Genomic DNA, 121,896 nt, shown 5'->3' with positions numbered 1-121,896 from the left:
AGTCCCAGAGGAACAAGGGCAGTGTGTGACCCATGGTACCACCCAGTCCCAGAGGAACAAGGGCAGTGTGTGACCCATGGTACCACCCAGCCCCAGAGGAACAAGGGCAGTGTGTGGCCCACTGCACCACCCAGTCCCAGAGGAACAAGGGCAGTGTGTGACCCATGGTACCACCCAGTCCCAGAGGAACAAGGACAGTGTGTGGCCCACTGTAACACCCAGTCCCAGAGGAACAAGGACAGTGTGTGACCCACTGTAACACACAGTCCCAGAGGAACAATGGCAGTGTGTGACCCATGGTACCGCCCAGTCCCAGAGGAACAAGGACAGTGTGTGGCCCACTGTAACACCCAGTCCCAGAGGATCAAGGGCAGTGTGTGACCCATGGTACCACCCAGTCCCAGAGAAACAAGGGCAGTGTGTGGCCCACTGTGCCACCCAGTCCCAGAGGAACAAGGGCAGTGTGTGACCCATGGTACCACCCAGTCCCAGAGGATCAAGGGCAGTGTGTGACCCATGGTACCACCCAGTCCCAGAGAAACAAGGGCAGTGTGTGGCCCACTGTGCCACCCAGTCCCAGAGGAACAAGGGCAGTGTGTGACCCATGGTACCACCCAGTCCCAGAGGAACAAGTGCAGTGTGTGGCCCACTGTAACACCCAGTCACAGAGGAACAAGAACAGTGTGTGGCCCACTGTACCACCCAGTCCCAGAGGAACAAGGGCAGTGTGTGACCCACTGTAACACCCAGTCCCAGAGGAACAAGGACAGTGTGTGGCCCACTGTAACACCCAGTCCCAGAGGAACAAGGACAGTGTGTGACCCACTGTAACACCCAGTCCCAGAGGAACAAGGGCAGTGTGTGACCCACTGTAACACCCAGTCCCAGAGGAACAAGGACAGTGTGTGGCCCACTGTAACACCCAGTCCCAGAGGAACAAGGGCAGTGTGTGACCCACTGTAACACCCAGTCCCAGAGGAACAAGGACAGTGTGTGACCCACTGTAACACACAGTCCCAGAGGAACAAGGACAGTGTGTGACCCACTGTAACACCCAGTCACAGAGGAACAAGAACAGTGTGTGGCCCACTGTACCACCCAGTCCCAGAGGAACAAGGGCAGTGTGTGACCCATGGTACCACCCAGTCCCAGAGGAACAAGGACAGTGTGTGACCCACTGTAACACCCAGTCCCAGAGGAACAAGGACAGTGTGTGGCCCACTGTAACACCCAGTCCCAGAGGAACAAGGACAGTGTGTGACCCACTGTAACACACAGTCCCAGAGGAACAAGGGCAGTGTGTGGCCCACTGTAACACCCAGTCCCAGAGGAACAAGGACAGTGTGTGGCCCACTGTACCACCCAGTCCCAGAGGAACAAGGGCAGTGTGTGACCCATGGTACCACCCAGCCCCAGAGGAACAAGGGCAGTGTGTGGCCCACTGCACCACCCAGTCCCAGAGGAACAAGGGCAGTGTGTGACCCATGGTACCACCCAGTCCCAGAGGAACAAGGGCAGTGTGTGACCCATGGTACCACCCAGCCCCAGAGGAACAAGGGCAGTGTGTGGCCCACTGCACCACCCAGTCCCAGAGGAACAAGGACAGTGTGTGGCCCACTGTACCACCCAGTCCCAGAGGGGAAAGGCCAATGTGTGACCCATGGTACCACCCAGCCCCAGAGGAACAAGGGCAGTGTGTGGCCCACTGCACCACCCAGTCCCAGAGGAACAAGGGCAGTGTGTGACCCATGGTACCACCCAGTCCCAGAGGAACAAGGACAGTGTGTGGCCCACTGTACCACCCAGTCCCAGAGGAACAAGGGCAGTGTGTGACCCATGGTACCACCCAGCCCCAGAGGAACAAGGGCAGTGTGTGGCCCACTGCACCACCCAGTCCCAGAGGAACAAGGGCAGTGTGTGACCCATGGTACCACCCAGTCCCAGAGGAACAAGGGCAGTGTGTGACCCATGGTACCACCCAGCCCCAGAGGAACAAGGGCAGTGTGTGGCCCACTGCACCACCCAGTCCCAGAGGAACAAGAACAGTGTGTGGCCCACTGCACCACCCAGTCCCAGAGGAACAAGGGCAGTGTGTGACCCATGGTACCGCCCAGTCCCAGAGGAACAAGGACAGTGTGTGGCCCACTGTACCACCCAGTCCCAGAGGAACAAGGGCAGTGTGTGACCCATGGTACCACCCAGTCCCAGAGGAACAAGGGCAGTGTGTGGCCCACTATAACACCCAGTCCCAGAGGAACAAGGGCAGTGTGTGACCCATGGTACCACCCAGTCCCAGAGAAACAAGGGCAGTGTGTGGCCCACTGTACCACCCAGTCCCAGAGGAACAAGGGCAGTGTGTGACCCATGGTACCACCCAGTCCCAGAGGAACAAGGGCAGTGTGTGGCCCACTATAACACCCAGTCCCAGAGGAACAAGGGCAGTGTGTGACCCATGGTACCGCCCAGTCCCAGAGGAACAAGGACAGTGTGTGGCCCACTGAACCTTCCAGCTCCAGAGGGGAAAGAAGTGTGTGACCTACTTTAACACCCAGTGCCAGAGGAACAAGGGCAGTGTGTGACCCACTGTACCACACAGTCCCATAGGAACAAGGACAGTGTGTGACCCACTGTACCACCCAGTCCCAGAGGAACCTGGACAATGTGTGACCCACTGAACCACCCAGTCCCAGAGGGGAAAGGACAATGTGTGACCCACTGTACCGCCCAGCCCCAGAGGGAAAAGGACAATGTGTGACCCACTGTACCGCCCAGTCCCAGACGGAAAAGGACTGTGTGTGACCCACTGAAGCACCCAGTCCCAGAGGAACAAGGACAGTGTGTGACCCACTGTACCGCCCAGTCCCAGAGGGAAAAGGACAGTGTGTGACCCACTGTACCGCCCAGTCCCAGAGGAACAAGGACAGTGTGTGACCCACTGTACCGCCCAGTCCCAGAGGGAAAAGGACAGTGTGTGATCCACTGTACCGCCCAGTCCCAGAGGAACAAGGAGTGTGTGACCCACTGTACCGCCCAGTCCCAGAGGGAAAAGGACAGTGTGTGATCCACTGAACCACCCAGTCCCAGAGAAACAAGGACAGTGTGTGACCCACTGAACCACCCAGTCCCACAGAAACAAGGACAGTGTGTGACCCACTGTACCACCCAGTCTGAGTGGAGAATGGACAGTGTGTGACCCACTGAACCACCCGGTCCCAGAGGAACAAGGACAGTGTGTGACCCACTGTACCGCCTAGTCCCAGAGGAACACGGACAGTGTGTGACCCACTGTACCACCCAGTCCCAGAGGAACAAGGACAGTGTGTGACCCACTGAACCACCCAGTCCCAGAGGAACAAGGACAGTGTGTGACCCACTGAACCACCCAGTCCCAGAGGGAAAAGGACAGTGTGTGACCCACTGAACCACCCAGTCCCAGAGGAACAAGGACAGTGTGTGACCCACTGAACCACCCAGTCCCACCGAAACAAGGACAGTGTGTGACCCACTGAACCACCCAGTCCCAGAGGGAAAAGGACAGTGTGTGACCCACTGTACCACCCAGTCCCAGAGGGAAAAAGACAGTGTGTGACCCACTGTACCGCCCAGTCCCAGAGGGAAAAGGACAGTGTGTGACCCACTGTACCACCCAGTCCCAGAGGAACAAGGAGTGTGTGACCCACTGTACCGCCCAGTCTGAGTGGAGAATGGTCAGTACATTTATGAAACTGGTTCTTTTTGTTTCATCGATTTCCCCTTGTGTCGCTTTCTCGCAGGTGTACTGTTCTGTGTCGTTGCAGTAACTCGCTGAAAGGAGACAAGACATCGGGTATCAGGACCCCCTTCAACAGTGAACGGCTTCACATATAAGTCTGATTCCAACGCCCACTCTCCACATCCAGCTCAGGCTGTGAGAACACCTCCCACCCTGCCGGAGCAATAAGGCCAGTAAGACTCATCTGATAGGTATGATAAACTCGCTCTCACGCCCACACAGGGCAGGTGCTGGAGCCTGTGAGCTGGCAATCAACTCCCCAGGTGCTGAGATCCGGTTACTGATATCTGCTTCCTTCATTCTTTCTCTGTGTGTTTTGGACTTGTAGAGCTGTTTTCGTGTTCGGGCCCGGAGAATGGAGCCGGCCGGAGACAGCAGGAAACAGGTGAGCGTGGGTGGAGGTGGGTTACCTGTCAGTGCGGTTAGTACCTTCTTTCCTGTAGGGTTTAGCCCACTACTGCCCATACCTATAGGGTTAGGCTCAGTACTGCCCATACCTATAGGGTTAGGCTCAGTACTGCCCATTCCTGTAGGGTTAGGCTCAGTACTGCCCATTCCTGTAGGGTTAGGCTCAGTACTGCCCATTCCTGTAGGGTTAGGCTCAGTACTGCCCATACCTATAGGGTTAGGCTCAGTACTGCCCATACCTATAGGGTTAGGCTCAGTACTGCCCATTCCTGTAGGGTTAGGCTCAGTACTGCCCATTCCTGTAGGGTTAGGCTCAGTACTGCCCATACCTATAGGGTTAGGCTCAGTACTGCCCATTCCTGTAGGGTTAGGCTCAGTACTGCCCATTCCTGTAGGGTTAGGCTCAGTACTGCCCATTCCTGTAGGGTTAGGCTCAGTACTGCCCATTCCTGTAGGGTTAGGCTCAGTACTGCCCATTCCTGTAGGGTTAGGCTCAGTACTGCCCATACCTATAGGGTTAGGCTCAGTACTGCCCATTCCTGTAGGGTTAGGCTCAGTACTGCCCATTCCTGTAGGGTTAGGCTCAGTACTGCCCATTCCTGTAGGGTTAGGCTCAGTACTGCCCATACCTATAGGGTTAGGCTCAGTACTGCCCATTCCTGTAGGGTTAGGCTCAGTACTGCCCATACCTGTAGGGTTAGGCTCAGTACTGCCCATTCCTGTAGGGTTAGGCTCAGTACTGCCCATTCCTGTAGGGTTAGGCTCAGTACTGCCCATACCTATAGGGTTAGGCTCAGTACTGCCCATTCCTATAGGGTTAGGCTCAGTACTGCCCATTCCTGTAGGGTTAGGCTCAGTACTGCCCATTCCTGTAGGGTTAGGCTCAGTACTGCCCATACCTATAGGGTTAGGCTCAGTACTGCCCATTCCTGTAGGGTTAGGCTCAGTACTGCCCATACCTATAGGGTTAGGCTCAGTACTGCCCATACCTATAGGGTTAGGCTCAGTACTGCCCATTCCTGTAGTGTTAGGCTCAGTACTGCCCATTCCTGTAGTGTTAGGCTCAGTACTGCCCATTCCTGTAGGGTTAGGCTCAGTACTGCCCATTCCTATAGGGTTAGGCTCAGTACTGCCCATTCCTGTAGGGTTAGGCTCAGTACTGCCCATACCTATAGGGTTAGGCTCAATACTGCCCATTCCTGTAGTGTTAGGCTCAGTACTGCCCATACCTATAGGGTTAGGCTCAGTACTGCCCATACCTATAGGGTTAGGCTCAGTACTGCCCATTCCTGTAGTGTTAGGCTCAGTACTGCCCATTCCTGTAGGGTTAGGCTCAGTACTGCCCATTCCTATAGGGTTAGGCTCAGTACTGCCCATTCCTGTAGGGTTAGGCTCAGTACTGCCCATTCCTATAGGGTTAGGCTCAGTACTGCCCATTCCTGTGGGGATAAGCCCACTACTGTCCATTTCTATAGGGTTAGGCTTAGTACTGCTCATTCCTATAGGGTTAGGGTCAGTACTACTGATTCCTATAGCGTAAGGCTCACTACTGTCCATTTCTATAGGGTTAGGCTCAGTACTGCCCATTCCTGTAGGGTTAGGCTCAGTACTGCCCATTCCTATAGGGTTAGGCTCAGTACTGCCCATTCCTGTAGGGTTAGGCTCAGTACTGCCCATTCCTATAGGGTTAGGGTCAGTACTACCGATTCCTATAGCGTAAGGCTCACTACTGTCCATTCCTATAGGGTTAGGCTCAGTACTGCCCATTCCTATAGGGTTAGGGTCAGTACTACTGACTCCTATAGGGTAAGGCTCACTACTGTCCATTTCTATAGGGTTAGGCTCAGTACTACCAATTCCAATAGGGTTAGGGCCAGTACCACTGATTCCTATAGGGTTAGGCTCAGTACTGCCCATTCCTGTAAGGTTAGGCTCAGTACTGCCCATTCCTGTAGGGTTAGGCTCAGTACTGCCCATTCCTATAGGGTTAGGGTCAGTCCGCACCATTCCTATAGGGTTAGGGCCAAAGTGCTGCCCATTCCTTTATGGTTAGGGTCAACACTCTCCATTCCTATATGGTTAGGGTCAAAGCGCTGTCAATTTCTTTAGGGTTAGGGTCAGTGCTATCTATTCCCATAGTGTTAGGGTCAGTACTGCCCATTACTGTAGGATTAGGTTCAGCACTGCCCATTCCTTTAGGGTTAGAGTCAGTTGTGCCCACTCCTATAGAGGTAGGAGCAGTGCTGCCCATTCCTATAGTTTTAGGATCAGTACTGCCCATTCCTATAGGGTTCAGGCTAGTAGGGCTGAAAGGATTAGGATTAGTACTGCCCATTCCTATAGGGTTAGGGTTAGTGCTGCCCATTCCTATAGGATTAAGGCAAGCAGGGCCCATTCTGAAAGGGTTAGCGTCAGTACTTTTCATCCCTATAGGGTTAGGGTCAGTGCTGTGCATTTCTATATGGTTAGGGTCAGTGCTGTGCATTTCTATATGGTTAGGGTCAGTGCTGCCCATTCCTATAGAGATAGCACCAGTACTGTCCATTGCTATATGGTTAGGGTCAGTACTGCCCATTCCTATAAGGTTAAAGTTAGTAAATAAAAGCAAAATACTGCAGATACTGGAAATCTTAAATAAAAACAGAAAGTGCTGGAAATACTCAGCTGGTCTGGCAGCATCTGTGGAGAGAGAAGCAGAGTTAATGTTTCAGGTCTGTGACCTTTCATCAGAACTGGCAAAGGTTAGAAAATAATTAAGTTTTAAGTAAGTGAAGAGGGTGGGGGCATTTGGTGGGGAAGAGAACAAAAGGGAAGGTGTATGATAGGGCAGAGGGCAGGAGAGATTAAATAACAAAGCTGTCATGAGACAAATGCTAAGAGCATGTTAATGCTTGTGGTGAAAGACAAATGGAAAAGTCCTGGGGAAAATTGATGTACAGAGAGATTTGGGTGTTCAGGTCCATTGTTCCCTGAAGGTGGCAACACAGGTCAATAGAGTGGTCAAGAAGGCATACGGCATGCTTTCCTTCATCGGACGGGGTATTGAGTACAAGGGTTGGCAGGTCATGTTACAGTTGTATAGGACTTTGGTTCGGCCACATTTGGAATATTGCGTGCAGTTCTGGTCGCCACATTACCAAAAGGATGTGGATGCTTTGGAGAGGGTGCAGAGGAGGTTCACCAGGATGTTGCCTGGTATGGAGGGTGCTAGCTATGAAGAGAGGTTGAGTAGATTAGGATTATTTTCATTAGAAAGACGGAGGTTGAGGGGGGACCTGATTGAGGTGTACAAAATCATGAGAGGTATAGACAAGGTGGATAGCAAGAAGCTTTTTCCCAGAGTGGGGGATTCAATTACTAGGGGTCACGAGTTCAAAGTGAGAGGGGAAAAGTTTAGGGGGGATATGCGTGGAAAGTTCTTTACGCAGAGGGTGGTGGGTGCCTGGAACACGTTGCCAGCGGAGGTGGTAGACGCGGGCACGATAGCGTCTTTTAAGATGTATCTAGACAGATACATGAATGGGCAGGAAGCAAAGAGATACAGACCCTTAGAAAATAGGCGACATGTTTAGGTAGAGGATCTGGATCAGCGCAGGCTTGGAGGGCCGAAGGGCCTGTTCCTGTGCTGTAATTTTCTTTGTTCTTTGCATAGCATTAGTCCAGAGTGTGTTAATGGCAGAATAATGAGCAGCTCTGTCCACATGATAAAACAGACACATGGTTAAAAAAAGAAAAATATAAGAAAAAGGCCAGTCATGCTCTGAAATTGTTGAACTCAAGGTTGAGTCTGAAAGGCTGTAGAGTGCCTAATCGAAAGATCAGGTGCTGCTCCTCGATGTTGCGTCGATGTTCACTGGAACACTGCAGCAGGCCGAGGAAATAAATGTGGGCATGAGAGCAGGGGTGTGTGTTGAAATGACAAGCAGCTGGAAGCTCAGGGTCATGCTTTCGGACAGAGCGGAGGTGTTCAGCAAAGCGGACACCCAATCTGCGTTTGGTCACCCCAGTGTAGCGGTGACTGCATTGTGAGCAGTAAGTACAGTATACTAAATTGAAAGAAGTACAAGTAAATCGCTGCTTCACCTGGAAGGAGTGTTTGGGGCCTTGGATGGTGAGGAGAGAGGAGGTAAAAGGGCAGGTATCACTCTTCCTGTCATTGCATGGGAAGGTGCCGTGGGAAGGGGACGAGGTGTCAGGGGTGATGGACCAGGGTGTCGTGGAGGGAATGGTCCCTTCGGAATGCTGACAGGGGAGGGGAAGGGAAGACGTGTTTGGTGGCGGCATCATGCTGGAGGTGACGGAAATGGTGGTGGATGATCCTTTGGATGTGGAGGTTGGTAAGGTGGAAAGTGAGGACAAGGGGAACCTAGTCGTGATTCTGGGAGGGAGGGGAAGGGGTAAGGGCAGAAGTGTGGAAAATAGGCCAGACATGGTTGAGGGCCCTGTCAACCACAGTGGGAAATCCTTGGTTGAGGAGAAAGGAAGACATATCAGAAATGCTGTTGAGGAAGGTTGCATCATCAGAACAGATGCGTAGAAGACGGATCAGTGCTGCTCCCCATTCCTATAGGGTTGGGGTCAGTGCTGTGCATTTCTAAATGGTTAAGGTCAGTGCTCCCCATTCCTATAGGGTTAGGGTTAGTGCTGTGCATTTCTAAATGGTTAGGGTCAGTGCTCCCCATTCCTATAGGGTTAGGGTTAGTGCTGTGCATTTCTAAATGGTTAGGGTCAGTGCTGCTCCCCATTCCTATAGGGTTAGGGTCAGTGCTGCTCCCCATTCCTATCGGGTTAGGGTCAGTGCTGTGCATTTCTAAATGGTTAGGGTCAGTGCTCCCCATTCCTATAGGGTTAGGGTCAGTGCTGCTCCCCATTCCTATAGGGTTAGGGTTAGTGCTGTGAATTTCTAAATGGTTAGGGTCAGTGCTGCTCCCCATTCCTATAGGGTTAGGGTCAGTGTTGCTCCCCATTCCTATAGGGTTGGGTCAGTGCTGTGAATTTCTAAATGGTTAGGGTCAGTGCTGCTCCCCATTCCTATAGGGTAAGGGTCAGTGCTGTGCATTTCTAAATGGTTTGGGTCAGTGCTTCCCATTCCTATAGGGTTAGGGTTAGTGCTGTGCATTTCTAAATGGTTAGGGTCAGTGCTGCTCCCCATTCCTATAGGGTAAGGGTCAGTGCTGTGCATTTCTAAATGGTTTGGGTCAGTGCTTCCCATTCCTATAGGGTTGGGGTTAGTGCTGTGCATTTCTAAATGGTTAGGGTCAGTGCTCCCCATTCCTATAGGGTTAGGGTTAGTGCTGTGCATTTCTAAATGGTTAGGGTCAGTGCTGCTCCCCATTCCTATAGGGTTAGGGTCAGTGCTGCTCCCCATTCCTATCGGGTTAGGGTCAGTGCTGTGCATTTCTAAATGGTTAGGGTCAGTGCTCCCCATTCCTATAGGGTTAGGGTCAGTGCTGCTCCCCATTCCTATAGGGTTAGGGTTAGTGCTGTGAATTTCTAAATGGTTAGGGTCAGTGCTGCTCCCCATTCCTATAGGGTTAGGGTCAGTGTTGCTCCCCATTCCTATAGGGTTGGGTCAGTGCTGTGAATTTCTAAATGGTTAGGGTCAGTGCTGCTCCCCATTCCTATAGGGTAAGGGTCAGTGCTGTGCATTTCTAAATGGTTTGGGTCAGTGCTTCCCATTCCTATAGGGTTAGGGCCAGTGCTGCTCCCCATTCCTATAGGGTTAGGGTCAGTGCTGTGAATTTCTAAATGGTTAGGGTCAGTGCTCCCCATTCCTATAGAGTTAGGGTCAGTGCTGTGCATTTCTAAATGGTTAGGGTCAGTGCTCCCCATTCCTATAGGGTTAGGGTCAGTGCTGTGCATTTCTAAATGGTTAGGGTCAGTGCTCTCATTCCTATAGGGTTAGGGTCAGTGCTGTGCATTTCTAAATAGTTAGGGTCAGTGCTCCCCATTCCTATAAGGTTAGGGTCAGTGCTGTGCATTTCTAAATGGTTAGGGTCAGTGCTCCCCATTCCTATAGGGTTAGGGTTAGTGCTGTGAATTTCTAAATGGTTAGGGTCAGTGCTCCCCATTCCTATAGGGTTAGGGTCAGTGCTCCCCATTCCTACAGGGTTAGGGTCAGTGCTGTGAATTTCTGAATGGTTCGGGTCAGTGCTCCCCATTCCTATAGGGTTAGGGTCAGTGCTGTGCATTTCTAAATGGTTAGGGTCAGTGCTCCCCATTCCTATAGGGTTAGGGTTAGTGCTGTGCATTTCTAAATGGTTAGGGTCAGTGCTCCCCATTCCTATAGGGTTGGGGTCAGTGCTGTGCATTTCTAAATGGTTAGGGTCAGTGCTGCTCCCCATTCCTATAGGGTTAAGGTCAGTGCTGTGAATTTCTAAATGGTTAGGGTCAGTGCTCCCCATTCCTATAGGGTTGGGGTCAGTGCTGTGCATTTCTAAATGGTTAGGGTCAGTGCTGCTCCCCATTCCTATAGGGTTAGGGTTAGTGCTGTGCATTTCTAAATGGTTAGGGTCAGTGCTCCCCATTCCTATAGGGTTGGGGTCAGTGCTGTGCATTTCTAAATGGTTAGGGTCAGTGCTGCTCCCCATTCCTATAGGGTTAAGGTCAGTGCTGTGAATTTCTAAATGGTTAGGGTCAGTGCTCCCCATTCCTATAGGGTTGGGGTCAGTGCTGTGCATTTCTAAATGGTTAGGGTCAGTGCTGCTCCCCATTCCTATAGGGTTAGGGTCAGTGCTGTGAATTTCTAAATGGTTAGGGTCAGTGCTGCTCCCCATTCCTATAGGGTTAGGGTCAGTGCTGCTCCCCATTTCTAAATGGTTAGGGTCAGTGCTGCTCCCCATTCCTAACGGGTTAGGGTCAGTGCTGTGCATTTCTAAATGGTTAGGGTCAGTGCTCCCCATTCCTATAGGGTTAGGGTCAGTGCTGCTCCCCATTCCTATAGGGTTAGGGTTAGTGCTGTGCATTTCTAAATGGTTAGGGTCAGTGCTGCTCCCCATTCCTACAGGGTTAGGGTCAGTGCTGTGAATTTCTAAATGGTTAGGGTCAGTGCTGCTCCCCATTCCTATAGGGTTAGGGTCAGTGCTGCTCCCCATTCCTACAGGGTTAGGGTCAGTGCTGTGAATTTCTAAATGGTTAGGGTCAGTGCTGCTCCCCATTCCTATAGGGTTAGGGTCAGTGCTGCTCCCCATTCCTATCGGGTTAGGGTCAGTGCTGTGCATTTCTAAATGGTTAGGGTCAGTGCTGCTCCCCATTCCTATAGGGTTAGGGTCAGTGCTGCTCCCCATTCCTATAGGGTTAGGGTCAGTGCTGTGCATTTCTAAGTGGTTCGGGTCAGTGCTGCTCCCCATTCCTATAGGGTTAGGGTTAATGCTGTGAATTTCTAAATGGTTAGGGTCAGTGCTGCTCCCCATTCCTATAGGGTTAGGGTCAGTGCTGTGCATTTCTAAATGGTTAGGGTCAGTGCTGCTCCCCATTCCTATCGGGTTAGGGTTAATGCTGTGAATTTCTAAATGGTTAGGGTCAGTGCTGCTCCCCATTCCTATAGGGTTAGGGTCAGTGCTGCTCCCCATTCCTATAGGGTTAGGGTTAATGCTGTGAATTTCTAAATGGTTAGGGTCAGGGCTGCTCCCCATTCCTATAGGGTTAGGGTCAGTGCTGCTCCCCATTCCTATAGGGTTAGGGTCAGTGCTGTGCATTTCTAAATGGTTAGGGTCAGTGCTGCTCCCCATTCCTATAGGGTTAGGGTCAGTGCTGCTCCCCATTCCTATAGGGTTAGGGTCAGTGCTGTGCATTTCTAAGTGGTTCGGGTCAGTGCTCTCATTCCTATAGGGTTAGGGTCAGTGCTGTGCATTTCTAAATGGTTAGGGTCAGTGCTCTCATTCCTATAGGGTTAGGGTCAGTGCTGTGCATTTCTAAATGGTTAGGGTCAGTGCTCCCCATTCCTATAGGGTTAGGGTCAGTGCTGTGCATTTCTAAATGGTTAGGGTCAGTGCTCTCATTCCTATAGGGTTAGGGTCAGTGCTGTGCATTTCTAAATGGTTAGGGTCAGTGCTGCTCATTCCTATAGGGTTAGGGTCAGTGCTGTGCATTTCTAAATGGTTATGGTCAGTGCTCTCATTCCTATAGGGTTAGGGTCAGTGCTGCTCATTCCTATAGGGTTAGGGTCAGTGCTGTGCATTTCTAAATGGTTAGGGTCAGTGCTGCTCATTCCTATAGGGTTAGGGTCAGTGCTGTGCATTTCTAAATGGTTATGGTCAGTGCTCTCATTCCTATAGGGTTAGGGTCAGTGCTGTGAATTTCTAAATGGTTAGGGTCAGTGCTGCCCATCCTATAGGTTTAGGGTCAATTCTCTCCATTGCTATAGGGTTAGGGTCAGAATGCTGTCTGTTCCTATAAGTTTAGGATCAGTACTGCCCCATCCTATAGGGTTAGGGTCAGGACTGTCCATTCCTGTAGGGTTAGGGCCAGGGCTGGCATTCCTATAGGGCTAGGGTCAGCCTGCTGCCCATTCCTATTGGGTTAGGGTCAGTGCTGCCCATTCCTATAGTGTTAGGGTCTGAGTACAGACCATTTCTATAGGGCTAGGGACAGTACTGTCCATTGCTATAGGTTTAGGACCAGTGCTGGCATTCATATAGAGTTAGGGTCAGCTTGCTTTACATTTCTATATGGTTAGGTTCAGTGCTGCTCATTCCTATAGGGTTAGGGTCAGTGCTGTGAATTTCTAAATGGTTAGGGTCAGTGCTGCCCATCCTATAGGTTTAGGGTCAATTCTCTCCATTGCTATAGGGTTAGGGTCAGCTTGCTTTACATTTCTATATGGTTAGGTTCAGTGCTGACCATTCCCAGAGGGTTAAACATACGAACATAGAAAAATAGGAGTAGGCCATTCAGCCCTTCGAGCTTGCACCACCATTCAATACGATCATGGCTGATCATCCAAACTCAGTACCCTGTTCTCGCTTTCTCCCCATATCCCTTGATCCCTTTAGCCCTAAGAACTATATCTAACTCTTTCTTGAATATATTTAATGATTTGGCCTTAACTGCTTTCTGTGGTAGAGAATTCCACAGGTTCACTACTCTTGGTGAAGAAATCCCTCCTCATCTCAGTCCTAAATGGCTTACCCCTCATCCTTAGACTGTGACCCCTGGTCCTGGACTCCCCCGCTATTGGGAACATCCTTCCTGCATCTTGTCTGTCCAGTCCTGTTAGAATTTTGTAGGTTTCTATGAGATCCCCTCTCATTCTTCTAAACTCTAGCGAATACAAGCCTAATCGACCCAATCTCTCTTCATACGTCAGTCCTGCCATCCCAGGAATCAGTCTGGTGAATCTTCGCTGCGCTCCCTCCATAGCAAGAACATCCTTCCTCAAATAAGGAGACCAAAACTGTACACAATACTCCAGATATGGTCTCACCAAGGCCTTGTATAATTGCAGCAAGACATTTTTCTCCTGTACTCGAATCCTCTCGCTATGACGGCCAACACACCATTTGCCTACTGAACTGCCTGCTGCACCTGCATGCTTACTTTCAGCGACTGGTGCACAAAGACACCCAGGTCTCGCTGTACCTCCCCCTTTCCCAATCTATCGCCGTTCAGATAATAACCTGCCTCTCTGTTTTTGCCACCAAAGTGGATAACCTCACATTTATCCACATTATACTGCATCTGCCATATATTTGCCCACTCACTCAAACCTGTCCAAATCACACTGGAGCTTCTCTGCATCCTCCTCACAGCTCACACTCCCACCCAGCTTTGAGTCGTCTGCAAATTTGGATATATTACATTTAATTCCCTCATCTATATCATTAATATATATTGTGAATAGCTGGGGTCCTAGCACTGATCCCTGCGGTACCCCACTAGTCACTGCCTGCCACTTGGAAAAAGACCCGTTTCTTCCTACTCTTTGTTTCCTGTCTGTCAAACAGTTTTCTATCCATGTCAGTCCCAATCCCATGTGCTTTAATTTTGCATGCTAATCTCTTATGTGGGACCTTATCGAAAGCCTTCTGAAAGTCCAAATACACCTCATCCACTGGTTCTCCCTTATCTATTTTACTAGTTACATCCTCAAAAAATTCCAGTAGATTTGTCAAGCATGATTCCCCTTTTGTAAATCCATGTTGACTTTGTCCGATCCTGTCATTGTTTTCCACTGCTCTGCTATTACATCTTTTATAATGGACTCTAGCATTTTCCCCACTACTGATGTCAGGCTAACCGGTCTATAACTCCTTGTTTTCTCTCTACCTCCTTTTTTAAATAGTGGGGTTACATTAGCTACCCTCGAATCATTGGAACTGTTCCAGAGTCTATAGAATTTTGAAAAATGACCAGCAATGCATCTACTATTTCTAGGGCCACTTCCTTAAGTACTCTGGGATGTAGATTATCAGGCCTTGGGGATTTATCGGCCTTCAATCCCATCAATTTCCCTAACACCATTTTCCTACTAATACTGATTTCAAACAGTTCCTCATTCTCACTAGACTCTATGTTCCCCAAAATTTCTGGGAGGTAATTTGTGTCCTCCTCTGTGAAGGCAGAACCAAATTATGTATTTAATTGGTCTGCCATTTCTTTGTTCCCCAATATAAATTCCCTCATTTCTGTCTGTAAGGCCAGTACTTGCCATTCCTATATGGTTAGAGTCAGTACTCTCCATTGCTTTAGGGTTAGGGTCAGAGTGCTGTCCATTGCTTTAGGGTGAGGGCCAGTGCTGTCTATTCCTATAGGGTTAGGGTCAGTACTGTGAATTCCTATAGGATTAGGTTTAATACTGCCCATTCCTTCAGGGTTAATGTCAGTGCTGCCCATTACTATAGAGGTAGGGTCAGTACTGCCCATTCCTAGAGGGGTAGGGTCAGTACTGCCCATTCCTAGAGGGGTAGGGTCAGTACTGTCCATTTCTTTAGGGTTAAGGTTAGACTGTCCATTTCTATACCATTAGGATTAATGCTGTCCATTCCTATAGGGTTAAGGTCTGTGCTGCCCATTCCTTTTATGAGTTAGGGTCAGTGTACTGTCCATTCCTATAGAGTTAGCACCAGTACTGTCCATTGCTATATGGTTAAAGTTAGTGCTGTCCATTCCTATAGGATTAGGGGCAATGATGTCCATTTATATAGCGTTAGGGGCAGTGCTGCCCATTCCTATAGGTTTACGGTCAATTCACTCCATTGCTATAGGGTTCGGGTCAGAGTGCTGTCCGTTCCTATAAAGTTAGGATCTGTACTGCCCAAACCTATAGGGTTTGGGTCAGGACTGTCCATTCCTATAGGGTTAGGGTCAGTACTGCCCATTCCTGTAGGGTTAGGGTCAGGGTTGGCATTCCGATAGGGCTAGGGTCAGCCTGCTGCCCGTTCCTATAGGGCTAGGGTCAGTGCTGTCCATTCTTATACGGTTAGCATCAGTGCTGCCCATTCCTTTTGGGTTAGGGTTTGATTAGGGACCATTTCTATAGAGCTAGGGTCAGCATGCTGCACATTTTTTTTTTAGAACATTACAGCGCAGTACAGGCCCTTCGGCCCTCGATGTTGCGCCGACCTGTGAAACCATCTGACCTACACTATTCCATTTTCATCCATATGTCTATCCAATGACCACTTAAATGCCCTTAAAGTTGGCGAGTCTACTACTGTTGCAGGCAGGGCGTTCCACGCCCCTACTACTCTCTGAGTAAAGAAACTACCTCTAACATCTGTCCTATATCTATCACCCCTCAACTTAAAGCTATGTCCCCTCGTGTTTGCCATCACCATCCGAGGAAAAAGACTCTCACTATCCACCCTATCTAACCCTCTGATTATCTTATATGTCTCCATATTTCTATATGGTTAGGTTCAGTGCTGACCGTTCCCACAGGGTTAGGGCCAGTACTTGCCATTCCTATAGGGTTAGGCTCAGTGCTATCCATTCCTATAAGGTTAGGGTCAGTGCTGCCCATTCCTATAGGGTTAGGGTCAGTGTACTGTCCATTCCTATAGAGTTAGCACCAGTACTGTCTATTGCTATATGTTTTTTTTTTATTCATTCATGGGATGTGGGCGTCACTGGCTGGGCCAGCATTGATTGCCCATCCCTAATTGCCCTTGAGAAGGTGGTGGTGAGCTGCCTTCTTGAACCACTGCAGTCCATGTGAGGTAGGTACACCCACAGTGCTGTTAGAAAGGGAGTTCCAGGATTTTGACCCAGCGACAGTGAAGGAACAGCGATATAGTTCCAAGTCAGGATGGTGTGTGACTTGGAGGGGAACTTGCAGGTGGTGGTGTTCCCATGTATTTGCTGCCCTTGTCCTTCTAGTTGGTAGAGGTCGCGGGTTTGGAAGGTGCTGTCTAACGAGCCTTGGTGCATTGCTGCAGTGCATCTTGTAGATGGTACACACTGCCGCCACTGTGCGTCGGTGGTGGAGGGAGTGAATGTTTGTAGATGGGGTGCCAATCAAGCGGGCTGCTTTGTCCTGGATGGTGTCGAGCTTCTTGAGTGTTGTTGGAGCTGCACCCATCCAGGCAAGTGGAGAGTATTCCATCACACTCCTGACTAGTGCCTTGTAGATGATGAACAGGCTTTGGGGAGTAAGGAGGTGAGTTACTCGTCTCAGAATTCCTAGCCTCTGACCTGCTCTTGTAGCCATGGTACTTATATGGCTACTCCAGTTCAGTTTCTGGTCAATGGCAGACCCTAGGATGTTGATGTTAAAGTTACTGCTGTCCATTCCGATAGGGTTAGGGGGAGTGAGGTCCATTTATATAGCATTAGGGTCAGTGTTGTTCATTCCGGAGGGTTAGGAACAGTTCCGGCATTCCTATAGGGCTAGGGTCAGTGCTGTCCATTCCTATAGGGTTAGGGCCAACATGCTGCCCATTCCAATAGGGTTAAGGTCAGTGCTGCCCATTCCTATAGGGTTAGGGTCAGTGCTGGCCATTCCTATAGGGTTAGGGTCAGTGCTGGCCATTCCTACAGGGATAGGGTTAGTATAGTGCATTTCTACAGGGTTAGGGTCAGTATAATCCATTCCTATAGTGTTAGGGTCAGGGTACTGTCCATTCCTATAGGGTATGGGGAAGTGCTGCCTATTGCTATAGGGCGAGAGTCAGTACCACCCATTCCTATAGGGTTAGAGTCAGTGGGGTCCATTCCTGTGGGGTTGGGGTCAATGCTGCCCACCATTATGCCACCATTACTTTGGTGTAAAGCAAACCATGAGTTAATGCCAGGCAATCTCTGTAAAGTGCATTGTGTACCTTTGAGTGAAGATAAATACATGCCTTCCATACCGAATAAACAGTACGAACCCTGAGAAAATACGTCAATTCTATTATGTTATCCGTTTGGGCTCTGTGTTTCATCGAGAACTTTCAGTACGTTCAGGTAATCACAGCTCTGCCCATCTTTGATTCCTAAATGTTTTACATTTTACATTGCATCCATGAAGTAAAGTTTTGTGTAATTATGGGATATCTAACTGCCATGGTGGCTGCACATTAGGTGAATTCCTGATTGAGGTGGGGGTAGAGCAATTCAGACTTCGGGCTGGACTAGAATTCTTGTAACGTTTTCTTTCACTTCCCATGTTTTTCTTTCCCGCAATTTCTCACCCAGGGGAATAGCTCTAGAGACAGACAGCCTCAGCCTACTTTGATGCCCATTTTCATTGTGGGACTGCCTGGACAATATGCATCAGCTAGCTATTTGACTATGAAGGGTATCACAGCTGAGTAGGAACCATACTCATCCAATGTCCATATACACACAGATACAGTTTGCAGCAGAAGTCACGTGTTAGCAATCGGAAGTAGCAATCCTGGCTGAAGCTCCTCCCTTCCCTCACCCATTAGCAGTGCCCTAAGATCAGCTCAGCTGAGACCAGAGAATCGTATCTTGAACCTTCCTGGTCTATGAGTTTGAAGCGTACCTCAAAATTCCACTGAGAAAACCATCCCAGTTGATGGTCCTAAAGAACATTTTTCATCTGCCTTGCACTATGCAGTAGTGGAGCTTGTCTGGCTTCCTCAACCAAATCTCGACTTGCCACAATACAAGGGAGGAATTCATCGGAAAAAAATTGTTCTCATTTTTTTTTAACCATTCCTGAAGGGCTCCAGTTTTTGCTAAGATACAGTTTATTGATGCCCTCTGGCCCCTGTTATCAAAGAACAAAGAACAGTACAGCACAGGAACAGGCCATTCGGCCCTCCAAGCCTGCGCCGATTGTGATGCCTGTCTAAACTAAAACCTTCTGCACTTCCGGGGACCGTATCCCTCTACTCCCATCCTATTCATGTATTTGTCAAGATGCCTCTTAAACGTCGTTATTATACCTGCTTCCACCACCTTCCCCAGCAGCAAGTTCCAGGCACTCACCACCCTCTGTGTAAAGAACTTGCCTCGCACATCCCCTCTAAACTTTGCCCCTCTCACCTTAAACCTATGTCTCCTAGTAACTGACTCTTCCACGCTGGGAAAAAGCTTCTGATTATCCAATCTGTCCATGCCGCTCAGAACTTTGTAAACCTCTATCATGTCGCCCCTCCACCTCCGTCGTTCCAGTGAAAACAATCCGTGTTTATCCAACCTCTCCTCATAGCTAATGCCCTCCAGACCAGGCAACATCCTGGTAAACCTCTTCTGTACCCTCTCCAAAGCCTCCACGTCCTTCTGGCAGTGTGGCGACCAGAATTGCACGCAGTATTCTAAGTGTGGCCTAACTAAAGGTCTGTACAGCTGCAGCATGACTTGCCAATTTTTATACGCTGTGCCCCGACCGATGAAGGCAAGCATGCCGTATGCCTTCTTGACTACCTTATCCACCTGCGTATCCACTTTCAGTGACCCGTGGACCTGTATGCCCAGATCTCTCTGCCTGTCAATACTCCTAAGGGTTCTGCCATTTACTGTCTACTTCCCACCTGTATTAGATCTTCCAAAATGCATTACCTCACATTTGTCCGGATTAAACTCCATCTGCCATTTCTTCGCCCAAGTCTCCAACCGATCTATATCCTGCTGTATCCTCTGACAATCCTCTTCACTATCCGCAACTCCACCAACCTTTGTGTCGTCCGCAAACTGACTAATCAGACCAGCTACATTTTCCTCCAAATCATTTATATATACTACAAACAGCAAAGGTCCCAGCACTGATCCCTGCGGAACACCACTAGTCACATCCCTCCATTCAGAAAAACACCCATCCACTGCTACCCTCTGTCTTCTATGACCGAGCCAGTTCTGTATCCATCTTGCCAGCTCACCTCTGATCCCGTGTGACTTCACCTTTTGTACCAGTCTCCCTTGAGGGACCTTGTCAAAGGCTTTACTGAAGTCCAGATAGACAACATCCACTGCCCTTCCCTCATCAATCATCTGCGTCACTTCCTCAAAAAACTCAATCAAGTTAGTGAGACACGACCTCCCCTTCACAAAACCATGCTGCCTCTCGCTAATAAGGGTTACTAAAAAATAATGAAAAGAGCAAAGGTAAATTATGAAAGAAAACTAGTGCAAAATATAAAAACGGATAGCAAAAACTTCTATAAGTATATAAAAGGGAAGAGAGTAACTACAGTGAATGTTGGTCCTTTGGAGGATGTGACTGGGGAGTTAATAGAGGGGAGCACAGAAATGGCGAAGACCCTAAATCAGTACTTTGCCTCAGTTTTCGCGGTGGAGGACACTAGTACCATCCCAGTAGTAACAGGTAATGCAGAGGTTATAGAGAGGGAGGAACTTAGAACAATCATCACTCGGGAAAAAGTACTGAGCAAACTATCGGGATTGAAGGCAGACAAGTCCCCAGGGCCTGATGGCCTACATTCTAGGGTCTTAAAGGAAGTGGCAGCAGAGATAGTGGATCCATTAGTTATAATATTCCAAACTTCCCTGGATGCGGGAAAGGTTCCAGTGGATTGGAAAAAAGGGAGGGAGGCAGAAAGTAGGAAACTATATACCAGTTAGTTTAACATCTGTCATTGGGAAATTGTTAGAATCCATTATTAAGGAAGTAATAACAGGACATTTAGAAAGTCAAAACGCAATCCATCAGAGTCAGCATGGCTTTATGAAGGGTAAATTGTGTTTGACTAATTTGATAGAGTTCTTCGAAGCTGTAACAAGCAAAGTGGATAATGGGAATCCTGTAGATGTAGTATATCTGGACGTACAGAAGGGATTTGATGAGGCGCCGCACAAAAGGTTAATACACAAGGTAAGATCACATGGGGTTAGGGGCAATTTATTAGCTTGGATGGAGGATTGACTAATCAACAGAAAACAGAGAGTCGGGATAAATGGGTCCTTTTCAGGTTGGCAAGATGTAACTAGTGGGGTGCCATAGGATTTGGTCCTCGGGCCCAAATATTTACAATCTATATTGTAGGGGGTAGAAGGTACTATAGCCAAATTTGCAGATGGCACTAAAATGGGTGGGATAGTAAGTTGCAATAAAGAAATAAGAAATTTAAAAATGGATATGGATAGGTTAGGTGAATGGGCCAAAATTTGGCAGATGGAGTTTAACATGGATAAGTGTGAGGTTATCCATTTTGGTCGGAAGAATAGAAAGGCAAATTATTATCTAAATGGAGAGAAACTTCAGAGTGCTTCAGTGCAGAGGGATCTGGGTGTCCTCGTGCATGAATCACAGAAAACTAGTATACAGGTACAGCAGGTAATAAGGAAGGCAAATGGAATTTGCAGGTGGATAAGGTAGTCAAGGAGGCATACGGCATGCTTGCCTTCATTGGTCGGGGCATAGAGTATAAAAATTGGCAAGTCATGCTGCAGCTGTACAAAACTTTAGTTAGGCCACACTTAGAATATTGCGTGCAATTCTGGTCGCCACACTACCAGAAGGACGTGGAGGCTTTGGAGAGGGTACAGAAGAAGTTTACCAGGATGTTGTCTGGTCTGGAGGGCATTAGCTATGAGGAGAGGTTGGATAAACACGGATTGTTTTCACTGGAATGACGGAGGTGGAGGGGCGACATGATAGAGGTTTACAAAGTTATGAGCGGCATGGACAGAGTGGATAGTCAGAAGCTTTTTCCCGGGGTGGAAGAGTCAGTTACCAGGGAACATAGGTTTAAGGTGAGAGGGGCAAAGTTTAGAGGGGATGTGCGAGGCAAGTTCTTTACATAGAGGGTGGTGAGTGCCTGGATCTTGCTGCCGGGGAGGTGGTGGAAGCAGGTACGATAACGACGTTTAAGAGGCATCTTGACAAATACATGAATAGGTTGGGAATAGAGGGATACGGTCCCCGGAAGTGCAGAAGGTTTTAATTTAGGCAGGTATCAAGATCAGCGCAGGCTTGGAGGGCCAAATCGCCTGTTCCTGTGCTGTACTGTTCTTTGTTCTTTGTTCTTGTTCTTTGAAGTGAGAGGGACCGATGGTGAGGTTTTGCTTCAAAGGAACTTTCCCAACGCCAACATGGACAGACCATTCCCTTACAGTACATCCATTTCAAACTCCCTGTGCTGGATTTGTAGACACTGCCAGGGGTGGGAACGAAGGTGGGCAGGTGCAGAATTTCACGCTGCCAGCCAGTGTGCAGGTTCCCCGGCTCCATCCCGCCCCTGAACCATTTCCCTGGTGGTGGGGTGATGTGTGGGTGGTAGGATTACCTGATTGCAAGTGGCAGGTATCCAATCCACCTTGTTAATAGCCACTTAAGGCCAATTGTTGGAGGCCAACTGAGATTTTCCATTTGGCCTCCAGGTCCCTGCAGGCAGCAGGAGACAGTGCAACTGCCTGAAGGGGTTTCTCCACCACAGTGATGGCCCGGCTGCTTGATTTGTTTATTATTTTAAATTTTAAAAAGTTGGAGAGAGGTTGATTCCATTTGGAGGGCTCTCTCCTTTACTTCCCTGCCATGACATCCTGCTGCTGCTTCTGAGCTGGAAGACTTCCTATTGCCCTCCTGCTTCAAAAGCCCACCTGCTATCCTTAATTGGATGGTGAGCTCACCCAGTGGGCATTAATTGATCAAGTCGGGGAAAATCACAGTTGAGTGACTGTTCCCCACACAGTGCGGGCTTCGGACCCTCATTTGAGCCTGACTCGGGGATCGGGGGGGAGGAGGGTGGTGGTGGGGGGGAGGTCCTGAAACCTGCAGTGAAAATCCTGACCCCCTCATCACAAAGTCCCCTTTTCTTACGTGACTGAAAGGCCAACAGCAAACTCCTTCACACAACTTTATCCAGCAATTCATCAATAATGCAACAACATCTACTTATATTTATATATCACCTTTATTATAATAAAACATCCCAAGACACTTCACAGGAGCATTATAAAACCAAGTATGGCACCAAGCCACTTAAGAAGACATTAGGTCAGATGACCAAATGCTTGGCGAAAGAGGTAGGTTTTAAGGAGGAAAGCAAGGTGGAGAGACGGAGAGGTATAGGGAGGGTATTGCAGAGCTTAGGGCCTCGGCAGCTGAAAGGCGCGGCCACCAATGGTGGAGTGATTAAAATCGGGGATGCACAAGAGGGCAGCATTAGAGGAGCTCAGATATCTCAGAGGGTTGTGGGACTGGAGCAGATTTCAGAGATGGGGAAGGGCAAGGACATGGAGAGATCTGAAAACAAGGATGAGAATTTTAAAATCAAGACTTGATTGACTGGTCAGCGAGAAGAGGGGTTATAGGGGAATGCCAATTGGTGTGAGTGCAGACATAGGCAGCAGAGTTTTGGATCACCTCAAGTTTACAGAGGGTAGGGAGACCGGGCAGGAGTGCATTGGAGTAGTCAAGTCTAGAGGTAACAAAGGCATGAATGAAGGTTTCAGCAGCAGATGAGCTGAGGCAGAGGCGATGTTATGCAAATGGAAATAGGCAGTCTTAGTGATGGCATGAATATGTGGTTGGAACCTTATCTTGGGGTCAAATATGACACCAAGGATATGAACAGACTGGTTTAATCTCAGATTGATGCCAGGGAGAGGATGGAGTCAGTAGCTAGGGAACAGAGTTTGGAGGGGGGACCAAAAACAATGGCTTCAGTCTTTGCAATATTTAATTGGAGGAAATTTCTGTTCATCCAATGAAAGATGTCAGATAAGCACTCTGATAATTTAGCAACAGTGGAAGAGTTGAGAGAGGTGATGATGAGCTAGAGCTAGGTGTCGTCAGCATACATGTAAATACTGTTCTGAAGAAGGGTCACTGACCTGAAACATTAACTCTGCTTCTCTCTCCACAGATGCTGCCAGACCTGCTGAGTATTTCCAGCATTTCTTGTTTTTATTTCAGATTTCCAGCATCTGCAGTATTTTGCTTCTTTATACTAATACTGTGCTTTTGGATGATGTCACTAAGGGGCAGCAAGTAGATGAGAAATAGGAGGGGGCAAAGGATAGATCCTTGGGGGACACCAGAGGTAACAGTGCAGGAGCAGGAAGAGAAGCCATTGTAAATGATACTCTGTATATGAATACAAAATAGAACAGAACCAATCACCCTTGTGTATCCCCTTAGGGCCTGTCTTGCAGGTGCCGTTGCCTGTACTAGTGCTCCTACTCAGTGTTACACCAGTGGCTGCATTATGGCTGGTGGAAGGCTGTTAACTTTCATGGGGGTAAACTACAGATGACCTTGGAGGATGTCCTCGAGCAGCTCTGCACCTTGGCATGGGTGGCAGCAGTCTGGGCCATCTGGCTAAGAGGCAGTGATGGGAGCATGAATGCTGTATCCTGAGAGAGGACAGCAGGTTCCTGCTCCATGGTGTCACTGTCACGGGACGGCACCTCGGCAATCCTTGTTACTTGCTGGAGCACAGATTGCTGGATTACTGTGACAGCCTGCATGTCCTGTCGAGCATGAGATCCGCAGCCATGATGGCAGCAGTCTGAGACTGTATGCCAGCAGCCAGGGATCTCATGACCTCGTTCTGAGCTTCTACTGCAATACTGGTAGATCAGGAGCACTCTGATTATGCTGCAGTGGAAGCTGAGACAGTGGCCAGCAGACACTCCATCACAGGTCGCTCTGGCAGTGCTGCCATGGAAGTGCCCACCAATTCCACCGTGGAAAGGGGTGAGGTCAAACTCTGCACAATGCCCTGTGTCATTGTGGTACCGGACGTCTCCATGCTCCTCGCCAGTGACTGGAAGCTATCTGGCAGGCCTGCCAATACACCAAGCATCTTGATGTACATGTTCCTTAGTGTTTTCCTATCGTCCACCCCAACATCTGAGTTCCCTGCAATGGAACTGGTGTGCAACCTGTCCCTCTGGGGAGTTGGCACACGAGCTGACCTATCCTCTTGTCATGGCTACAGTCCACTTGTGCCCGGTGACACATCATATGCAAGTCCTGACTCTAAGCCAGCCTCGAAGATACAAGCAGTGCCACAATCTGAACTGGTGGCTGCGAGTGCGAGCTCAAGTGACGGTATGTCTTCCTCAGAGATCTCATTCTGCTCGCCCTACGTCATTAGTCTCCAAGGGCTGAGCAGCCGGCAGTTCTTGGCTATCTGAAAGCACAAAAGCATAAGGGAAGGATAGGGGTGAGGGAAGTTAGGTGGGGAGGAGAGCTGAAGGTTCGTGGTCACTCCATCAGCATTTCTCATTCCATGGCACCTTTTAGGATGAGAGTGAGAAGTTATTGGAAAAGGCGAATAAGGCAGTAACATACCATCATCTTCAATGGCCTCGGCAGCGCTGAGTGCCACTGACTCCTTGTCACTCATGATCCTCAGGACCATCTGTTTGAGGGAGCTGAGGGGATGGATCCTTTTGTGGTCCTTCATACGTCATCTATTCTCCCACCTGCTGTGTGCCACCTTCTCCTGTCAGGGAGAGGGCAGAATGTCAGTGACTGTCAGTGCGTTTGGATAATATGCCTGTCTTGGCTGAATAGCTGTAGGTTTGTAGTGGTGTGTGGGAGAGGTGCAATATAAGGATTTTAGGGGTGAGACCTGAGTGCCAGGAAGTGCTGCTGGGTGAGTGATGGAGATGTGGTGCATTGAGCAGTGTGAGAGGTGTGTGTTGTAGTGATGAGATGTGATTTGCAGTTGTATTCACTCACCTTGACCACCCGATTGAGGCCATTAGACTTTTGTTGCCACTGCTACCATGTTCGTAGTGCCACACTCTGGAATTCACTACCCTTGTCACTCCCTTTGCTGGTTTAGTCTAGAGGGCTTCCTGTCCCCCGCAACCCCCCACCGCCTCTTTCCTGGCCTGGACCTCTCAGTAGAGTGTATCCATAGCAGTGTCAGGAAACCTGGGAGCCCTCCCCTTCCTTAGTGCTGTCATTTTGTTTCCCACATTGGCGAAAAACAATTATCTAGCAATCTGCAGTGCAATGCTGCAACTTCTCTTTTTATAGGGGCTGCGCCTTTAAGTGCCTGTAGTGCGTGGTTTCTGCTTGGCCTCCTGGAGTGTGCGTGAGGATACCTGTACTGAAATGGAGACCGGTGCTGCACTGGAGCCACATGTGGCCACATTGCTATCATATAAATGAGGTGGATCAATGGATTTTGTGTCTTCCCCATCTCCTTTCCAACTGGTGCGAGCACGCTGCAAATTGTAGACCCCTTGCCCAATTATCAGGGCAATTGACTTACACGCTCCCAATGTCCACACATGCATGCTTGCCAGCATTGGATGACGATGGGTTGTGGAAACTTGGCTGATTCCCCACTCCATCCCCACTACATCCCCACTACCACCCCCACTCCATCCCCACTACCAGCCCCACTCCATCCCCACTACATCCCCACTACCACCCCCACTCCATCCCCACTCCATCCCCACTACCAGCTCCACTCTATCCCCACTACCAGCCCCACTCCATCCCCACTACCACCCCCACTACCACCCCCACTCCATCCCCACTCCATCCCCACTCCATCCCCACTCCATCCCCACTCCATCCCCACTCCATCCCCACTCCATCCCCACTCCACCCCCACTCCATCCCCACTCCATCCCCACTACCACCCCCACTACCACCCCCACTACCACCCCCACTACCACCCCCACTCCATCCCCACTCCATCCCCACTCCATCCCCACTACCATCCCCACTCCATCCCCACTCCATCCCCACTCCATCCCCACTACCATCCCCACTACCACCCCCACTACCACCCCCACTACCACCCCCACTACCACCCCCACTACCACCCCCACTACCATCCCCACTACCATCCCCACTACCATCCCCACTACCACCCCCACTACCACCCCCACTACCACCCCCACTACCACCCCCACTACCACCCCCACTCCATCCCCACTACCACCCCCACTCCATCCCCACTACCATCCCCACTACCATCCCCACTACCACCCCCACTCCATCCCACAATCCAAGGAAGCTGAGCTGAAAATGTTTTTCAGGAGGAGGATTTTGTGTCTGTTATGTTACTTGTGTTGTCTCGCTCTACACAGCAGAAGGAGGCCATGACAGGTCTAGATAAGTTAGACAAGGAGAAACTGTTCCCATTAACTAATAGTACAAGTATTAGGGGACACAGATTGAAGGTTTTGGGCAAGAGATTCCAGGGGAATATGAGGAAGAACTTTTATTATGCAGCAAGTGGTAGTGACCTGGAACTCGCTGCCCATAAGGGTGGTGGAAGTGGAGACGATCAATGACTTCAAAAGGAAATTGGATGGCCACTTGAAGGAAATAGACTTTCAGGGCTATGGGGATTGAGTGAGGGAGTGGGAGTGACTGGATAGCTCTGTGGAGAGCTGGCATAGACTCGACAGGCTGAATGGCCTCCTGTGCTGTAAATGACTATGACTCGATGTTCTACCACTGAAGGAGATCATGGCTAAACTGTAACTTAACTCCATCCATCTGAATTGGCTCCATATCTTTTTGTACCCCTGGCTAGCAAAAATCTATCAATTGCAGATTTAAAACTATTAATTGAGCTAGCATCTGCTGCTCTTTGTGGGAGAGTTCCACACTTATATCACCCTTTGCGTGAAAAAGTGTTTCCTAACTTCTTCCCTGAATATAAAAGGATTTCGATGAAAAGTCATCGACCTGAAATGTAACTTCTTTCCTCTCTCCACCGACGCTGCCAGATCTGCTGCGTATTTCCAGCATTTTCTGTTTTTGTTTCACTCCTGAATGGCCCAGCTCTGATTTTAAAATTATGTCCCTTTGTCCTAGACTCTCCCACCAGCAGAAAGTTTCTCTCTTTCTACTCTATTAATACCTTTCAAAATTCTAAAAACCTCAACCAAATCGCTCCTTAACCTATATTCCAAAGAGTACAAGCCTAGTCTAGGTACTCGTTCCACATAATCAAACCCTTGGAGTCCTGTGTTGCACTCCTTCCCAAGTCAATGTTTCCTTTCTAAGATGTGGTGCCCAAACTATTCAGAGTGCTTCAGAAGTGGTCTAATCAGGGATTTGTATAGCTGTAGCAAAACTTCCGCCCCTTTATATTCTAGCCCTCTAGTTATAAAGGTTAACATTACATTTGTCATTTTTCATTAATTTTGTACCTGACTACTATATTTTAGTATAATAAAAACAAGAAATGCTGGAAATACTCAGCAGGTCTGACAGCATCTGTGGAGAGAGAAGCAGAGTTAATGTTTCAGGTCAGTGACTCTTCATCAGAACTGACAAATATTGGAAATGTAATAGGTTTTAAGCAAGTAAAGTGGGGTTGGGCAAAAGATAACAAAAGAGGTGTTGATAGGACAAGGTCACAGAGAATAACTGGCCAGAAGGTCATGGAGCAAAGGCAAATGGTATGTTAATGGTGTGGTGAAAGGCAAACATTAGTGCAGAGAAGGTGTTAATGGACAGAAAACTGAACAGCCTGGCCCCAAGTACAAGCATGAAAAAAACAATGGGTAGGCACAGTAGAAACAAATTAAACAAACAAAAATAAAATAAACAAAGAAAAAAAAACTGAAAATAAAAAGGGGGGCCCGTCATGCTCTGAACTTATTGAACTCAATGTTCAGTCCAGCAGGCTGTAGTGTGCCTAATCGGTAAATGAGGTGTTGTTCCTCGAGCTTGTGTTGATGTTCACTGGAACACTGCAGCAGTCCCAGGACAGAGATGTGAGCATGAGAGCAGAGGGTAAATTTGAAATGGCCAGCAACCGGAAGCTTGGGATCATGCTTTCGGACTGAGCGGAGGTGGTCCGCAAAGCGGTCACCCAGTCTGCGTTTGGTCTCCCCAATGTAGAGGAGAACACATTGTGAGCAGCAAATACAGTATACTAAACTGAAAGAAGTACAAGTAAATCACTGCTCCACCTGAAAGGAGTGTTTGGGGCCTTGGATAGTGAGGAGAGAGGAGGTAAATGCGCAGGAATTACACCTCCTGCAATTGCAGGGGAAGGTGCCATGGGAAGGGATGAGGTGATGGGGGTAATGGAGGAGTGAACCAGGGTGTCGTGGGGGGAATGATCCCTTCGGAATGCTGACAGGGGAGGGGAGGGGAAGATGCGTTTGGTCGTGGCATCACGCTGGAGGTGGCAGAAATAGCGGAGGATGATCCTTTGGATGTGGAAGCTGGTGGGGTGGAAAGTGAGGACAAGGGGAACCCTATCGCGGTTCTGGGAGGGAGGGCAAGGGGTGAGGGTAGAGGTGCAGGTTGAAGGCCCTGTCAACCACAGTGGGGGGGGGGGGGGGGGGGGGGGAGTCCTCGAATTAGGAAAAAGGAAGGCATATCAGAAGCGCAGTTGTGGAAGGTTGCATCATCAGAGCAGATGCGTCACAGACGGAGAAACTAGGAGAATGGAATGGAGTCCTTAAAGGAGGTAGGGTGTGAAGAAGTGTAGTCGAGGTAGCTGTGGGAGTCGGTGGGTTTATACATTTAGTGATCTGTCTACATGAACTGCTAAATCTTTTTGAACCTTTTCACCATTTAAAAAAAATACTCGGAAGTATCCCTTTTTGCTTCAAAGTGGATCACCTCACTTATCTAGGAACATAGGAAGAGGAGGAGGCCATTTAGCCCTTCGAGCCTGTTCCACCATTCAATTAGATTATGGCTGATCTGTGATATAACTTCATTTCCCCATCTTTTCCCCATATCCCTTAATACCTTTGACTAACAAAAATCTATCAATCAGTTTTAATATCAACAATTGGTCTAGCATCAGTTGCCATTTGCGGAAGAGAGTTCCAAACTTCTACCCTCCTTCGTGTTTGAAGTGTTTCCTAATTTCACTCCTGAAAGGTCTGGCTCTAATTTTTAGACCATGCCTCCTAGTCCTAGACTTCCTAACCAGTGGAAATAGTTTTTATCTACCTTACCTGTTCCCCTTAATGTCTTGAAAACTGCAATCAAATCACCCCTCAACCTTCTAAATTCCATGGAATTCAAACCGTTTGTGTAATCTCTCCTCATAAGTTAATCCTTGGAGTCCAGGTATCACTCTGGTAACTATACACTGCACTCCCTCCAAGGCTAGTATATCCTTCCCTCAGGTGTGGTGTCCAGAACTGTTTGCAATGCTCTAGGTGTGATCTAACCCAGGCTTTGTGTAGCTGAAGCATGACTTCTACCTCCCTGTATTCTAGTCCTCTGGATATAAAGGCCAGCATTCCATTAGCCTTTTTGATTATTTTCTGTACCTGTTCATGATATTTTATCTATGTATCAGGACCCCCAGAGTGTGACATATTGAATGTGATAAACATAGGGGGAGGGGAAGTATTAAGGGGATTAGTATCCATGAAAGTGTATAATTCAACAGGGCTGGTTGAAATGTACCCCAAGCTGTTAAAAGAAGCCAGGGAGGAAATAACGGAAGGTCTGACCATAATTTTCCAATCCTCACTAGATACAGGTGTGGTGCCGGAGGACTGCTAACATTGTACCTTTGTTTAAAAAGGGAACAAGGGATAGACTGAATAATTACAGGCCAGTCAGTCTAATCTCGGTAGTGGACAAATTACTGGAATCAATTCTGAGAGGCAGAAACCCTCAACTCATTTAAAAGATACATGGACCTCATTTGAAGTGCTGTAACCTGCAAGGTTACGGACCAGATGCTAGAAGGTGAGATTAGATTGGGCGGCTAGTTTTTTCTGTTGGCGCAGACTCGATGGGCTGAATGGCCTCCTTCTGTGCTGTAACTTTTCTATGTTTCTATGGTTCTAGGCAAGATAGACTGTCACTTAGAAAAGGCACAGATTATTCAAGGATAGTCAGCATGGATTTGTTAAGGGAAGGTTGTGTCTGACTAACTTGACTGAATTTTTTGAGGAAGTAACAAGGAGGATTGATGGGGGTAGTGCAGTTGATGTGGTCTACATGGATTTTAACAAGGCTTTTGACAAGGTCCCACATGGTAGACTGGTTAAAAACAAAGCCCATAGAATACAGGGGAATGTAGCAAGCTGGATACAAAATTGGCTCAGTGGCAGGAAACAAAGGGTAATTGTTTTTGCGACTGGAAGGCTGTTTCCAATGGGTTCGACAGGGCTCAGTACTAAGTCCCCTGCTTTTTGTGGTATATATTAATGATTTGGACACAAATGTAGGGGGAATGATCAAGAAGTTTGCAGACAACACAAAAATTGGCTGCGTGGTTGTTAGTGAGGAGGATAGCTGTAGACTGCAGGAAGATATTGATGGACTGGTCAAGTGGGTGGAAAAGTGGCAAATGGAATTTAACGCAGAGAAGTGTAAACTGATGCAGTTGGGGAGGCAGTGGTGTAGTGGTAATGTCACTGCACTAATAATCCAGATTGTAGGCAAATGCTCATCTGTTTGAATCCCAGCATGGCAGATGGTGAAATTTGAATTCAATTAATAAATTTGGAATTAAAAGCTAGTGTAATGATGACCATGAAACCATTGATGATTGTTGCAAAAACCCATCTGATTTATTAATGTCCTTTAAGGAAGGAAATCTGCTGTCCTTACCTGGTCTGGCCTCCATGTGACTCCAGACCCACAGCAATGTGGTTGACTCTTAAATACTTTATGAAATGGCCTCACAAGCCACTTAGTTCAAGGGCAATTAGGGACAGGCAATAAATACTGGCCTAGTCAGTGATTCCCACAAACTAATTAAAAAAAAAGGCAAAGGAGTATACAATAAATGGGAGGATACTGAGAGGTGTAGAGGAAATGAGGGACTTCAAGGGGCAGCACAGTGGCGCAGTGGTTAGCACTGCAGCCTCACAGCCCCAGCGACCTGGGTTCAGTTCTGGGTACTGTCTGTGCGGAGTTTGCAAGTTTTCCCTGTGACCTGCGTGGGTTTCCTTCCACATGCCAAAGACTTGTGGGTTGATAGGTAAATTGGCCATTGTAAATTGAGTGAAGGTGGGAATGCGAGAGGGAAATGGGATTAATGTAGGATTAGTATAAATGGGTGGTTGATGGTTGGCACAGACTCGAAGGGCCTGTTTCAGTGCTGTATCTCTCTATGACCTTGGAGTGAATGTCCACAGATCCCTGAAGGTAGCAGGACAGGTCGATGAGGTGATGGAGGAGGCATATGGAATCCTTTCTGCTATTAGTTGAGGCACAGAATATAGGAGTATGGAGGCTATGCTGGAACTATAGAAAACACTAGTTAGGCCACAACTTGAGTACTGTGTGCAGTTCTGGTCACCCCGTTACAGAAAGAATGTAATTACACGAGAGAGGTTACAGAGGAGATTAACGAGGATGTTGCCAGGACTGGAAAATTTCAGCTATGAGGAAAGATTGGATAGGCTGGGGTTGTTCTCCTTGGAACAGAGAAGGCTGAGGGGAGATTTGATTGAAATGTACAAAATTGTGAGGGGAGTGGATGGGAAGGGCCTATTTACCTTAGCAGAGAGGTCAGTGACTAGGGGGCATAGATTTAAAGTGATTGATAGAAGGATTAGAGAGGAGATGAGGAAAAAAAATTTCACCCAGAGGGCGGTGGGGGTCTGGAACTCACTGCCTGAAAGGGTTATAGAGGCAGAAAACCTCATCTCATTTAAAAGATGTCTGGATGTGCACCTGGAGCGCCATAACCTGCAGGGCTATGAACCAAGTGGGATTAGGCTGGGTGGCTCTTTTTTTCGGCCGGTGCAGACATGTTGGGCCAAGTGGCTTCTTTCTATGCCGTAAACTTTCTATAATTCTATGATTTAGAAAGTACCCTGTTCTTTCCCTTTTTAGGTCCAAAGTGGATGACCTCACATTTGCCTACATTGAAAACCATTTGCTACAGTTTTGCCCATTCGCTTAATCTGTCAATATCACTTTGCAACATTACCCTTTCATCCACAATGCTTATAATGCTGTCTATCTTTGTGTCATCAGCCAATTTGGATGTGTAGCTTTCTATCCCATCATCTAAGTCATTAATAAATACAGTGAATATATGATGTCCCAATACAGATCCTTGCAGGACACTACTAGTCACATCCTGCCAATTAGTGTACCTGCCCATTATCCCTACTCTCTGTCTCCTGCTGCACAGCCAATTTCCTAACCAGGTCAATAATTTGCCTTCAATTCCATGGGCTTCAACTTTAACTAACAGATCCTTACGAGGGATTTTATCAAATGCCTTCTGGAAGTCCAGAAATAACATTCATTGACATTCCCCTGTCCACCTGCGTTGGAAGTTTACTATGCCACCAATCATTGTGTCAACAGCAAATTTGAATATCTGCTCTCTATTGCATTATCTAAGTCATTAATGAACAGTTGGGGCTCCAGCACAGATCCTTGTGGGCCATGACTAGTCACTTCCCTCCAATTGTAATACCTATCCATTATGTCTACTCTCTGTCTTCTGCCACCTAATCTCCTAACCAGGTCAATAATTTGCTTTCAATTCCATTAGATATATTTTTAGTTAAAAGTCTCTTATGTGGAACCTTATCAAATGCCTTCTGGTCGTCCATATAAACTGCATCCTTAGACATTCTCCTGACTACTACTTTAGTTATTTCCTCAAACCTCTATCAAATCTCACCTTAATCTTCTCTTCTCCTAGGAGAACAGACCCAGATTTTCCAACCAATCCAAGTAACTGAAGTTCCCCATCCCTGGAACTATTGTCGTGAATTTTTTCTGCACCCTCTCTAATGCCTTAACATTGTTCCTAAAGTGTGGTGCCCAGACTGGACATGATACTCCAGTTGAGGCTGAACCAACGTTTTATACAGACTTATCATAACTTCCTTGATTTTTGTACTCTATGCCCTTATTTCTAAAGCCCAGGATCCCATATGCTTTAATAACTGCTTTCTCAACCTGTCCTGCAATCTTCAATCATTTGTGCACGTATACCCCCAGGTCCCTCTGCTCCTGCACCACCTATGGAATTGCACCCTTCAATTTATATTGCCTTTCCTTGTTTATCTACCAAAATGAATCATTTCACACTTTTCTATATTAAATTTCATCTGCCACTTGTCTGCCCATTACACCAGCCTATCTATGTCCTCTCAAAGTTTATCACTCTCCCTGCACCACCCCCCGCACCCCCCCACAGTTCACAACACTTTTAAGTTTTGTGTCATACGAAAAGTTTGAAATTGTGCCCTGTACACCCAAGTCTAGGTCATTAATATATATCAAGAAAAGCAGCGGTCCCAACACCAATCCCTGGGTTGGTATATACTTTCTTCCAGTCCAAAAAACAATCATTCACAATTACTCCCTGTTTCCTGTCACTCAGCCAATTTCATATCTATGCTGCTACTGTCCTATTGGTTCCATGGGCTGTAGCTTTGCTGACAAGATATCAGGTTGATAATAGAGTCATAGTAGCACAGAAAGAGGCCATTCAGCCCATCAAGACCATGCAAGCTCTCTGTAGAGCAATCCAATCAGACCCATTCCCCTGTTCCATCCCTGTAGCCCTGCAAGTTTATTTCCCTCAAGTGCCCATCCAATTTCCTTTTGAAATCATTCATTGTCTCTGCTTCCACTACTCTCGTAGGCAGTGAGTTCCAGGACATTACCACTCGCTGCATAAAAAAGTTCTTCTTCACATTTTCATAATACAAATGAGAACCAGGCTCAATATTGAAAGTTCAGAAATGAAGTGAAAAAAGAAATAAGAAAAGCAGAGAGTATGAGAAAAGATTGGCAGCAAACATAAAAGGGAATCCAAAAGTCTTCTATTGGCATATAAATAGTAAAAGGATAGTAAATGGAGGGGTGAGGCTGATTAGGGACCAAAAAGGTGATTTAGGCATGGAGGCAAACGGCATGGCTGGGATACTAAATGAGTACTTTGCATCTGTTTTTACCAAGGAAGAAGATGCTGTCAAAGTGCAAAGAGGAGGTAGTTGAGACACTGGATGGACTAAAATTGATAAAGAGGAAGTATTAGAAAGGCTGGCTGTATTTAAAGTCGATAAGTCAGCAGACCTGGACCAAATGAAATGCATCAGAGGATAGTCAGGGAAGTAAAAGTGGAAATTGTGGAGGCGCTGGCTGTAATCTTCCATTCCTTTTGTGAGACCACACCTAGAGTACTGCATATAGTTTTGATCTCCTTATTTAAGGAGGAATATACTTGTATTGGAGACAATTCAAAGAAGGTTCACTAGGTTGATTCCTAGGGTGAAGGGGTTGTCTTATGTGGAAAGGTTGAGCAGGTTGGGCCTATACTCATTGGAGTTAAGAAGAATAAGAGGTGATCTGATTGAAATGTATAAGATTCTGAGGGGGCTTGACAGGGTAGATGCTGAGATGATGTTTCTCCTTGTGGGGAAGTCCAGAACTAGGAAGCATAGTTTCATAATTAGGGGTCGCCCATTTAAGATGGAGATGAGGATCAATTTCCTCTCTCAGAAGATCATTAATCTTTGGAATTCTGTATCCCAGAGTGTGGAGGCTGAGTCATTGCAAATATTCAAGGCTAAATTAGACAGATTATTGAATTATAGTGAGTCCAGGGTTACAGGAAACAGGCAGAAAAGTGGAGTTGAGGTTAAGATCAGATCAGCCATTACTCCTTCCCCTACTACTTATGTTCTCCTTAGATACAGGGTGCTGCCAGAGGACTGGAGAATTGCAAATGTTACACCCTTGTTCAAAAAAAGGGTGTAAGGATAAACCCAGGAACTACAGGCTAATTAGTTCAACCTCAATGGTCGGAAAGCTTTTATAAATGATCATCTGGGGCAAAATTAATAGTCAATTGGACAAATGTGGATTAATTAAGGAAAGCCAACATGGATTTGTTAAAGGCTATCGTGGTTAACTAACTTGAAGTAGTTTTTTGATGAGGTAACAGAAAGAGTTGATCAGGCTAATGCGGTTGATGTGATGTACATGGACTTCTAAAAGGCATTTGATAAAGTGCCAAGTAACAGGCTTGTCAGCAAAGTCAAAGTCCATGGAATAAAAGGGACAGTGGCAGCAAGGATACAAAGTCAACTGAGTGACAGGAAAAAGAGTAGTGGTGAATGGTTGTTTTTCGGACTGGAAGAAGGTATTTAGTGGGGCCCCCCAGGAGTTGGTATTAGGACCACTGCTTTTCTTGATCTATGTTAATGTCCTAGACTTGGGTGTACAGGGCACAATTTTAAAATGTGTAAATGACACAAAACTTGGAAGTATTGTGAACTGTGAGGCAGACAGTGTTAGACTTCAAGAGGACATAGACAGGCTAGTGGAATGAGCAAACACGTGGCAGATGAAATTTAATGTACATAAATATGATGTGATAACTTTTGGTGGGCATTACGACCTCAGTGAGACCGTTATCATTAAAACATGAGATATGAACCCCAAAACCAACTTAAAGAATTGCACAAGATTTCACGTTTTAAGACTTTTATTATAGCAACTAAACTAAAAGAAATCCCCATTAACCAAATAGTACTTTGTAAGTAGTTGATATCCCAAATTCCAAAGAAAGGTATTGTCTTTACTTATTAAAATAGTTGAAAACCTCACACCAAACTTATGTATTATACAGTTATTTTTGATGGCGAAATCCTTTGCAGTTAAAAGTCCCAAACTCCTCCCAGTAGCAATGGATTGGATCTCCCAGACCTTTTCAAAAATCAATTCCCTCGTCATTCAGCACTTCTGCTCAGAGGATGTCCACGAATAAGGCGATTCCTGGTAATCCTGCTGGCCTTCTACGTATCTGCAAGCTTCTACCTTCAAAACAGGTTCAAGTCCTCGCAGCCTATTACTGTATCAGGCTTCTGAGAGCGGTGTAATTTCTCTCTTGAGGCTGCAATCACTGGTTGTCTTCCTACAGCCTGATGTGAGGCTTCAACCGCTAAGTCCCCTTCTTACAGCATGCCTTGAGGCCACAACTGCTAGTTTCCTCTCTTACAGCCTGCCTCATTTCAGAAAGTCTGTTAAATTTATCTGGACTCAAAAATCAATAGCTTATTATCCTGTTCCAATCTGCAAGTCCAGAAATCTGGTTTCACAGAGCTACCTTGACTTTCCATTGTTCCAGTGCTTGGTACAGTTGCAACTTCTGAATCACTGACCCAAAAGTCTGGGAGGGAGAAACCCATTGTTCTTCAGGTGTTACCCCTGCATTCTCTGTTTTTTTCAAAACAAAGTCTTTGATCTGTGTTCTCTGTTGTCCTGGTAACCAAGACATCTGTCTTGTCCTTTCGTAGAGTGGATGTCATAGTCATAGTCATAGAGATACAGCACGGAAACAGGCCCTTCGGCCCACCGAGTCTGTGCCGACCAACAACCACCCATTTATACTAATCCAACATTAATCCCATATTCCCTACCATGTGATGTGAGGTCACCTGACCTTCCAGACTCCATCTTAAGCTTTTAAAAATCACAATTTAAAAAAAAATCATGTTACAAAGTCCAGTGTTCATAACAGTATGAACAGTAAGGAGAGGCAATATAAAATAAAAGATACAATTCTAAAGGGGTGCAGAGGCAGAGGGACCTGGAGGTGTGTGTGCACAATCATTGAAGGATGTAGGGCAGGTTGGGAAAGTGGTTAATAAGCCATACGGGATCCTGGGTTTTATAAACAGAGGCATAGAGTACAAAAACAAAGAAGTTATAGTGAACCTTTATAAAACACTAGTTCAGCCTGAAGTGGAGTATTGTGTTCAATTCTGGGCACCACACATTAGGAAGGATGTGAAGGCTTTAGAGAGGGTGAGGAAAGATTTACGACAATGGTTCCAGGGATGAAGGACTTCAGTTTTATGGATTTTAAAAAATTCATTCTTGGGATTTGGGTTTTGCTGGTAAGGCCACATTTATTGGCCCATCTCTAATCGCCCTTGAGAAGGTGGTGGTGAGCTGCCTTCTTGAAACAATGCAGTCCATCTTTTTTTTTATTCATTCATGGGATTTTTTTTGGGTGTCGCTGGTCAGGCCAGCATTTATTGCCCATCCCTAATTGCCCTTGAGAAGGTGGTAGTGAGCTGCCTTCTTGAACCGCTGCTGTCCATTTGGGGTAGGTACACCCACAGTGCTGTTAGGAAGGGAGTTCCAGGATTTTGACCCAGCGACAGTGAAGGAACGGCGATATAGTTCCAAGTCAGGATGGTGTGTGACTTGGAGGGAAACTTGCAGGTGGTGGTGTTCACATGCATTTGCTGCCCTTGTCCTTCCAGTTGGTAGAGATCGCAGGTTTGGAAGGTGCTGTCTAAGGAGCCTTGGTGCATTGCTGCAGTGCATTTTGTAGATGGTACACACTACTGCCACTGCGCGTCGGTGGTGGAGGGAGTGAATGTTTGTAGATGGGGTGCCAATCAAGCGGGCTGCTTTGTCCTGGATGGTGTCGAGCTTCTTGAGTGTTGTTGGAGCTGCACCCATCCAGGCAAGTGGAGAGTATTCCATCACACTCCTGACTTGTGTCTTGTAGATGGTGTACATGCTTTGGGGAGTGAGGAGGTGAGTTACACGCCTCAGGATTCCTAGCCTCTGACCTGCTCTTGTAGCCACAGTATTTATATGGCTACTCCAGTTCAGTTTCTGGTCAATGGTTTTTTCTTATTCATTCATGGGATGTGGGCGTCACTGGCCAGGCCAGCATTTATTACCCATCCCTAATTGCCCTTGAGAAGGTGGTGGTGAGCTGCCTTCTTGAACCGCTGCAGTCCATGTGGGGTAGGTACACCCACAGTGCTGTTAGGAAGGGAGTTCCAGGATTTTGACCCAGCGACAGTGAAGGAACGGCGATATAGTTCCAAGTCAGGGTGGTGTGTGACTTGGAGGGGAACTTGCAGGTGGTGGTGTTCCCATGTATTTGCTGCCCTTGTCCTTCTAGTTGGTAGAGGTCGCGGGTTTGGAAGGTGCTGTCGAAGGAGCCTTGGTGCGTTGCTGCAGTGCATCTTGCAGATGGTACACACTGCAGCCACTGTGCGTCGGTGGTGGAGGGAGTGAATGTTTGTGGATGGGGTGCCATTCAAGCGGGCTGCTTTGTCCTGGATGGTGTCGAGCTTCTTGAGTCTTGTTGGAGCTGCACCCATCCAGGCAAGTGGAGAGTATTCCATCACACTCCTGACTTGTGCCTTGTAGATTGTGGACAGGCTTTGGGGAGTCAGGAGGTGAGTTACTCGCCTCAGGATTCCTAGCCTCTGACCTGCTCTTGTAGCCACGGTATTTATATGGCTACTCCAGTTCAGTTTCGGGTCAATGGTAGCCCCTAGGATGTTGATAGTGGGGGATTCAGCGATGGTTATGCCGTTGAATGCCAAGGGGAGATGGTTAGATTCTCTTTTGTTGGAGATGGTCATTGCCTGGCACTTGTGTGGTGCGAATGTTACTTGCCATTTATCAGCCCAAGCCTGGATATTGTCCAGGTCTTGCTGCATTTCTACACAGACTGCTTCAGTATCTGAGGAGTTGCGAATGGTGCTGAACATTGTGCAATCATCAGCGAACATCCCCACTTCTGACCTTATGATTGAAGGAAGGTCATTGATGACGCAGCTGAAGATGGTTGGTCCTAGGACACTACCCTGAGGTACTCCTGCAGTGATGTCCTGGAGCTCAGATGATTGACCTCCAACAACCACAACCATCTTCCTTTGCACTAGGTATGATTCCAGCCAGCGGAGGGTTTTCCCCCTGATTCCCATTGACCTCAGTTTTGCTCGGGCTCCTTGATGCCATACTCGGTCAAATGCTGCCTTGATGTCAAGGGCAGACACTCTCACCTCACCTCTTGAGTTCAGCTCTTTTGCCCATGTTTGAACCAAGGCTGTAATGAGGTCAGGAGCTGAGTGGCCCTAGCGGAACCCAAACTGAGCATCACTGAGCAGGTTGTTGCAAAGCAAGTGCTGCTTGATGGCACTGTTGATGACACCTTCCATCACTTTACTGATGGTTGAGAGTAGGCTAATGGGGCGGTAGTTGGCCGGGTTGGATTATTCCTGCTTTTTGTGTACAGGACATACCTGGGCAATTTTCCACATTGCAGGGTAGATGCCAGTGTTGTAGCTGTACTGGAACAGCTTGGCTAGGGGCACGGCAAGTTCTGGAGCACAGGTCTTCAGTACTATTGCCGGAATATTGTCAGGGCCCATAGCTTTTGCAGTATCCAGTGCCTTCATTTTCTTGATATCACGTGGAGTGAATCGAATTGGCTGAAGTTTGGCACTGTGATGCTGGGGACTTCAGGAGGAGGCCGAGATGGATCATCAATTCGGCACTTCTGGCTGAAGATTGTTGCAAATGCTTCAGCCTTATCTTTTGCACTGATGTGCTGGGCTCCCCCATCATTGGGGATGAGGATATTTGTGGAGCCACCTCCTCCAGTTAGTTGTTTAATTGTCCACCACCATTCACAGCTGGATGTGGCAGGACTGCAGAGCTTAGATCTGATCCGTTGGTTATGGGATCGCTTAGCTCTGTCTATCGCATGCTGCTTACGCAGTTTGGCATGCAAGTAGTCCTGGGTTGTAGCTTCACCAGGTTGACACCTCACTTTGAGGTATGCCTGGTGCTGCTCCTGGCTTGCCCTCCTGCACTCTTCATTGAACCAGGGTTGGTCTCCTGGCTTGATGGTAATGGTAGAGTGGGGGATATGCCAGGCCATGAGGTTACAGATTGTGGTTGAGTACAATTCTGCTGCTGCTGATGGCCCACAGCGCCTGATGGATGCCCAGTTTTGCATTGCTAGATCTGTTCGAAATCTATCCCATTCAGCACGGTGATAGTGCCACACAACACGATGGATGGTATCCTCAAAGTGAAGGCGGGACTTCGTCTCCACAAGGACTGTGCGGTGGTCACTCCTACCAATACTGTCATGGACAGATGCATCCGCGGCAGGCAGATTGGTGAGGACGAGGTCAAGTATGTTCTTCCCTCGTGTTGGTTCCCCCACCACCTGCCCCTAGGATGTTGATAGTGGGGGATTCAGCGATCTAGTGTAGGTACACCCAGATTATTTTTATGGAAGGAGCTCCAAGAATTTGACCCAGTGAAGGAACGACGATATAGTTCCGAGTCAAGACAGTGAGTGACTCGGAAGGAAACTTACAGGTCTTGGTGTTCCCATGCATCTGCTGCCTTTGTCCTTCTAGGTGGTAGAGGTTGCAGGTTTAGAAGGTGCTGTTGAAGGAGGCTTGGCAAATTGCTGCCATTGTGCACCGGCGTTGGAGGGAGTGAATGTTTAAGGGAATGAATGTTTAAGGCAATGGATGGGGTGCTGATCAAGCGGGTTGCTGTATCCTTGATGGTGTTAAGCTCCTTGAGTGTTTTTGGAGCTGCACCTATCCAGGCAAATTGGAGAGTATTCCATTACACTCCTGCCTTGTGCCTTGTAGATGGTGGACAGGCTTTGGGGAGTCAGGAGATGATTTCCTTGCCACAGAACTGTTTCCAATGGCTGAAGGGCCAATGAACAGAGGGCACAGATTTAAGGTAATTGGCACAAGAACCAGAGGCAACATGCTTTTTCACACAATGAATGGTTAGAATTTTGAATGCACTGCCTGATACAGATTCAGTAGAAGCCTTCAAAAGGGAATCGGATAAATACTTGATGAAGAAAAAATTGCAGGGATATGGGGAAAGAGCAGGGAAATGGGGCTAATTCAAAGAGCTGATACAGGCATAATGGGCTGAATGGCTTCCTTCTGTGCTGTAGGAAAGATAAGTTTATTACTTGATGTTTCTGGTCTAAGACCCTTCCTCAGGACTGGCAGTCAACTGACTTTTGGTTTGTCCAAAGAATCATCCTGACCTGACTAGTGTTTCCAGCTCCTTCTGTTTGTGTTCTTGTGGAAAGCACCTGTCTTCTGATCAATGCTTCCTTTCCATCATACGGCCAACATAGGAAACTCAAAAGCTGACAAATTGCGTCCTGTTGATCCATTGCTCAACGTTCTGGCACTCCAGCATGCCACATCACTGCCTTGTATTTCACTGTTTTTAAAAAATGGTTTTGTGTACAAGGCAACCTAATCCCCAATTTAATTACTTTTAAAGACAGAAGGAGGGAGTCCTCAGAGACCTGAACCTGAAGATTTGGAGGCAGGAAAGAAAGAGTCTCGAAGACTCATTCACTTTTCAAGTGGAGAAACCATAGAGGAATACAGCACTGAAGAGGAGCTTGAAGAGGAGCAGAAAGTGTTAGAGAGAGTCGATCGAGTAAGTGGCATAAATGGGTCATTTTCTGGTTGGCAAGATGTAATGAGCGGTGTGCCAAAGGGATCAGTGCTGGGCCTCAACTTTTTATAATTTATATAAATGACTTGGATGAAGGGACCAAACGCATGGTTGCTAAATTTGCTGATGGCACAAAGATAGGTAGGAAAGTAAATGAAATTGTCCATTTTGGCAGGAAGAATAAAAAAAGCATATTATCTAAATGCTGAGAGATTGCAGAGCTCTGAGATGCAGAGGGATCTGGGTGTCCTGGTGCATGAATCGCAAAAGGTTAGTATGCAGGTACAGCACGTAATTAGGAAAGTTAATAGAATGTTATTGTTCATAGCAAGGGGAAACGAATACAAAAATAGGGAGGTTATGCTTCAGCAATACAGGGCATTGGTAAGACCACATCTGGAATACTCTGTACAGTATTGGTCTCCTTATTTAAGGAAGGATATAAATGCTTTGGAAGCAGTTCAGAGAAGGTTTACTAGACTAATACTTGGAATAGGCGGGTTGTCTTATGAGGAAAAATTGGACAGGCTAGGCCTGTATCCGCTGGAGTTTAGAAGAGTAAGAGGCGACTTGATTGAAACATATAAGACTCTGAAAGGTCTTGACAGGGTGGATGTGGAAATGATGTTTCCTCTTGTGGGAGAATCTAGAACTAGGGGTCACTGTTTAAAAATAAGGGGTCGCCCATTTAAGACAGAGATGAGGAGAAATGTTTTCTCTCAGAGGGTCGTGACTCTTTGGAATTCTCTTCCTCCAAAGGCGGTGGAAACAGAGTCTCTAAATATTTTTAAGGCAGTGGTAGATAGATTCTTGAGAAGCAAAGGGGGTGAAAAGTTTTCGGGGGTAGGGGTAAATGTGGAGTCGAGGTTACAATCAGGTCAGCCATGATCTTCTTGAATGGCGGTGCAGGCTTGAGGGGCCGAGTGGCCTACTACTGCTCCTAAGTGCCTAACAGCAATCGGAATGCAGTTATCCAATAATTCAATCATTTCTTGCAGCAAAAAAATTTATCCAATAATTGAATTGAACAACTTTGAATTAGGAGCAGTAGACTGTATAGTTAGACACATGTCCTTTGTACACTAGCTACTCATACACCCTTCAGTCTCCCATACCACTGCCAGATTTATATATCTTCACCAGTTTACCATACACCCCACCAGCTTCCCATGTGCCCCACCAGCCATAGTGCCACAAGCAGGTGCCCATAGATCAACAGTCCATACATGCCCCAATAGCTTCCCATACCCGCACCAACTTCCCATACACCCCACCAGCTACCAATAGCCTTCACCAGCTACCAATGCCCTCCCACCAACCTCCCATACACCGCATCACCAATACATCCCACCAGGTTCCCATACAGCTCATCTCCTATACACCCAACCAGCTTCCCATACACTCCCACGAACTTCCCATACACCCCACCAGCTACCAATACCCTCCACCAGCTTCCCATACTCTCCCACCAGCTTCCTATACACTATTTGGGGGATGTGGGTGTCGCTGGCTAGGCCAGCATTTATTACCCATCCCTAATTGCCCTTGAGAAGGTGGCAGCGAGCACAGTGGCGCAGTGGTTAGCACCGCAGCCTCACAGCTCCAGCGACCCGGGTTCAATTCTGGGTACTGCCTGTGTGGAGTTTGCAAGTTCTCCCTGTGTCTGCATGGGTTTTCGCCGGGTGCTCCGGTTTCCTCCCACCACCAAAAGACTTGCAGTTGGTAGGTAAATTGGCCATTATAAATTGTCCCTAGTAGAGGTAGGTGGTAGGGAAATATAGGGACAGGTGGGGATGTTGTAGGAATATGGGATTAGTGTAGTATTAGTATAAATGGGTGGTTGATGGTCGGCACAGACTCGGTGGGCTGAAGGGCCTGTTTCAGTGCTGTATCTCTAAATAAAAATAAAAAAATAAATTTAAAAAAAAATAAACTCTACAGTGCTGTTAGGAAGGAAGTTCCAGGATCTTGACCCAGCGACAGTGAAGGAACGGCGATATAGTTCCAAGTTAGGATGGTGTGTGGCTTGGAGGGGAACTTGCAGGTGGTGGTGTTCCTATGCATTTGCTGCCCTTGTCCTTCTAAGTGGTAGAGGTCGCGGGTTTGGAAGGTGCTGTCGAAGGAGCCTTGGTGAGTTGCTGCAGTGCAACTTGTATATGGTACACACTGCTACCACTGTGCATCGGTGGTGGAGGGACGGAACGTTGAAGGTGATGGATGGGGTGCAGGTCAAGTGGGCTGCTTTGTCCTAGATGGTGTCAAGCTTCTTCAGTGTTATTGGAGCTACACCGATCCAGGCAAGTGGAAAGTATTCCATCAGTCTTCTGACTTGTAAATGGTGGACAGGTATTGGGGAGACAGGAGGTGAGTTGCTCGATGCAGAATTCCCAGCCTCTGATCTGCTCACTCCTTCCCCTCCCTCCCAGAACCGTGACAGGGTTCCCCTTGTATTCACCTTCCACTCCACCAGCCTACACATCCAAAGGATTATCCTCCGCCATTTCATCAACCTCCAGCATGATGCCACCACCAAACACATCTTCCCCTCCCCTCCCCTGTCAGCATTCCGAAAGGATCATCCCCTCCGCAACACCCTGGTCCACTCTTACATCACCCCTGACACCTTGTCCCCCTCTCACGGCACCTTCTCATGCAATCGCAGGAGGTGTAATACCTGCCCTTTTACCTCCTCTCTCCTCACAATCCAAGGCCTCAAACACTCCTTTCAGGTGAAGCAGCGATTTACTTGTACTTCTTTCAATTTAGTATACTGTATTCGCTGCTCACAATGCAGTCTCCTCTACACTGGGGAGACCAAACGCAGATTGGGTGACCGCTTTGCGGAACACCTCCGCTCAGTTCACAAGCATGACCCTGAGCTTCCGATTGCTTGCCATTTCAATTCACCACCCTGCTCCCATGCCCACATTTCTGTCCTTGGCCTGCTGCAGTGTTCTAATGAACATCAATGTTAGCTCGATGAACAGCACCTCATTTCTGATTCGGCACTTTACAACCTTCCGGACTGAACATTGAGTTCAATAATTTTAGAGCATGACTGGCTCTTTTTTATTATTATTTTATTTTATTTTGTTTTATCATTTTTCTTAACCATGTGCCTGTCTTAAACTTGGTTTTTCATGTTTATGCTTTTGGACAGAGCTGTTCATTATCCTGTCATTAATACTCTCTCTGCACTAATGCTTTGTCTTTCACCAAACCATTAGCACACTCCCTTTGCCTTTTCCCCATGACCTTGCCAATTCATCTATCCTGCCCTCTGACCTATCACACACCTTCCCTTTTGTTCTCTTGCCCCCCACCCCCGCTTCACTTGCTTAAAACCTATTACATTTCTAACCGTTGACAGTTTTGATGAAAGGGCACAGACCTGAAACATTAACTCTGCTTCTCTCTCCACAGATGCTGCCTGACCTGCTGAGTATTTCCAGCACTTTCTGTTTTTATTTCTGATCTGCTCCTGTGACCACAGCATTTACATGGCTGGTCCAGTTCCGTTTCTGGTCAATGGTGACCCCAGGATGTTGATAGTGGGGGATTCAACAATGGTATTGCCATTGAACATTTGAAAGTCAAGGGGAGATGGTCAGATTCTCTCTTGTTTGAGATGGTCATTGATTGGCACTTGTGTGGCGCGAATCTTATTTGCCACTTATCAACCCAAGCCTGGATGTTGTCCAGGTTTTGCTGAATATGGACATGGGCTGCTTCAGTAACTGAGGAGTTGCGAATGGTGCTGAATATTGTGCAATCATCAACGAACATCCCCACATCTGACCTTATGATGGAGGGAAGCTCATTGATGAAGCAGCTGAAGATGGTTGGGCCTGGGACACTACCCTGAGGAACTCCCTCAGTGATGTCCTGGAGTTGAGATGATTGACCTCCAACAACCACAACCATCTTCCTTTGTGCTAGGTATGACTCCAACCAGTGGAGAGTTTTCCCACTGATTCCCATTAACTCCAGTTTTGCTAGGGCTTCTTGATGTCAAGGGCAGTCACTCTCACCTCACCTCTGGAGTTCAGCTCTTTTGTCCATGTTTGGACCAAGGCTTTAATGAGGTCAGGAATTGAGTGGCCCCTGGCAGACCCCAAACTGAGCGTCAGCAAACAGGTTGTTGCTGAGCAAGTACTGCTTGATAGCACTGTCCACAACCCCTTCTATCACTTTACTGATGATCGAGAGCAGACTGATAGGGTGGTAATTGGCTGGGTTGCATTTGTCCTGCTTTTTGTGTATAGGATATACCTGGGCAATTTTCCACATTGCTGGGTAGATACCAATGTTGTAGCTGTACTGGAATAGCTTGGCTAGGGGCGCGGCTAGTTCTGGAGCACAAGTCTTCATTACAATTGCCGGAATGTTCTCAGGGCCCATAGCCCATTACCCGAATACGCCACTAGCATCCCATGCCATCCCACCAGCTTCTCAAGCTCCTCATTACCCAAACACTCAACCGGCTTCCCATACACCCCACCGGCTTCCCATACACCCCACCGGCTTCCCATACACCCCACCGGCTTCCCATACACCCCACCGGCTTCCCATACATCCAACCGGCTTCCCGTACATCCAACCGGCTTCCCGTACATCCCCACCAGCTTCCCGTACATCCCCACCAGCTTCTCGTACATCCCCACCAGCTTCTCGTACATCCCCACCAGCTTCCTATACACCCCACCAGCTTCCCGTACATCCACATCAGCTTCCCATATACCCCCACCTGCTTCCCATATACCCCCACCAGCTTCCCATATACCCCCACCAGCTTCCCATAAACCCCACCGGCTTCCCATACATCCCCACCAGCTTCCCATATACTCCCACCAGCTTCCCATATACCTCACCAGCTTCCCATATACCTCACCAGCTTCCCATACCATCCCACCAACTTCCCATACACCCCACCAGCTACCAATACCCTCCACCAGCTTCCCATACTCTCCCATCAGTTTCCATACACCCCCATTACCCATACACTCCACCGGCTTTTCATACATCCCTACCAGCTTCCCATACACCCCACCGGCTTCCCATACATCCCCACCAGCTTCCAATATAGTCCCACCAGCTTCCCATACCATCCCACCAGCTTCCCATACCATCCCACCAGCTTCCCATACCATCCCACCAGCTACCAATACCTTCCCACCAACTTCCCATGCACCCCACCAGCTACCAATACCCTCCCACCAACTTCCCATACACCTCATCAGTTACCAATACCCTCCCACCAACTTCCCATACACCTCATCAGCTACCAATACCCTCCCACCAACTTCCCACACACCTCACCAGCTACCAATACCCTCCCACCAACTTCCCATGCACCCCACCAGCTACCAATACCCTTCCACCAACTTCCCATACACCCCACCAGCTACCAATACCCTTCCACCAACTTCCCATACACCCCACCAGCTACCAATACCCTCCCACCAACTTCCCATACACCTCACCAGCTATCAATACCCTCCCACCAACTTCCCATACACCTCAGCAGCAACCAATACCCTCCCACCAACTTCCCATATACCTCATCAGCTACCAATACCCTCCCACCAACTTCCCATACACCTCACCAGCTACCAATACCCTCCCACCAACTTCCCATACACCCCACCAGCTACCAATACCCTCCCACCAACTTCCCATACACCTCACCAGCTACCAATACCCTCCCACCAACTTCCCATACACTCCACCAGCTACCAATACCCTCCCACCAACTTCCCATGCACCTCACCAGCTACCAATACCCTCCCACCAGCTTCCCATACACCTCACCAGCTACCAATACCCTCCCACCAACTTCCCAGACATCTCACCAGCTACCAATACCCTCCCACCAACTTCCCATACACCCCACCAGCTACCAATACCCTCCCACCAACTTCCCATGCATCCCACCAGCTACCAATACCCTCCCACCAACTCCCCATACACCCCACCAGCTACCAGTACCCTCCACCAACTTCCCATACACCCCACCAGCTACCAATACCCTCCCACCAACTTCCCATACACCTCACCAGCTATCAATACCCTCCCACCAACTTCCCATACACCTCACCAGCTACCAATACCCTCCCACCAACTTCCCATACACTTCACCAGCTACCAATACCCTCTCACCAACCTCCCATACACCTCACCAGCTACCAATACCCTCCCACCAACTTCCCATACACCTCACCAGCTACCAATACCCTCCCACCAACTTCCCATACACCTCAGCAGCAACCAATACCCTCCCACCAACTTCCCATATACCTCATCAGCTACCAATACCCTCCCACCAACTTCCCATACACCTCACCAGCTACCAATACCCTCCCACCAACTTCCCATACACCCCACCAGCTACCAATACCCTCCCACCAACTTCCCATACACCTCACCAGCTACCAATACTCTCCCACCAACTTCCCATACACCTCACCAGCTACCAATACTCTCCCACCAACTTCCCATACACTCCACCAGCTACCAATACCCTCCCACCAACTTCCCATGCACCTCACCAGCTACCAATACCCTCCCACCAACTTCCCATACACCTCAGCAGCAACCAATACCCTCCCACCAACTTCCCATATACCTCATCAGCTACCAATACCCTCCCACCAACTTCCCATACACCTCACCAGCTACCAATACCCTCCCACCAACTTCCCATACACCCCACCAGCTACCAATACCCTCCCACCAACTTCCCATACACCTCATCAGCTACCAATACTCTCCCACCAACTTCCCATACACTCCACCAGCTACCAATACCCTCCCACCAACTCCCCATACACCCCACCAGCTACCAGAACCCTCCACCAACTTCCCATACACCCCACCAGCTACCAATACCCTCCCACCAACTTCCCATACACCTCACCAGCTACCAATACCCTCCCACCAACTTCCCAGACACCTCACCAGCTACCAATACCCTCCCACCAACTTCCCAGACACCTCACCAGCTACCAATACCCTCCCACCAACTTCCCATACACCTCACCAGCTACCAATACCCTCCCACCAACTTCCCATACACCTCACCAGCTACCAATACCCTCCCACCAACTTCCCATACACCTCACCAGCTACCAATACCCTCCCACCAACTTCCCATACACCTCACCAGCTACCAATACCCTCCCACCAACTTCCCAGACACCTCACCAGCTACCAATACCCTCCCACCAACTTCCCATACACCTCACCAGCTACCAATACCCTCCCACCAACTTCCCAGACACCTCACCAGCTACCAATACCCTCCCACCAACTTCCCATACACCTCACCAGCTACCAATACCCTCCCACCAACTTCCCATACACCTCACCAGCTACCAATACCCTCCCACCAACTTCCCATACACTCCACCAGCTACCAATACCCTCCACCAGCTTCCCACACCATCCCATTAACTTCCCATACACCCCACCACCCATAGCTCCTCAACCAGGTGCCTATGCACCAATAGTTCATACCCACCACCAACATAACCTCCATCAGCTTCCCATAATCCCATCGTCTCGCACTTGTTACACAACAAAGAGGGAAATGTAGTCAAAAATATCTTTCAAAAGATCACTGGAACCAGGCAGAAAAGGTCAAGTCGATGTGTTTGCACGTTTGGATAGGGAATGCACTGTGATGCATCTGATGGTTCACCGTCCAGGATCAGCTGCAAACGTTAGTAATTTAGATGAGGTACTGTGAGGGTCGGTGAGTTTCTTGGGTGAGGAGGGTTTACGGGAGAACACTGCAGCTACGTACACCTGAGCTCACTCAAAAAAGATTCTCTTTGATTGAAGGATTTAATTATCTGTGAAAGTGACTTTTCATGTACTGATTGTCTTGCAGTCCACACTCCCCTGGAGCCATTTCCTGCAGTTTTGGGTGATGAAGTTTGCCAGGACTTCATTATTCAGTGAGTATTGCATGGCGGTAAGAGACTGCTGAAGATCAGCTCATTTAGCAAGTTCTGAATGAGAACGAGAGAGATAGAGTGAACCGTGGGTGTTTTAGGAGAGAGATAGAGTGAGCGGTAGGTGTTTAGATAAAGTGAACGGTGGATGTTTAGGAGAGAGATGGAGTGAACGGTGTGTAGTTTAGGAGCGAGATGGAGTAAACGATGGGTTGTTTAGGAGAGCGATGGAGTGAGCAGTGGGTGGTTTAGGAGAGAGATGGATTGAACGGTGGGTGTTTTAGGAGAGAGATAGAGTGAGCGGTAGGTGTTTAGATAAAGTGAACGGTGGATGTTTAGGAGAGAGATGGAGTGAACGGTGTGTAGTTTAGGAGCGAGATGGAGTAAACGATGGGTTGTTTAGGAGAGCGATGGAGTGAGCAGTGGGTGGTTTAGGAGAGAGATGGATTGAACGGTGGGTGTTTTAGGAGAGAGATGGAGTAAACGGTAGGTGTTCAGATGAACGGTGGGTGCATTAGGAGAGAGATGGAGTAAACCATGGGTGGTTTAGGAGAGAGATGGAGTAAATGGTAGGTGGTTTAGTAGCGAGATGGAGTAAACGGTGGGTTGTTTAGGAGAGAGATGGAGTGAGCAGTGGGTGGTTTAGGAGAGAGATGGATTGAACGGTGGGTGTTTTAGGAGAGAGATGGAGTGAGCAGTGGTTGTTTAGGAGAGAGATGGAGTGAACGGTGTGTAGTTTAGGAGGGAGATGGAGTAAACGGTGGGTTGTATAGGAGGGAGATGGAGTGAGCAGTGGGTGTTTTAGGAGAGAGATGGGGTAAGTGGTGGGTGGTTTAGGAGAGAGGTGGAGTGAGCGGTAGTGTTTAGATAGCGTGAACAGTGGGTGTTTAGGAGAGAGATGGAGTGAGCAGTGGTTGTTTAGGAGAGAGATGGAGTAAACGGTGGGTGTTTTAGGAGGGAGATGGAGTAAACGGTGGGTGTTTTAGGAGGGAGATGGAGTAAACGGTGGGTGTTTTAGGAGAGAGATGGAGTGAGCGGTGGTTGTTTAGGAGAGAAATGGAGTGAACGGTGTGTAGTTTAGGAGGGAGATGGAGTAAACGGTGGGTGTTTTAGGAGAGAGATGGAGTGAGCAGTGGTTGTTTAGGAGAGAGATGGAGTGAACGGTGTGTAGTTTAGGAGGGAGATGGAGTAAACGGTGGGTTGTTTAGGAGAGAGATGGAGTGAGCAGTGGGTGTTTTCGGAGAGAGATGGAGTAAGTGGTGGGTGGTTTAGGAGAGAGGTGGAGTGAGCGGTAGTGTTTAGATGAACGGTGGGTGCATTAGGAGAGAGATGGAGTAAACTATGGGTGGTTTAGGAGAGAGATGGAGTAAACCATGGGTGGTTTAGGAGAGAGATGGAGTAAATGGCAGGTGGTTTTAGGACAGATATGGAGTGAACGATGGGTGTTTAGATGCAATGAGTGGTGGGAGGTTTTAGGAGGGAGATGGAGTGAGTGGTGGCTGGTTTTAGGAGGGAGATGAAGTGAATAGTGAGTGGTTTAGGGGAGAGATGGAGTGAGAGGTCAGTGGTTTTTGGAGAGAGATGGAGTGAACGGTGGTTGGTTTTAGGAGGGAGATGAAGTGAATAGTGAGTGGTTTAGGGGAGAGATGGAGTGAGAGGTCAGTGGTTTTTGGAGAGAGATGGAGTGAACGGTGGGTGGTTCAGGAGAGAGATGGAGGGAGTGGTGGTTGTTTGAGGAGAGAGATGGATTGAACAGTGGGTGGTTTAGGAGAGAGATGGTGTGAAGGTTGGGTGATTTTAGGAGAGAGATGTAGTGAGCGGTGGGTCGTTTAGGAGAGAGATGGAGTAAACGGTGGGTGTTTAGATGGAATGAGCAGTGGGTAGTTTTAGGAGAGAGATGGAGTGAGTGGTGAATGTTTTTGGAGAGAGATGGAATGACTGGTGGATGTTTTTGGAGAGAGATGGAATGTCTGGTGGATGTTTTTGGGGAGAGATGGAATGTCTGGTGGATGTTTTTGGGGAGAGATGGAATGTCTGGTGGATGTTTTTGGGGAGAGATGGAATGACTGGTGGATGTTGTTGGAGAGAGATGGAATGACTGGTGAATGTTTTTGGGGAGAGATGGAATGACTGGTGGATGTTTTTGGGGAGAGATGGAATGACTGGTGGATGTTTTTGGGGACAGACGGAATGACTGGCGGATGTTGTTGGAGAGAGATGGAATGACTGGCGGATGTTGTTGGAGAGAGATGGAATGACTGGTGGATGCTTTTGGAGAGAGATGTAATGACTGGTGGATGTTTTTGGGGTGAGTTGGAATGACTGGTGAATGTTTTTGGGGAGAGATGGAATGACTGGTGGATGTTTTTGGGGACAGACGGAATGACTGGTGGATGTTTTTGGAGAGAGATGGAATGACTGGTGAATGTTTTTGGGGAGAGATGGAATGACTGGTGAATGTTTTTGGGGAGAGATGGAATGACTGGTGGATGCTTTTGGGGAGAGATGGAATGACTGGTGGATGTTTTTGGGGAGAGATGGAATGACTGGTGAATGTTTTTGGGGAGAGATGGAATGACTGGTGAATGTTTTTGGGGAGAGATGGAATGACTGGTGAATGTTTTTGGGGAGAGATGGAATGACTGGTGAATGTTTTTGGGGAGAGATGGAATGACTGGTGGATGTTTTTGGGGAGAAATGGAATGACTGGTGGATGTTTTTGGGGAGAGATGGAATGACTGGTGGATGTTTTTTTGGGAGAGATGGAATGACTGGTGAATGTTTTTTTGGGAGAGATGGAATGACTGGTGGATGTTTTTTTGGGAGAGATGGAATGACTGGTGGATGTTTTTGGGGAGAGATGGAATGACTGGTGGATGTTTTTTTTGGAGAGATGGAATGACTGGTGGATGTTTTTGGGGAGAGATGGAATGACTGGTGGATGTTTTTGGAGAGAGATGGAATGACTGGTGGATGTTTTTGGAGAGAGATGGAATGACTGGTGGATGTTTTTGGAGAGAGATGGAATGTCTGGTGGATGTTTTTGGGGAGAGATGGAATGTCTGGTGGATGTTTTTGGGGAGAGATGTAATGACTGGTGGATGTTTTTGGGGAGAGATGGAATGTCTGGTGGATGTTTTTGGGGAGAGATGTAATGACTGGTGGATGTTTTTGGGGAGAGATGGAATGTCTGGTGGATGTTTTTGGGGAGAGATGGAATGTCTGGTGAATGTTTTTGGGGAGAGATGGAATGTCTGGTGGATGTTTTTGGGGAGAGATGTAATGACTGGTGGATGTTTTTGGGGAGAGATGTAATGACTGGTGGATGTTTTTGGGGAGAGATGGAATGACTGGTGGATGCTTTTGGAGAGAGATGGAATGACTGGTGGATGTTTTTGGGGAGAGATGGAATGACTGGTGGATGTTTTTGGGGAGAGATGTAATGACTGGTGGATGTTTTTGGGGAGAGATGGAATGACTGGTGAATGTTTTTGGAGAGAGATGGACTGACTGGTGGATGCTTTTGGGGAGAGATGTAATGACTGGTGGATGTTTTTGGGGAGAGATGGAATGTCTGGTGGATGTTTTTGGGGAGAGATGGAATGTCTGGGGAATGTTTTTGGGGAGAGATGGAATGACTGGTGGATGTTTTTGGGGAGAGATGTAATGACTGGTGGATGTTTTTGGGGAGAGATGGAATGTCTGGTGGCTGTTTTTGGGGAGAGATGGAATGACTGGTGGATGTTTTTGGAGAGAGATGGAATGTCTGGTGGATGTTTTTGGGGAGCGATGTAATGACTGGTGGATGTTTTTGGGGAGAGATGGAATGACTGGTGAATGTTTTTGGAGAGAGATGGACTGACTGGTGGATGCTTTTGGGGAGAGATGTAATGACTGGTGGATGTTTTTGGGGAGAGATGGAATGTCTGGTGGATGTTTTTTGGGAGAGATGGAATGTCTGGTGAATGTTTTTGGGGAGAGATGGAATGACTGGTGGATGTTTTTGGGGAGAGATGTAATGACTGGTGGATGTTTTTGGAGAGAGATGGAATGACTGGTGAATGTTTTTGGAGCGAGATGGACTGACTGGTGGATGCTTTTGGGGAGAGATGGAATGACTGGTGGATGTTTTTGGAGCGAGATGGAATGACTGGTGGATGTTTTTGGGGAGAGATGGAATGACTGGTGGATGTTTTTGGGGAGAGATGGAATGACTGGTGGATGTTTTTGGAGCGAGATGGAATGACTGGTGGATGTTTTTGGGGAGAGATGGAATGACTGGTGAATGTTTTTGGAGAGAGTTGGAATGACTGGTGGATGTTTTTGGGGTGAGATGGAATGACTGGGGGATGTTTTTGGGGAGAGATGGAATGACTGGCGGATGTTGTTGGAGAGAGATGGAATGACTGGTGGATGCTTTTGGAGAGAGATGTAATGACTGGTGGATGTTTTTGGGGTGAGTTGGAATGACTGGTGAATGTTTTTGGGGAGAGATGGAATGACTGGTGGATGTTTTTGGGGACAGACGGAATGACTGGTGGATGTTTTTGGAGAGAGATGGAATGACTGGTGAATGTTTTTGGGGAGAGATGGAATGACTGGTGAATGTTTTTGGGGAGAGATGGAATGACTGGTGGATGCTTTTGGGGAGAGATGGAATGACTGGTGGATGTTTTTGGGGAGAGATGGAATGACTGGTGAATGTTTTTGGGGAGAGATGGAATGACTGGTGAATGTTTTTGGGGAGAGATGGAATGACTGGTGAATGTTTTTGGGGAGAGATGGAATGACTGGTGAATGTTTTTGGGGAGAGATGGAATGACTGGTGGATGTTTTTGGGGAGAAATGGAATGACTGGTGGATGTTTTTGGGGAGAGATGGAATGACTGGTGGATGTTTTTTTGGGAGAGATGGAATGACTGGTGAATGTTTTTTTGGGAGAGATGGAATGACTGGTGGATGTTTTTTTGGGAGAGATGGAATGACTGGTGGATGTTTTTGGGGAGAGATGGAATGACTGGTGGATGTTTTTTTGGGAGAGATGGAATGACTGGTGGATGTTTTTGGGGAGAGATGGAATGTCTGGTGGATGTTTTTGGGGAGAGATGTAATGACTGGTGGATGTTTTTGGGGAGAGATGGAATGTCTGGTGGATGTTTTTGGGGAGAGATGGAATGTCTGGGGAATGTTTTTGGGGAGAGATGGAATGACTGGTGGATGTTTTTGGGGAGAGATGTAATGACTGGTGGATGTTTTTGGGGAGAGATGGAATGTCTGGTGGCTGTTTTTGGGGAGAGATGGAATGACTGGTGGATGTTTTTGGAGAGAGATGGAATGTCTGGTGGATGTTTTTGGGGAGAGATGTAATGACTGGTGGATGTTTTTGGGGAGAGATGGAATGACTGGTGAATGTTTTTGGAGAGAGATGGACTGACTGGTGGATGCTTTTGGGGAGAGATGTAATGACTGGTGGATGTTTTTGGGGAGAGATGGAATGTCTGGTGGATGTTTTTTGGGAGAGATGGAATGTCTGGTGAATGTTTTTGGGGAGAGATGGAATGACTGGTGGATGTTTTTGGGGAGAGATGTAATGACTGGTGGATGTTTTTGGGGAGAGATGGAATGTCTGGTGGATGTTTTTGGGGAGAGATGGAATGTCTGGTGGATGTTTTTGGGGAGAGATGGAATGTCTGGTGAATGTTTTTGGGGAGAGATGGAATGACTGGTGGATGTTTTTGGAGAGAGATGGAATGACTGGTGAATGTTTTTGGAGCGAGATGGACTGACTGGTGGATGCTTTTGGGGAGAGATGGAATGACTGGTGGATGTTTTTGGAGCGAGATGGAATGACTGGTGGATGTTTTTGGGGAGAGATGGAATGACTGGTGGATGTTTTTGGGGAGAGATGGAATGACTGGTGGATGTTTTTGGAGCGAGATGGAATGACTGGTGGATGTTTTTGGGGAGAGATGGAATGACTGGTGAATGTTTTTGGAGAGAGATGGAATGACTGGTGGATGTTTTTGGGGTGAGATGGAATGACTGGGGGATGTTTTTGGGGAGAGATGGAATGACTGGTTCATGTTTCAGGGGAGAGATGGAATGACTCGGAGGGCGGAGTTCCGGACCGGTAAGTATAAAAAACTTACCTCTGGTAAAAAAAAACTGAAAAAGTGACTTCACAGGAAACCTGTGACCTGATTGGCTGGTTGGGAATTTGTACTGAATTTGAAAATAAAACATTGATAAAAATTGATTAAAACCCGATTTAACTAATTAATTAATAAGTAGAGTAACTAAACTGGAGGGAGGAGATTACTGTATTTAGTTAGCATTTAAATTTATGGTAGGAATCTAGCACTAGGGACTGTATAGTTAATTGTAACGTAATTTTGTAAGGGCTTAATAAGTATTTATTTATTTTAAATTAATTTATTAATTAGTGCTAGAAATGTCAGTTAGAGGGGTAAAGTGCTTCACCTGTGAGATGTGGGAGGTCCGTGACGCTTCCAGCGTTCCGACGACTACATCTGCAGGAAGTGTACCCAGTTGCAGCTCCTCACAGACTGCATGGATTGGTTGGAGCAGCAACTGGATGCACTTAGGAGCATGCAGGTGGCAGAAAGCGTCAAAGACAGGAGTTTTAGAGACGTGGTTACACCCAAGGTGCGGGCAGATAGATGGGTGACCGCTGGAAGGGGCAGGCAGTCAATGCAGGAATCCCCTGTGGCTATCCCCCTCGCTAACAAGTAAACCGTTTTGGATACTGTTGGGGGGGATGGCCTATCAGGGGAAAACAGCAGCAGCAGCCAGAGCAGTGGCACCATGGCTGGCACTGTTGTTCAGCAGGGAAGGACAATGCGCAGAAGAGCAATAGTTATAGGGGTCTCTATAGTCAGGGGCACAGATAGGCCCTTCTGTGGACGTGAAAGAGACTCCAGGATGGTATGTTGCCTCCCTGGTGCCAGGGTCAAGGATGTCTCTGAACGGACAGGGGGCATTCTGAAGGGGGCGGGTGAACAGCCAGAGGTTGTGGTCCACATCGGTACCAACGACATAGGCAGGAAGAGTGACGAGGTCCTGCAGGGGGAGTTTAGGGAGTTAGGTAGAAAATTAAAAGACAGGACCTCTACAACCTAGGGTTGTAATCTTGGGATTACTCCCTGTGCCATGTGCCAGTGAGGCTAGAAACAGGAGGACAGTGCAGCTAAACACATGGCTGAACAGCTGGTGTAGGAGGGAGGGTTTCAGATATCTGGACCATTGGGATCTCTTCAGGGACAGGTGGGACCTGTACAAGAAGGACGGGTTGCATCTGAACTGGAGGGGCACAAATATCCTGGCTGCGAGGTTTGCTAGCGTCACTCGGGAGGGTTCAAACTAGTGTGGCAGGGGGGTGGGAACCAGAGCAGTAGGACAGCAGGTGAAATAAATGAGGGGAACTAGTAAATAAGGCCAGTAAGACTAAGAGGAAGAGCAGGCAGGGAGATGTTGCTGAGCACAGCGAGACTGGTGGTCTGAAGTGCATTTGTTTCAATGCAAGAAGTATAACAGGTAAGGCAGATGAACTTAGAGCTTGGATTAGTACTTGGAACTATGATGTTGTTGCTCTTACAGAGACTTGGTTGAGGGAAGGACAGGATTGGCAGCTAAATGTTCCGGGATTTAGAAGCTTCAGGCAGGATAGGGGGGATGTAAAAGGGGTGGGGGAGTTGCATTACTTGTTAAGGAGAATATCACAGCTGTACTGCGGGAGGACACCTTGGAGGGGTCATGCAGCAAAGCAATATGGGTGGAGCTCAGGAATAGGAAGGGTGCAGTCACGATGTTGGGGTTTACTACAGGCCTCCCAACAGCCAGTGGGAGGTAGAGGAGCAGATATGTAGACAGATTTTGGAAAGATGTAAAGGTAACAGGGTTGTAGTGGTGGGTGATTTTAACTTCCCCTATATTGACTGGGACTCACTTAGAGCTCGGGGCTTGGATGGGGCAGAATTTGTAAGGAGCATCCAGGAGGGCTTCTTGAAACAATATGTAGATAGTCCAACTCGGGATGGGGCCGTACTGGACCTGGTATTGGGGAATGAGCCCGGCCAGGTGGTTGAAGTTTCAGTCGGGAAGCATTTCGGGAACAGTGACCATAATTCCATAAGTTTTAAGGTACTTGTGGATAAGGATAAGAGTAGTCCTCGGATGAAGGTGCTAAACTGGGGGAAGGCTAATTATAACAATATTAGGCAGGAACTAAAGAATTTAGATTGGGGGTGGCTGTTTGAGGGTAAATCAACATCTGACATGTGGGAGTCTTTCAAACGTCAGATGATTAGAATCCAGGACCAGCATGTTCCTGTGAGGAAGAAGGATAAGTTTGGCAAGTTTTGGGAACCTTGGATAACGCGGGATATTGTGAGCCTCGTCAAAAAGAAAAAGGAAGCATTTGTAAGGGCTGGAAGGCTGGGAACAGACGAAGCCCTTGAGGAATATAAAGACAGTAGGAAGGGACTTAAGCAAGGAGTCAGGAGGGCTAAAAGGGGTCATGAAAAGTCATTGGCAAACAGGATTAAGGAAAATCCCAAGGCTTTTGTACGTATATAAAGAGCAAGAGGGTAACCAGGGAAAGGGTTGGCCCACTCAACGACAGAGGAGGGAACCTATGTGTGGAGCCAGAGGAAATGGGCGAGGTACTAAATGAGTACTTTGCATCAGTATTCACCAAAGAGGACTTGGTGGATGATCAGCCCAGGGACAGGATTTACTTCCATTTGGAAACAAACGAACTTATTAGCGAGAGGCAGCATGGTTTTGTGAAGGGGAGGTCGTGTCTCACTAACTTGATTGACATTTCTGAGGAAGTGACGAAGATGATTGATGAAGGAAGGGCAATGGATGTTGTCTATATGGACTTCAGTAAAGCCTTTGACAAGGTCCCTCATGGCGGACTGGTACAAAAGGTGAAGTCACACGGGATCAGAGGTGAGCTGGCAAGATGGATACAGAACTGGCTCGGTCACAGAAGACAAAGGGTGATTTTCTGAATGGAGGGCTGTGACTAGTGGTGTTCCGCAGGGATCAGTGCTGGGACCTTTGCTGTTTGTAGTATATATAAATGATTTGGAGGAAAATGTAGCTGGTCTGATTAGTAAGTTTGCGGACGACACAAAGGTTGGTGGAATTGCGGATAATGATGAGGATTGTCAGAGGATACAGCAGGATATAGATTGGTTGGAGACTTGGGCGGAGAAATGGCAGATGGAGTTTAATCCGGACAAATGTGAGGTAATGCATTTTGGAAGGTCTAATGCAGGTGGGAGGTATACAGTAAATGGCAGAACCCTTAGGAGTATTGACAGGCAGAGAGATTTGGCGTACAGGTCCACAGGTCACTGAAAGTGGCAACGCAGGTGGATAAGGTAGTCAAGAAGGCATACGGCATGCTTGCCTTCATCGGTTGGGGCATAGAGTATAAAAGTTGGCAAGTCATGCTGCAGCTGTACAGAACTTTAGTTAGGCCACACTTAGAATATTGCGTGCAATTCTGGTCGCCACACTACCAGAAGGACGTGGAGGCTTTGGAAAGGGTACAGAAGAGGTTTACCAGGATGTTGCCTGGTCTGGAGGGCATTAGCTATGAGGAGAGGTTGGATAAACTCGGATTATTTTCACTGGAACGACGGAGCTGGAGGGGCGACATGATAGAGGTTTACAAAGTTATGAGCGGCATGGACAGAGTGGATAGTCAGAAGCTTTTTCCCAGGGTGCAAGAGTCAGTTACTCGGGGACATTGGTTTAAGATGAGAGGGGCAAAGTTTAGAGAGGATGTGCAAGGCAAGTTCTTTGCACAGAGGGTGGTGAGTGCCTGGAACTTGCTGCTGGGGGAGGTGGAGGAAGCAGGTACCATAGAGACGTTTAAGAGACATCTTGACAAATACATGAATAGGATGGGAATAGAGGGATACGGTCCCCAGAAGTGCAGAAGGTTTTAGTTTAGGCGGGCATCAAGGTCGGCACAGGCTTGGAGGGCCGAATGGCCTGTTCCTGTGCTGTACTGTTCTTTGTTGACTGGATGTTTTTGGAGAGAGCTGGAATGACTGGTGGATGTTTTTGGGGAGAGATGGAATGACTGGTGGTTGTTTTTGGGGAGAGATGGAATGACTGGTGGATGTTTTTGGGGAGAGATGGAATGACTGGTGGTTGTTTTTGGGGAGAGATGGAATGACTGGTGGATTTTTTTGGGGAGAGGTGGAATGACTGGTTGATGTTTTTGGGGAGAGATGGAATGACTGGTGGATTTTTTTGGGGAGAGATGGAATGATTGGTGGATTTTTTTGGGGAGAGATGGAATGACTGGTGGATTTTTTTGGGGAGAGATGGAATGACTGGTGGATTTTTTTGGGGAGAGATGGAATGACTGGTGGATTTTTTTGGGGAGAGATGGAATGACTGGTGGATTTTTTTGGGGAGAGATGGAATGACTGGTTGATGTTTTCTCAGTGAAATGGTCTGAATGGTGGACCTTTCTCTTAGATCAGCTGATTAACCTCATTTTGAAAGCATGCATCCTAAGAAATTGTAACCTGCTCCATGCATAAATCACACATCAGCTGCTACAAGATGGCAGTTCAAGGGAGGGTTGGATGGGTGGATGGTTGGGACTTTTTGAACCACTCTGATGACTGTAGTTGTGACACCAAATGGCTGGACTGATTGCTGCTCCATGTACAGTACTATTGAAGTTTTATAGCATAGAAGACTACCACCAGCTAACTCAGCAGAAACCAGAGATTGAATCTGGGATCTTCCTTATCCGTGATTTGTCTCCACTGAGTGCTGCTGGAGGGCAGACAGGGTGAAGAAAGGAGTTTGATAAGTAAGGGAGTTCAGTCAGGAGGGGAAGTATAAATTAATTAAGAAAAAAATAAATTTAATTAAATTAACACAATAAAGATGGCAGGACAGCTGATGTGTCGTAGCTGCAGTATGTGGGAACTCCTGGATGCCATGGAAATCTATGGCAACCAGGTCTGTAGTAAGTGTGTGGCTTGAGGAGCTTCCACTCAGAGTCATTGAGCTGGAGGCCGAGCTGCAGACACTGCGATGCATCAGGGAGGGGGAAAGTTACCTGGACACTTTGTTCCAGAAGGCACTCACACCCCTTAGGATAGGTTCATCTGTTTTGGTCAGTGGTCAAGGACAGGAGTGTATGACTGCGAGTCAGGCAGGTAAGGGGATTGAGGAGGTGGGGATGGAGGAGCATCAGCCCTTGCAATTGAGCAACAAGTTCGAGGTTCTTTCAGCTTGTATGGACAAGAGCGAGGGCCGTAGTGTGTATGAGCAGTCTGACCATGACACCATGGTATAGGAAGCCACTCAAGTGGGGGAAGCAATAGGAAAGTAGTGGTAGTAGGGGACAGTATAGTGAGGGGGATTGACACTGTTATCTGCAGCAAAGAGCGAGAGTCCAGAAGGCTGTGTTGCCTGCCCGATGCCAGGGTTCAGGACATCTGCTCAGGGCTAGAGAGGAACTTAGAGTGGGAGGGGAAGGATCCAGTCGTCATGGTCCATGTAGGTACCAACGACAAAGGCAGGACACCACACTATAGGAAGGATGTGATTGCACTGGAGAGGGTGCAGAGGAGATTCACAAGGATGTTGCCTGGGCTGGAGCATTTCAGCTATGAAGAGAGACTGGATAGGATAGGAGAGACGGCTGAGGGGGGACCTGATTGAGGTATACAAAATTATGAGCGGCATTGATAGGATAGAAAGGAAGAAACTTTTTCCCTTAGCAGAGGGGTCAATAACCAGGCGGCATAGATTTAAGGTAAGGGGCAGGAGGAGGTTTAGAGGGGATTTGAGGAAAACAATTTTCATCCAGAGGGTGGTTGGAATCTGGAACACACTGCCTGAAGGGGTGGTGGAGGCAGGAACCCTCACAACATTTAAGAAGTATTTAGATGAGCACTTGAAATGCCATAGCATACAAAGCTATGGGCCAAGTGCTGGAAAATGGGATTAGAATAGTTAGGTGCTTGATAGCTGGCATGGACATGATGGGCTGAAGGGCCTGTTACTGTGCTGTATAACTCTATGACTTTATTCAAAAAGTGGGGGAGACAGAAAGCAGGAAACTACAGACCAGTTTGCTTAACATCTGTTATACGGAAAATGTTAGAAGCTATTATTAAAGAGGTTATAGCAGGGCACTTAGAAAATTTCAAGGTTATCAGGCAGAGTCAGCATGGTTTTGTGAAAAGGAAATCATGTTTAACCAATTTATTGGAGTTCTTTGAATAAGTAGCATGTGCTGTGGATAAAGGGGAACCAGTGGATGTACTGTACTTAGATTTCCAGTAGGCATTTGATAAGGTGCCACATCAAAGGTTATTGTGGAAAATAAAAGCTCATGGTGTAGGGGGTAACATTTTGGCATAGATACAAGATTGGCTAACTGACAGGAAATAGAGAGTAGGCATAAATGGGTCATTTTCTGGTTGGTAAGATGTAACAAGTGAGATCAGTGCTGGGGCTTCAACTTTTTACAATTTATATAAATGACTTGGATGAAAGGACCAAAGGTGTGGTTGCTAAATTTGCTGATGACACAATGATAGGTAGGAAAGTAAGTTGTGCAGAGCACATAAGGAGGCGACAAAGGGATACAGATAGGTTAAGTGAGTGGGCACAGACCTGGCAAATGGAGTATAATGTGGAAAAATGTGAAATTGTCCATTTTGGCAGGAAGAATAAAAAAGCATATTATCTAAATGGTGAGAGATTGTAGAGCTCTGAGATGCAGAGGGATCTGGTGTCCTAGTATATGAATCGCAAAAGGTCGTTATGCAGGTACAGCAAATAATTAAGAAAGCTAACAGAATGTTATCATTTATTGCGAGGGAACTGAATACAAAAGTAGGGAGGTTATGCTTCAGTTATACAGGGCATTGGTGAGATCACATCTGTAGTACTGTGTACAGTATTGGTCTCCTTATTTAAGGAAGGATGTAAATGTGTTGGAAGCAGTCCAGAGAAGGTTTACCAGACTAATAACTGGAATGGGCGGCCAACAAGCAACAAACAGCGATAGACTGTAGCTATATTTCTGTTACATTTATCATTTCTTTTTTCCTAGCCTGTGACTTTCTTGGAGAGAAACTAGCCAACCTGTTCGGACTGACATCAGCCAAGTACCAATATGCAGTAGATGAATACTACAGTGCTCAACAACAGGTCATCTAAATATCATAACATCTCTAATTCCCAGATTAATTATGTGTTTCATTGTATATCATTATTTAAACAAGGTGGAATTATTAGGTTAATGATGGACTGCCTCAAATATTTTACACTAATTCTGGTGGACAGTTATCAATAGGTTATTTACAAACTATTACATACAAATACACAATTAACAGGTTGTTGATGGACTGTCTCAAATGATTTACACAATTACTACTATACAATTATTAATAGGTGATCAATAGACCATTTAACACCAATAAAAATATACAATTATCAATATGATCAATAGACCATTGAACACTATTAATAAGGTGCAATTATCAGTAAACAATTTTACATAAATACTGATATAGGATAGGTTCTATTAAACTGCCTTCAATATTTTATACTAATATTGATAACTGCCTCAAGCATTTACAATTATGAATTTATCAATAGGTATTAATAAACTGCCTCAGACATTTTATACTAATAATGATATACAATTATCAATAGGTTATTGGTCAACCGTCTCAAACATTTTACACTTTATACTTTAGCTGCAGAGATAGTGGATGTGCTGGCTATGATTTTCTAGAATTCCTTAGACTCAGGAATGGTCCCATCAGATTGGAAGTTGGCAAATGTTATGCTGCTTTTCAAGAAAGGAGGTAGAGAGAAAACAGGGAAGCACAGGCCAGTTAGCCTAACATCAGTCATTGGAAAGATGCTGGAAACTATTATTAAAGAAGTCTTAACATTGCACTTGGAAAAGCATAGTATGATCAGAACAAGTTAGCATGGTTTTACTAAAGGGAGATCCTGTTTGACAAATTTATTAGAGTTTTTTGAGGATGTAACCAGTAGGGTAGATAAAGGGGAGCCAGATGTAGTAGACCTGGATTTTCAAAAGGCATTCATTAAGGTGCCACATAAAAGACTACTAGGCAAGATAAGGGCTCATGGTGTTGGGGGTAATATATTAGCATGGATAAAGGATTGGTTAACAAACAGAAAGAAGAGAGTGTGCATAAATGGGGCATTTTCAAATTGGCAGGCAGTGAATAGCGGGTGCCGCAAGGATCAGTGCTGGGGCCTTGGCTATATACAATCCATATCAATGACTTGGATTGAGAGACAGAGAGTAATGTATCTAAGTTTGCTGATGATACAAAGCTCGGTGGAAAGGTAATCCGCGGGGAGGACATCGAGAGTCTGCAAAGAGATATAGACAGGTTAAGTGAGTGGGCAACAAGATGGCAAATGGAGTATAATGTAGGGAAGTGTGAAGTCATTCACTTTGGTCGTAAAAATAGAAAAGCAGAATTTTTTTTAAAAGGTGTGAAACTGATAAGTGTTGATGTTCAGAGAAACTTGGGGGTACTCGTACAAGGAACAGACACACAAAGTTAACATGCAGGTACAGCAGGCTATTAGGAAGGCAAATGGCATGTTGGCCTTTATTCCAAGGGGATTGGAGTACAGGAATAAAGAAGTCTTCCTAAAATTGTACAGGGCTTTGGTGAGACTGCACCTGGAATACTGTGTGCAGTTTTGGTCTCCATGCTTAAGAAAGGATATACTTGCACTGGAGGCAGTGCAGTGAAGATTTACTAAATTGGGAGAGGGGGTTGTCCTATGATGAGAGCCTGAATAAATTGGGCCTATATTCTCTGGAGTTTAGAAGAACGAGAGGCAATCTAATTGAGACATACAAGATTCTGAAAGGGCTTGATAGGGTAGAAACAGAAAGATTGTTCCCGCTGGTCAGGGAATCTAGGACACAATCTCAGGATAAGGGGCCAATCATTCAGGACTGAGATGAGGAGAAATTATTACGCTCAAAGGGGTGTGAATCTTTGGAATTCTCTACCCCAGAGGGTTGTGGATGCTCCATCATTGAATACATTTAAGGCTGGGACAGATAGATTTTTGGTCTCGCAGGGAATCAAGGGATATCGGGAGTGGGCAGGAAAGTGGAACTGAAGCCCAAGATCAGCCATGATCGGATTCAATGGAGGAGCAGGCTCGATGGGCCATATGGTCTACTTCTGCTCTTATTTCTTGTGTTCTTGTGGACTAATACCTGCACTTATACACATTAACACAGGAAATCATCTCAAAGTGTTTCATATACAATGAATTATTTTGAAGTGCAGTGACTGCTATGCGGGCAAATGCAGCGGTTAGTTTGAATGCAGCAAAACATCAACAAGATCAAAACAACAACTTATATTTATATAGTGCCTTAACGCAATAAAACATCCTAAGGTGCTTCTCAGGAATATTATAAAATAAAATATGACACTGAGTCACATAAGGAGATATGGCTCAGATGACCAAAAGCTTTGTCAAACAGACAGGTTTTAAGGAGTGTTTTAAAGGTGGACCTTAGGAAAGATATGATTGTCATTGAGGGAGAGCAACGAAGCGTTCACCAGGCTTGTTTCCGGGATGGCGGGACTGTCCTATGAAAAGAGACTGAGGAAATTGGGCCTGTATTCTCTAGAGTTTCGAAGAATGAAAGGTGATCTCATTGAAACCTACAAAATACTTAAAGGGATAGACAGGGTTTCTTTTTATTGGTTTCATGGGATGTGGGCGTTGCAGGCCAGGCCAGCATTTATTGAACATCCCTAATTGTCCATGAGATTAGTGAAGACAAATGTAGGTCCCTTACAGTCAGAAACAGGGGAATTTATTATGGAGAACAAAGAAATGGCTGACCAACTAAATGCATGCTGTCTTCACAAAGGAGGACACAAATATCACATCAGAAATGTTGGGGAACACAGGGTTTCGTGAGAGAGAATTGAAGGAAATGAGTATTAGTAGAGAAATGGTGTAAGGGAAATTGATGGGATTGAAGGCCGATAAATCTCCAGGGCTGATGGTCTGCATCCCAGAGTACCTAAGGAAGTGGCCCTAGAAATAGTGGATGCATTGGTGGTCATCTTCCAAGATTCTATAGACTCTGGAACAGTTCCTACAGATTGGAGGGTAGCTAATGTAACCCCACTATTTAAAAAGGGGAGGTAGAGAGGAAGCAGGGAATTATTGACCAGTCAGCCTGACGTCGGTAGTGGGGAAAATTCTAGAGTCCATTATCAAAGATTTTATAGCAGAGCACTTGGAGAAAAGTGGTAGAATCAGACAGAGTCAGCATGGATTTATGAAAGGGAAATCATGCTTGACAAATCTACTAGAATTCTTCGAGGATGTAACTAGTAGAGTTGATGAGGGGGAGCCAGTGGATGTGGTTTATTTGGACTTTCAGAAGGCTTTTGACAAAAGTCCCACATAAGAGATTAGCGTGTAAAATTAAAGCGCATGGGATTGGGGGTAGTGTATTGCGCTGGATAGAAAATTGGTTGGCAGACAGGAAACAAAGAGTAGGGATAAATGGGTCTTTTTCCAAATGGCAGGCAGTGACTAGTGGGGTACCGCAGGGATTGGTGCTAGGACCCCAGCTATTCACAATATATATTAATGATTTAGATGAGGGAACTAAATGTGATATCTCCAAATTTGCAGACGACACAAAACTGGGTGGGAGGGTGAGTTGTGAGGGGGATGCAGAGAGGCTTCAGGGTGATTTGGACCAGTTAAGTGAGTGGGCAAATGCTTGGCAGATGCAGTAAAATGTGGATAAATGTGAGGTTATCCACTTTGGTAGCAAAAACAGGAAGGCAGATTATTATCTGAACGGCTATAAACTGAGAGAGGGGAATATGCAACGAGACCTGGATGTTCTCGTACATCTGAAGGTAAGCATGTAGGTGCAACAGGTGGTAAAAAAGGCAAATGGTATGTTGGCCTTCGTAGTGAGAGGATTCGAGTACAGGAGCAAGGATGTCTTGCTGCAATTATACAGGGTCTTGGTGAGGCCACACCTGGAATATTGTGTGCAGTTTTGGTCTCCTTATCTGAGGAAGAATGTTCTTGCTATAGAGGGAGTGCAGCAAAGGTTTACCAGACTGATTCTTGGGATGGCGGGACTGACGTATGAGGAGAGATTGAGTCGTTTAGGATTATATTCGCTGGAGTTCAGAAGAGTGAGGGGGGATCTCATAGAAACCTATAAAATTCTAACAGGACATGACAGGGTAGATGCAGGAAGGATGTTCCCAATGGTAGGGGAGTCCAGAACCAGGGGTCATAGTCTAAGGATACAGGGTAAACCTTTCAGGACTGAGATGAGGAGAAATTTCTTCACCCAGAGAGTGGTGAACCTGTGGAATTCGCTACCACAGAAAGCAGTTGAGGACAAAGCATTGTATGTTTTCAAGAAGGAGTTAGATATAGCTGTTGGGTTTAAAGGGATCAAAGGATATGGGGCGAAAGCGGGAACAGGTTACTGAGTTAGATGATCAGCCATGATCATAATGAATGGCGGAGCAGGCTCGAAGGGCTGAATGGCCTATGTCTGCTCCTATTTTCTATGTTTCTTTCATGTGTTGATGAGCTGTCTTCTTGAACCATTGCAGTCCATTTGGGGTAGTAACACCCACAGTGCTGTTAGGATGGGAGATCCAGGATTTTGACCCAGTGACAGTGAAGGAACGGCAATATAGTTCCAAGTCGGGATGGTGTGTGGTTTGGAGGGGAACTTGCAGGTGGTGATGTTCCCACGCATCTGCTGCCCTTGTCCTTCTAGGTGGTAGTGGTCGTGGGTTTGGAAAGTGCTGCCTGAGTAACCTTGGTGCGTTGCTGCAGCGCATCTTGTAGATGGTACACACTACTGCCACTGTGCGTCGGTGGTGGAAGGAGTGAATGTTTGCTCTGTGCGATGGTGTTGAGCTTGAGTGTTGTTGGAACTGCACCCATCCAGGCAAGTGGAGAGTATTCCATCACACTCCTAACTTGTGCCTTGTAGATGATGATTAGGCTTTGGGGAGTCAGGAGGTGAGTTAGTCGCCGCAGGATTCCTAGCCTCTGACCTGCTCTTGTAGTCATGGTATTTATATGGCTATTCCAGTTCAGTTTCTGGTCACTGGTAACCCCCAGGATGTTGATAGTGGGGATACAGCAATCGTAATGCCGTTGAATGTCAAGAGGCGATGGTTAGATTCTCTCTTGTTGGAGATGGTCATTACCTGGCACTTGTGTGGCGCAAATGTTACTTGCCACTTATCAGCCTGGATATTGTCCAGGTCTTGCTGCATTTCTACATGGACTGCTTCAATGTCTGAGGAGTCGTGAATGGTGCTGAACATTGTGCAATCATCAACGAACATCACCACTTCTGACCTTATGATTGAAGGAAGGTCATTGATGAAGCAGCTTAAGATGGTTGGGCCTAGGACACTACCCAGAGGAACTCCTGCAGTGATGTCCTGGAGCTGAGATGATTGACCTCCAATAACCACAACCATTCCCTTTGCACTAGGTATGATTCCAACCAGTGGAGAATTTTCCCCCAATTCCCATTGACTCCAGTTTTGCTAGGGCTCCTCGATGCCATACTTGGTCAAATGCTGCCTTGATCTCACCTCACCTCACCTCTTGAGTTCAGCTCTTTTGTCCATATTTGAACCAAGGCTGTAATGAGGTCAGGAGCTGACAGGCCCTGACAGAACCCAAACTGAGCGTCACTGAGCAGGTTATTGCTAAGCAAGTGCCGCTGGATAGCACTGTCAATGACACCTTCCATCACTTTACTGATGATTGAGAGTAGACTGATGGGGCGGTAATTGGCCGGGTTGGACTTGTCCTGCTTTTTATGTACAGGACATACCTGGGCAATTTTCCACATTGCTGCGTAGATGCCAGTGTTGTAGCTGTACTGGGTAAGTGCAGGTAAGATGTTTCCCCTGGTTGTGGAGTCTAGAACTCGGGGTCACAATTTCAAAATAAGGGGAAAGCCACTTAGGACAGAGATGAGGAGAAATTTCTTTACTCAGAGGTTGTGAATCTTAGGAATTCTCTACCCCAGAGGGCTGTGGAAGCTCAGTCATTGAGTATATTTAAAGTAGAGATTGACAGATATCTAAATACCAATGACATAAAGGGATATGGGGATAGTGTGGGGAATAAGGCAGTTAAGTGGATGATCAGCCATGATCTTATTGAATGGCAGAGCAGGCTCGATGGGCTGAAAGCCTACTCCTGCTCCTATGAAAGTGAGGTAGAGTGATGGAGAGGTTTAGGGAGGGAATTCCAGAGCTAAAAGCCTAGGCCGCTGAAGGCATGGCCACCAATGGTAGAGGGATTAAAATCATGATGCTGAAAAGGCCAGAATTAGATAAGCACAGATTGATTCGGCCCCCAACTGGAGTATTGTGTTCAGCTCTGGTCACCACACTTTAAGAAGGATGTGAGGGTCCTTGAGAGGATGCAGAGCAGATTTACCAGAATGCTTCCAGGGATGGGAGATTTTAGTTACAAGGTTACGTTGGACAAACTGGGGTTGTTCTCATTAGAACAAAAGAGATTGAGGGGAGATTTAATAGAAATGTATAAACTTATGACAGGCTTAGATAAGTTAGACAAGGACTAGGGGACAGAGATTGAAGATTTTGGGCCAGAGAAGCAGGGAGAATGTGAGGAAGAACTTTTTTTTAAACACAGCGGGTGGTAATGACCTGGAACTCACTGCCCACAAGGGTGGTGGAAGCAGAGACAATTAATGACTTCCAAAGGAAATTGGATGGCCACTCGAGGGAAATAGACTTGCAGGGCTGTGGGGATTGAGCAGGGGAGCGGGACTGACTGAATAGCTCTGTGGAGAGCCGGCATGGACTCGATGGTCCAAATGGTCTCCTATTGTGCCATAAATGAGCAGGGAAGAGAGGAAGGAGGGGAGGACTGGAAAGAGAGAAAGGGAATGGAGAAAGGAAGAGGAGGCAGAGGCAGAGAGAATGGAAGGAAGGGAGAAAGGGGGGGGAGGATGTGAAAGGGAGAACATGGAACAGGAGTAAGCCATTTAGCCCCTCAAGCCTGTTCCGCCATTCTAAGGAGATCGTGGCTGATCTACGACTATCTCCATATCCCTATGGCGAACAAAGATCTATCACTCTCAGTTTCAAAATCAACAAATTATCCTGCATTGACTGCTGTTTGCAGAAGAGACAAAAGCAGGGAGGAGCAGGGAAGGGAGAATGCAGGGAGGATCAGGGAAGGGAGAACAGGTGGAGATCAGGGAAGGGAGAACAAGGGGAGATCAGGGACGGGAGAACGAGGGGAGACCAGGGAAGGGAGAAAGCAGGGAAAATCAGGGAAGGGAGAAAGCAGGGGAAATCAGGGAATGGAGAAAGCAGGGGAAATCAGGGAAGGGAGAAAGCAGGGGAGATCAGGGAAGGGAGAAAGCAGGGGAGATCAGGTAAGGGAGAAAGCAGGGAAGGTGGAAAGCAGGTGAAATCAGGGAAGGGAGAAAGCAGGAGAGATCAGGGAAGGGAGAAAGCAGGGAAGGGGGAAAGCAGGGGAAATCAGGGAAGGGAGAAAGCAGGGGAGATCAGGGAAGGGAGAAAGCAGGGGAGATCAGGGAAGGGAGAAAGCAGGGGAGATCAGGGAAGGGAGAAAGCAGGGGAGATCAGGGAAGGGAAAGTAGGGGAAATCAGGGAAGAGAGAAAGCAGGGGAGATCAGGGAAGGGAGAAAGCAGGGAAGGGAGAAAGCAGGGAAAATCAGGGAAGGGAGAAAGCAGGGGAAATCAGGGAAGGGAGAAAGCAGGGGAGATCAGGGAAGGGAGAAAGCAGGGGAGATCAGGGAAGGGAGAAAGCAGGGGAGATCAGGGAAGGGAGAAAGCAGGGAAGGTGGAAAGCAGGTGAAATCAGGGAAGGGAGAAAGCAGGAGAGATCAGGGAAGGGAGAAAGCAGGGAAGGGGGAAAGCAGGGGAAATCAGGGAAGGGAGAAAGCAGGGGAGATCAGGGAAGGGAGAAAGCAGGGGAGATCAGGGAAGGGAGAAAGCAGGGGAGATCAGGGAAGGGAGAAAGCAGGGGAGATCAGGGAAGGGAAAGTAGGGGAAATCAGGGAAGGGAGAAAGCAGGGGAGATCAGGGAAGGGAAAGTAGGGGAAATCAGGGAAGGGAGAAAGCAGGGGAGATCAGGGAAGGGAGAAAGCAGGGAAGGGGGAAAGCAGGGGAAATCAGGGAAGGGAGAAAGCAGGGGAGATCAGGGAAGGGAGAAAGCAGGGGAGATCAGGGAAGGGAGAAAGCAGGGGAGATCAGGGAAGGGAAAGTAGGGGAAATCAGGGAAGGGAGAAAGCAGGGGAGATCAGGGAAGGGAGAAAGCAGGGAAGGGGGAAAGCAGGGGAAATCAGGGAAGGGAGAAAGCAGGGGAGATCAGGGAAGGGAGAAAGCTGGGGAAATCAGGGAAGGGAGAAAGCTGGGGAAATCAGGGAAGGGAGAAAGCAGGGGAGATCAGGGAAGGGAGAAAGCAGGGAAGGGGGAAAGCAGGGGAAATCAGGGAAGGGAGAAAGCAGGGGAGATCAGGGAAGGGAGAAAGCTGGGGAAATCAGGGAAGGGAGAAAGCTGGGGAAATCAGGGAAGGGAGAAAGCAGGGGAAATCAGGGAAGGGGGAAAGCAGGGGCGATCAGGGAAGGGGGAAAGCAGGGGCGATCATGGAAGGGGGAAAGCAGGGGAGATCAGGGAAGGGGGAAAGCAGGGGAGATCAGGGAAGGGGGAAAGCAGGGGAGATCAGGGAAGGGGGAAAGCAGGGGAGATCAGGGAAGGGGGAAAGCAGGGGAGATCAGGGAAGGGGGAAAGCAGGGGAGATCAGGGAAGGGGGAAAGCAGGGGAGATCAGGGAAGGGGGAAAGCTGGGGAAATCAGGGAAGGGAGAAAGCTGGGGAAATCAGAGAAGGGAGAAAGAAGGGGAGATCAGGGAAGGGAGAAAGCAGGGAGGATCAGGGAAGGGAGAAAGCTGGGGAAATCAGGGAAGGGAGAAAGCTGGGGAAATCAGGGAAGGGAGAAAGCAGGGGAAATCAGGGAAGGGAGAAAGCAGGGGAAATCAGGGAAGGGAGAAAGCAGGGGAGATCAGGGAAGGGAGAAAGCAGGGGAGATCAGGGAAGGGAGAAAGCAGGGGAGATCAGGGAAGGGAGAAAGCAGGGGAGATCAGGGAAGGGAGAGAGCTGGGGAAATCAGGGAAGGGAGAAAGCAGGGGAGATCACGGAAGGGAGAAAGCAGGGGAGATCAGGGAAGGGAGAAAGCAGGGGAGATCAGGGAAGGGAGAAAGCAGGGGGGATCAGGGAAGGGAGAAAGCTGGGGAAATCAGGGAAGGGAGAAAGCAGGGGAAATCAGGGAAGGGAGAAAGCAGGGGAAATCAGGGAAGGGAGAAAGCAGGGGAAATCAGGGAAGGGAGAAAGCAGGGAGGATCAGGGAAGGGAGAAAGCTGGGGAAATCAGGGAAGGGAGAAAGCAGGGAGGATCAGGGAAGGGAGAAAGCTGGGGAAATCAGGGAAGGGAGAAAGCAGGGGAGATCAGGGAAGGGAGAAAGCAGGGAGGATCAGGGAAGGGAGAAAGCTGGGGAAATCAGGGAAGGGAGAAAGCAGGGGAGATCAGGGAAGGGAGAAAGCTGGGGAAATCAGGGAAGGGAGAAAGCTGGGGAGATCAGGATGCAGGGCTGTGCGGATCGAGCCGGGGAGCGGGACTGACTGAATAGCTCTGTGGAGAGCCGGCATGAACTCGATGGGCCAAATGGTCTCCTATTGTGCCATAAATGAGCAGGGAAGAGAGGAAGGAGGGGAGGACTGGAAAGAGAGAAAGGGAATGGAGAAAGGAAGAGGAGGCAGAGGCAGAGAGAATGGAAGGAAGGGAGAAAGGGGGGGGGAGGATGTGAAAGGGAGAACATGGAACAGGAGTAAGCCATTTAGCCCCTCAAGCCTGTTCCGCCATTCTAAGGAGATCGTGGCTGATCTACGACTATCTCCATATCCCTATGGCGAACAAAGATCTATCACTCTCAGTTTCAAAATCAACAAATTATCCTGCATTGACTGCTGTTTGCAGAAGAGACAAAAGCAGGGAGGAGCAGGGAAGGGAGAATGCTGGGAGGATCAGGGAAGGGAGAACAGGTGGAGATCAGGGAAGGGAGAACAGGTGGAGATCAGGGAAGGGAGAACAAGGGGAGATCAGGGACGGGAGAACGAGGGGAGACCAGGGAAGGGAGAAAGCAGGGAAAATCAGGGAATGGAGAAAGCAGGGGAGATCAGGGAAGGGAGAAAGCAGGGGAGATCAGGGAAGGGAGAAAGCAGGGGAGATCAGGGAAGGGAGAAAGCAGGGAAGGTGGAAAGCAGGGGAAATCAGGGAAGGGAGAAAGCAGGGGAGATCAGGGAAGGGAGAAAGCAGGGGAGATCAGGGAAGGGAAAGTAGGGGAAATCAGGGAAGGGAGAAAGCAGGGGAGATCAGGGAAGGGAGAAAGCAGGGAAGGGGGAAAGCAGGGGAAATCAGGGAAGGGAGAAAGCAGGGGAGATCAGGGAAGGGAGAAAGCTGGGGAAATCAGGGAAGGGAGAAAGCAGGGGGGATCAGGGAAGGGAGAAAGCAGGGGGGATCAGGGAAGGGAGAAAGCAGGGGAGATCAGGGAAGGGAGAAAGCAGGGAGCATCAGGGAAGGGAGAAAGCTGGGGAAATCAGGGACGGGAGAAAGCAGGGGAGATCAGGGAAGGGAGAAAGCAGGGGGGATCAGGGAAGGGAGAAAGCAGGGAGCATCAGGGAAGGGAGAAAGCTGGGGAAATCAGGGAAGGGAGAAAGCAGGGAGGATCAGGGAAGGGAGAAAGCAGGGAGCATCAGGGAAGGGAGAAAGCTGGGGAAATCAGGGACGGGAGAAAGCAGGGGAGATCAGGGAAGGGAGAAAGCAGGGGAGATCAGGGAAGGGAGAAAGCAGGGGAGATCAGAGAAGGGAGAAAGCAGGGGAAATCAGGGAAGGGAGAAAGCAGGGGAGATCAGGGAAGGGAGAAAGCAGGGGAGATCAGGGAAGGGAGAAAGCAGGGGAGATCAGGGAAGGGAAAGTAGGGGAAATCAGGGAAGGGAGAAAGCAGGGGAGATCAGGGAAGGGAGAGAGCTGGGGAGATCAGGGAAGGGAGAGAGCTGGGGAAATCAGGGAAGGGAGAAAGCTGGGGAAATCAGGGAAGGGAGAAAGCTGGGGAAATCAGGGAAGGGAGAAAGCAGGGGAGATCAGGGAAGGGAGAAAGCAGGGGGGATCAGGGAAGGGAGAAAGCTGGGGAAATCAGGGAAGGGAGAAAGCAGGGGAGATCAGGGAAGGGAGAAAGCAGGGGAGATCAGGGAAGGGAGAAAGCAGGGGGGATCAGGGAAGGGAGAAAGCTGGGGAAATCAGGGAAGGGAGAAAGCTGGGGAAATCAGGGAAGGGAGAAAGCAGGGGAAATCAGGGAAGGGAGAAAGCAGGGGAAATCAGGGAAGGGAGAAAGCAGGGGAAATCAGGGAAGGGAGAAAGCAGGGGAGATCAGGGAAGGGAAAAAGCAGGGGAGATCAGGGAAGGGAGAAAGCAGGGAGGATCAGGGAAGGGAGAAAGCTGGGGAAATCAGGGAAGGGAGAAAGCAGGGAGGATCAGGGAAGGGAGAAAGCTGGGGAAATCAGGGAAGGGAGAAAGCAGGGGAGATCAGGGAAGGGAGAAAGCTGGGGAAATCAGGGAAGGGAGAAAGCAGGGGAGATCAGGGAAGGGAGAAAGCTGGGGAAATCAGGGAAGGGAGAAAGCTGGGGAGATCAGGATGCAGGGCTGTGCGGATCGAGCCGGTGAGCGGGACTGACTGAATAGCTCTGTGGAGAGCCGGCATGAACCCGATGGGCCAAATGGTCTCCTATTGTGCCATAAATGAACAGGGAAGAGAGGAAGGAGGGGAGGACTGGAAAGAGGGAAAGGGAATGGAGAAAGTAAGAGGAGGCAGAGGCAGAGAGAATGGAAGGAAGGGAGAAAGGGGGGGGAGGATGTGAAAGGGAGAACATGGAACAGGAGTAAGCCATTTAGCCCCTCAAGCCTGTTCCGCCATTCTAAGGAGATCGTGGCTGATCTACGACTATCTCCATATCCCTATGGCGAACAAAGATCTATCACTCTCAGTTTCAAAATCAACAAATTATCCTGCATTGACTGCTGTTTGCAGAAGAGACAAAAGCAGGGAGGAGCAGGGAAGGGAGAATGCAGGGAGGATCAGGGAAGGGAGAACAGGTGGAGATCAGGGAAGGGAGAACAGGTGGAGATCAGGGAAGGGAGAACAAGGGGAGATCAGGGACGGGAGAACGAGGGGAGACCAGGGAAGGGAGAAAGCAGGGAAAATCAGGGAAGGGAGAAAGCAGGGAAAATCAGGGAAGGGAGAAAGCAGGGGAAATCAGGGAAGGGAGAAAGCAGGGAAAATCAGGGAATGGAGAAAGCAGGGAAAATCAGGGAAGGGAGAAAGCAGGGGAGATCAGGGAAGGGAGAAAGCAGGGGAGATCAGGGAAGGGAGAAAGCAGGGAAGGTGGAAAGCAGGTGAAATCAGGGAAGGGAGAAATCAGGGAAGGGGGAAAGCAGGGGAAATCAGGGAAGGGAGAAAGCAGGGGAGATCAGGGAAGGGAGAAAGCAGGGGAGATCAGGGAAGGGAAAGTAGGGGAAATCAGGGAAGGGAGAAAGCAGGGGAGATCAGGGAAGGGAGAAAGCAGGGAAGGGGGAAAGCAGGGGAAATCAGGGAAGGGAGAAAGCAGGGGAGATCAGGGAAGGGAGAAAGCTGGGGAAATCAGGGAAGGGAGAAAGCAGGGGGGATCAGGGAAGGGAGAAAGCAGGGGGGATCAGGGAAGGAAGAAAGCAGGGAGCATCAGGGAAGGGAGAAAGCTGGGGAAATCAGGGAAGGGAGAAAGCAGGGGAGATCAGGGAAGGGAGAAAGCAGGGGAGATCAGGGAAGGGAGAAAGCAGGGGAGATCAGGGAAGGGAGAAAGCAGGGGAGATCAGGGAAGGGAGAAAGCAGGGGAGATCAGGGAAGGGAGAAAGCAGGGAGGATCAGGGAAGGGAGAAAGCTGGGGAAATCAGGGACGGGAGAAAGCAGGGGAGATCAGGGAAGGGAGAAAGCAGGGAAGATCAGGGAATGGAGAAAGCAGGGAAGATCAGGGAATGGAGAAAGCAGGGAAGATCAGGGAATGGAGAAAACAGGGAAAATCAGGGAATGGAGAAAGCAGGGAAAATCAGGGGAGAAAGCAGGGGAAATCAGGGAAGGGAGAAAGCAGGGGAGATCAGGGAAGGGAGAAAGCAGGGGAGATCAGGGAAGGGAGAAAGCAGGGAAGGGGGAAAGCAGGGGAAATCAGGGAAGGGAGAAAGCAGGGGAGATCAGGGAAGGGAGAAAGCAGGGGAGATCAGGGAAGGGAAAGTAGGGGAAATCAGGGAAGGGAGAAAGCAGGGGAGATCAGGGAAGGGAGAAAGCAGGGGAGATCAGGGAAGGGAGAAAGCAGGGAAGGGGGAAAGCAGGGGAGATCAGGGAAGGGAGAAAGCAGGGGAGATCAGGGAAGGGAGAAAGCTGGGGAAATCAGGGAAGGGAGAAAGCAGGGAGGATCAGGGAAGGGAGAAAGCTGGGGAAATCAGGGAAGGGAGAAAGCAGGGAGCATCAGGGAAGGGAGAAAGCTGGGGAAATCAGGGACGGGAGAAAGCAGGGAGGATCAGGGAAGGGAGAAAGCTGGGGAAATCAGGGAAGGGAGAAAGCAGGGGAGATCAGGGAAGGGAGAAAGCAGGGGAGATCAGGGAAGGGAGAAAGCAGGGGAGATCAGGGAAGGGAGAAAGCAGGGAGGATCAGGGAAGGGAGAAAGCTGGGGAAATCAGGGACGGGAGAAAGCTGGGGAAATCAGGGAAGGGAGAAAGCAGGGAAGATCAGGGAATGGAGAAAGCAGGGAAGATCAGGGAATGGAGAAAGCAGGGAAAATCAGGGAATGGAGAAAGCAGGGAAAATCAGGGGAGAAAGCAGGGGAAATCAGGGAAGGGAGAAAGCAGGGGAGATCAGGGAAGGGAGAAAGCAGGGAAGATCAGGGAAGGGAGAAAGGGAGGATCAGGGAAGGGAGAAAGCAGGGAGGAGGATCAGGGAAGGGAGAAAGCAGGGGAGATCAGGGAAGGGAGAAAGCAGGGGAGATCAGGGAAGGGAGAAAGCTGGGGAGATAAGGGAAGGGTGAAAGCTGGGGAGATCAGGGAAGGGTGAAAGCTTGGGAGATCAGGGAAGGGTGAAAGCTTGGGAGATCAGGGAAGGGGGGAAGCAGGGGAAATCAGGGAAGGGAGAACGAGGGGAGATCAGGGAAGGGAGAAAGCAGAGGAGATCAGAGAAGGGAGAAAGCAGGGGAGATCAGGGAAGGGCGAAAGCTGGGGAGACCTGGGGAGAAAGCAGGGGATGGCAGATGCTGGTGAGGGAGATGGAAAATTAGCAAGAAAAGTAATGCAGTTTTTTTTTCAGAACATCTCACATTTTATTGCAACATTTAAACCAGATCATTTTTAAACTTGAAGATGTTGCTGCTCTTTACTTCTAGGAAGGATATGAAGATGGTGATGAAATCACAGTCATGGAGGAAGTAGAAATGAATGAGAAACAACATCTTGCAATCCAGAATTCTGAATATGGGACTTTAAACATGATGGAAAGATCAGGAGTTGGCAGCAGGGCTGACAGCAAGCACACAGAATCAATGAAGCAGTAGAAGACAATGCAGAAACTACTGACCAGATTAAGGCGGATAGCAACTAATGACCCCATCGCTGATCACTTCCCTTCAGTTATCTCCCCTCCTCTCCTGAGCGTACTGACATAGCAGGCTATTATTCCAGTGGTGCCAACCATCCTCCAGTGCCTCATAGCCATTCTTTGGGCTGGCTTTTAAGAGCCTGCCGCTGGTTCAAAAAATGGCAATCTCTTGTGCAGCGGTTCATTTAAATAGCCGGGGCAGCCCCCACCCCCAATCGTGGAGGGGGTGGGCTGTCCAACGCTGGCAAGGCATTAGCTGCCTCTGTCATTTTTAAAGGGCAGCCAGCCCAGCCAGCATATTTAAATTTTTAAAGTTACACTCCCCCCAAAATTTATCAAATAAAATTCAAACACCCCTTTCCCACCCCCCAATAACAATTACATTAACTATTTGTCCTTCCCCCCCAAAACACTTGCCTTTTAAATCTGACCTTCCCTCCCCCCCAGACTGCATAAAGTTTAAAGTTCACCCCTTCCCACCATCCCCTACTCTCATGTTTATTTGACCCCTTCCTCCCACACTAAAAATCTTAACTCCTCCCCCCTCCCCACCAGTGTCATGCCAGCTTTCCCCAGATGGGGAATTGAAGACACAGGAGTGCCGGCCGCCGCATTGAGGATCGCGGCTGGCCCAGAAGATTGTGGGTAAGTTTATTTAAATTTATTCATGTAATTGATTTAAATATTGAAATTGAGGTCCCATTGCCTAGCAGCTGGGGTGGCCGTCATGGAGCCTCACTGCCGCTGGGAGGATCAGACCGGGCTCTCCCTGCGCAGCCTCTGTGGCGGGTCTCTGCCAGAACCATATTCCGGACCCCTCCCTCCCCTGCCACAGAGTCTGACATCGGGGCCCAGTAAAATCGAGCCCTTCATGTCTGAGCATAACAGCATCAGCAGGCTGTTAAACCATGGAGGACATCACAGCTGATCCTGATCTCACCTGATGTTCACACACACATGTATAATCACTGAGTGAGGATCAGGAGTGGGAACTCCATCTGACATTTTTTGCCCTCCTCCCCAGGCCAGGGGTGTTGAAGGTCTGTAAATTGTTACACAGCCACGATCAGCGCAGAGATTGAACTTCGGATTGTTGCGGATCTGCAGAGCTCAGCTACACTCTGCATTTTTCAGTTACCTACTGACAGACTGCGTGAGCTTGCAGACCAGTTACCCAGCTGATCTTTTGAGAAATTACTTGGGATGTCCTGGCAGCGATATCATTTTGTTTTTCGGTCAGCTGAATGTCTACCTAATTGGAAACCCTCCCCCAAGCTGCTGAGCATTCCAGACTGATAAGAGTTTCTGTTTGCCTGATATGGAGGGCGTGCACCCTCTACTACTAAGGACACATCCTGCTGATCTAAGCCCAGGGAGCTTAGGCAAAGGGGAACTGCTTGAATGTAACCAGCTGAACGATGCAGCACACTGTTGAAGTCTTGGAAAGCTTCCCATTGACTGTTCTGCCAAGAACACCCGACCCATTAGAACACTGGTGTGCAGTTATCTGCAACTGAATAAGAAGAATCAACAACAACTTATTTATATAGCGTCTTTGGTATAATAAAATGGGCCAAGGCATTTCACAGGAGTGGTATAAAGTAAAATTTGACACTGAGCCACCTAAGGAGATATTAGGGAAGATGACCAAAAGCTCGATCAAAGAGGTAGGTTTTTAAGGAGTGTCTTAAAGGAGGAAAGAGAGATATAGAGGTGGTGAGGTTTAGGGAGGAAATTCCAGAGCTGAAGGCATGGCCACCAATGGTGGAGCAATGAAAATCAAAGATGCTTAAGAGGCCAGAATTGTAGGAGTACAGATATCTCAGAGGGTTTTGGGGCCTGAGGAGATTGCAGAGATAGGGAGAAGCGAGGCCTCAGAGGGATCTGAAAACGAGGATGAGAATTTTATAATTGAAACATTGCTTAACTGGGAGCCAAAGTATGTCAGTGAGCACAGGGGGTGATAGGTGAACAGGACTTGGTGAGAGTAAGGACACAGGCAGCAGAGTTTTGGATGACCTCAAATTTACAGACTTTAGAATGTGAAAGGCTGCCCAGGAGCGTTGGAATAGCCAATTCTAGAGGTAACAAAGATATGGATGAGGGCCTCAGCAGCAGATGAGCAGAGGCAGGGTTGGATTTGGGTGATGTTACGGAGGTGGAAATAGGCAGTGATGCCTAGTGATGGTATGGATAGAATCATAGAACCACAGTGACATTACGGCACAGAAGGAGGCCATTCAGCCCGTCATTTCTGCGCCGGCCGAAAAAAAATAGCCACCCAATCTAATCCCACCTTCCAGCACCTGGTCCATAGCTTTGCAGGTTACAGCAGGATATGTGGTCAGTAGCAAATCTTGGGTCAAATATAACATCAAGGTTGCGAAAAGTCTGGTTCAGCCTCATACAGCTGCCATGGAGATGGATGGAGTTGGTGATCGGGAGATTGTAGCAGGGACCGAAGACAATGACTTCAGTTTTCCCAATATTTAATTGGAGGAAATGTTTGCTCATTCATTACTGAATGTCAGACAAGCACACTGGTAGAAGCAGATTTCATAATTTCTTTTAAAAGGGAAATGGATAAATATTTAAAGAACAATTTAAAAGCAAAGGGAAGGGGAATGGAACCAAGTGGGTATCTTTTTCAAAGTCAATCTAATTGCAATGGGCTGAACAGCGTCCTGGTACTGCAAAATACTATAACCCGTGTATCTTACTGGTTGGTCATTAGGCAACTTGTTACACTGACAGCAGGTATCAGGGCCCCTCATATTTAAAGTCGAAGTAGCACAATTCACCCACCATAAGATGCTGCACTCATAACTAGAGTATGGACACATACCATACCGCTTCAAACACTCGTTGCATCAATTTTTTATTCGTTCCTGGGATGTGAGTGTCCCTGGCTAGGCCAGCATTTGTTGCCCATCCCTAATAGCCCTTGAGAAGGTGGTGGTGAGCTGCTTTCTTGAACCACTGCAGTCCATGTGGGGCAGGTACACCCACAGTGCTGTTAGGAAGTGAGTTCCAGGATTTTGACCCGGCGACAGTGAAGGAATGGCGATATAGTTCCAAGTCAGGAGGGGAACCTGCAGGTGGTGATGTTCCCATGCATCTGCTGCCCTTGTCCGTCTAGGTGGTAGAGGTCGCGGGTTTGGAAGGTGCTGTAGAAGGAGCCTTGGTGAGTTGCAGCAGTGCATCTTGTAGATGGTGCACACTGCTGCCACTGTGCGTTGGTGGTGAAGGGAGTGAATGTTGAAGATGGTGGATGGGGTGCCAATCAAGTGGGCTGCTTTGTTCTGGATGGTGTCGAACTTCTTGAGTGTTGTTAGAGCTGCACCCATCCAGGTAAGTGGAGAGTATTCCATCACACTCCTGACTTTTTTTTAGATTAGATTAGAGATACAGCACTGAAACAGGCCCTTCGGCCCACCGAGTCTGTGCCGAACATCAACCACCCATTTATACTAATCCTACACTAATCCCATATTCCCAACAAACATCCCCACCTGTCCCTATATTTCCCTACCACCTACCTATACTGGTGACAATTTATAATGGCCAATTTACCTATCAACCTGCAAGTCTTTTGGCTTGTGGGAGGAAACCGGAGCACCCGGAGAAAACCCACGCAGACACAGGGAGAACTTGCAAACTCCACACAGGCAGTACCCGGAATCGAACCCGGGACTTGTGCCTTGTAGATGGTGGACAGGCACTGGGGAGACAGGACGTGAGTTGCTCGCCGCAGAATTCCTATCCCCTGACCTGCTCTTGTAGCCACAGTATTTTTATGGCTGGTCCAGTTAAATTTCTGGTAAGCTCCAGGATGTTGATAGTGGGGGATTCAGCGATGGTAATGCCATTGAACGTCAAGGGGAGATGGTTAGATTCTCTCTTGTTGGAAATGGTCATTGCCTGGCACTTGTGTGATGTGAATGTTTCTTGCCACTTATCAGCCCAACCGTGGATGTTGTCCAGCTCTTGCTGCATCTGGACATGCCTGCTTCAGCAGCTGAGGAGTTGTGAATGGTGATGAACATTGTGCAATCATCAGCGAATATGCCCACTTTTGACCTTATGATGGAGGGAAGATCATTGCTGAAGATGGTTGGGCCTAGGACACTACACTGCAGTGATGTCAAGGGACTGAAATGATTGACCTCCAACAGCCACAACCATCTTCCTTTGTGCTAGGTATGACTCCAACCAGCGGAGTGTTTTCCACCGATTCCCATTGACTCCAGTTTTGCTAGGGCTCCTTGATGCCATACTCGGTCAAATGCTGCCTCGATGTCAAGGGCAGTCACTCTCACCTCACCTCTGTAATGAGGTCAGGAGCTGAGTGGCCCTGGCAGAACCCAAACTGAGTGGCACTGAGCAGGTTATTGCTGAGCAAGTGCTGCTGGATAGCATTGTCGATGATCCCTTCCATCACTTAGCTGATGATCGGGAGTGGACTGATAGGGTGGTAATTGGCTGAGTTGGATTTGTCCTGCTCTTTGAGGACAGGACATACCTGGGTAATTTTCCACATTGCCGGGTAGATGCCAGTGTTGTAGCTGTACCGGAACAGCTTAACTAGGGGCGCGGGTAGTTCTGAAGCACAAGTCTTCAGTACTATTCCCGGAATGTTGTCAGGACCCAAAGCCTTTGCAGTATCCAATGCCTTCAGCCGTTTCTTGATATTACATCGTGTGAATCGAATTGGGTGAAGACTGGCATCTGTGATGCTGAGGACCTCAGGAGGAGGCCGTGATGGATCATCCAGAAGTGGAAAGCTTTGGCAATAGCTGTTTATCTCTCTGGCAGGTACCAAGCTCTAGATACATAACTGGCTTCCAGGGAACATCTCCCTGCAGGTTCTTCATTAGCTGTATGACTGGGACCCAATTTCAGCAAGGTGGTAGCAGCTTTGCAACGTGTCAGACAGGTTGATATTTTAGTCCAGTGTTGTAAGCCAGACTTGTCACCAATCCCTTGATCTAGGTTTGGCAAAGATACATGAGAGGCTGACTCCCTCTGCAGGGTGCTCAGTGACATGCCACAGAACTCCCTCCCTGCAGTTATTTCCCCTTAATCCCATCTCACAGCCATGAGAGTCATGGGGCCGGATTTTTAAAGCTCGCTGAGTGCTGGTGCAGAGGTGAGCACAATTTGAAGATCGCGTTCTCAGAGGTCAGCACTGAGGCCTGCTGCCTCCGGAATGTGATGCCATTTTTAAAGGGACACGGGGAGGGAGGGAACGGTTAAGGTGCATGCCTCCAATTAAGTTCCTGTTGAGCTCATTAACAGGCTTGTCAGCTCTGTGTTTAATTTTCAAAGGCAATGAACGTGGATGACGCCATGTGGGTAACATGGCAGGGTGTTCAAGTTGTGAACACTGCGGTGGACCATGAGGGGTATGGGAAGGGCTGATTAAAATAGTGCAGAGGCACAAAGTAAAGCTCAGCTGCTTCAAAAGTGCCAGAGTAGCCACTGCTGCAGCTGTAAGACTTGTTTTTCTCAGTGGTGAGTGACAGGAACCTGGAGAGGGATGTGAGGCTGTTGGCATCACTTGGGCACTGGGGTTGGCAGGGGAAGGCCTGGTGAACACGCAAAGCCCAGCTGAGGGAGTTCAGATGGGAACAGGCTACTCTGACATTGGACAGAGCAGCCAGGATGAGCTGCAGCAGATGCAACCTCCTGGACAGCAGGAGGCCAGAGGAGCACAGAGTGGGGAGCAAGGGGAGGAAGGTATGATATCAAGTCCACATCCTAAGAGTCAGCTACCTGCAAATGACAGAGCGCCAGTTCCGCAGGAGCCTGTGCCTGTGTAGGAGATGTTTGATTACTCTAGGTCAAGTCGGCATAAGGAGGGAGGAAGTGTTGGGTATTCTAAAAGGCATTAAGGTGGACAAGTCCCCAGGTCCGGATGGGATCTATCCCAGGTTACTGAGGGAAGAGAGAGAGGAAATAGCTGGGGCCTTAACAGATATCTTTGCAACATCCTTAAACACGGGTGAGGTCCCGGAGGACTGGAGAATTGCTAATGCTGTCCCCTTGTTTAAGAAGGGTAGCAGGGATGATCCAGGTACTTATAGACCGGTGAGCCTGACGTCAGTGGTAGGGAAGCTGCTGGAGAAGATACTGAGGGATAGGATCTATTCCCATTTGGAAGAAAATGGGCTTATCAGTGATAGGCAACATGGTTTTGTGCAGGGAAGGTCATGTCTTACCAACTTAATAGAATTCTTTGAGGAAGTGACAAAGTTGATTGATGAGGGAAGGGCTGTAGATGTCGTATACATGGACTTCAGTAAGGCATTTGATAAGGTTCCCCATCGTAGGCTGATGGAGAAAGTGAAGGCGCATGGGGTCCAGGGTGTACTAGCTAGATGGATAAAGAACTGGCTGGGCAACAGGAGACAGAGAGTAGCAGTGGAAGGGAGTTTCTCAAAATGGAGACGTGTGACCAGTGGTGTTCCACAGGGATCCGTGCTGGGACCACTGTTGTTTGTGATATACATAAATGATTTGGAGGAAAGTATAGGTGGTCTGATTAGCAAGTTTGCAGATGACACTAAGATTGGTGGAGTAGCAGATAGTGAAGGGGACTGTCAGAGAATGCAGCAGAATATAGATAGACTGGAGAGTTGCTCAGAGAAATGGCAGATGGAGTTCAATCAGGGCAAATGCGAGGTGATGCATTTTGGAAGATCCAATTCAAGAGTGAACTATACAGTAAATGGAAAAGTCCTGGGGAAAATTGATGTACAGAGAGATTTGGGTGTTCAGGTCCATTGTTCCCTGAAGGTGGCAACACAGGTCAATAGAGTGGTCAAGAAGGCATACGGCATGCTTTACTTCATCGGACGGGGTATTGAGTACAAGAGTTGGCAGGTCATGTTACAGTTGTATAGGACTTTGGTTCGGCCACATTTGGAATACTGCGTGCAGTTCTGGTCGCCACATTACCAAAAGGATGTGGATGCTTTGGAGAGGGTGCAGAGGAGGTTCACCAGGATGTTGCCTGTATGGAGGGCGCTAGCTATGAAGAGAGGTTGAGTAGATTAGGATTAATTTCATTAGAAAGACGGAGGTTGAGGGGGGACCTGATTGAGGTGTACAAAATCATGAGAGGTATAGACAGGTTGGATAGCAAGAAGCTTTTTCCCAGAGTGGGGGATTCAATTACAAGGGGACACGAGTTCAAAGTGAAAGGGGAAAAGTTTAGGCGGGATATGCGTGGAAAGTTCTTTACGCAGAGGGTGGTGGGTGCCTGGAACGCGTTGCCAGCGGAGGTGGTAGACGCGGGCACGATAGCGTCTTTTAAGATGTATCTAGACAGATACATGAATGGGCAGGAAGTAAAGAGATACAGACCCTTAGAAAATAGGCGACAGGTTTAGAAAGAGGATCTGGATGGGCGTAGGCTTGGAGGGCCGAAGGGCCTGTTGCTGTGCTGTAATTTTCTTTTTCTTTGTATCCAGGCAGATAGTCTCAGACTTGTGTGCTCTGATCCATGATGACCTGAGGCTTCATGGCCCCTGTTGAAGGGTATTCCCAAGCACAGAGGATTAGTGTAGGATTAGTATTTAAAAAAATGGGTGATTAATAGTCGGCACAGACTCGGTGGGCCGAAGGGCCTGTTTCAGTGCTGTATCTCTAAATCAAAATCAATCTAAAATGTTGTCTTTCCTGATGGAGATGGTTTCCTTTGAAGTTGATAATGTTACCAAAGATTTTGTTGTTTGAAAATCCTAAGGATACCAAAAAAATGTTTAAAGTGGAGTTTAGTTCTTTTCGATAAGAAAAAAAAGGGTTACGTAAAGCGACGTAGCGGAGAATGCTTTGCTCCGCCCCCTTGGAGACAAGCAAAGAAATTAACCTTGCTGCAGCTATCTTTATCAATGAGACAAAGTGCTTGAGAAGGAGAGATAGTTGCAAGCACTTCTGTCTTTAATGTAAAAAAAATGCAATATCACCAAGTCTGGGCATAAGAATTTGGAATCGATAAACAAAATTAAATTGATATGAGTGGTTATTTAAAGCATTCAAAGGGAAATTTACTGTTATTTGAATTTGGAATAATCTGAGATGTCGAAAATCCAGTTTAATATGGCAAGTTATTTAAGGAATTAAAATGTCATCTAAGGTTAAAAAAAAACACAAACAATATACAGTAATGCCTGGAATCAAACGGAAATGTTTGGTTTCTGTTTTAAGGAATTATGAATATTAATTGTAAAGGTTCTCCAGGGCTCAAAATGAAATAGAATTCTAATTAATAGGAATTGGCAATTGGATCTGGCTGATGCAAGAGCTAATAAAGGTATTCTGGGATAAACAATTGTGAAATTAGAATTCAAACAGCTAAATTAATATAGTGTGAAATTTCCAAGAAGCCTAGAATTTTCCAGTGAAAGTCAGGAAAGTGTAGATAAGACTGGCAATTGATAGTTTTCTCTTGGAGATATGAGTTTTTAAGAGAGCTACATTTGAAAGTCTGGCCATTTTTGATCTTTTAATAAGATCATCTGAGAGTTGTGAATATGTGGCATGACACTGGAATACCAGTGTAAGTGTGCAGATGTGATTTGTTATATGTAGAGCAACTGAACTAATGACAGGAAGGGTGATGAGACTGTCAAGGTATGTCGTAGCAGGTAGTGAGGAAGTAGAACCCGCGAGAGAAAGGGTTAAAAGATTTGTGAAGGAGCTGTGCAGACAACTGTCTGAGCTGAGGCAGGAGATTCTATAGAAACAAACATGAAAGAGAAACAAACAAAGGTGCCTGTTGTGGGAGACAAAGTAATGGTAAAGGGAAGGGCCGATGGAAACACTGGTCCTAACTGAAGGTGCATAAAGACGTTCGAGAATGGAATGTTAGGGGGACTGGGAGTGGTGATGATGTTAACCGGAGTCTGGGTGGTATTCAAATGGATCACCACTCAGGCACGAGGGCAGCATGCTCAGATGCAAATCCGACGGCAGCACAGACACGAATTAGACGAGATAGAGATGGTACAATTATAAAATGACACAGCTATTAGACCATAAACAATAGAACGTTTTCAGCCCGTACAGGCAAGGAAACGAGTAGACCTAGAACTAACACCTGGTGACGACCAGGTCATTCTGTTTGAACCCCCAGATTAAGAATCCAAAGCAATGAAACAACGGTGGATATTCCAGCTCTGGGAGCTCGTGATACTGGGGACCCTGAGATTAACACAAGCACAAGAGAATGCTGATGCATCACTGGAGCTACAACAAACAAAGGAGGAACGTAACTACATGAGCCATGGGGCTTTGTATGATTTCACTGACGGTATATGTATCCCAGCAGCCAAAGACTGGAGTAAAGATAGAACTTATTTTAATGCATGGCTACAAGTTCGCTCGGAAAAAGATAAAGTATGCATACAATGTTCTACTGATGCAACAAGAGTCAGCTGCATTCGACGAAGAGAAACAAGGAAATCTGATAGGTGCGCGTTCGGAATATTATGCGCCCCACCCGTCGGACCTCAGCCCATGACTGCCTATAGGAAGGGGGTGGGTGCATGTGGGTACTATGAGGAGATGGGGGCGGCAGCGTTATCTTTGTATGTATGTTTCCCCCCCACTCCGACGCCGCACCCCGTAATAACCACGACACCATCTGAGGACTTGCCATGCCCCACAATTACCAAAGGGCCAGGGAACGGAATTGTGCTTTTTAACGAAGGTGAAATATTATATGATAATGTTAAACATGAAATTGTGCCTCTCCTGATCAATATCTCCGGAATGCAAATGCCGGGATATTGTACAGAACAGGCAAGAAATATGTATAGTGTATTAAGTAAGGTTGTAATGCAGCAGGTTGCCGATGCCATGGGGTGCCATTAGATTTCGAGGCCAGGATCAGCTTTATAGAACAAAAAGGGGGGTAGTTAACGATGTTGCTACCGGAATCAATACTGGTACATCCGTCATAAACTCACTGGACATACAAGGTCTGAATGAAACGGTGGAACTTAAAGGAATAATGAAGAAACTCTTAGAGAGAGCAGAGAAAAATCAGGAGAATCAGGCCAATCTGGGAGAGGAGGGCATGGGGAATACAATTAGATGGAATTATGATATTAGAAGCCCATGCCAAAACCATCAATCACCTCATCGATAGAGAAAAGGAAGATGCCGGAAAGCTAAGGCAGGGACAACTCTGTCATGCTTTTGGCTTATGGATGGTGGGACAGATATGACACAACCTCGATCAGATGCAAAGGGGGGAGGTGTCCGATTGGATAGACAGCCCACATCTGGCTCGGCTAGCCGAGAGAAAAGGGACACTGGACAATTGTACTCTGAAAGGACTCACCAGAGTATACCCAGTGATCCCAGATTGCGAAATGGGCAAAGCTACAGGAGTGGGAATAGTCCTGATGATCCCTATAGTCACACGGGACTCAGGGCCATTTCCCATTACCAGTTGGAAAATATTGGGGTCGTACGGGGTAATACCTCCCTCCGCTACTATTTAACTGAAACCTCTGCCATACTCAGGAACAATACACTATATGAAACCTCCCTTACGGGATGCAAGCAAAGGGGGGACATTACAGTATGTCCTCACCCAGTGGGGCAGGGAGAATTGGATGAATGTGGGTTCAATCAAACCGACGGTTGCGTCGTAGAGATCATACCTGCCCCCATACATTTCGCTAGAACGGGCTACGGAGGTAAAGGAAAATATTGCGTCTCCATCACAGAAAGTTCCTACCACTATAATGACCGACAATGTCTTATCCCAGATCCAAATTTTTGCTTTACGCCTTTACGACCCGTCACTATAGGACAAGCTCGAATCATTCAGGTTCAGCGCAGAGATACCGACATCATTAACGTCACCAATCATGACCACCTACAGGATTATGAGGAGCCAGAACAGGCCCCCATCCCACTTAACTGAAGTATTAAGGGAATTAAGGCTCAGGGTGGGTCAATCGTTAAGCTTCACCACCAACTGCAGACAAAAATCAAAATCTGAAGAAAGATACTGATACAGAAATGCAGAACCAGAGTTGGTGGAAGAAGATTTGGGATTGGGGGATGAATGTGAACATCCACCCCTGGATTTAGATAGTATCATACGTACTGGTAGGGATACAGTTGATCCTGACCATAGCATGGGGCATACTGGCCTGCTGATCAAGCAGGAAATATGTACAACGAAAGAGGATAAAAACCAGGGCTAAGGGAAGAAAGGTGATTTGCCTGTCCGGAGGACAGAGTCAGTTGAATCACCTCAATTTGATCTAGAACGACCGGAATTCCTGAAATCACGTGACTGGCCAGCACGTCTGAGGCAGGGAATACCGGGCGGTTTCAAAGAAAAGGGGAGTAACGAGTAGTGTCGGTTAAGAGGACTAGGGCTAGTCTCCTACCGAAAGGGGGGATTGTTGAAGGGTATTCCCAAGCGCAGAGGCACCTGCAGTAAATATCATACTGTTTAAATGTTATTTGAGTAACTAGTAAAATATAATCTTAGTGAACAATGAAGAGGTTGCAAAGCATCATGGGGCTTAGCCAGCTTGACCACATTCCACACAGGAGCTGAGTAACCTAAATTCAAACAAAGACTTATTCAATGAAAAGCAGATGTCCTTGTGGAATGCTGACAAAGATACCAGCCTGTAACAAGGTTAAGATAAGGTGGTGTGCGTACATGAGAACCAAGGATGGGGGATTAGAAAGGAATGGAAAACATAATGAGTAATCCCCTATCTGTCCGTGGGCTGGTGATGCAGCCCCTTCCACGCCTGGTAACCGCTTCCATTGGTCTTTAATAATCAATGTATATAATCTGTAATCATTATGATTGGACCATGTCCAGCCGGGATGGGTTGAGTAACTGTTTGAAACTGTATAAGTATTGATGATTTTTCTTTGTTCGGTGGAGAGGCATCTGGACAGCCCAGTGACCTGCTCCCCGCCGGCGTAACTTAAATAAACTGTTTGACATTGGAGCAGACCTGAGTGTCGAGTGATTCTTCTAGATTCATTCCCGCTAACAGCCCCTATGGCGGCAATTGGCCAGGTTGGATTTGCCCTACTTTTTGTGAACAGGACATATCTGGGTAATTTTCCCCTAACTGCAGCCATTGAGGTCTCCCTCACCCTAAACTTCTATGCAACCGGATTGTTCCAGGATCAGCTGTGGACCTAGGTGGCACCTCACAGTCGGCAGTTTATCAGGCAGGTCACAGTTGCCATTTTCAGATGGGCAGGGACTAAATCCACTTTTGAATGGCCTCCTTCTGTGCCATAAATGACTCTGACTCTATGACACAGATGGGCCTGTGCAGGCACGGAGGGCATTGGGTTTTGTCTCCATTGCTGGATTCCCCCAGGTGCAGGGCATTATCGATTGTGCCCATGTGACCACCCAATGACCGGCCAGTGAGATCCATCAATAGCTTTACTTTGTGCCTCTGCAGTATCTAATTAGCCCTTCCAATACTCCTCATGGTCCTACACAATGTTCACAACTTGAACACCCTGTCATGTTACCCACATGGCGTCATCCACGTTCATTGCCTTTGAAAATTAAACACTGCTTCCACTCCCTCAATGTTCAACTGACCCTCTACGGGAGCCCCAGACAGAGACAAAGAGGTGAGACAACCAATGCCACCTGCTCAGCAGGCCAACCATTGAGCAGGTAATCATGTTTCTGATTCTGGTGCCTGGATTGGTTAGGTGCCACCCTCCACTACCCTCCTGCAAGGGTCTTGGTCATTGTGGTGGTCTCTATAATATGGCCCACCAGAGAGGTGTGGACCTTGAGGACAGTGAGGCCCTGAAAGGCGACAGCTCATCAGGCGAGGAGCAGGAGGTAAGAGAGGAGGAGGAAGAGGGCGGAGTAGGTTAACACTGAACAGAGAGCTGCCACTACTGCACGAAGAGGTGGCCTCCTCCTGATACCTTCTGAGAAGTGGACCTCCCTCCTCTCCCTCACAGCCTACAGCAATAGATCCAGGTCGACATCACAGGGTAATGTCACTGGACAAGCAATTCAGAGGCCCAGGCTAATGCTCTGAGGACGCGGGTTCAAATCCCACCATGGCAGCTGGAGGAATTTAAATTCAATTAACACATCTGGAATTGAAAGCTAGTCTCAGTAATGATGACCATGAAACCATTATCGATTGTCGTAAAGCCCATCTGCTTCACTGATGTTCTTTTGGGAAGGAAATCTGCCATCCTTACCTGGTCTGGCCTACATGTGACTCCAGACCCATAGCAATGTGTTTGACTCTTAACTGCCCTCTGAAATGGCCTAGCAAGCCACTCAGTTGTCAAGGCCAACTCAGGATGGGCAACAAATGCTGGCCTTGCCAGCGATGCCCACATTCCATGAAAGAATTTTTTTAAAAATGAGGGTCTGCCCAACCCCTAGTGCCAGGCCTCTAGTTCCCCTGTGAGATCTAATTTCCCTCTGACGCAGTGGAAGGTTTTGGCACAAAATGTAGATCTCTCCCTCAGGACAACCAGCAGCCTCAGTGAAGGCTGCCATGGGGTGTCTACATGAACCCCACAATTGATCTGATCCACCTCCATTTTCAAACCCACTGGTTCTAAGTGGACAGGAAACCCATCTCCATATCAATTAAAAGCTAACCCATTTGAAAATTGCAATCTGAATCAGTTTCGCACAAGGAGGTGGGTTTCTGATCCAAAACCAGGCCCAGTTCCTGTTTCCCATCTTGGTAATGAAAATCCAGCCCATGGTTTAGTAACAATATAATGTTTGAAAGAGAATGCATTGCAAGATTTCCTCTAATTGTATATTTGTGCAGAGCTCCAGAATGTTTCTGTGAATTGAGACAATCTTAAAATAAATTCTACACTTAACAGCTGAACTTAAGTCAATTCTCTCATGCAATAGTATAGGCTGGAGAATGGAATCTTGTGGGACAAACTGCCCTCCAGTTAAACCAACCTGTAGGAAGCATTAACTAACACTGGTCAGGTTACACAATTAACACCTTTTGATTGAAAGTTGCTTAATTCATTCAATTTTTTAAAACAAATAACACTCCCCATGATATTTTATGGGATCATAGAATGGTTACAGCACAGAAAGAGACCACTTGGCCTGTGGAATCCATGCCGGCTCTTTGCAAAAGCAACTCAGCTAGTCCCAGTACCCTGCCCTTTTCTCGTAACCCAGCAATTTTTTTTTTTATCTTCAGGTGCTTATCCAATTCCCTTTTGAAAGCCACAGTTGAATCTGCCTCCACCACACTCTCAGGCAGTGCATTCCAGATCATAAACACTCACTTTATTTCTTTTGCCAATCACCTTAAATTGGTATCCTCTGATTCTCAACCCCTCCACCAAATGGGACAGTGTCTCTCTATCGACTCTATTGAGACCCCTCATAATTTCGAACACCTCCAGCATATCTCCTCTCAACCTTCTCTTAGAGTCATAGAGTTATTTACAGCATAGAAGGAGGCCATTCAGCCCATCGAGCCCATGCCAGCTCTCCATGGAGCAATCTTGTCAATCCCACTCCCTTGCTTGATCCCCACAGCCCTGCAAGTTTATTTCCTTCAAGTGCCCATCTAGTTTCTTTTGAAATCATTGATCGGGGTTTTGTTGATCTTCTGCTAAAGTTATAGCTTCCAGACAACTCCTGGCAATGGAGATGGGTCTCCCATACTATTACTCTGGGCTGTATTTAAATTGAAGCCCCAGAGGTGGGAGGGCAGATCTCATAACGTGCTGCGCGAAGAAGGCCTCCAGTCTCCAAGGATCAGGATTCTCTGCTAACACAGGGGATGGCATTAGGAGATTGGGCACCATTGTGTAAACCCACAACTCCATAAGTCACCTCCTAAAAGTAACATGGAGATACTTGATATGCTACGTTCAGGGGCTCCTCCTAGTGATTGATACTTTGTGGATGAATCGACTGGGGCTCCATTTCAGCTCTTTCAGTCATGGATGGTAAATGCTGTCTGAAAACTACAGGACATACTGGGGTGGGAAATCATAGGCAGGTTTGCGGTCAAACCAACTGTGCCGCTCTGTTACTTGCTTAGAATCATACAGCACAGAAGGAGGCCATTTGGCCCATTGTGTCTGCGCTGGTTCTTAGAAAGAGCTATCAAATTAGTCTCATGCTCCATCTTGTTCCCCATAGCCCTGCAATTTTTTTCTTTTCAAGTATTTATCCAATTCTCTCCAAGTTAGTAATTATTGAATCAGCTTCCAACACTCTTTCAGACAGTGCATTTCACATTAATAGCTCCTGTGTAAAAATAAATTCTCTTCATCTCGCCTCTGGTTCTTTTGGTAATTATCCTAAATCTGTATCCTCTGGTGACTTTCTTGCTAGTGGAAACAGTTTGTCCTGATTTACTCTTTCAAAATCCCTCATACTGCCTTTCCATATTTTCCCACCCGTTGTCTCAGATCCTTTCCTAAGAGCATTGACTCTTGCTGAGGCACAGCTCCACAGGTATGACTGACACTCAAGTACCTTCTTCATGTGGCTGATTGTTACAACCAGGTGAGAAAGAGGTCTAGGGTTCCCTCTCAGCCTTCACCTGGTCTTACTGTACAATTTTATTTTCAAACACTCTGCGTTTAGTTCCCCCTTGGTGAATCTATGTTCACCGCTTTCCAATTATAAGGCAAAGAAACGAGCACAAACAGGTTTTCTTAGGTTTAAAGAAGAATGATGAAATTTTATTAAACTTAAACTCATTCGGTTGATGCCGACGGATACATGACTCACCCATGCTAGCATGCATACGCGATACACACATGCAAATAGAGTCAGAAAAGAGCAGAAGAAAAATAAAGTGGAAAAGTTTGAGGCAATATCTGAAGAGTTGTTGATACGGCTCTTTGAGCTCACTGCAGAGTCCTTGATTGTAGGTAGATTCTTGCTTTTCGTCGGAGCCCAGTATTCTCCTTAAACCTTGTTCACTGCAGGAGGCTTTTCTCTCTTGGGATTCATGTGTCTTCAGTCGGCTTTTGGAGTTCCGTGAGAAAGAGATGGGAGCAGACAGGAGAGGCTGTGGTAAGCCAGCCAGGACAGGTCTTTTCAATCCAGGAGCAAAGAGCTTTATGCCCAAACTCTCAGTTCAAAAACTGTACAATTCAGAAAACCTTCAGGCTGCCAATCAGGTGATTAAATGGTCTGACCATGTCTTGGCTCTGTGTATTTGTAGACAAATACAGGGAATGGTCCTTTGTCTACAAATACTGTCTGTTAATATGCAAAAATGTCTTTTCCAGCCAGGGGCCTGGCAACATCTTGTAACAGGCCTTCTCTTCTTCACAGCAAAAATTTGAAATTTAATGTCCATGTGGTGAAATTAATATGCCTCATTCTTGGCAGATGGGGGCCTGCATGACATCTCCACACCCAGGGGAATGAAATGCGATTTGAGAAAAGGTGCATTTCATTAAAAGGGTCGAGAGAAAAATATGATACAGAAAACCGTACATTTCTCTTTCATTCCTATTGATTCATGAATCCTAAAACCTACTAAAGCTGTCTTTTCTTGTACCAGTACCAGTGCTGCTTTAATTTGCCCTTTTTGGCACCCTAGTAACCAGGTGGTTGACCTGCTCCTAGGTAATGATCTGGCGGGGGTGAAGGTGGTAGCCCCCCCAGTAGTGAAAGAAAGACTGCAGGAAGTCAGAGAGACAGGGCAGTGGCAGGAGACAGACCCCTGCAGTTTCCCTGAATGTGTAGTGGATCAGGCCATGATCCCCCAGAGGAGACTGCATTGGCACTGCAGGCAAATGACCATGAGGTCTGCCTGTCTGAGACTTTCTTTGCAAAGTTAGGAGACTCAGGGAATGAATTAAATGGATTTCCCCTAGCTGAGGCTCAGCGAGCTGACCCAGTATTGCAAGAGTTAGCACAGGCTGCTCAGTCTGAAAGTGAAGCAGAGGGAGTCCCTGACTACTACAATTTAAAGAATGAGGTACTGATGAGGAACAATTTGAAATTTAATGTCCATTTGGCAAAATTAATATGCCTCATTCTTGGCAGGTGGAGGCCTGCATGACACCGTATCCTTCCTGTCTGTCTAGATGGTCAGTTTTAACAGACATCCAGCTTGATCCTGTCCTCATCTGACGTGTGGCTGTGCACACACAAAACCATAGTGCCCTAAACTCCGATCAGGAGTGGGACCTGTGTCTTGTACTGGCGCTCTGGTCCCAAGGAGGCAAAGGTGGGCAACCTGCTGCAAATATACACTTTTTGGTGAAATGGTGCAAAACAAAATGCACTTTTGTCATTTTGATAAATATGACAGTTCACATAAAATGGAACTGTTAAATTTCCCAGCAGCTGGAGAGCAGGAGGCATTGATCATATGCAACAGAACATTTAAATATCTTATTCTAATTCAGTGCTGGCTCGATTTCATGCTGATATTCCTCACTTAAAAGTTTTTTGGTAAACTGCTGGACCGGACCTAAAGCCTATAAAATTCACTGGGATCAAATTGAAAAGCCACCTTGTAAGTCCCACTGTAAATCTTGCAGCTCAGTAAGTCAATAAGGCAAGAGGAGTGCTGTATAAAATTGCTATTAGAAACCTCAATGGCTCAGGAATACGATGAACATTTAAGGCTATAAGTGTAGAGTGTGAAACTGAATTGTTTCTGGGCACTGTAGTTTTAAAATGATACTGATAAAATTGAAATTTAGTGTCCACACCACACCCCGCTCCAACTACCTAAACTCTAATTCACCTTTGATCTTTCTAGTACTCTCCTGTTTGGCCTCCTGATCTACCCCCACCACAAATTAGAGCCATAGAAAAGTTATGGCACAGAAATAGGCCATTCAGCCCATCGTTTCTGCACCAGCTGAAAAAACCAGCTGTCCAATCTAATCCCACCTTCCAGCACCTGGTCCAGAGCCTTGCACTTCAGGTGCAGGTCCAGGTACCTTTTAAAAGAATTGAGGGTTTCTGCCTCCACCACCGATCCAGGAAGTGAATTCCAGACACTTATCACCCTCTGGGTGAAAAGGTTTTTCCTCATGTCCCGTCTAATCCTTCTACCAATCACCTTAAATCTTTTCCCCCGGTAATTGACCTTTCCACTAGGGGAAACAGGTCCTTCCTGTCTACTCTATCTCGGCCTCTCATAATTTTGTATACCTCAATTAAGTCACCCCTCAGCCTCCTCTGTTCTAAGGAAAACAACCCTAGCTTTTCGTTGTGCAGCTTTTCCAGGAGCACAGGCATTGCGAGCGAGGAGTGAACAGCTGGGAAGTCAATTTCATCGGGAGTTTCGGTGGAGCAGGGACTGCTGGGTAAGTAGAAACCTATATATTTGGGCTGTTTCTGAACCCGAGACACTACTCTTGTAGTGTCTCCCACCCGCCCTCCTCCTCTTACCAAAAAAAAGGACTCGGTTGTGTGTAGATAAGGTAAGGCTTTTTCTATTTCTCTTCTTGTTTTATCGTGTGATTGGTTAAAAACTTGGGAATTTAGAATAGTGGGAATGGAAGTTAAGGCAGTTGAATGTTCCTCCTGCAGAATGTGGGAGGTAAGGGTCGCCAAGGGTGTCCCTGCTGACTGCATCTGCGGGAAGTGCACCCAACTCCAGCTCCTCGAGGACCGCGTTAGGGAACTGGAGCTGGAGCTGGAGGCGGAGGGGATTATTGAGAGGAGTTATCGGGAGGCAGTCACACCTCAGGTAAAAGAAGAAGGTAGATGGGTTACCGTCAGAGGAAGGAGAGGGAACCAGCAGGCATTGCAGGGATCCCCTGTGGCCGTTTCCCTCAACAACAGGTATACCGTTTTGGATACTGTTGGGGGAGACGACTTACCAGGGGTAGGCAATGGGATACAGGTCTCTGGCGCAGAGTCTGTCCCTGCTGCTCAGAAGGGAAGGGGGAAGAGGAGCAGAGCATTAGTCATTGGGGACTCCATAGTTAGGGGAACAGATAGGAGGTTTTGTGGGAACGAGAGAGACTCACGGTTGGTGTGTTGCCTCCCAGGTGCCAGGGTACGTGATGTCTCGGATCGTGTTTTTGGGATCCTCAAAGGGGAGGGGGAGCAGCCCCAAGTCGTGGTCCACATAGGCACCAACGACATAGGTAGGAAGACAGATGGGGATTTAAGGCAGAAATTCAGGGAGCGAGGGTGGAAGCTTAGAGCGAGAACAAACAGAGTTGTTATCTCTGGGTTGTTGCCCGTGCCACGTGCTAGCGAAGTGAGGAATAGGGAGAGAGAGGAGTTGAACATGTGGCTGCAGGGATGGTGTTGGAGGGAGGGTTTTGGTTTCCTGGATAATTGGGGCTCTTTCTGGGGTCGGTGGGACCTCTACAAACAGGATGGTCTTCACCTGAACCAGAGGGGTACCAATATCCTGGGGGGGAGATTTGCTAGTGCTCTTCGGGGGGGTTTAAACTAATTCAGCAGGGGGATGGGAACCTAAATTGTAGTTCCAGTGTGCAGGATGTTGAGAGTAGTGAGGTCAGGGATAAGGTTATAAGGACACAAGAGGGCACTGGCAAGCAAGAGCTTGGTTTAAAATGTGTCTACTTCAACGCCAGGAGCATCCGGAATAAGGTGGGTGAGCTTGCAGCATGGGTTGGTACCTGGGATCTCGATGTTGTGGCCATTTCAGAGACATGGGTAGAGCAGGGACAGGAATGGATGTTGCGGGTTCCGGGATTTAGATGTTTCACTAAGAACAGAGAAGATGGTAAAAGAGGGGGGGTGTGGCATTGTTAATCAAGGAAAGTATTACAGCGGCAGAAAGGACGTTTGAGGACTCGTCTACTGAGGTAGTCTGGGCCGAGGTTAGAAACAGGAGAGGAGAGGTCACCCTGTTGGGAGTTTTCTATAGACCTCCAAATAGTTCCAGAGATGTAGAGGAAAGGATAGCAAAGATGATTCTTGACAGGAGCGAGAGTAACAGGGTAGTGGTTATGGGGGACTTTAACTTTCCAAATATTGACTGGAAATACTATAGTTTGAGTACTTTAGATGGGTCTGTTTTTGTCCAGTATGTGCAGGAGGGTTTTCTGACACAGTATGTAGACAGGCCAACCAGGGGCGATGCCACATTGGATTTGGTACTGGGTAATGAACCCGGCCAGGTGTTAGATTTAGAAGTTGGTGAGCACTTTGGTGATAGTGATCACAATTCGGTTAGGTTTACCTTAGCGATGGGCAGGGACAGGCATATACAGCAGGGCAAGAATTATAGCTGGGGGAAAGGAAATTATGATGCGATTAGGCAAGATTTAGGATGCGTAGGATGGGGAAGGAAACTGCAGGGGATGGGCACAATCGAAATGTGGAGCTTATTCAAGGAGCAGCTACTGCGTGTCCTTGATAAGTATGTACCTGTCAGGCAGGGAGGAAGTTGTCGAGCGAGGGAGCCGTGGTTTACTAAAGAAGTTGAAGAGCTTGTCAAGAGGAAGAAGAAGGCTTATGTTAGGATGAGACGTGAAGGCTCAGTTAGGGCGCTTGAGAGTTACAAGCTAGCCAGGAAGGATCTAAAGGGAGAGATAAGAGCAAGGAGAGGACACGAGAAGTCATTGGCGGATAGGATCAAAGAAAACCCTAAGGCTTTCTATAGGTATATCAGGAATAAAAGAATGACTAGAGATAGGTTAGGGCCAATCAAGGATAGTAGTGGGAAGTTGTGTGTGGAATCGGAGGAGATAGGGGAAGTGTTAAATGAATATTTTTCGTCAGTATTTACAGTGGAGAAAGAAAATGTTGTCGAGGAGAATACTGAGATACAGACTACTAGGCTAGATGGGATTGAGGTTCACAAGGAGGAGGTGTTAGCAATTTTGGAAAGTGTGAAAATAGATAAGTCCCCTGGGCCAGATGGGATTTATCCTAGGATTCTCTGGGAAGCCAGGGAGGAGATTGCAGAGCCTTTGTCCTTGATTTTTATGTCGTCATTGTCGACAGGAATAGTGCCGGAAGACTGGAGGATAGCAAATGTTGTCCCCTTGTTCAAGAAGGGGAGTAGAGACAGCCCTGGTAATTATAGACCTGTGAGCCTTACTTCGGTTGTGGGTAAAATGTTGGAAAAGGTTATAAGAGATAGGATTTATAATCATCTTAAAAAGAATAAGTTCATTAGCGATAGTCAGCACGGTTTTGTGAGGGGTAGGTCGTGCCTCACAAACCTTATTGAGTTTTTTGACAAGGTGACCAAACAGGTGGATGAGGGTAAAGCCGTGGATGTGGTCTATATGGATTTCAGTAAGGCGTTTGATAAAGTTCCCCACGGTAGGCTATTGCAGAAAATACAGAAGTATGGGATTGAAGGTGAATTAGTGCTTTGGATCAGAAATTGGCTAGCTGAAAGAAGACAGAGGGTGGTGGTTGATGGTAAATGTTCATCCTGGAGTATAGTTTCTAGTGGTGTACCGCAAGGATCTGTTTTGGGGCCACTGCTGTTTGTCATTTTTATAAATGACCTGGATGAGGGTGTAGAAGGGTGGGTTAGTAAATTTGCGGATGACACGAAGGTCGGTGGAGTTGTGGATAGTGCTGAAGGATGTTGTAGGTTACAGAGGGACATAGATAGGCTGCAGAGCTGGGCTGAGAGATGGCAAATGGAGTTTAATGCGGAAAAGTGTGAGGTGATTCACTTCGGAAGGAGTAACAGGATTGCAGAATACTGGGCTAATGGGAAGATTCTTGGTAGTGTAGATGAGCAGAGAGATCTTGGTGTCCAGGTACATAAATCCCTGAAAGTTGCCACCCAGGTTAATAGAGCTGTTAAGAAGGCATATGGTGTGTTAGCTTTTATTAGTAGGGGGATCGAGTTTAGGAGCCACGAGGTCATGCTGCAGCTGTACAGAACTCTGGTGCGGCCGCACCTGGAGTATTGCGTGTAGTTCTGGTCACCGCATTATAGGAAGGATGTGGAAGCTTTGGAAAAGGCGCAGAGGAGATTTACTAGGATGTTGCCTGGTATGGAGGGAAGGTCTTACGAGGAAAGGCTGAGGGACTTGAGGTTGTTTTCGTTAGAGAGAAGGAGGAGAAGAGGTGACTTAATAGAGACATATAAGATAATCAGAGGGTTGGACAGGGTGGATAGTGAGAGCCTTTTTCCTCGGATGGTGATGGCAAACACGAGGGGACATAGCTTTAAGTTGAGGGGTGATAGATATAGGACAGATGTCAGAGGTAGTTTCTTTACACAGAGAGTAGTAGGGGCGTGGAACGCCCTGCCTGCAACAGTAGTAGACTCGCCAACTTTAAGGGCATTTAAGTGGTCATTGGATAGACATATGGATGAAAATGGAATAGGGTAGGTCAGATGGTTTCACAGGTCGGCGCAACATCGAGGGCTGAAGGGCCTGTACTGCGCTGTAATGTTCTATGTTCTATCCAATTTTTCCTCATAGCTGCAATTTTCAAGCCCTGGCAATATTCTTGTAAATCTCCTCTGTACACTCTCCAAAGCAATTATGTCCTTCCTGTAATGTGGTAACTAGAACTGTACACAATACTCCAGCTGTGGCCTAACCAGCATTTTGTACAGTTCCAGCATTACATCCCTGCTTTTGTATTCTATACCTCAGCAAATAAAGGAAAGCATTCCATATGCCTTCTTCACCACTTTATCTACCTGTCCTGCCACTTTCAGGGACCTGTGGACATGCACTCCAAGATCTCTCGCTTCTTCTACCCCTCTCAATATCCTCCCGTTTATTGTGTATTCCTTCGCTTTATTTGGCCTCCACAAATGCATTACCTCACACTTCTTTGGATTGAATTCCATTTGCCACTATTCTGCCACTCAGTCAAGTCATTGATATCATTCTGCAGTCTACGGCTATCCTCTTCACTATCAACTACACGGCCAATTTTTGTGTCATCTGCAATTTTCCCAATCCTTCCACAGTTAAATACAAATCATTAATATACACCACAAACAGCAAGGGACCCAATACTGAGTCCTGTGGAATGTCACTGAAAAGCGCCTTTCATTCGTAAAAATGGAGAGGGGTGGCTTTGTGATAATGTCACTGGACTTGTAACCCAGAGACCCAGGCTACTGCTCTGTGGACATGGATTCAAATCCCACCATGGCAGATGGTGAAATCTGAATTAAATTAATCTGGTAATTTAAAAAAAGATAGTCTAATGGCGACCATGAAACCATTGTCAATTGTTGTAAAAACCCAACTGGTTCACTAATGTCCTTTAGGAAGGAAATCTGCTGTCCTTACCTGGTCTTTCCTATATGTGACTCTAGACCCACAGTGGACAGACAGAGCGAGAGAGAAAGGAGCACGGCGGGAGCGGAGATATAAAAAGCCGCCAAAAGTCCAGAGTCGAGACTGGAGACAGAGACGGAGAGAGAGAGAGGGAGAAGCATGGTGGGAGCGGAGGTTTAAAAAGTGCAAAAAAAGTCCAGAGTTGGAGACCGGAGACAGAGAGAGAGAGAGGAGCACGGTGGCAGTGGAGGTTTAAAAAGCACGCCAAAAGTCCAGAGTCGGAGACAGAGAGAAAGAGAGAGAGAGAGGAGCACAGCGGGAATGGAGATTTAGAAAGCCGCCAAAAGCCAAGAGTCGGAGACTGGAGACAGAGACAGAGAGAGGGAATGGAGAGAGAGAGAGTGAGGAGCACAGCGAGAGCAGCAGGAGCGGAGCAGGGAAAAATCGAAAAGTGACATCAGAGTAACGTCACAATTAACAGTGAGAGCAAGGAAACAGAGAGCTGCCGGGGTGAGTATACAGGTAAGCTTTTAATTTAATTTAAATCAAACATAGCATCAAACATCACAGGCATGCAAGTAGGTGATTGGTTTGGGAAGAAGCTACCTGTTTGGTGAGTATCTGGTAAGTGATTAAAGTCCATTCTGATCCTAACATTTAAAATAGTAAAGGAAGTAGTGGTAAGCTTAATAAAATATATAAAAAAAGGAAAATAACAAATAATTGAATAAAATAATAAAGTAGTTAATAAAAACAAATTAAGGAAGGCAGTACAGGTGATATGTCACGGCTACAGCATGTGGGAGCTCCTGGATGCCAGTGTGATCCAGGGCAAACATGTCTGCAGTAAGTGTTTGCGGCTCGAAGAGCTTCGGCTCAGAGTTATTGAGCTGGAGTCCGAGCTGCAGACACTGCGACACATCAGGGAGGGGGAGAAGTTACCTGGACATTTTGTACGAGGAGGCGGTCACACCCCTTAGGATAGGGTCTTCTGATTTGGTCAGTGGTCAGGGACAGGAATGTGTGGCAGCAGCTGAGGCAGGTAAGGGGACCCAGAGTGCAGGAGTGCAGCAGCCTCAGCCTTTGCAAATGTTCAACAGATATGAGGTTCTTTCAGCTTGTTTGAATGAGAGTGGGGGCTGCAGGGTGGATGAGCAACCTGACCATGGCACGATGGTACAGGAAGCCATTCAAGTGGAGGGAGAAAAAAGGAATATAGTGGTAGTAGGGGACAGTATAGTGAGGGGGGTTGACACTGTTCTCTGCAGCAAAGAGCGAGAGCCCAGAAGGCTGTGTTGCCTGCCTGGTGCCAGGGTTCGGGACATCTGCTCAGGGCTAGAGAGGAAATTACAGTGGGAGGCGGAGGATCCAGTCGTCATGGTCCATGTAGGTACCAACGACATAGGCAGGACAAGGAAAGAGGTTCTGCATAGTCAGTATGAGGAACTAGGCACCAAATTAAGTAGCAGAACCTCAAAGGTTATGATTTATAATCTCTGGATTACTACCTGAGCCATGTGCAAATTGGCATAGGGCAAATAAGATTAGAGAAATTAATGCATGGCTCAAAGACTGGTGTGGTAGAAGTGAGTTCCAGTTCGTGGGGCACTGGCACCAGTACTGGGGGGGGTGGCTGTAATGTTGGGATGGTCTCCACCTGAACCGTGCTGGGGCTGCTGTTCTAGACAGCCGCATAACTAGGGAAGTAGAGAGGGTTTTAAACTGAATAGTGGGGGCAAGTGATCAAATTGGGGAAGATATGGTAAATCAAGGTAGAGATAAGGCAAGAGATAAAGGTATTAATATGGGAAATGATAAACAGACAGTGACAGGAAGGGACAGAGCGTGCAAATCTAAGAGAAAATCAACAGAAAAGGCTAAAAGGTTACAAAAATAATAAAAGGACAAAACTAAAGGCTCTGTATCTGAATGCATGTAGCATTCGAAACAAAACAGATGAACTGAGAGCGTAAATAGAAATAAATAAGTATGATCTGATAGCCATTACAGAGACATGGCTGCAGGACGACATAGATTGGGACCTGAATATTGAAGGGTACATGGTATTTAGGAAGGACAGGTAGCTAGGAAAAGGTGGAGGGGTAGCTCTGTTAATTAATAATAGCCCAGATGACCTAAGTTCAGGAGACCAGGATGTAGAAGGAGTTTGGGTATAGATGAGAAATCATGAAGGCAAGAAGTCACCTGTGGAAATGGTGTACAGGCCACCTAACATAAACCACGGTGTAGGACGGGGTATAAAGGAAGAAATAATGGCAGCTTGTCAGAAAGGTATAGCGATAATTATGGGGGATTTTAACCTACATATAGACTGGAAAAATCAGATGGGCAGAGGTAGCCTAAATGAGGAGTACATAGAATGTTTTCGGGATTTTGGAATTTCTTGGAACAATACGTTCTGGAGCAAACAGAGAGCAGACTATACTAGAGCTGGTATTGTGCAACAAGATAGGATTAATTAATGACCTCATAGTTAAGGCACCCCTAGGTAGCAGTGATCACAGTATGATTGGATTTTACATTCAGTTTGAGGGAGAGAAAAGTGAGTCCAAGACTAGTATTTTAAACTTAAACAAGGACAATTATGAGGGCATGAAAACCCCTCTCCTCAACCATAGAAAAATTGGGTGGAGTGTTAAATGGGCTGCCTATATTATGTTAACGCACATGACGAATTTGTATCATACACACTGCTGTCAGCCTATCCAAGACAGGGTGCCACAGTTCAGAGTGAGCACACCTTGATTTGTTTGGAGCAAAGCTATTTTGTTTTTATATTTTGTAAAACCACCTTTGCACAAGTAGCATTGTCACCCTCGGCAGTGTCATAGAGTCATATACGGCTCAGAGAAGGCCATTCAGCCCATCAAGTCCATGTTGGCTCTCCACAGAGCTATACAGTCAGTCCCACGATCCCTGTATTCCTGCACGTCTATTTCTCTCAGGTGGCCATCCAACTTCCTCTTGAAGTCATTGATCATCTTTGCTTCCACCACCCTTGTGAGCAGCAAGTTCCAGGTCATTACTACCTGAAGTGTTAAAAGTGCTTTGTCATATTCCCCCTGCATCTTTTGCCCAAAACCTTCAATCTATGTCCCCTGGCCTTTGTATCATTTGTTAATGGAAACGGTTTTTCCTTGTCTAACTTATCGAAGCCTGCCACAAATCCAGCTTTTCCAACCTAACCTTGTAACTAAAATTCTCCACCCCTGGAAACATTCTGGTAAATCTCCTTTGCAACATCTCAAGGACCCTCACATCCTTCCTGAAGTGTGGTGACTAGAACAGGATGCAATACTCCAATTGGGGCATAACCAGATCTTTATAAAGGTTCAGCATAGTTTCCGTACTTTTGTACTCAATGCCTCTATTTATGAAGTCCAAGATCCAATATGCTTTACTAAACACTCTCTCAATATGTCCTGCCACCTTCAAAGATTGATGCACATGCACCCCCACCTTCCTCTGTTCCTGCACACTCTTTATGACTGTGCCATTAAGTGTATATTGCCTCTCCCTATTTCTTCTGCCAAAATGCATCACCTCACACATCAGTATAAAACTCCATCTGCCAACTCTCTGCTCATTCTGGTAGCCTATGTCCTGTTGCAGGAGGTTCATATCATTCTCACTGTTTGCCGCACTTCCAAGTTTGATGTTGTCAGAAAATTTTGAAATTTTACTCTTTATTCCATGATCCAAATCATTTATATATAGCAAAAAAATCAGTGGTCCCAGCACTGACCCTTGGGGTACACCACTGTCTACCATCCTCCAATTTGAAAAACAACCATTTATTACAACTCACTGTCTTCTGTCCTGAAGGCAGTTTTTCATCCAATTGGACACTGATCCTCCTATTCCATTAGCCTCAATTTTATTAACCAGCCTTTTATGTGGTACCTTATGAAATTCTTTCTTGAAATCCACATAAACAACATCCGCCGTATTCCCTTCATCAACTTTCACTGTTACTTCATCAATAAATTTTATTAGATTAGTCAAGCATGATTTTCCTTTTACAACTCCATGCTGGCTATCCTTAATTAACTCAAACCTCTCTAAGTGTCTGTTGATATTTTCCCTGATTATTGTTTCTAAAACCTCACCCACCACTGCTGTTAAACGAACAGGCCTGTAGTTGCTAGGACTGTCCTTACACCCTTTCTTGAATAAGGGTGTCACATTTGTCACTCTCCAATCCTCTGGCACCTCCCCGCATCCAGCAAAGATTGGAAGATTATGGCAAGCCATTCCGCTATCTTCACCCCCACTTCCTTTAGCAACCTGGGATGCAAGCCATCTGGACCAGGTGACTTATCTACTCTAAGCATAGCCAGCTGTTTTAGTACCTCCCCCTTCTCAATTTTATCCTATCCATTGCCTCTACTCTCTTTGCTTCTACTGATATCTTGTCAGCCTCCATTTCCTTAGTACTCATTAAGTATATTAGCCTTGGCCTGCACCTCTAAACTTTTCTGTCCCTAATGGGCCCCAATCACCCTCTGGATACTCCTTACTAATTACATGCTCAGCCACGTGGATCACTCTGCTCGAAAGCCACACTGTGATTTTAAGGAAAATCCCAAAGCCTTTTATTCATATATAAGGAGCAAGAGGGTAACTAGAGAAAGGATTGGCCCACTCAAGGACAAAGGAGGAAAATTATGTGTGGAGTCAGAGAAAATGGGTGAGATTCTAAACGAGTACTTTGCATCGGTATTCATCGAGGAGAGGGAAATGACGGATGTTGAGGTTAGGGACAGATGTTTGATTACTCTAGGTCAAGTCGGCATAAGGAGGGAGGAAGTGTTGGGTATTCTAAAAGGCATTAAGGTGGACAAGTCCCCAGGTCCGGATGGGATCTATCCCAGGTTACTGAGGGAAGAGAGAGAGGAAATAGCTGGGGCCTTAACAGATATCTTTGCAGCATCCTTAAGCACGGGTGAGGTCCCGGAGGACTGGAGAATTGCTAATGTTGTCCCTTGTTTAAGAAGGGTAGCAGGGATAATCCAGGTAATTACAGACCGGTGAGCCTGACGTCAGTGGCAGGAAAGCTGCTGGAGAAGATACTGAGGGATAGGATCTATTCCCATTTGGAAGAAATTGGGCTTATCAGTGATAGGCAACATGGTTTTGTGCAGGGAAGATCATGTCTTACCAACTTAATAGAATTCTTTGAGGAAGTGACAAAGTTGATTGATGAGGGAAGGGCTGTAGATGTCATATACATGGACTTCAGTAAGGCGTTTGATAAGGTTCCCCTTGGTAGGTTGATGGAGAAAGTGAAGTCGCATGGGGTCCAGGGGGTACTAGCTAGATGGATAAAGAATTGGCTGGGCAACAGGAGACAGAGAGTAGCAGTGGAAGGGAGTTTCTCAAAATGGAGACGTGTGACCAGTGGTGTTCCACAGCGATCCGTGCTGGGACCACTGTTGTTTGTGATATACATAAATGATTTAGAGGAAAGTATAGGTGGTCTGATTAGCAAGTTTGCAGACGACACTAAGATTGGTGGAGTAGCAGATAGTGAAGGGGACTGTCAGAGAATACAGCAGAATATAAATAGACTGGAGAGTTGGGCAGAGAAATGGCAGATGGAGTTCAATCAGGGCAAATGCGAGGTGATGCATTTTGGAAGATCCAATTCAAGAGTGAACTATACAGTAAATGGAAAAGTAAGCCAAGATTTTCCATTGTTCATGACCCTCACCTAAAACAGCATAAATTTCAGTACAAGATAAAGTGAATAAAGTTTGATGTCAGTGAGGTGTTATTTTTCAATTCACTGTAACAGATGAAGCTGTAACTGACTTGGCCACACATGCTGCTTCCTTTCTTCCCAGTAAGGCGGTGTTGTTCATTGGTCATTTGAAGCTGAGATGCACTGAAGGCCAGATGGAGGCTCTAGCCAGGCTGACCACTCATTCACAGGCCTTCGGAACAGTCAGCAAGTGGGGAGCCGAAATCTTCACTGAAATTGGTTCGATTGCAGGTTGTGTTCAGCCTCAATCAGCTGTCCTCATTCACCAGTGCCCAGGCCTCAGCTGTAACCACTGGACAGTACGAGAAGCTGAGCCCAGAGCAGAGGCGAGCTGTCAGCACTGCACAGTACGATGGGGAGATTCAGCAGGAGCAGAGAGGAAAGAACCCTGCAGCCCTGTCCGCTTCAATCAAACCTGCTGCCCTGTTCCTGTGTCTATCTGTTACTTATAATCTTGTGGAGATCTAGACCTGAAGCCCCTCAAGGTGCATTGATGCCAGCTTTGGATTCTGATATTTTATTTATATTTAAAAATAAATAAAACTTGTGCTGAAAAAGAAAAAAAAAAAAAAAAAAAAAATGGAAAAGTCCTGGGGAAAATTGATGTACAGAGAGATTTGGGTGTTCAGGTCCATTGTTCCCTGAAGGTGGCAACACAGGTCAATAGAGTGGTCAAGAAGGCATACGGCATGCTTTCCTTCATCGGACGGGGTATTGAGTACAAGAGTTGGCAGGTCATGTTACAGGTGTATAAGACTTTGGTTCGGCCACATTTGGAATACTGCGTGCAGTTCTGGTCGCCACATTACCAAAAGGATGTAGATGCTTTGGAGAGGGTGAAGAGGAGGTTCACCAGGATGTAGCCTGGTATGGAGGGCGCTAGCTATGAAGAGAGGTTGAGTAGATTAGGATTATTTTCATTAGAAAGACGGAGGTTGAGGGGGGACCTGATTGAGGTGTACAAAATCATGAGAGGTATAGACAGGGTGGATAGCAAGAAGCTTTTTCCCAGAGTGGGGGATTCAATTACTAGGGGTCACGAGTTCAAAGTGAGAGGGGAAAAGTTTAGGGGGGATATGCGTGGAAAGTTCTTTACGCAGAGGGTGGTGGGTGCCTGGAACGCGTTGCCAGCGGAGGTGGTAGACGTGGGCACGATAGCGTCTTTTAAGATGTATCTAGACAGATACATGAATGGGCAGGAAGCAAAGAGATACAGACCCTTAGAAAATAGGCGACAGGTTTAGATAGAGGATCTGGATCGACGCAAGCTTGGAGGGCCGAAGGGCCTGTTGCTGTGCTGTAATTTTCTTTGTTCTTTGTTCTTTGTGCCTCAGGGTAGACATGCTCAGCCAGCTTCTGGAGCCTATTTAAAACTACTCGAGCGAAGACTTTCCCCACTATGCTGAGCAGGGACATTCCATGGTAGTTGTTGCAGTCACCCGGTCACCCTTGTTCTTATAGAGGGTGATGATATTGGCATCACGCATGTCCTGTGGTACTGCTCCCTCATCCCAGCACAGGCAGAGCAGTTCATGGAGTGCTGAAAGTATAGCAGGCTTGGCACTCTTGATTATTTCAGGGATAATGCCGTCTTTCCCAGGGGCTTTTCCACTGGCTAGAGAATGAATGGCATCACTGAGCTCTGATTTTGTTGGCTGTTCGTCCAGCACATCCATGACTGGCACAGACTGGGCTGCATTGAGGGCGGTCTCAGTGACAACATTTTCCCTGGAGTACAGTTCCAGGTAGTCCTCCACCCAGCGGTCCATTTGCTTGCGTTGGTCAGTGATCATGTCCCCTGATTTGGACTTGAGGGGGGCGGTCTTCCTGATGGTTGTCCCAAAATCTCTCTTAATGCCATCATACATTTCTCTGATGTTTCCAGTGTCAGAGGCCAGCTGAATATGACTGCCTCGGTGTTGCCTGTAGTCATTTGCACAGTGCCTGGCTGTCCTTTGTGCAGCGCTTCTGGCTGCTTTAAGTGCTACGGATGTTAACTCACTGGGGGCTTTCTTGTAGTTCAACAGTGCAATGCGCTTAGCGGCTTTGACAGGTTCCAGCTCTTGAAAGTGAGATTGAAACCAGTCTGCATTCTGCTTCACACGTTTGCCATCGGTGGTCATTGCTGAGTCATAGATGGCGCCTCTGATGTGGGCCCACTTGATCTCTGCGTCCCCTGTAGGAGTGTTTATCAATGACATTGACACCATTGACATGCTGTTCTCCCTTCGTCAGCTACAGGAGAAATGCTATGAACAACAGATGCCCCTCTACATTGCTTTCACTGATCTCACCAAAGCCTTTGACCTCGTCAGCAGATGTGGTCTCTTCAGACTACTAGCAAAGATTGGATGTCCACCAAAGCTACTAAGTATCATCACCTCATTCCTTGACAATATGAAAGGCACAATTCAGCATAGCGACGCCTCATCAGGCCCCTTTCCTATCCTGAGTGGCATGAAACAGGGCTGTGTTCTCGCACCTACACTGTTTGGGATCTTCTTCTCCCTGCTGCTCTCACATGCGTTCAAGTCTTCAGAAGAAGGAATTTTCCTCCACACAAATCAGATGGCAGGTTGTTCAACCTTGCCCGTCTAAGAGCAAAGACCACAGTACGGAAGGTCCTCATCAGGGAACTCCTCTTTGCTGACGATGCTGCATTAACATCCCACACAGAAGAGTGTCTGCAGAGACTCATCGACAGGATTGAGGCTGCCTGCAATGAATTTGGCCTAACCATCAGCCTCAAGAAAACGAACATCATGGGACAGGACATCAGAAATGCTCCATCCAACAATATCGGCGACCACGCTCTGGAAGTGGTTCAAGAGTTCACCTACCTAGACTCAACTATCACCAGTAACCTGTCTCTCGATGCAGAAATCAACAAGCGCATGGGAAAGGCGTCCGCTGCTATGTCCAGACTGGCCAAGAGAGTATGGGAAAATGGTGCACTGACACGGAACACAAAAGTCCAAGTGTATCAAGCCTGTGTCCTCAGTACCTTGCTCTACGGCAGCGAGGCCTGGACAACATATGTCAGTCAAGAGCGACATCTCAATTCATTCCATCTTCGCTGCCTCTGGAGAATCCTTGGCATCAGGTGGCAGGACTGTATCTCCAACGCAGAGGTCCTTGAGGCGGCCCACATCCCCAGCATATACACCCTACTGAGCCAGCGGCGCTTGAGATGGCTTGGCCACGTGAGCCGCATGGAAGATGGCAGGATCCCCAAGGACATATTATACAGCGAGCTCGTCATTAGTATCAGACCCACCGGCCGTCCATGTCTCCGCTTTAAAGACGTCTGCAAACGCGACATGAAGTCCTGTGACATTGATCACAAGTCGTGGGAGTCAGTTGCCAGTGAACGCCAGAGCTGGCGGACAGCCATAAAGGCGGGGCTAAAGAGTGTCGAGTCAAAGAGACTTAGCAGTTGGCAGGAAAAAAGACAGAAGCGAAAGGGGAGAGCTAACTGTGTAACAGCCCCGACAACCAATTTTATCTGCAGCGCCTGTGGAAGAGTCTGTCACTCTAGAATTGGCCTTTATAGCCACTCCAGGCGCTGCTCCACAAACCGCTGACCACCTCTAGGCACTTATCCATTGTCTCCCGAGACAAGGAGGCCAAGCAAGAGAGAGAGAGAGAATTACTGATAGAAGATCTTTGGGTTCCCTTTTAGGTTGACTGCCATTCTAATTTCATATACTCTCTTTGCCAGTCATAATTTCCTCTTCACCTCCCCTCTCAACTTATTGTATATGGCTTGGTTCTCACTTGGTGAATTCACCTGATATACACCCTCTTCTTTTGTTTCATCATCATTTCTATCTCCCTTGTCAACCAAGGAGACATGTTCTTGGCCTACTTTTCACCCTTGTTGGAATGTTCCTGCCAAAACCTGAAGCATCTCTTTCTTAAAGATAACCCATTGTTCTTCCTGCCAGTCTTTGGTTCCATTCCAATAGAAAAGCAAAATATTGCAGATACTGGAAATCTGAAATAAAAACAGAAAATGCTGGAAATACTCAGCAGGTCAGGCAGCATCTATGGAGAGAGAAGCAGAGTTAATGTTTCAGGTCTGTGACCTTTCATCAGAACTGCCAAAGGTTAGAAAAGTAATAGGTTTTAACAAACAAACATAGGAGCAGGAGTAGGCCATTCAGTCCATCGAGCCTGCCCTGCCATTCAATATGATCATGGCTGATCTTCCACTTCAATGCCTTTTTCCCCACACTATCCTCATATCCCCTCACGTCATTTATATTTAGAAATTTGTCTATCTCTGCTTTAAACATATTCAGTGACTGAGCTTCCAGAGCCCTCTGGGGTGGAAAATTCCAAAGATTCACAACCCTCTGAGTAAAGAAATTTCTCCTCATCTCTGTCCTACGTGGCTTCCCCCTTATTTTGAAATTGTGTCCTCTGGTTCTACACTCCCCAACCAGGGGAAACATCTTACCCGCATCTACCCTGTCTATCCCTTTAAATCTAATTTTGTAGGTTTCAATGAGATCACCTATCATTCTTCAAAACTCTAGAGAATACAGGCCCAGTTTCCCCAATATCGCGTCATAGGACGGTCCCGCCATACTGGGAACAAATCTGGTGAACCTTCGTTGCACTCCCTCAATGGTAATAATATCCTTCCTCAGGTAAGGGGACCAAAACTGCACACTCCAGGTGCGGTCTAACCATGATTCTATACAATTGAAGTAAGACTTCACTACTCCTGTAGTCAAATCCTCTTGTGATAAAGACTAACACACCATTAGCCTTCCTATTTGCTTGCTGCACCTGCATGTTAGCTTTTAGTGACTTATTGACAAGGACACCCGGATCCCTTTGTACATCTATACTTTCTAATCTATTACCATTTAAGAAATACTCTGCACATCTGTTCCTCCTACCAAAGTGGATAACCTTACATTTTTCCACATTATATTCCATCTGCCACGTTCTTGCCCATTCACTAAATTTGTCCAAATCCCCTTGAAGCTGCTTTGCATCTTCCTCACAAAACACATTCCCACCTAGTTTTGTGTCATCCGCGAACTTGGAAATATTACATTTGGTCCCCACATGCAAATCATTGATATATATTGTGAACAGCTGGGGCCCAAGCACTGATCCTTGTGGTACCCCACTCGTCACAGCCTGCCAACGTGAGAATGACCCGTTTATTCCTACTCTATGTTTTCTGCCTGTTAACCAATCCTTAATCCATGCCAGTATATTACTTCCTATCCCATGTGCTTTAATCTTGCTAACCAACCTCCTGCGGGGGATTTTATAAAAAGCCTTCTGAAAATCCAAGTATAGCACGTTCACCAACTCCCCTTTATCAAGTCTGTTAGTAACATCCTCAAAAAACTCCAATAGGTTTGTCAAACATGATTTCCCATTCATAAATCCATGTTGACCATGCCCAATCAGATCATTATTATACAAGTGTCCATTTATCACATTCATTAGAATAGATTCTAGCATTTTCCCAATGACTGATGTAAGGCTAACAGGTCTGTCGTTCCCTGTTTTCTCTCTCCCTCCCTTCATAAATAGTGGGGTGACATTTGCGACCTTCCAATCTGCAGGAACCACTCCAGAATCTATAGAATTTTGGAAGATGATCATCAATGCATCCACTATCTCCAAAGCTACCTCTTTCAACACTCTGGGATGTAGAAAATCAGGTCCTGGGGACTTATCAACCTTCAGCCCCATTAATTTCTCCAATACAACCTTCTTACTAATACTAATTTCCTTCAATTCCTCATTCCCCCTAATCCCTTGGATCTCTAATTCTGGGAGATTTTTTGTATGCTCCACAGTGAGGACAGACACAAAGTAATCATTTATCTTCGCTGCCATTTCTCTATTCCCCATTATAAATTCGCCAGACTCTGCCTGTAATGGATCCACATATCTCTTAGCCAAACATTTCCTTTTTACATACCTATAGAAACTTTTACAGTCCGTTTTATATTTTTTGCGAGCTTACATTCATATTCTATTCTTCCTTTCTTTATCAAATTCTTGGTCCTCTTTTGCTGTATTCTAAAATCCTCAGGTTTACTACTATTTCTGGCAACTTTATAGGCCTTTTCTTTTAATCTTATAAATTCCTTAACTTCCTTTGTTAGCCGCAGCCTTTACTTTTGGGGTTTTTGTGCCTTGAAGGAATGTTTGGTTGCTGTAAACTGTGTAATATTTCTTTAAAGACTATCCATTGCCTATGTACTGTCATATCTTTTAATGTATTTTCCCAATACACCTCAGCCAATTTGCCTCTCATACCTTCATAATTTCCTTTGTTCAAAGTTAACATCCTGGTTTCAGATTGAACTACCTCACTTTCAAACATAATGTAAAATTCTATCATATTATGGTCACTCATCCCTAAGGGCTCTTTTAGCTAATATCTAAAACTTGATGCTGCCTGACCTGCTGATTATTTCCAGCATTTTCTGTTTTTATTTTTGGTTTCATTCGACCCTGGCTAGATTCCTTCTCATCGCATTGAAATTAGCCCTCTTTCAATTCAGACATTCTACCTTATTTTGTCCCTTGCCTTTCTGCATTACTAGTCTAAACCTTATGATACAATGATCACTCTTATCCAAGTGTTCCTCCACAGACACTTGGGCCAGTTGGCCCACCTCATTTCCCAGCACCAGATCCAGCTATGCCTCTTTTCTAGTTGGGCTGAGAACATCCTGAATACATCTCTTGAATACATCATAGAAATTCCTCCCTCTCCTTACCCTTCTGCCTCTTTCTTCCAGTGTATCTATGGTTCTTTCTCTTTCTCCCTCCAAGATGAATTTATACCATTGCGTGTTTTACACATTCGAACAAGCTTATTACCATCGGCTGAGGAACCACACCTGGTATTTCCACGATTCGCATGCTCCAGGAAAGCTTCCTTCAGGGCAGGCAGTGGCGTAGTGGTATCGTCACTGGACGAGTAACCCAGAGACCCAGGGTATTGCTCTGGGGACATGGGTTTGAATCCCACTATGGCAGCTGGTGGAATTTGAATTCAATTAATAATTCTGGAATTAAAATCAAGTCTAATGATGGCGATGAAACTATTGTCGATTGCCATAAAAACCCATCTGGTTCACTCATGTTCTTTCGGGAAGGAAATCTGGTTAAACCTACATGTGACTACATGTTGAACAGCACTTGGAGGAAGCACTGAGGGTGGCAAGGGAACAGAATGTACTCTGGGTGGGGGACTTCAATGTCCATCACCAGAAGCGGCTCAGCAGCACCACTACTGACCGAGATGGCCGAGTCCTAAAGGACATAGCTGCTAGACTTGGTCTGCGGCAGGTGGTGTGGGAACCAACAAGAGGGAAAAATATACTTGACCTCATCCTCCCCACTCTGCCTGCCGCAGATGCATCTGTCCATGAGAGTATTGGTAAGAGTGACCACCACACAGTCCTTGTGGAGACAAAGTCCCATCTTCACATTGTGGATACCCTCCTTTGTGTTATGTGGCACTACCGCTGTGCTAAATGGAATAGATTTTGAACAGATCCAGCAACGCAAAACTGGGCATCCATGAGGTGCTGCGGGCCATCAGTAACAGCAGAATTGTACTCATTCTCTACTGCTCAGATACCGAAGCAGTCCATGTAGAAATGCAGCAAGACCTGGACAATATCCAAGCTTGGGATGATAAGTGGCAAGTAACATTTGTGCCACACAAGTGCCAGGCAATGACCATCTCCAACAAGAGAGAATCTATCCATTTCCCCTTGACATTCAATGGCATTACCATCACTGAATCCTCCACTATCAATATCCTAGGGGTTACCACTGATGAGAAACTGAACTGGAGTAGCCATATAAACACCGTGGCTACAAGAGCATGTCAGAGGCTAGGAATCCTGTGGCAAGTAACTCACCTCTCGACTCCCCAAAGCCTGTCCACCATCTGCAAGGCACAAGTCAGGAGTGTGATGGAATACTCTCCACTTGCCTGGATGGCTGCAGCTCTAACAACACTCAAGAAGCCCGACAACATCCAGGACAAAGCAGTCTCCTTGATTGACACCCCATCCACAAACATTCACTCCCTCCACCACCGATGCATAGTGGTAGCAGTGTGTACCATCTACAAGATACACTGCAGCAATGCACCAAGGCTCCTTAGATAGGACCTACCAAACTCGCAAACTCTACCACCTAGAAGGACAAGGGCAGCAGATGCATGGGAACAACACCACCTGCAAGTTCCCCTCCAAGCCTCAACCCATCCTGACTTGTAACTATATCGCCATTCCTTCAATGTCGCTGGGTCAAAATCCTTGAACACCCTTCCTGTAGGTGTACCTACCCCACATGGACTGCAGCAGTTCAAGAGGGCAGCTCACCATCACCTTCTCAAGGGTAACTTGGGATGGGCAATAAATGCTGGCCTAGCCAGAGACGCCCACATCCCAGGAACAAATAAAGAAAAATTAAACTGGTTGTGCACACAACCTAGGCCAGATGCTTGCTATAATGTTTTAGATTTGAGCACCATGCTGAAACATGCTACTGTTGGGGAAGTGCTCAAAGCAAATAAGATATTGAAGAAATTGAGTTTAGACAAATGTACACTCAAGTTTCCAGCATGGGTGACCCATACAAAATTAGTCATTTTTAGTGACGTCTCACACACTAAACTTCCCCATGGTTAATCAAGCGCAGCAGGGTTCATTATATTTTTGGTGGGAAGAAATGATAAATGTTGTCCATTAGCCTGGGAATCAAAGAAAATATGGAGGCTAGTTAAAAGCACCTTAGCTGCTGAGACACTTGCACCGATAGAAGTGATAGATATGGGTATGTATTTATAGAGTATTTTAAAGGAACTCTTATATAGGGGCAATGAGAAAAATTTTCCTACAGTATGCTATATAGATAACCATTCTCTCTGGGATGATGTCCATTCAAAAAGTGTCACAGAAAAGAGGTTGAGGATTGATCTCACGAGTATAAAAGAAATGTTGGAAAGAAAAGATATTTGCAAAATAAAATGGGTTGACACAAGTCATCAGTTGTCGGATTGTTTTACGAAGAGAGGTGCTTGTTCAAAGAAATTGTTGGATGTCCTCGAGGAGTGCCGTCTTGCGATATGAGTTAGAAAAACATGGAATTTTTTATGTTAAGATCGCTTTGTAATTCTTTAAACAAATTCTTTTGTCAAAAAAGGGGAATATACAGCATGTTAATGGCTGGTGCTGTTGAAGGTTGATGGTATAATAATGTAAGATAAAGAAAATGCATCATTATTTTGTCTCCTTTTTTGTTCTATACATATGTATTTAATTTAAAGAGGGAATCTGTTAGTATCTAATAAGTTCTGTTAATGAATATTAAATACCTAGTAGTTGAAGGTAAGAGGGTGAACAGGTGTTGGGTGTTGATTAGTTAATTATACTCAGCTGTACATATAAAGAGCCAGCACTGGCTGGGTGTTAGGAGTGGAGAAGTAAGTTCTGTGGCAAACAATGAACAGTCTCCACCACAGCATCCTAGTCTCAGTGTCTACTTCACAAACAGGCTAGGAAGTTTCGCTAACACACAAATGCCAGGCAATGACCATCTCAAACAAGAGAAAATGTAACCATCTCCCCTTGATGTTATAAGATTTCTTGTGTTTCTTCTGTAAAATATGTTTTAAAGAACTTATAGTTGAATTCTGGACATTGATTCATCTGGAAATTGCTGAACTTTGTTTTTTTTACAAAAAAGGAAGGTAAACAGAAAGTTTGGAACTGAATGGAATGTAAACAGACTGGAAGGTACCTGCGTCCAAATAACCGAGCAGGGGTTGTGCTTGTGACTTTGAAACAATGTTTGCAAAGGAGTGACAGGCTAAGATTTTTGGATGTCACATGACTTGCATCTGAACAGTTTTAGTTTCATTTTGAACTGTTACAAAAAATCTGTTGCTGCGTGCCTGCCAGGAGAAGACAGCTGATATCTTTCTCTATTTGAAGAATCCCTGCATTTTTGAAGAATTCCTGTATCAAGTGTATTTACTATTTCCTCCTGTATTTGAAGAAACATTGACTGCTACATTGCTGCTATAAGAATTAGGAAAATCCTTGTTGCTGCTTTGTGCTGTAAAGCCTGACTGGAGCTTTCTGTGTTGCATATTTTGGAAGTCTACCCAGACTGATCATCATCGCCTGGAAAGAACTAGTCTGGGAAGATCCCATTGACAGCTGACAATTTGCCTTTGGGACACCTCAGTAGAACAAAGAACTTCCTTCCATACCTTCTTTTCAGCATTTTTTTTTATTCCTTCCATTTCTTTGTAACAGCTGAAAACAAAAATCCCTTATTTTTCCCAGTTAACCGCTTGTATGTGTGTGTGTGTCTGAGGGCTAGGATCAATAACGCGCTTTATTGCAATTAGTGTGTATGTTTTACTACATTATTGGTTAAATCTTGGTTTAGAATAAACTGCTAATTTTTTTGTTTATTAAAGAAACCTGGTTGGTGTACTTTATTCTGGGGTAAAAATAGAATATCTGATTGACTGTTTCGGTAAGTGGGAAAAATTTAAATATGTGTTGTCAGACGACATATGTTGTATCTGTGGAGAAGTGGGACTGAATTAACAGTGCACTCTTCCCACCTCGGTCACACCACTGTTTAATGGCATTACCATTGCTGAGTCTCCCACTATCAACGTCCTGGGGATTATCATTGACCAGAAACTGAACTGGACCAGCCAACATAAATGCTGTGGCTACAAGAGCAAGTTAGAAGCAGAGAATTCTAAAGCAAGTATCTCACCTCCTGTCTCCCCAATGCCTGTCCACCATCTACAAGGCACAAGTCAGCAGTGTAATACAATGCTCTCCACTTGCCTGGATGGGTTCAGCTCCAACAACACTCAAGAAACTCAACACCGTCCAGGACAAAGCAGCCCACTTGATTGACACCCCATCCAGCACCTTTAACATTCACACCCTTCACACCGACGCACTAATAGCAGCAGTGTGTACCATCTACAAGATGCAATGGTTTCATGGTCATCATTAGGCTAGCTTTTAATTCCAGATTTTTATTAATTGAATTCAAATTTCACCATCTCCTCTGGTGGAATTCGAACTCATGTCCTCAGAGCATTTACCTAGGCCTCTGAATTATCAGTTCAGTGATATTACCACTACGCCACGCCTCCTAGTAAATGCCCCTCACAATAAACAAAAGCATTCTATTAGCTTACCTAATTACTTGTTGAACCTGCATACTAACCTTTTCAATTCATGCACTAGGATCCTTTTGCATCCCAGAGCTCTGCAATCTCTCACCATTTAGATAATATGCTTCTTTTATATTCTTCCTGCCAAAATGGACAATATCACATTTTCCCACATTGTACTCCATTTGCCAGATCTTTGCCCACTCACATAACCTATCTATATCCCATTGTAGCCTCCTTATGACCTCTTCACTACTTACTTTCCAACCTATCTTTTTGTCATCAGCAATTCTAACAACCATACCTTTGGTCCCTTCATCCAAGCCATTTATATAAATTGTAGAAAGTTGAGGCCCCAGCACAGATCCCTGTGGCACACCACTCGTTACATGCCAACCAGAAAATGACCTATTTTTGCCTACTCTCTGTTTCCTGTAAGCTAGCCAATTTTCTATCCATGCCAATATGTTACCCCCTGCACCATGAGCTTTTATGTTCCATTATAATTTTTGATGTGGCACCTTACCAAATGCCTTCTGGAAATATAAGCACATTACATCCACTGGTTCCCCTTTATCCACAGCAAGTTACTTCTTCAAAGAACCCCAATAAATTGGTTAAACATGATTTCCCTTTCACAAAACCATGTTGACTCTGCCGGATTACCTTGATTTTTTCCATGATCCTGCTATAACGTCTTTAATAATAGCTTCCAACATTTTCCCTATGACAGATGTTAAGCTAACTGGCCTGTAGTTTCCTGCATTCTGTCTCCCTCCCTTTTTGAATAACCTGCCCATCAATCAATCAGATAATAGAAACCAACTTCCCTATTAATCAGATAATAAGAGCCAACCTCCCCGTCAATTAATCAGACAATAGAAACCAACCTCCCCATCATTCAGATAACAGGAACCAATAGGAAATAAACACTTTTTCCACGTAGCATACACTGGTAAACATAGCTAACAGCAATATAAACTGATGAACTAAAGAAAAAGCATCTTCCCAAGATTTTACACTTTAAAAAAGAATGGCTACCTTCTTTGTAAAGTCTGTCGCTTTGAACAAAAATCCTCCACATAGCGCAGGAATGGACTTTTGTTATTAATGATTTTTTTTTATTTGTTTCTGGGATGTGGGCGTCACTGGCCAGGCCTGCATTTATCGCCCATCTCTAATTGCCCTTGAGAAGGTGGTGATGAGCTGCAGTCCTTGGGTTGTAGGTACACCAACAGTGCTGTTAGGGAGTTCCAGGATTTTGAATCAGTGACAGTGAAGGAATGGTGATATAGTTCCAAGTCAGGATGGTGTGTGGCTTGGAGGGGAACTTGCAGGTGGTGGTGTTCCCATGCATCTGCTACCCTTGTTACAGGTTTGGAAGGTGCTGTCGAAAGAGCCTTGGTGAGTTGCCACTGTGCGTCGATGGTGGAGGGAATGAATGTTGAAGGTTGTGGTTGGGGTGCCAATCAAGCGGGCTGCTTTGTCCTTGTCGCAGGATTCCTAGTCTCTGACCTGCTCTTGTAGCCATGGTATTTATATGGCTACTCCAGTTCAGTTTCTGGTCAATGGTAGCCCCCAGGATGTTGATAGTGGGGGATTCAGTGATGGTAATGCCACTGAACATCAAGGGGAGATGTTTAGATTCTCCCTTGTTTGAGAAGGTCATTGCCTGGCACTTGTGTGGCACGAATGTTACTTGTCACTTATCAGCCCAAGCCTGGATACTGTCCAGGTCTTGCTGCATTTCTACACGGACTGCTTCAGTATCTGAGGAGTTGTGAATGGTGCTGAACATTGTGCAATATCAGCAAACATCCCCACTTCTGACCTTATGATGGAAGGAAAGTCATTGATGAAGCAGCTGAAGATGGATGGGCCTAGGACACTACCCTGAGGAAGTCTTGCAGTGATGTCCTGGGACTCAGATGTGCTAGGCATGACACCAGTGGAGATATATCCCCTTGGTTTCCATTGACCCCAGTTTTGCTAGGGCTCTTCGATGCCATACTTGGTTAAACGCTGCCTTGATGTCAAGGGCAGTCACTCGTACAGCTCTCAGAGGTGAGCTCAAAGATGGACTTTTGTCCATGTTTGGACAAAGGCTGTAACGAGGTGAGGAGCTGAGTGGCCCTGGCAGAACCCACACTGAGCATCAATGTGCAGGTTATTGCTCAGCAAGTGCCACTTGATAGCACTGTCGACGGCCCCTTCCATCACTTTGCTGATGATCGGGAGTAGACTGATAGGACAGTAATTGGCCGGGTTGGATTTGTCCTGCTTGGGCAATTTTCCACATTGTCGGGTAGATGCCAGTGTTGTAGTTGTACTGGAAAGCTTGGTGAGGGGTGCAACTAGTTCTGTGGCACAAGTCGTCAGTACTACTGCTGGAATGTTGTCAGGGCCCACAGCCTTTGCAGTATCCAGTGCCTTCAGCCTTTTCTTGATATCACATGGAACTTAAGAACATAGAAGCAGGAGTAGGCCATTCAGCCCATCAAGCCTGCTCCGCCATTCAATACAATCATGGCTGATCATCCACTTCAATGCCTTTTCCCCACACTATCCCCATACCCTTTTATGTCATTGGTATTTAGAAATCTTCAAACCCTGCTTTAAACATACTCAATGACTGAGCTTCCAGAGCCCTCTGGGGTCGAGAATTCCAAAGATTCACAACTCTATCTTGCTTGCTAATCAGTTTTCCATTTTGGATACTGGTGAGAATGATGGTTCCTCGGGAGGTTGCAGCCAGAGCAAAGTCTGTGGCACCATAGGTGGTTCAGCTACACAGGAAGGGAGGAAGAAGAGTGGAAGAGCAATTGTGATAAAGGATTCAATAGTCAGGGAATCAGGCATTTCCCCAGCAGTAAACGTGACTCCAGGTGGTGATTAGAGGGAGCAAATTTAGGACTGAATTGAGAAGGAACTTCTTCACCCAGAGGGTTGTTAATCTATGGAATTCCTTGCCCAGTGAAGTAGTTGACGCTACTTCAGTAGATGTTTTTAAAGCTAAGGTAGATATCTTTTTGAACAATAAAGGAATTAAGGGATATGGTGAGAGAGCGGGTAAGTGGATCTGAGTCCACGAAAAGATCAGCCATGATCTTATTGAATGGCGGAGCAGGCTCGAGGGGCCGGACGGCCTACTCCTGCTCCTAGTTCTTATGTCCCTGGTGCCAGGGTCAGGGATATCACGGTTGGGCTATAGGACATCCTTCTGGGGGAGGGTATCCAGCCAGAGGTTGTGGTCCACGTTGGTACCAATGACATAGGTAGGAAGAGGGATGAGGTCCTGAAAGCAAAGTCCCAGGGACCCATGGAAGCAGCTTAAGCCTCAAGACACAGGACCTCTTCAGCCTTCTGATACCAGAGAAACAAGTTTGAAAGTGTGCATTGGGCCCCAGTGAGAACTACAAAACTGCAATACAAACCAAAGACTTTACAGCAAAACTAAAGACAGTAACTGAATTCTGCCTACTACTCCCAAACCCTCCCCCTTTAATTCTTTCTCCTCCTCTGTATCTATTTGTGTATGTGTTTATCTCATATGCATGCTAGCGTAGTTGCATCGCGTATGTTAGTAATTTTAACTGAGTTAGAGTGGTAAGGTTAATAAACTTTCATCTTGTTTAAACCTAAGAAAGCCTGTCTGGTTGGTTCATTTACAATTACAATTAGAGAGCAGTGAGCAAGGACTCACTGACGTGAAGCTAAAAACACTGTGTTTAAAAGTTAAACCAGGGAAGGGGCCAGAGGGAAGCCTGAGACCCCTTCCTCACCCAGTCGTAACACTTCCTACACTGTTCATTGAACCAGGGTTGGTCCATCAGCTTGATGGTAATGGTAGAGTGGGGGAATATGCTGGCCCATGAGGTTACAGATTATGGTTGAATACAATTCTGCTGCTGCTGATGGCCCACAGTGCCTCATGGATGCCCAGTTTTGAGTTGCTAGATCTATTTGAAACCTATCCCACTGAGCACGGTGGTAGTGCCACACAACATTTTGTCTCCACAAGGACTGTGCGGTGGTCACTCCTACCAATACTGTCATGTCAATACAGATGCATCTGCGACAGGCAGATTGGTGAGGACGAGGTCAAGTAGGTTTTCCCCTCTTGTTGGTTACCTCACCACCTGTTGCAGATCCAG

The 121,896-nt window shown here is 46.9% G+C and overlaps 1 pseudogene; it reads left to right on the top strand.

Annotated features, from left to right (window-relative positions):
* The first annotated feature begins 279 nt into the window (after positions 1 to 279).
* Positions 280 to 89,504, top strand: LOC137367176 (protein FAM177B-like; annotated as a pseudogene).
* The last annotated feature ends 32,392 nt before the right edge of the window (positions 89,505 to 121,896 follow it).

This window comes from Heterodontus francisci, chromosome 3, assembly GCF_036365525.1.
Source record: "Heterodontus francisci isolate sHetFra1 chromosome 3, sHetFra1.hap1, whole genome shotgun sequence".
In the NCBI taxonomy this organism is placed as follows: Eukaryota; Metazoa; Chordata; class Chondrichthyes; order Heterodontiformes; family Heterodontidae; genus Heterodontus; species Heterodontus francisci.
Note: the sequence above shows the minus strand (reverse complement) of the source record. Positions and strands in the feature narration are given on the sequence as shown.